The 114,856-nt window shown below is 35.3% G+C and overlaps 2 protein-coding genes across 3 annotated transcripts in view; both read right to left on the bottom strand.

The window, feature by feature from the left end:
* Window positions 1–23,051: 23,051 nt before the first annotated feature.
* Window positions 23,052–91,714, bottom strand: LOC130048689 (heat shock 70 kDa protein 12A-like). The gene is made up of 6 exons (XM_056145709.1): window positions 91,532–91,714; window positions 79,813–80,031; window positions 79,255–79,593; window positions 78,909–79,127; window positions 77,021–77,168; window positions 23,052–24,371 (listed from the first exon to the last, which is right to left on the bottom strand). Exons 1-6 carry the CDS (start codon window positions 91,712–91,714, stop codon window positions 23,317–23,319), a joined length of 2,163 nt encoding a protein of 720 aa, XP_056001684.1. The 3' UTR covers window positions 23,052–23,316.
* Window positions 91,715–100,274: 8,560 nt separating this feature from the next.
* LOC125656204 (heat shock 70 kDa protein 12A-like) overlaps window positions 100,275–114,856 on the bottom strand; it is a 19,933-nt gene continuing 5,351 nt past the window's right edge. The window contains exons 4-7 of one of the 2 annotated variants that reach the window (XM_048886798.2): window positions 105,038–105,376; window positions 104,667–104,885; window positions 104,338–104,485; window positions 100,275–101,568 (exon numbers count right to left, since the gene is read on the bottom strand). In XM_048886798.2, the coding sequence (XP_048742755.2) occupies window positions 100,799–101,568; window positions 104,338–104,485; window positions 104,667–104,885; window positions 105,038–105,376 (1,476 nt within the window). In that variant the 3' untranslated portion in view covers window positions 100,275–100,798. The remainder of the gene's footprint in view (window positions 101,569–104,337; window positions 104,486–104,666; window positions 104,886–105,037; window positions 105,377–114,856) is intronic. The other variant, XM_048886800.2, reaches the window with a different exon arrangement.

Here is a 114,856-nt window from a genome sequence, read left to right as displayed (position 1 = left end):
TAAGATTGAAAAGCAACAGTTTCTCTGAGAATATATTGATCAATTATTCAATTAATTGATAAATAGTTATCTGTTCGTTTAACTTTAATGATGACAACGAATGGAACATTGGAATGAAATGCCATCTGTGATCTTAATATTTTGTGTTTATCAGCAATGATAATTACGTTTAAATGTAAATTCAAAGATACGTTATAATTCACGATTGGGTTTGTTTTAAAACAGAGTGTCTTTGAAACGTTTTACAAGTTTTCTAAAGTAGAAAGTTTAAATATTGGAAATGCTTCTGCACAACTTTAAGGTATATCACTGTCATGATCGTGTGCAGGATTGGACAAAACAAGATGGCAGACGGCAGTTCCAAACAAAGGTAGGCTCTTAAAACTCTTCATTTTACCGACTTATTAGACGACGAATTTATGAATTTAAAACACTGCCTGGCCAGGGAGGTATCATTAAGTTGATTGGTTCTTGGAATTCTTACTCATGTACACGTACAACTCTAAATTCATTGATCGAAGTTGACGATGTTGCCTCGATAGAATTCGAAGCGGGCGAAGATGTTTCTAATCATGTTTTCATGCATTTTAAGAAAGATACTTTCGGTAAAATAGACTCTGCACATATCTTTTGATGAAAACTTGAACCAGTGTATGCGATTTGTCCCTTAAATTGCCTTGGTTAGATAGATATCTCGACTTGAACATTTGCTAATGTGCAGGATTGGACTCTGGTCGTTTCCACGATAAACGTGCCGGATTGGACCTCATTTTTGGTTCAGGATTGGACCCTCTTTTTATCTTTATTTTCAAAATCCTTTATATTTTCGAATCTCGACTTCACTTTATCATATTTTAGTTTGATTAATGTAGCTTATTAGATTCTCAGACATTTCCAACATGACCATAGTGTATTTTGAATTTTTTTTTTACTGTTATCAAATTACATCGCCGTTTAAGTTCCCAACGACGACAATTGCTACTGTAAAAATATCCATTCGCTATCTCCTTCAAATTGAACCAATATAGCAGATCTATACATGAATCGCCAATCTTTGCTTACGACAAGATGTAACGTTGACTGTTCGTATCCAGGATATATAAGGTCATTTTGACCTATAAAACACGTGAGAAATTATCATCATTTTATAATCCTCTGTAACAATATAAATTCGACGTTTCCTGAATTCAATTAACCCGCTTACATATTCCCTAATTCCAAATTCTGTTATGTAGATTTTCTCCTTTGTTTCAGGTATCAAGCCCAAGAACTTCATTCCATGAGATGGGTACACTTCGAATGTGCGAAATTTGTGTTGAGGAATTCAAGACCAATTCTGAATTGCGTAGGCATGTAAAAAGGAAACATCAATCAGAGAAATTGTCTTCGTTTGTGACGAGTGCAACACACGCTTTTGCACATTATAAAAGAAACATGAAGTAAAAAAAATCACATTGTTTTCTGAATACACGAAGTGCATACATATACCATGGCAGCCGTTTTATATATCCGTTTATGTACATTATGAAACGATTATTTTTACGGTATTATGCTTTGTTTTACTGAGATACTCCTAATCTTTTACATTGCATTTTACACATGTTGATTTGTTATTTCATTGAACCAGAAGTGTTCTTAATTTTTACTTGTTATTAAATATATTTCAATGTTATTGTGTTTGTATAAAACTGATAACAACTAGTGAAAAAATTGTGTTGAAGAGTAACCTCTCATCTGAGCAGCAAATATTGAAGAAGAAACATCATGGACAAAACTGCTTTTCATTTAGGTTCATATTTCAGCTACAGGAGTGATATTGCGAATTTCTGAGAAAATATCCTTTTTATTTTCTTTCATCAGTATATACACTCTAAGGTTGAATTCAATGTAATTACAAGAAATGACAGGTTTTTAAATATGAAAATGCTGATATTTACTACATTCCAACAAACACTTTTACCGTAAGTAATTATCCTTGTAAGTGAGTTGGCCTCGATATCTTGCACGACATATGCACTCAAGATTATTAGAATTAAAATGATATGGAAATTTTTCAAATCCCGTTTTAACAATCAAAACTGGTTCCAGCAGAAGCATACATATGAAAGGCACAAGTGTATGTGCCCAGATGATTAAGTATTGAAAACATGAACACCTCAACATCTTATTGTCTTTATTGTCATTGAACAGCTTTGTGAAATGTAAACCATCGTGCCTAAAGAGATTATTATACGTCAAACCATGCTCAGTTTTAATAATTCCATGCAGATATCACAAATGTTAAGTAGTTGGGAATCGAACATGGTCTACATGTGTATATACAATATAAATGTATTTGCTTCTGCAAAATGAAGACTTTTCAACATGTTGATCTTCGAGAACAAGGCTCATTCTAACGTGTGGCAGAACTTTAGATTCATGTGCGCGGTGAAATTCTCAAACACTTAAAGATTTTCGAGCTGGCTCTTCCGGCTTACTGATAGTTCCTTGCTCCACGTGCTCTTCTAGGTTTGTCAAAACCATGGTTTTAGTAGGAGACATAAAATAGAACACACTTCATTCACTTGCAACTTTTAAGCTTAAGGAAGTCCGCTCCTGACTGGATCTGTAAGAGAAAAAAATGCATGTACAGTATCTAATAGGGCTGGGACGATTCAGGGTTAGCTCGATTCGGTTCGGTTTCGATTCAGAACAGCACGGTTCGGTTATTTTCGATTCGGTTCATGGTAGGTCCAATTTATCTAATGACACCACAAAAATTAACAATTTTAATGAGTAGCATATTTGATTTTATTTTATTCAAGTTATATAACTATATGTCGTCATTTGTAAACATCATATCTATTCATAATGACATTTTATAACTTTGATAGAAAAAATAAAACACTGACAGTCTATCAAAATTTGTTGTATCAATGTGCTACATACGTTTTGGATTATTAAACAAATCTATAGTGAATCTAATATGTATATGATATTGCTTTCATTGATATGCAAAAATTCAATAATTCTATCAATTGAGAGTCTTTGAAAATCTCTCCTTTATTGATTTACTTCTCTCATATTAACTGTCAAATCTGTTTCATTACGATGTTGATTTCATTCCACCACTGACATAAATGCTATATGTCATGTAAAGATAAACTGCAATGATCTTACGGACCATATTCTGTTGGTATATGAGTGGTGAAAATGCTAACTCTCAACACAGTAGTGATTTAAATCTCTGTTGCATAAAAATCCACATGTTTTCAACATCACTCGGACGCCATATTTGTTGTTTTGGTGTAAGTAAAATCTAAACCGAACCGAAATCCGGAATTTGTAATCGGTGCATAGAATCGAACGGTATGAATCGCGGTGCACCGAAATTTTCGGTGCACCGCACAGCCCTAATATTTAAGAAAGGGTCCAATCCTGAACCAAAATCGAGGTCCAATCCGGCACGTTTATCGTGGAAACGACCAGAGTCCAATCCTGCACATTAGCAAATGTTCAAGTCGAGATATCTATCTAACCAAGGCAATTTAAGGGACAAATCGCATACACTGGTTCAAGTTTTCATCAAAAGATATGTGCAGAGTCTATTTTACCGAAAGTATCTTTCTTAAAATGCATGAAAACATGATTAGAAACATCTTCGCCCGCTTCGAATTCTATCGAGGCAACATCGTCAACTTCGATCAATGAATTTAGAGTTGTACGTGTACATGAGTAAGAATTCCAAGAACCAATCAACTTAATGATACCTCCCTGGCCAGGCAGTGTTTTAAATTCATAAATTCGTCGTCTAATAAGTCGGTAAAATGAAGAGTTTTAAGAGCCTACCTTTGTTTGGAACTGCCGTCTGCCATCTTGTTTTGTCCAATCCTGCACACGATCATGACAGTGTATATGAAAGTAATAATTTTTATATTCGACCACCTCAATCCTGCTTTGATTGTTGTATGTTGCAACTAAATACCAATATTACAAAATATTCATTTCTATTATGTATATCAGATATACCCAAGAATTGATGTCCTCAGCGAAGAAAAACTGAACTACAACACTCAAAGAGCAACAACTCTATAATCAAGATTCCAAATCCTCTGTAGTGTTTATGACAATTTGACTATAAGAGAGTAAAATATGTATATATATAGTAAATTCTATTGAATGAAAATTCAATTCCAGATCGACAAATGGCGAAATTCCACTTAGAGAGTCGCAAAATTTATCTCTTTTGTTTTGAAAATCTCAATGTTGGAATATTGATCATTAACTTTGAATAAATGAACTATAGGTTATCATTTTCAACTGAGGTAAATTACATATGTATATACTTCTACATACTTACCAGTCATTTCTCTTCTTTGTTGATTGGGAGTTTAAAATAATCAAGCGAGATAGTCCATGTGTCATTATCATTTCGGGGTCCTACGTCATATACTAGACCAATCTCTGGCGATTGTAAAGCATATACGTACTGTATGACATGAAAAGCAATCAGGTAAAGGAAGTCTGTTAAATTCAATGTTGTCCTGGTTAAAAATTGAGATTACCTTCAATATTACCATTAAATAGCAATGAAGTACACTACATTTTTCATTTAATGCGCTTAAATACCTCTCTCAATGACACTTTTATGCATGTTTAGAATCTGGCAAACGTTTAAAAGACATCACAAATTTAAACAGAAATTACGTAGTCATTATTCATAAATGACATTCTATATTTCTGTCTGCTCTACAAACTCTGAAAAAGGACGGAAAAGGAATTGACAAGGTATCAATGACATTCTTTGTAAATTTCATGATATTTGCTTTGAAATATTTTTGACTGATTCCTAAGATACGTTAGAATTTCATGCCTGTAACTTCATACAATGAGAATAACCTTATGTGGTCTTTATTATGAGGGTGTTACTTGGCTAAATTAATGCTTTAACAAATGTTAAAAAATCAATCATTGACAAATAAATTTCTCACGCAACTTTCATGAAAATCCTCGAGACACTATTTGCAATTGCTAAAGAAAGAATTATAAGTTTTATTTCTTATCATTTAATTATGGTTTTAAGGCAGAAAAACATACTTTCTCCCATCAAAAAGTTTTAATTAACGTTTTTGAAATGGCGCATAGGAAATACATATATATAAGAATGAAAACAACAACAAAACGGCAGGTCAGGTAGAGATTACTGTGCAGAATTAAATGGATTATACGCTAAATCAAAGGTGCAATGGTTAAACGCTGAATTAGTTATAAAGGAAGAAAACAAGTGATGACTATATGCATGATGCCTATATACTCTTTTAGCGGACTCTTCAGAGATTAAGTTGTTATTAGCCTTCATTATGACCCTACATTATGCAAAATTAGGGACTTTCATGTGAGCTTAAATGCCCTTAAAGGCCTATGTGACCCCTTTTAAAGGTTCTATATGTTTGACCTCATTGTTCTATAGTCTTTTATTAGTTTTGTTTTATTCCAACACCCTTTAGTCAATTATTAGAGAGGTCTAAAAAGTAATTTTTCCACCGTGTAAAGACATTAGGCGAAATAGGACAAATTTAGCCCTGTATAAGGCGCTCGAAGTATGTGCAGTGAAGGTTCTTTATTGTACCAACGCCATTTGTGACATGGGACAGATCATCTACATATATTTCTAAGGTCACAACCGAAAGGTCAGGTACTTTTACTCCTAATGAAATAACATCTGTTTTCGGGGTACATCGTATATGACAGATAAATTTATATTTTCGTTTACCCCTTCTGCTCACCGGTGTTAAATCGTGAGCACAGATTGAGTAACATATGTAGCTTTGTCAGACTAAATGTCATAGCTAACATCCAACACTACCCATAATATTACTAAATCAGATCGAGCTCATTTTCGTAGCTAAAATGGTTTTCGCGTTATAACACAAAACTTTCGCGCAATAGAGCGTATTGTCGCGAATAAGAGAAAATTTTCGCGATTTAACGCGAAAGAACTGCAAACGGTAGTATTGTTTTGCCGCCTACATTCTGTTCAATTTTTAAAAGTTATCATTTATCAATTATTTTTTATGTTAATATAAATATTTATCTAAATTTTAACAAAAGTTGATTTCTTTGACAAAAGAATAGAGAGATAACTCTATAATTTGGGTTATAATCACGTATTTAACTATAGGAATCAATGGAAAACGGAACGTATTTTTACACCCCCCCCCCCGAAACATCAATTCCTTTTTGCAGGTATTACGAATTCTTATTTAGAAAATTTATAACAAAACTTTTGTTGTTTCACGGAGGGACATATATTTACACACCACAACACCGCGAAAATGTTCACTCTGTTCAATTGCAAATGATGTTAAAGTGTGAGCAATGAAGATTTACAATTTTTTACTCAATAATATAAAGTAATTTGACAAATATAACACTGGTACTAAAGGTAATGATAAATTGCTAACGGATTTTACTTTGCATTCAAAAAATATCATTGGCAAAATTGCAAAGCTGTTTAAATTATAGAGATGAAAATGTAGGCGGGAATCCAGAGTTAGCGTTCGTAATTCTTTAGCGTTATGGTCTATGTATTCTAAATAGATATAGTTAAGCAAAACAGAAACCTGTAATTATTACAAAGAACGAAAACTGGCTCTTATGTATTTACATATGTACAAGCAACCCTAAACATGAAAGGCGAAGACAACAAACAGCGACCAATCCTACAATCTCACAAGGAATACAAAATGAAAAGCTGGACAAACGACGACCCCAGGACACACCAGAGGTGGGATCAGGTGCCCAGCAGGAGTAAGTATCCCCTATCAAAATTTAAGTACAATGAAATCATATGACAGTATGATGATTTGCTTACATAAAATCTATATCAAGAGATATACCTCTGGTGTGTCCAGAGGTCCGTGTTTGCCCAACTATCTATTTTGTATTGCTTATAGGAGTTATGAGATTGATCACTGTTCGTTATCTTCACCTTACACATACAAATAAACAATGAAGATCCAATTATTTTCCTTAAAGGATTTAGTTATTCACTGGTATTAAACTGATGTACGTAACTGCAGTTACGTACATCCCAAGATGGCGGAAGAAGAAACAGGTAAATTAGAATAGCGATGTTTTTGTCTTTTAGAAAGCAAAGTGAAATACACTACACGAAAGAGGATGTCTATTTATATCAATAGTTCACAATTGATACCAAAAGTCTTCATGATACTGTCACGAATTTGCTGCAATCGGTATTTGAAATACGTAGATTAATGTACGTAACTTTCACAATATGATGTACGTAACTTTCCGATTTGCACATAAAAGATGTACGTAACTCAAAAGATTTCCATTAAACTTTTATTCATTTGTTCATTCAAAAAGCCCGATAGGATGCCTTCATCAATAAAAATCACATGTTAAATAATGCTACCAACATGCCATCAAATCAAACTTTCAATTTAAGCTCTTTTAATGGTAACTCCATACTCGCAGTTTTATCTGATACAAGTTTGAAAAAATGTATTTATTTCCATTCATTAGAGTTAAAACTAACAAATTATCAAATAAAATACAAATGTCATCACACTTTTTAAGATACGAAACGTACATAAACAGAATCATATATCACCGTCAGAAAATTGCAATTTTCCTTAAACAGTGTTATCAAAATTTCATACAAACTGGTTATGACGATATAGTAGCATTCATATCAATTTCATGAAACTGTATCTTCATAAAAATATACAAAATGTCTGTAAAAAAAAATAAAGGAAATCTATCGCATGATAGACTTGATAAAGAAATCAATAGAAAGAGAGTTATTGCCCTTGGACTCAATATTTTGAAACGTATCATAGATTATTTATCTATAACTCACACTTTTAAAATAGTTTATTTTTAACAAGATTTTATACAATAACTATTGGAAAAGACTCCAACAAAATTTATGTTCCTATCACGCATAAATCTAAATAAATCATTGCTTTTGCAAAATCTGATGACATCACAGGAGGGTTGAATTATAAGAATTTTCACAAAAAATCGGATGAAAATGGCTTTCAACATATTTTTTTTTTTTTTGGAAAATGTAATTTTATATGAAGAAATATGAAAATTTCGACGTGTTACAACACTTAGGTATATCATGCATATGCAGACGAGAACGCGTGAAATGATATTAAAATAATATATTGAAGTTAATTAGTTGGTATTAATTGTACTCGGATAAAACAGACTCTTGAGCTCTGAAGATCACTTGAAAAATTTCCAGGAGAGTTAATTCCAGCAGAGTAATTGAGTCTACGTAGTATTGCAGCAAAAGAGTACCAAACAATCATGTTTGTCAACGTATCCTAAAGAAATATCAGGTAAAAACATCGCCCAAATAAGTATGCACATATTTACCCCCCAACCCCAAATAATAATAAAGAATTACTGAAAATCTACATAACCTGAAAAACATGAAATATCTTAAAATCAAGATCTCTAAAGGTAGTGAAACATTCATACAAGTTTATGATAATGATGTAAATTTCTCTTTTAAATTTTAACCCCTTCAAAATACCAAGAAAACCAACCCCAAAACATCAATTTTAGCTACCCCTACCCCCCTCTCCCCCAACAGAAATACTACGGTTTTGTTGGACCTCCAAAAGACACCAGCATTCAAAATTTGTCATAAAAAGAATAGGCATAGTCTTTAAATGGTACAATATTTGGAGTAATGCCCCCCCCCCCTTTTTTTCCCTGTGTGCAGCATCTGTTCGTATCAAATATCTCAAGAGGTTATAGAATGAGTTTTTTTTTTATCGCTAATGGCATTCTTTCTCTGTCACAAAGTATTTAAAAATAATATATTCCTGTGTTTTAAAAACATCGTTTGATACGTTACGTAATGATGTGATTTGAGTTGTGGATGCGAACAGAACAACTGGACAAGTATGTCATTATTCTTCTTCATTATAATGAACAAATTATTTCATGCTACTTTCATATTATTGAGTGCATTTAATCGACAAATTGGGATTAATAGGTACGTTTTGCGTTTAACAGCAAAATCTACGCTTTACATCATGTATCGCGTAATTTTCGCGTTATAAAGAAAATATAGCCGTTTATTCGCGAAAGTTTTTTAAGTTACGAAAAGGAGCTCAATGGGCTTTAATATAAATTAATATCTTTAAAAAAGAGACGGAAAAAGACAGTAGTGTATACACACCCAACCCTATGGATTTTTGATGAACGGAGACTTTCCGCTAATTCCTGTGTATCAAATTGAATTACGGAGCTTTGAAATCATTACAATTTTTGCTGTCCAAACAGTGACAGACCCACCCGATATTTAACAATGCACATCGGTACACATTGCTAATTCATAGTTCCGAACCATCAGTCAAAAGCGTTTCAACAGCCAATCAGATCGTTACGCATAATTATCTATAAACACGCTTCGGTCGGCCGCCATATTGTCGGAATTCAGCTATTGTGCAAGAAATCGAGCGAAACTGGTATTGCGATGTTCGTGGGGAACTTGGGGTTCTTGTTGACGAGATGTTTCCATAAAGGTTACAGAATAACGTTAAACTTAATTTGTTCCCTAAACCCAAGACAAACCTTAAAAATGTCATCGTTGGATCAAAGCATGCGGGCGTCCACACGATCAGCTGAATGTTCAGAGGATAAATAAACATAAAGCAGTTTGTTCAAAGGTATGACTGTTTTAATGTTTTAAGGGAAGTACTTAATAGAATTTATAATAAAATCATGTAAAGACGGGGTAAAACACAATTTATGACGTGTAAGAGTAGGTAATATTCTCCATACACATTCGGAAAGGCTGCATATGCATGGTCTAGGTCTATTTTTCTTTGAAAGAGAAAAAACGAGTCGTTTTATGGGATGTAGATGAATACGTGAAGGTGAAGATAATGAACGGTGATCAATCCCATAACTCCTATATGAAATACAAAATAAATAGTTGGGCAAACACGCATCCCTGGACACACCAGAGGTGGGATCAGGTGCCTAGAAGGAATAAGCATCCCCTGTCAACCGGTCACACTCGCCGTGAGCCCTATATCTTGATCAGGTAAACGGATATATCCTTAGTCAAAATCAGTGTGCCAAGAACGACCTATTAATTGGTATGAAAAACGTCAGACACCATTTGAACCAATGCTAGGTTGTATTATCCAACTAGATCTTTATAACGAAGATGGAATTTGCGAAATGCTGACTTTAAACGAGACTGGTTTCCTCTGCACCATCACCTTGTTTGTCAGTAGCTTGCCTCGATTTAAAAACTGACCATACACAGAACAAGCTCTTGCGTATCGAATCAGTTAAGAGATATAAACATCATTTACAGGTGATAATGCAATGTTGCTGCATAGATATGGGGAGTTAACGATGAAGAAGCTGAAATCATTAAGGTGAGTTGTTAGATTGCCGTTAATATCTACTTTCAACAAAATATCCAAGTATGAAGCAGAAGCAGACGACTCTGTGGTGTCTTTTATTTCGAGTTTACAGGGATATATCGAATCGATATATTAATGAAAGTTATTATTGTTATTAGATAAAACGTCGTCGACATATCTAAATGTCGAATTGAAGGCCACAACAAAAGTTTTTTTCTTCTCATGTAGAAAGTTTCGAATAAATTCTGCTTCATAGAAATATAAAAACAGGTCAGCTAACAATGGAGCACAATTCGTGTCCATGGGGAGTCGAACAGACTGTAGGACGACCCGATCACCAAAGACTACGAAGATATTGTCAATGAGGAACTCTAGCATATTTTTTATTTCAGCTTCAGAATGCTTGTACTTGGAATTAGAGTGGTATAGTAAGAAAATAGGTACATGTACGGTCAGGAAACAGGAGACACAGACATTTTATTTTAGCCTTAATGAAGATGAAGATTCATATCTCTAGAATCTTATCTACCGGTACGCAAGCACACAAACATGTACATACAGAAACGTAGTTCCTGATCTTCTACAAAATAAATAAGTTGCCATCTTGAAGATCAATCAAGGTACAGTACTTGGGCATAAGTGATTCATCATTTCACTTTTTTACTATATATTTAATTGACAAATGCCGTTTTGAAAATAGATATTGCAAAGTTATTTGCATCTGATTTTTATGGATATAATATCTTAAATGCAAAATTGTGTGTAGTTTCTTCACATAATTTCAAAATAAGTTTATCTCTAGGCGTTATGGTGATAACCCATCAAATGCGAAATTGAAATTTTACGGCTCAAATTTGTTTAAAAAAATTTGTAGTATTTTAAGGTTTAGATATTTTGCCTTAATGATTTCATGAATCATTCTTAATGACCAGTGTTTCACAACTTGCATAGCATTGTAAGAAAAGAAAATTTGAACAATTGTGCATAATGAAGTGAAAAATGTATGGAAATCGGGTTTATATTGACCTCATATAAGTGTTTATAAAAATGGATTTTTAAATGAAATATATTGTGAAAAAATGAAATGATGACTCACTTGTGACCATATACTATATGCAGGCACACAGAACCGGGGGGGGGGGGGGTATCTAGCACCCCTATTTCTTTAAATAATGTTTATTTGTACCGTTAGTTTTGAATACATAATTAGTAATTTTCACATGCAAAGAAAGAAAGAAGTTTGGTAGATCTCCCATCCCCACTTTTTGTGCTTGTCTAGGGTGTTTAAACAGTACTTGGTCACTCCCCCAACCCACTACCCTTTGAAAAACAGTGCTATTTGCCCATTACGCTTGTTTAAATGTAATTTATTTTAACTGTGATTCTGGTCATTATCACCATCATTGTGCCGACGGTAAAAACTTTATTTTTTGAATAACCTTCTAATACAATATTCCCACTAACAGATCTATGTGTATATTTGATGCTATGTACTGCTGCCCAGCTAACGAAGAAACTGGCCAAATTAAGGCCTATGAATATTTAGGTATATTCCTTATGCCTGTATAAAATGTTTATATTCTGATTCATGCAGTTAGATCAATGCAAAATCTTTTACCGATCGAGTTTGCATATCGAATAAAAATTCGTAATACTTATTTTCATATAGGCCTATAAATACAAGTCATAGCGTATTGGCCATAATAATTTCTTGATAGATAGGCTATAATGTGTGATATAGAAAAATACCCAACTTTACAAGAGCAGTGCGACTCGGTTATCGAACTACATGTATTCTTTATTTCCAAGCTAAGTTGGTGTGGTTGTTTAGTTTTGCGCATAGACCCCCAGCATCGTGGTGGGACTTCCAAGATGTCATCCAAACTGAAAAATCTTAATATCGTGGATGTATCCTTGGGTGTAGTAATTCAAACCCTTTTGTAAAATCTTTTCTGATAATTTATTACTGTTGGGTAAGTATTTCACACAGAAATTGTCCGGAATCGACGTTAAACTACCGGTCGCTATTTCGGATGGTGTAGCCGGCTTGCCATCATGTGGGACATGATAACAGTAACCAAGGTGGGCAGGGCATCAGCAGACGAGTCGGAATATGCATAAGTACATGTACATATGAAACCTCTTACGCCTCAATGTTGTAATATATCTAAAGGTATTTTTTCCCGCAAAGGTTGTAGTTCGAATAGAATGGGGGTAATGAACTTAAAGATATTTTACGTGTTATATATATATATATTTATATATATATATATATATATATATATATAGTTTGTAAAAAGAATTCAGTGTTTGATACATTCCAATAATAAAAGTCAAGAAACACAAAACTCGAATAACATTTCACTGTTAGGATAAAAATTTCCAAACCCTCGGATTTAAAACTCCGCCCAATAGTAGCAGGACCTTCCTCAAGCACTCAAAGATTGAGCAATCTACTCGACTTAATTCTTAAACCAATATGCAAAAATGTACCCAGTTTAATCCGTGATGATTTGGATTTTCTTAATTACATTCCGGAAAAAGTACAGGAGGACACACTTTTGGTTAGTTTTGATGTTACCAGCATACCACATGACTTGGGACTGTGAAATTTTGGATTGAGAAATATCTAACAGAAATTAACGAAAGATTTTCTAAAGATTTTATACTTAAAAACTACTCAAGTAGTTTTAGAAAATAACCACTTTCAATTTGATGATCAATTCTATCTTCAAATTAAAGGCACGGCCATGGGGACAAACGTGGCTCTTACCTATGCAACCTTAGTAAGAAAACTACAGAATAAACTTCCGGAGATTTTGTATGCAAATTTTGCACAATATATTCGACATAATTGGAAAAAACACCTCGATGATATTTTCATCTTTTGGAATAAACCTACAGATGATTTACAAACATTCCGTGCTGAAATCAATCAATTACATCAAACAATTCAATTTACTATTAATATGAGTGATAAGAACTGCCATTTTTGGATCTCCGAATCATTAAGAATGATACCAATATAAGCACGTATCTTTATTGCAAAGAAACAGATTCACATCAATATTTGGTTTTCCATTCATGTCACCCTTCTCATACTAAACGCAACATTCCATACAACATGGCTAGACGGATATGTACAATAATTACGGATACTTCATTACGGTAAAAAAAAAACCTGTAGGAATTGAAAGCATACCTTCGGCGACAACATTATCCGGAAAACCTCATTAATGACGAAATTACCAAAGCACAGAACACACCTATATCTATCTTACGAAACTCCCGACACGAAAAAACGATGTAAACAACGATATTTCTTTTGTAATTACGCATAACCCACGTAACCACAATATTTTCGGAACAGCTAGAAGATTTTTTCCTACATCAGAACAACCCCATAATCCCATGATCTCAAAAACCTGATAAAAGAATCTCAACAGTGAAATGTTATTCGAGATTTGTGTTTCTTGACTTTTATTATATATATATATATATATATATATATATATATATATATATATATGTATGTATGTATATGATTATTTGGTGCTTTATATATTAATTAATTGATTATCACATGTATCGTTTAGATCCTAGGGGTAATTGTAAGGTGGAGTGTTATAATTGTTTGTTTGTGCTTTATATTAAATATTCTATACAATTGCATCGAGAGATCCACTCCCCTTATGAAATATTAAGAGCTTGTCTACGAGAAAACCATGCAAATATATAAAAATGAAGGAAATGGTGGTCATCAATATCATTTCTAATCATTTATATCATTGGAGTATATGTTTGGAATGATTATAATTTGAGGTCAATTTATTGATAGGTCATTTCTATTTTTAGTAACAGCGCATTCTGTATTTATAGCCCAGCAGATTATGTCTATATATGGAAAAATCTTTCAGTTGGTGATGCAAGCATCAAACTTGGTACATATATTAACCAACCATAGTTGAATAAATAAAGCACGTTAGCCACCCGAAAAATACATTATGGCGGCCATTTTTCATGGCCTACATTAAGATATTGCATATTCCTTCCTCTATTGTTTGTTAAAAGTGATCTGTGTTTTATATTTTCGGAATTCGTGCTTCTTTGTCTTCCAAACATGATGAGAGACATTTGTGAATCGTTACGTAATGAAATACCGGCCTTTTTTTCAAAATGGCGCCAAAGCATTATATAAGTGTTCAGTTACCAATAATTTGTTTTGTGTTTTTGTTTTTAATTGAGTAAAACACTGCTTATTCATTATTGAAGGAGTATTTAATACGGTTTTAATCTTCAAGAGATATTTATTTAAAAGAGTGACAGTCGAAGCACAACCAGGACACTCTGGTGACGTCACTGCTGTGGAACTCAGCATGGGATCCAACATTAGCTTGACTAATTTTGTGATGTAAAGTGTCCCAAATGCTACCTTATGAGCCCCTACTATTAAGTATCCTTTTATAAAGGTAGTAAATAGTATTAGTAAGGTAGCCGCACCTGAATAGACAGGATGTGCCTGCGCGGGAGAGCCGAGTCAAGGGCAATGGGGCAATTGTTACCTGGATGGTGTACAGATCGCACGGGACTTAAATAATGTTGGATGAACGATCGGGCTAGATGTAGGGGTAAATTTACCATGAAACTAGTTGAATCCCAGATTTCGATGTGCTTTGGATAATTCAAGGTGGTAAAAGGATATACCCTCGGCCTTAAACATTGTCAGTTTCTAGATTATAACACGTCAATTGCAATAAATACGCTGATACATCTATGACCTTTAGTTTGAAAAATGACAAATGTGAGACCATTGTCATCAAACTTGGAGACAGACTGGAGTAAATGTAGAGTAAATGTTGTCTCTGTCAGATTGATAACGATGAAGATCTTAAATCTCCTCCAACCCGTTACGAAACGGACAGAGATAATGATGGGTACGTTATGATTGCAAGAAATATTCCTCTCTTCCATGCGATTCATCAGATGGCAATCAAACTAAACCCGAATCGGTTAGATCAAGGTGGCGGCATAGAGGAAACACTATGGCAAAACAATGCTATATATCATCAAAGCTGCAGACTTTAATTTAGCAATAGTAAGCTTGAAAGGGCACGCAAACGATCTACTACAAATATGTCTGATGATGCCCATAGTGTACCTACAAAAAGTAGACGGAGCTCTTTTGAAGATAAAGTATGTTTCTTGTGTGAAAAAGATGCTCCAAAATCTGAACTTCGTCATGCTATGATGATGGATTTAGACAAGCGATTAAATGAATGTGCCAGAAATTTGATCGACGTTAGATTGATGACCAGATTAAGTGGTGGGGATATAGTTGCACAGGAACTAAAATATCATCGCTCTTGTTTCACAGCCCTTTACAATAGGGAGAGGGCTCATTTTGCAAGTCAAAGTAGTGCGGAAAAAATGACAACAAGAGAGAAGGAGACCCATCCTATCGTCTTTTCAGAGCTTCTTGTCTACATTGTTGAGTCCAAAATAGGTAATGACGGTCCGATGGTTTTTCGCTTGGCTGACCTTGTGAGCCTCTATAATCAACGTTTGATACAATTGGGAATAGAAGCGCCAAGTATAAATTCCACGAGACTTAAAGACAAGTTGTTGGAAGAGATCCCTGGACTAGAAGCTCACAAGAAAGGTAGGGGTATGTTATTAGCCTACAAGGAAGACGTCGGCGAAGCATTATCACAGGCGATGGACTATTCGGAGGCACTGATAGTAGCGAACGCAGCAAAGATATTGCGTAAACGTATGTTAGAACATAAAATGCCCTTTCAAGGATCTTTCCATGACAGTTGTATTGAAGATTCAATGTCATCTCTTCTTGTACAGTTTGTTTGCATGATTGAGCATGGTGCTGATATAAAATTTCAGCTAAGATTTGGTGCTTCGAAAACGGACTTAGCAATGGCACAGCTGCTTTAGTACAACTGTTACGCAAAATACAGAGTAGAGTCAAAACCTTTCAGGCATTCTAAAGACCGTGAGACGCCATTTCCTGTATTTATCGGTATGTCAACTTATTCAAAAACCAGGAAAAAGATATTAGTTGAAATACTTCATGATCACGGTCTTAGCGTCTCTTATGATAGGATGCTTGAAATATCTGCTCAACTAGGCGATACAGCGGTCTCCCAATTCTATACGGAAGGTGTTGTTTGTCCATCAAATCTTAGAAAGAATATTTTCACTACTGCTGCTATGGATAATATTGACCACAATCCATCTTCAACGTCTGCATCAACATCATTTCATGGAACTAGTATATCCATCTTTCAGCATCCAACATCGGATAACAAAGGTGAGGTGCGGGAGAAATTACCAGTAATTTCGAAAGCTAAAAAGGTTGCAGAACTACCGGACTCATTTACCAACATACAACCAGCTTTTTTCTCTGATAAACAGCCTAAGCCTTCGAGAGGTGATAGTCCTGTTTCAGTTCCAACTTTATAGCTTCAGCCAGAATATGAATGGTTACAAAAGGTCAGTCTCATTAAATCCGTAAACGAGCATGAAATCAATTTAACATGGTCATCACATCATGCATCTAAAGGTAGAAGCCCACCTTTTGAAGTTAGTATAACATCTTTGTTACCATTACTCCGGGACCAAGCACACTCAGTTGCCACAATCAGGCATGTAATGGATAAAATTAGTGATATTGTTGCTGTTTTGAACCTTGGTCAGATCCCTGTAATTGCTGTTGATCAGCCTATCTATGCAACAGCCAAACAAATTCAATGGCACTGGCCAGAACGTTATGGTGAAGACAAGTTTATCATGATGTTTGGAGGGTTGCATATTGAGATGGCAGCTTTTAAATCAAACGATTCACTCTTGCAGGATAGTGGTTGGACTGGTGCTCTTGTACAGTCTGGGGTAACAACGCCTGGTACAGCTGAATCATTTTTATCTGCTTCCAGTGTTACTCGAACACGCCAAATACACCAGGTAACATCATCCTGTTTATATAAACTTCTAAATGAGGCATATGAAAATTATACCACAGAGGGAAATGAGAGCAGTCTTTCCAAAGAAGACTGGGTGAAGAAACGTGAAGCGGAAAGTCCACAGTTTCAGAATTTGATCCTTTGTATGGAGTTGGTATATTTTTGCTGATTCGTTCTTTTCGAGAGGCAGACTTTTTGCTTTACCGACAGTCTCTGCAAGAGTTGATGCCATATTTCTTTGCTAACAACAATGTTAATTACACGAGGTGGCTTCCAATCCACTTGAAAGGTATGATTTGTTTGGAGGAAATGCACCCTCAAATGGCAGTTGAATTCAGAAGCGGAAAATTTGTAGTTCACAAATCAAGTCGTGCATTCTCTGCTTTGCCAATAGATCATGCACATGAGCAATCCAATCCTGTGATCAAAGGTGACGGGGGTGCCAACAATTGACAAAGTGTGGATGTAAAACCGAGTGTCATGGCAGGTGCGAATGCTTCCGCTTGATCCTGCCCCGCACCGCACTATGCTCGTGTAATTGCGATCATTGAATTGTTTTGCAAAGAGAGAAGGATGTAATTGTACATAGGGTAATTAGTACTGCCTTTTTGTAGTTTTGACTCGTTTTGGTGTACAATTGTACGCATTTTTATACATCAAATGTGCGATTTTCAGTTGCACCTTCAGTCTTTCCAATTCACGAATACGGTATGTCCGCCATCTTGCAAAAAATGGCCGCCATTTCTAAATATTTGGTGGCTAACGTGCTTTTTTGATAAAATAGTGTCTAAGGATGTTTCATACCAAATTTCATGCTTGTATCACCTACTGAAAGATTGTTAGGGTTATCTGCTTAGCTATTACACGTGGATTAGTCTTTGAACACATTGAAAAATCCTTAAATATTAGGGTTTTATTTTTTCAAAATTGCAAATCAATTCTGAAGACTTATGAAAAGAATGGATTTTTAATGATATTTCCATGTAAACCACTTATGGAGAAATCATGTTTGACATCATAAGTGTCCATATAGAGATTACATGGAGCCTGTAATTTGGCATTGTGCCAAACTTTTTCATTTTGTGTTATATGGTCAATTTTGAAATAGGTGTTGCTGCAAAAGTAACGCTTAAATTTCTTTAAAAGTGTATAATACTTAAATATCAAATCCTTGTCTGTAAAATATAAAAAAATGTACTTTGGACTTTTGGCCGTTCATTTGCAATTAAAATTTAAAAACTGACAAAAATGAATATTTTTAAGCATTTAAAATTATCTTTTAAAAGATTAAAGATTTAAAATCTGTGATATTAGATGCATAAATTGTTTGGAAATTTAATTTTATTTATAGATTTAACATTTTCTAATAAATAAATCCCAGTAATCTACTATTTTATATGAAAAAGGGGGTCTTTTAATGAAATAGACCTGTTGCTGGAATTACCTCCCCTTTGATGCACTCTTCATGCGTAGAAGGTACAAAATGATAGCAATATTATGGAATGTTATGATTCCAACTTGAAATGGGATTTGAGAATTTGTACATCATGTTTATATGATATCAGTGAAAGACATAACAGTATCTGTGAATGTAATCCAGAAATTTCTAAATATTGGCAGGGTTTAAAAAGTATCCGGTACTTCGTCCTGTTATACTACAAACTAGTACCAGTGGTCAGGCAATTTGTCATTGAAGAATTGAAAACGTTCTTTCCTTGATAATTCATGCATTAATCGAGAATGCTTAGATGTTATATGGAGGAAATCAAAGAAAATATGCATCTATAGTCAGTTCAGATGGAGCATGTGAGGATCTAGTGCAGCCCCCCCCCCTCCCCGAATTTGCAAAATGTATTTACCATCATGATTAATGAAAAAAAATCGTTATCAGTTTACATATATGCACTAAGTAATGAGGGCAGGACAAAATAATAAAAGTGTGAAATAAAAATGCATAACGTGTTCTCAATTAAGAATGTATACTGTAACAGTTTGCTCGGTATCTTTCTTTTTCAGTGCTCAATGTAACAGTAAGACACTCAATGTTTAATCATAGGTTACGATTCAACATGTAAAAATTTACACCTTTCTCTATTTTACCAACAACAAATATATAGATATTGTAAACTGGTGGTATCACGTATATGTATGTGCTAATGTAAGTTGTTAAAGTCATTGATGTAGCTAGAGTTTGGATCGTCACTATACTTTGTTCATCACGAGAAATTGATCGGGATTTTTTTTTGGAAAAAATGATTTATCTGACAGGGAAACCGAAGATTATTTCGATCAGGTCTCATGAACTAAATCAGCCCCCCCCCCCTTACTTGTTTATGAATAAACAATTGAAATGGAAGCTTGAACTGATGAATTAAATCCTTGGAACACCCCCCCCCCTCCCTATTATTATCATTATCAAGGATTTTGAGCTTCAGTAATTTTTAGGGAGGTTGGGGGGTTCTATAAAAAATTTGCCACCCTCCACCCTGGTGATGAGTGCCAACTACGGGACCTCTCCACCTATCTACACTGTATGTGTTTAGACAGGACACACTATACCAGTCGGGTCAGGTATAAACAGTACATTTCATTACAAATTATATTTCCAATTATTACAAGTGAACTTCTTTACTTTTGCGCGGATTCGGACGTTATTATTATCTGACTTTCATCTTCGGTGCAATTTATGTGATTACTGTCAGTTAGTATTTAAGCTATATTTCATTTGTACGTGTAATGGTTTTAGGAGTGGAGTGGGAATGCAAAGAATATTTCTGTCTTTAGATATATTCAACATTATTGATTATATTATGACTTTAACAAGATCATTCACTATCTAAGAGCATTTTACCATTACCACCCCTCTCCTCTCAATATAATGTTTATAATCATTAATTTCCGGTATTGGCTGCTTCGAACCCTTTCGCATGAATTTATTATGTAGAATAATACGCTACATGTAAGAATTAAAAAAACAAACAAAAGAAAGACAAGAAAAAACATGCACATTCTTTTTAGCTCACTGGGACGACTATCCAGAGAGCTACATGTATTGTAATGACCCCAGTGTTGGCGTCGGGGCCACTTTAAGGAAATACTTTAACCTGGGTTATATCTTCTAAACCAAGGGGGCAGGGTTTTGATATATCCCTTATTGATTCCCCATGAAGAGACCTTTGATGCGGTACCAAGACTGTCGACCTTGTGACCTTGACCTATGTTTTAAAAAAAAACCACAACTTCAACCTGGGCTATGTCTTTTGAACCAATAGGGATAAGGCTTTGATATTTTACATATATACATGCCTAATGAAGAGACCTTTGTTTTGGTTTGACCTAACTACCTTTGCCTTGAACTTTGACGTACTGTTCAAAAACTTTATCTTGGTTATATCTTTTGAACCAAGAGTGATATATCTTTGATGTTTCAAACATAGATGCCATTTCTTTTGTTACCAGAACTGTCAACGTTGACCTTGACCTATTTTTCAAAAACTTTTAACCTTTTGAACAAACGATTAGGTACAGTCATCTGACAACTCTTGTTTATATGTACATATTAAGCATGTTATTTTTATTGTTTAAGGGTTGCTGCTCAATTTTTCGTCTGGATACTTCATTTGTTAAAGTTTGATGACATCTAAAAATTCCTAACCACAAAGTACTTTTTATCTAATATATTGTACCTGACAACTTCATATGACGTGTTAACTGTCCCGAGGAAAAGATAAAAGATTTGGGGTATTATATTCTGGATATTAAGTTCTGTTTTCACACAAGTTTTACCTTTGAACTTAAAGCACGTCAGTCTTTAAATTGGTCTAAATGTTACTATGGCAACAATTTCATTTCTTTTAGAATATCAATATTGTGACTCTCATACAACTTTTCAAAAGTTACATCGTTGTCGGGCTTAGTATTTGCGATTGAGTTTGATTATTTCAGAATGTTTTCAATAACCAGTCAAATTTAAAAAAAAAGAAAGAAGATTTATCTTTATTGTATCCATGGGGAAAGCAAATCTATGAAGAACTATGATCCAATTGCTTGTGGTACTAGTATATTTAAGTCTCTGTAGGATCACAATGTAAACTAGTCATTTGTACTAATCGTGCTATCCTGTCTAAATAAAGAATTTATTATATATTGCATAATATAAATTGGCATGAAATTTGTTTTTAAAAATTGCATTTTAAAAGTACACAAATATCAATTGTGTTAAATTACAACTATTCATACGATGCATATTATTTTTTAAAAAACGTTATTTTTTCAAATTTTGCAATCTGTCACCATGGCAACCAGGACCCATAGCAACAAAAAATGATTGATACATACTTCTGGTCATCTGATGTGAAATCATAAAATTATAGAAGACTTAATAAGATAACAAGGACCATGCATGGCAAACAGGTTTAGGTGGCTACCAGAATAAAAGCTCTACAAGCAGGAAAAAATGTCCAACTTGAAGTATTAATATATTTACTATAATCGAGAGTCCAAAGACAGATTTTTGATATATCGTAATTATACTTCTCCTCTTTAAGATGAAAGTAATTTTGAATAAATCAAAGTGTTACGTTTTGACTACTAGTTGATTCAAAAGTTATCATTTTCTGCAATTTATCAAAATCTGGAATCGTGCCAAATTTGTGACCTTTGTGCACTTAAACGGAAGTAAAACTTTAGAGTCCCACTAAACAATATGAATATGTATATACAGTTGTTTTACAAACTGTGTCAATTTTTAAAAATCCATTTTCAATAACCTGTTAGAATCTTTAAATAGAAAGGGTAAAATATACATAACTTTACCCCTTTGTCAGAACAAAAGTGCTATTTTTAGTAACATGGCTGCAAATCCCTATCCAATGACTACACCCCCGAAAAAAATATGACAAAGTATTTGATATTGCTGTACTTTATTACACTCAAAATATGTTGTTGATCCGACAACCTTGCTTCCATCACATTTTGCATGGTTTTCTCGTAGACAAGCTCTTAAACGCTGAATGACACAGCGATTGTGTAAGATTGCATCAGTGTGTATAGTAGCGCTTTAGGAGCATAACAAAACTTCCTTTAATAGGGAAGTCGTTGTGGCCGAGTGGACTTACGCACTGGTTTGACAGTCTTGCTAGGCGGTGGGTGCCGTAGGTCGCTGGTTCAACCCCGGGCTGGGGTGAAAAATTTTCAGTACCTAGTTGTGATTATTTGGTGCTTTATATATTAATTAATTGATTATCACATGTATCGTTTAAATCCTAGGGGTAATTGTAAGGTGGAGTGTTATAATTGTTTGTTTGTGCTTTATATATATATATATATATATATATATATAATAAAAGTCAAGAAACACAAAACAAACTCTCTCTCTCTCTCTCTCTCTCTCTCTATATATATATATATATATATATTTATATATCTGTGTGTGATTAAAAGTATGTTCCACCGGCAGTTATATTTCTCGAGAGGGACGTTAAACAATATTCATTCAATCAACCAATCATGTTCCACTCAAGTTTGCAGACTTACCCTATATGTCCAGTTTGAATTTCATATTCTATGAATATATTATGTTCGGTTCAACTTGTGAACTAGAACATGGATGTACAGCTTAAGAAAATCTATTTTGTACATTTTAATGTAGGAAAAGGTACGTATGTGGCATGCTAAGTTTATTTACTTAAACCTAAAGATACAATTGACGTAGTAGAAATACAGATGGAACTACAAATTGAATATGTCAGAGACGAAAAAATGAAAAAGATAAATATTTAAAGAAAGAAATGATGTTTATGCTCAGAAAATGGAGACTGAATCGAATTTGTTAGGAAGAATCATACACATCAGTTTTAATGGCTAGTGAATTTCCTATCAGATTTACATGATATCTGTCAGTGTAGTTAATACATGCTCTATTTTCTTCAGCGATAGGCTTATTGTCCCAAATGATATGTAGCTGTTAACTGACTTTTTGGTTGATGTGCTTTGAATTCTATTTCTGTTTCACCAAAGCACATATTAACTGTAGTATCTTCATTGATAAGAAACTTATGCCCTGGGGGTAGAATGTATCCTATGAAAGAACATCCGTCTTCATCAATGTATTTCGGATTCTCTGATGTACTGGAATATAGAGAGAGATTCCCTTTACTACCAATTTTACGCAATATGTACCCCTCTTCCTTTTGGTATTCGCCCACTGTCACCAGCTGATCAATCTCTATAAGCTTAGAGAAAAGTGAACCGCACCGTACCTCTCCATCTTCTTCGTATCTGTATTTTTCATCATGCTTCGATGGATCAAACAGCTTGTAAACACCTATGCCGTATGTATATTTGCTCCTTCGTTGCTTAATAAGACTTGGGTCGTGACCAAAAATGACGGCACCACGCAAAACGGACCACGCTGCCTCCTGTGGTATGATAGTACGCATCTGAGGGAATTTTGACTTAATGGCGTTGATGAGTACTGGAGACTCTGCATAACCACCCACTAGTATAATGGTTGTTATCCCTTTCCCTGCTTCCTGTTCAAACAGATATGATAAATGACGACAAATGTTTGATATTGAGTCGGCAAAGAAACACTGGGCATCTTTTGATCCTAATCTTATCTTATCAAGAGTAAATCTAACACCCACTTGTCCTTTATTTTTCATCGACCCAGAGGTAATGGAGTTCAATTCTCCGTCAGTGACTGTTTTATAGGTTGTGGAAAGTTCTGACGGAATCTTAACAGTGAACCTCGTATCTGAATCTGGTCGGATTCTGCGTTTTGCAATTTCAAATTCTCTACAAATTTCATAGAATACATTTGATTGATCTTGCACTATTTTGTCAGTGACACTATCACCAATAATACATTTGATAAAATTCATGTAGCTTTCGTCAACACTCGTGCCTCCCCAATCTCCACCAGTGGCTCTTATCAGTTCTATGACGTGGTGATCTTCCAGAACCTCATGTGCAGTTGTGTCGATTGTTCCGCCTGTACAGGAATTAAAAACACGAATGTTATATTTAGAGAAATCTCATTTCACTTGCTGATTATATCTATCTCTCTCTCTCTCTCTCTCTCTCTCTCTCTCTCTCTCTCTCTCTATTCAAAATATATTGATATTTTGACATATCATATCATTTTACATGTAACTGTTATTTGTTTTCATTAATCTTGAAATAAGTAATAATAATAATAATAATAATAATAATAATGATAATAATAATGATAAAACTGACGAATGTTCACACCGTTGTTATCATGGGAATATATCACCGTCACAGGTAGATTTTGACACTTTAATATTGTTTCAACAATTTTATTTTAACATGTTGGTATCTTTTTAATTTCAATTTTATTATTTTTCATGCTTTCACAATATGCTTTAATAGTGTTGATTTTAATTTCATAATGATCTTTTTACAATCTTGAATTACAATTTTGCTTCTATTTTTTATGTTAATTATATAGTTTTGGTTTAACAATTGCATTTTAAATAAAATCTTTGAATATGTTTATAATTTTCATTTGTATTTTTGCTTTAATAATTTTATGTCTGTTTTTGTCTGTTTATATTCTTATTTTATATTTTTGTTTTAGTACTTTCATTTCAACAATTTTGCTTCTGTTAATAATTTCTATTCTTGTGTCCTAGTTTGATTTTTAGAAAGTTATTTCCAAAAAAGTTATTTTGAAGTCGTAATCCTTATAGTCATTTTATAACAGACAGGGGACGACCAAGACACCACTCGAAAGTTGGCATAAACTGTCACGCACATACAATATCAAGCACGTTCAAAGTGAGAGAGGGGAGACGGAGGGGAATTTGGAAGTAATTCTTGTCAAGCGAAATAATTCTTAAATGGGGGTGGAAGTGGTGTCTTTATCAGCAATAACTCCCTTAAGTTTTGCCAGGCTCCAATTTCGTACAGAAAGAGGGAGGGGTATCATTGGCAACATAGGTTCGATTCATAACTTTTGAAGCTTACATTCTTCTTATTCAGAACTTCAAAATGTTGAGAGGGCATTCACTCAATACATCTTTAATTACATATGAAAATAACAGATAATGATCATTGTCAAAAAGGCGGGACCCCCTCCGATTTTACGTGCCTGAATATGTATTACAAACTTCCATCAAGAAATAAGAGCACAGGAAAGGCTGATGAACTAGCTTCTACGGCAGGCAGCAGACACCTTATCCAAAGACCACTTATGGGACACGCGGTTACGAGGCAGGGCAACACATTCACACGCCGGGTATTGCGATACTAAGAACCGGTGTGGACGCTAAGAACCCGGTCAAAGATTTAAAACACCGTTTTGGAATAAACGCATAATTTCACTCGATTTCAGCGATCGTGTGCGATGTTCACGACAGAAATGAATTATAAACAATCATTTTAGCTATACCCGTGCTTTGTTCTAACCCAATTTTGAGTGTTGTACGTGGATATTCAATATCCACGACCGTTTCTATCAACTGAAGTTTCTGAGAACTAAACGAGTTTTTAACTTTACTACTTTCCTACATATATCGAGCAAGATCCAATTTTTTTTTATCCATGCTCCTCCACCAATCTAAAATAAATAATACAAAAAAATATTAACCTTTAACTTCAGGTTTATAACTCAAAATTTATATTTTATATAACAACGGGTGAAGGAAATTTGGCACAATTTCATAGACACAAAGAGCGCGGGTATATATGCACCGTGAAATTGCCGGTTTTTAAAAAATAAAATAGATAATACATTCTTACTTAGAGACTACAATGATGAAGTAACTCATTATATACGTTTATGTCACACGGAATAAGATATTTTTGCTTCTAATATTTGTAATTGCAGGCATATAATTCCACATGTATAATCTAGCACGTTTGAGTTTACTACTTTTAGTGGAATTTCGTTCTGGAATGCGAACATTCACGTGCGTCGTCTTATTATCACAGGTACTGGACTAATATTTTCCCTTCTATTTAACAACGATATATCTCCCGTGTATTTAATAAAACGTGTACCATAAAAATATTCCTTCGGTTGTATATGTATGTGAAATGATTTCAGAATTTGAGGTCCTTTAATTAGTCAATGTCTAATGTCACGGGATAAAAGGGTATAAATGCCGATCATCAGCAATCGGCAGTGTTTTTTTTTTTATTGCTTTCATCATTTTCAACACAAATACATATACACCTTTTACTCACACTCTCATACAGATTAAATAAAGCGATATAGACAAGTACATGTATATTCTAGTTCTTACTGTTAAAAAAAGAAGAAATGCTTTCATCATTGATTGAAAAGACATTTCCATTTAGTCCATTTGTTTTTGTAAAATATTTGTTCTGTAAGTTTTTCCTCCAAAATGTAGTAATATTCATTGTAGGACAGATCTCTCTCTCTCTCTCTCTCTCTCTCTCTCTCTCTCTCTCTCTCTCTCTCGCCGGCGAAGATTTGGGACGGGCTACGATTTGGGGTGTAACATTGGGTGGCGCCAGCAGCAAGAGTAGACCACCTGTGGTGGTCAATATCGCAGGTACCAAGGACTTCATCAAGGAGTCTTTATAACGTTTCTTCGGTGCTCCTCTTTAGCGCTGACCAGCGGGGATTTCGCCTTACAGGATTATCTTTGGTGGGCGGTGGTCATCCATTCTTGTGCGGTGCCCTGCCCAATGTAGCTGCGACTTCATGAACATTACGTCGATGCTGGTGATCTCCGCATGTTCGAGAACCTTGGTCACATATTGGTCATATAGTCGTTCCAGGATATTTTGAGGATGGTGCGGAGAGAGCACTGATGGAAGCGCTCCAGTAATCGTAGATGGTGGCGATGGGTGACCCACGTCTCAGAGTCGTACAGGAGTATAGTAAGTATTACGGCTTTGTCGACGTTAATCTTGGTGTTCTTCAGGTGCGTGTTGTTCCCGACCCGTTTGTATAGCCTGCCGAAGGCGCTGTTTGCTTTTGCCAGTCTATTGTCAATTTTCTTGTCGATCTCCGCACGTGTACTGGTGAACTGTCTTCGGCTCATTCTCACTAATGAGGGTGTGCGGAGTGCAGTACTCTACGGGGGGGGGGGGTTCGTCTTTTTCAGACTAATCTCGAGTCAGAAGAGGTGAGTGGCCTCTGCAAAGCAAGACATTTGGTGCTGCAGTGCTCTTTCGGAATGGGCAACGAGGGCAGCGTCAACGGCAAAGAGGAGGTCTCTTGTCATCTGTTAAAGAGTCTTTGTATGGGCCTGCAGTCCCCTGAGGTTGAACAGACTGCTATCAAGGCGGCAGTGGATGTAAACTGTGTGCTCATTGCTGTTGAAGTTTTCTGTGGCTTGCTTAAGCATCATACTGAAGAAGATGTTGAACAAAGTCGGTGCCAGAACACATCCCTGTTTCACGCCGTTAGTGAAGGGGACGGGTTCAGAGAGGTCATTGTGCAGTCTGACCTGGCCACACTGGTCTTCATGCAGTTGGGTTACCATGCTAAGAAACTTTGGGGGACAGCTGAGGTGTTCCATGATCAGCCATAGTCCCTTTCTGCTCACCGTATCCAACGCTTTGGCCTGGTCAACAAATGTTACATATAGTCCTTTGTTTTGTTCCCGGCACTTCTCTTGGAGCTGCCTGAGGATAAAGATTATATATATTGTGCCCATTTTTGCTCTGAAACTACATTGGCTTTTTGGCAGGTGATCCTTTACGATGGTAGGTATGAATCTGTCCAGGAGCATTCGAGCAAGGATTTTTCTTACGATGGATAGTAGAGTAATCCCTCGGTAGTTAGAGCAATCTTTTCACCCTTATTTTTGTACAAGGTTACGATGATTGCGTCACGGAGGTCTTTTGGAAGTTTGCTCTGCTCCCAACAACAGACAAGGCGTTCGTCGAGTTTGTTGTGTAATGCTGGGTCTCCGCCTTTCCAAATATCCGCTGGAATTCTATCAACTCCTGCTGCCTTACGACTCTTTAACTGCTCTATGGCTTTAATGAGTCCTTCCATAGAGGGTGGTTCATCCAGTTCTATTTTGACTGGTAGCGTAGGGATGTGGAGAATTGTCGAGTCCTGAACAACTTTATCAGCACTGAAAAGGGCCTGGAAGTGCTCCGACCAACGGCACAGGATATATGATTTGTCTGTGAGGAGAGCCTGGTCATTCGCACTGGGCAAGGGGCTCGGGACCTGATGTGTTGTACCATACACTGTCTTGAGGGTTACATAGAATCCTCTGTAGTCGCCAGTGTATGTGCTTTGCTGTGTTCGTTCCACGAGGGTGGTCCACCATTTGTTCTGGATGTCTCGAAGATTTTGCTGGAGGTTGCTACAAACATAACAGATAGCAGCTTTTTTCACAGGGCAAGATGACTGAGCCAGGTGAGCTTGGTATAATTAAGTTAATCATTTCATAGTGTAGGCCGGCAATACGGGTGAATCACATTCGTTTTTCTAAAACCATAACATAATTGCATGCCTCCTGGCGGCCGATAATAGGTATGATTTATTTCAAATTTTGGCTCGGACTGCACAGTATTCTTATGCAAAAGCTGACTGCACGTCACTGTGATTGTTTTCTTTCTCCTCAATGTAAACAAACTCAGATAGTTAAATAATATCACACAATAACCTCAGGCAGGGCTAGCATGTCGGCCATTTTACTCATTTACATGCATGAAAGGTGAAGATAACGAACAGTGATCAATCTCATAAATCCTATAAGCAATACAAAATAGAAAGTTGGGCAAACACGGACCCTTAGACACACCAGAGATGGGATCAGGTGCCTAGGAGGAGTAAGAATCACATGTAAGATCATTTGTAAATGACAAATGATAGACCACTCGTAGAGTTACTATCAATATAGGTCGTAAATCGCAAGTCGTAACTTTTAGTGAAGCAGTAGTACGTGCCACGTTCACAATTACGTCTATGTTACGATCTACGATTTGTTGGGGAAACGGACGCCTGGACTGGATGTCATCCCAACAAGGTTCGTTAAAGATAGAGAAGATTGTTTGCATTACCTCTGGTATTATACCCTACGATATGAAAGTGACAAAAAGCAAACATTTGTATAAAAAGGTGTGCACTTGAGGTTGGAAATTATGTACCGGTCAGTATTTCAAGTATTGTTTTTAGGAAATGCTATTCATTCTCAACTTGTAAAATTTTTAAATGAAAACAAAATTTTATTTGAATTCCCGTCTGATTTCAGAGGAACATTTTCTACTGAAACAATTTATGCCCCAAAACCTTGAAGGTATTGGGATAAGAAATACCAATACAAATAAGGCATTTTAAAAAAAAAATTGTAGAATTAGAAAATATTATGCCAGATCCTGATTTTGTTAAATGTGATATTCTTTCTTATCATTTACTACTAGTAGTATTTTTGGTCCTTTGCTGTTTTTTTTTTTTATATCTATTTCAATGATATAAATTCCAGCACTGATGGTGACAGTAAAAATATTAAGTATCCTTTACTATGTACTTGTATAATAGCATGCAGATGAAAATGTTATTTCATTCCCTCACAGTACTCGAATATTATTTTAAAAAACTTATAGAAATGTTTCAAAGCAGTGTTCAAATCGGCTTGTAGACAACAAGTTATGTTTTCTGAATGTTATTTGTTTGGCTCAGAAAATGTATCCGATGTTCATGATTGTCAAACAGATTGTATTTATCGTTGAGTTCATTGTACAAAAGGTAAATAACAGTCTTTTTCACCTGAGCTCAAGTGAGCTTTTCTGATCACCTTTTATTTGTCGTCTGTATATTCGTCCGTCTGTCCGTAAAAAGTTCACATTTTCATCTAGGCCAATTTAAATGGAACTTGGTGTAGACCTTCCCTGGGAGAAGGGGATTCAAGTCTATTCAAATGAAGATCCATGCCTCGTTTAAAGGATAGATAATCACGAAAAGGCAAAAATAGATGGGACATCCTATGACTTTAAAACAAACTTTAAAAATGCAGAGTTGAAGTGGAATTTTTCATGAATTGTGAACAAGCTTAGAATTGTGAAATGGATCAAATGGCAAGGTCAGAATGTCAGACATGATGTTTGAAATATAAGGTCTTACCATACGGAATATGTATACAAAATATACACTGTATTGTCTAGGTTAGTATTTCCTTAATGTAGGCCAAATTGCATGGTCAGCATTACAAGATGAAAACTTTGGTACCAAGAGAAATGTCTTATCACAAGAAATGCTCTACAAAACATGAGAGCTCCATTTAAAAATAAATTAGGTTATAGTTTCAGACAGAAAAGACGAACACTCCCCCCACCTGACTTTAGTATTTGGGAACATAAAACTTCGAATCTAATCAGCTTAAGGTTTGCATTTTGATATGATTTAGTGTTACCCTGCTACACTTGAGAATAATTTGTTTTAAGAAAGTTCCTGTATATTCCCATATAAAACATTGCTTTCCTATTGTGACCCCACCTTAACCCGTGGGCCGTTGATTTGAAAAAAATTTACTCTATTTGAAAATGATTGCATATCACTATAACTAATCATGACACTGCTGTTTTTGAGATGAATATGTTTGAAGATTGCTCCTATATATTCCAATGCAACAAATCATGCCCTATTGTAGCCCCACTCTATTCATTGGGGTTATGATTTTGACAATTTGAATCTGCACTTATTGAGGATGCTTGTATATTAATATGATTAATCATACCCCTGCTCTTTAAAAAAAGAGTTTTAAAGATGTTTCCATTTATATACACATGTAAAACTTTGATCCCCTATTTAGGACCCACCCTACCCCCGTGGGTCACAATGTGAACAAACTTGAATCTGCACTACCTGGGAATGCAAGGATATTAATATAACCCTGTTTTTCTAATGATTTTTTATTTTTTGCTTCATATCTACTTTGATCCCCTATTGTGACCCCACCCTAATCCTTGGACCACGATGTAGGCAAACTTGATTCTACACTATGTCCGGAATCTTTCCAGTAAGCTTAAACCGTTCTGGCCAGAAATCCTTGATAAAAAAAAATAAAGTGCCCCACCTTGTTTTAAAATTTTCTTAATGCTCTCCCATGTGAGCAAAGAGTAGCTCATCTTTTCAAAAAACTTGAATTACCTTTTCCCAATGATAAGTTCTGTTTGATTGAAATCGGCTTAGTGATATGGGGAAGAAGTCGAAAATTAAAGGTTTAAGGAGAAACGGTCGGTCGGACGCCGTACAAAAAGTGATCAAAATAGCTCATTTGAGGTTTCAACTCATGTGAACTACAATATACAATCAGAATTATAAACAGAAACAAACAATTTAAAATAAAATTGTTAAAATTTATATGGGATCGAAAGTTAAAGAAAATGTTAAAACATACCTGTAGTATATTAATCTAACCATAAACAAATGCAAAAATGTTTTGGTTTTTTTTTTGTGCTATAAATATTATTTATTCTAATTTTCAAATAAACAAATAACAGATACAATAACATATCAAACTTTCAATAACATACACTTTGAATATTAGATATAGATTATAATAGAAAAAAAGTTCCAAAAGTTTATAATCAGCAATTGAATTGAGATTTTTTCAAAATATAATCATAGATCAAAACTGAAAATTGGACATATTGAAAAATATCATAACAAGTCTGATCCAGTGAGTATAACCTACAATACATCTAATATTTATATATTCTGTAAACTACATAAGAAATTAGGAAATTTAATGACTTGATCGTTCGATTGTGTTCATGACAAAAATCTGATCATATTGTGCGTTCATTTTATATTTATATTTAGATAAGAACTTAATACAATCAATACTTGAACAACATTATCACATTAAAATATAAGGTGCTTTGAATTTTCCTTCATGTAACTGCTTTTATAATTACTGTGTGTTTTTCTTTTCAATTTACTGAGAAATGCATTTTGATAGAGGATATTATTAAAAAATGCATTCCAGAATAGAAAAGGAATTCCAGGAGTACTTTTTCTAGGTTTTAGAGCAAATCTGTCATAGGGTAAACGAATTAAGATAGAGGAATGTTCTCCTATCTCAAATGTTGATGTAGTAACATTACTCTATTCTCTGTGGATCTTATTGCTCAAAATCTCTGATAGAGGAATGTTCTCCTATCTCCAATGATGATGTAGTAACATTACTCTATCTTCAGTGATCCTATGATGGAGGAATATTCTCCTATCTCAAATGCTGATGGAGTAACAATACTCTATCTTCTATGGATCTTATTGCTCAAAATCTCTGATAGAGGAATATTCTCCTATCTCCAATGATGATGTAGTAACATTACTCTATCTTCTGTGGAACCTATGATAGAGGAATGTTCTCCTATTTCAATGCCGATGTAGTAACATTACTCTATCCTCTGTGGATCTTATTGCTCAAAATCTCTGACAGAAGAATGTTCTCCTATCTCCAATGATGATGTAGTAACATTACTCTATCTTCAACGATCTTATTGCTCAATATCACTGATAGAGGAATATTCTCCTATCTCAAATGCTGATGGAGTAACATTACTCTATCTTCTATGGATCTTATTGTTCAAAATCTCTGATATAGCACAGCAGATATGTGAAAATTCCAGTGAAATTGTGCCTTTGATGATACAAGCATGACATTTGGCACACATTTAGGGCATACCAATACAATGAATTTTGGAGGTAGGGACATTCCATATTCCTCAAAGGGCAAAAATGGCGGCCATTTTACAAAATGGCGGCTATGAATTGCATATTTTGTCTCATAGTTCAACCCTGTCATGTGTACTGGATATGAAATAGAATGCAGTGAGCATATTATCAACTGTTATGTACATACTATGCAAGAACGTCTTAACTTCATTGGCTGGTAACAACTTACTAATATATCTATGCCATTTTGTTTCCTGTTTTCAAGTGATAATCCTGCTGCACAGCACCTTCTCTCATACACTGTACGTGCTTGGTGTTGGTTTCCAATTTGTATATTGACTAAATGTAGGTGGTGCATATTGCCTGAATGACATTGACCAATAAGCATTTGAAGCTTTTAGATCCCCAACAGCCCAGTACATCTGCAACAAACTTGTCTTATATGACAGATTGAAACAAGTGTGTATTATGTCAGGAGGACACTGTTGAGATCCTTTCCTGTCCACTTGATTCCAAGCAAAATACAGTTTAGATTCATGCAGACATTATACACAACTTCAGTCAGATCGGCTGCCTGACAAAATCCCTAGAAAAGTCCCCCTGGACGATGGTGGGGTTATACAGTCCGAGTCGATCTTTCTGAACCAAAAGGCTAAGTTGCATGATTCATGCAGACTGAAGTATAACAAACCTGCACTGCATCGGACACAGAGATGGAAACTAGTGAAGAATCTGAAAGTGTCCCAAGCAAGTACAAAACATCAGAGTGTACATGTAGACCACACACAGTTACTTCCTGGAAAGTGTTTCTTTTGTGACAAGCCAGTAAGTAACAATTCTCTGCGCAAAGCTTCCACAATCCATCTTGATAAACTTGTCAGGACAGCTGCTCTGAAATTAGGAAACAAGGCAGGGTTAAGGCTAACCCTAACCCTCTTGCTAAACTGAGACCTTATAGCACACGTGAAGTGTCTGTTCTCCTAGTATAACATAGCTAAGGTCACAAAGACAACGGTGGATGATCAAGATAATGATATCAATCATGGTATAACCCATGGGAAACTGGTAGCTTACATTGATGGTGCCTACATGGATGCTCTTATGGCAAGCTGGTAAACTTGACAAGACTGTACACCACTAGACTGGAACAGCTTGGTATAGTCTCGACCAAACTCAAAGATCGAATCATAACATATTTTCAAGACCTGAAGGAGCACAAGTCCGGTCAATATATTCTGTTTGCTGACAACCAGGATGTTGACTCAGACCTGCAGAGGACATATAAGCACGACGCTGACAGTGATAATTTGTCATCCTAGTGCCGTAAACATAGTCCAAATAGGCATGTTGAAAATGATGACACCTTTCGTGGTTCATTTGAAACCCACTGCTAAGAAATGCCGGTTTCTTCTTCTCCTGTAGCACTAGGTGGTATGATCTTGAATGGTCCTAACATCCAAGTATTGAAGAGCTTTCAAGCCACTCGTATGTATCACCACCTACTTCCATAGTCTCACAACTCCTCATTTTCGACAGCTACTCACGTAGCCGAGAGAGTACCAGTTGTATCGAGTCTATCAGACACAGCTACAATTGGAAGACCTCTTTGCATGTGTACCTGGACACTCTAATGTACATAAAAACTCGGAAACGAGACATTGTTGATGCTTTGTTCCACTTGGTCTCTCGATCTCCTATAATAGGGTGCTGAGCATCTCCATGGATTTGGTGAGCAGAATCTGCCAATTCGTCCAGAAGGAGGGTCCATTTTGCCCCCTGGGCTAGGGAGATCAATTCACAAATGGGGGCAATATATAACTTTTGATTATAACCTCAGTTCAACAAGTGCTTGTTGAAGTCTCTGAGTATACATAATATTCTTACCGTACATCACATCTCAGCTACAGCATTCAAACAGGGTAGATAGTGTTTGCAACTTCCCAGACAGTTGAAAATAGACACCAAGAAGAGGGGTAAAGCATCAGGAGACGAGTTAAGCCATCTAGTTCCACCCCAGGGAACTGACAGGCCTTCCTCCGCATACATGTAAACAAGATATAATTGTTGCCTTCCTAGCAACTAGGATAGCAACCATGAAAACAGAGAAGCAAATCATCAGCACAAACCACAAAGACATGCTTTGTATACAACACGAGGTGTTGCTCTAGGTTCCCTGTGCAGTCAGGAGGAGGCAGATACGAGAATATTGCTCCATGCCTAAGATGCAGTGAGGCGGGGCTATACTAAGGTGTCGATCTTCACATTGGACACAGATATTTGATCCTTGCAGTAACAGCAGCTGGACATCGATAAACTTTGGGTTGTTTTGCCATAGGAAAGAATTTCGTGACAGCCCGCAAAATGGCCATGACACTGAACAAATACCGAAAGTTGCCATTCTTGTACGCCCTCGCTGGGTATGATACCGTGGGAGGAGTAAATAACATGGGAAACATGAAAATCCTGTAATCATGTCACTATACCGTTCTGTGCATTAGCTGTTATGCCAAACCATTGCAGTTGTAGTTGACCACATGGATCCACTGGATGGTTTTGTTGCCCTGATCTACGATCGAACCAGCAGCCTAGAACATGTCAATGAGGCTTGCAAGTATCTCTTCACTCAAAGTGGCAGATCAATAGAGGCCATCCCACCAACTCGAGAAGCTCTCAGTTTATCAGAGAGCTGCCTACCAAACCGGCTTCTGTTGGGTACCGGTCAGATGACGATTTCCATACCAGAGATTCCTTCGCCAAGAAAATAGGATTGGGTTCAAATTAATAATGACTGGAGTATGTATAGGACAATCCTCCCGCAGGCAACTGTGGCATACCGGCAATTTATAACATGTGAATGCAAAATGGGTTTCAGAGAACAGTGCGTTAAGGCCACATTCCAGTGCACAGCGAAGGGGAGTATACAAGATTGTTTACAGGAGAGATTACAAACTTGTACACAATCAAGTAGAATACTATATCATTTGGATCCAAGCATTTTCTGTGCACTATATTTTATGTAAAAGTCAACTAGGAGCACTCCCAGGGTGTTAAAGTGACATATCCCGTACATTAACGTCGCGTTTCCTAAGTTTGTTTTAAAAAGTTCAAAACTATTTTTGGTAAGAAGGGTCAAATGAATGGTGTGTAAGCTTTGACACATTTAACTGGCATCCCAGAGCCTGCTTATGTGGAAAAAACGTCATTGATGTGCTTTTGATGAGTAAATATAGTTATATTGACATAGATCCTGTGTCGCTTTTTCCTCGAAAATGGTCATTTCAACAGAATGACCGCCAATTTGGTCCAAGGATAAATTTGGAATGTCCCTATATCCAAAACTCTTCCTAGCAGAATGCTCTATCAGTGTACCAAATTTCATGTTTGTATCACTAATAGCACAATCTTCCCACATATCTGCTGGGCTAATAGAGAAATATTCTCCTATCTCCAATGATGATGTGGTAACATTACTCTATCTTCTGTGGAACCTATGATAGAGGAATGTTCTCCTATCTCAAATGTTGATGTAGTAACATTACTCTATCCTCTGTGGATCTTATTGCTCAAAATCTCTGATAGAGGAATATTCTCCTATCTCCAATGAGGATGTAGTAACATTACTCTATCTTCAATGATCTTATTGCTCAAAATCTATGATAGAGGAATATTCTCCTATCTCAAATGTTGATGGAGTAAGATTACTCTATCTTCTATGGATCTTATTGCTCAAAATCTCTAATAGAGGAATATTCTCCTATCTCCAATGATGATGTAGTAACATTACTCTATCTTCTGTGGAACCTATGATAGAGGAATGTTCTCCTATCTCAAATGCTGATGGAGTAACATTACTCTATCTTCTATAGATCTTATTGTTCAAAATCTCGCCGCGGTGACCGAGAGGTTAGAGCGTTCTAAACTGTGAGAGAATTATAAGGACAAGCCATGTCCTTTATTTAATACATTTCCTCAAAATGGAAGTTCAACAGCCTTTAATTTTCTTAAAAATTGAAGAAAATCAGAATCGTTGCCACATGCACATCTTCCATACCCATACAAAAACTCTTGTGAAATAAGGTCTTCAATTGAAAACTGGGAGGGAAAATAAAAGATAAATCATGTACTGTACTATCCATGCAATATTTCCTAAAAACTGACTAAATTCAACAACCTGTAATTTTCTCAAAAATTTAAGAAAATCAGAATCCTTGCCACTGTACATGCACATCTTCCATACCCATACAAATACTCTGTTAAATAAGGTCCTCACTTGAAAACTGTGGAAGGAAAAATAAAAGACAAATCATGTACTCGATCTCTATGCAATATTTCCTCAAAACTGACCGAGTTCATTAACCTGTATTTTTCTTAAAAATTAAAGAAAATCAAAATCCTTGCCACATGGACACCTTCAATACCCATGTAAACACTCTGTAAGATAAGAGGTTCTCATTTGAAAACTGTGGGAGGAATTCACGGAAGAAATCATGTACTCTCTTTGTAATATTTTCTCAAAACTGATTAAGTTCAACAACCTATATTTTTCTCAAAAATCAAAGAAAATCAAAATCCTTGCCACATGCACATCTTCAATATTCATACAAACATCTTGTAAAACAAGATGGTTCTCACTTGAAAATTGTGGGGGGAGTTTGCCGGACAAATTACGTACCTTCCATATAACAATAATTTTCAAATAAAGGCGCACAACTCCTGCAAGAGAGGTTGAAATGGATCAAAATTACAAATGATCTAGAATGATCCACAAAGAAGCTACATGTACATAGCAAGTTTCAGCATGGCATGTGACAAAGAAATGAAATTAGAAAGTTATACAGAAAATCCCAAACGGACGGACTTACATACAATGCTGTACTATAATACGTCCCTTCTAAAGATGGACGTATAAAAATGTTCCAAAAAGCACATTTTGTTGGCCTCACTACAGGGGGCACCATTGCAAGGGACAACGCCTGTTAACAGCTAGTCTGGCAATATGTTATTGTACCAGACCCTTGGTATTGTACTCCCAGTAACCATGACAGCTTACAGGTGTAAAACTTGCAAACTTGCAATACATGTGAACAATGAAATGAGATGAAACTCTTCCATTGTTCAAAATCATTTTAGTAATTGGAGATAGGAGAACATTCCTCTATCAGAGATTTTGAGCAATAAGATCCACAGAGGATAGAGTAATGTTACTACATCAACATTTGAGATAGGAGAACATTCCTCTATCTTAATTCGTTTACCCTATGACAGATTTGCTCTAAAACCTAGAAAAAGTACTCCTGGAATTTCCTCTTTTATTCTAGAATGCATTAAAAGCTTGTAGTTAAAATTACATAACTGCTGATCAGGAGTATCTAATGAAAGACGAATACATTTGCATTGAAAGATATATTTCCATGCTACAGGTGCAATGCTAAACTTGCAATTCAAAACTCTTTGATAATGTGGTTTACAAGATTTTCATAAGATATACTGCATCTTTGATCTCTAACATTCACAATACCCGTGAAGAAAAGAAAGCTATTTCTGTGTTGTATGTTTATAAACTTGCAATTAGTAAAATCAAATTTTACAAAAACAGTGGAAAGCATTCTAATTTCACATATCCAGTTTGGATTATTTCTAATATAGTTTGCAAAATCTGAATGCGTTTTGGTATTTTCAGCTCTTAAAATCAATGCATTATCTTTATAAAGAAAATTACAATTGTCCCTCATCGGTTGTTGCAAAATTCCATTCCACGAAACTTGTCTACAGTACACAATTTGCACTCATGAAAGAAACATAACATTTGATAATGAAATAGTGGCAATTTTTCTATTTTCATATTTTCTGCGCTTTTATCAGAGAAACACAATACATAGGCATATCTATATTCAGTCGTTTACAATAAAATTCAAACATATACAACACGGATTTAGAGTTAAACAATCTATGAACCCACACAGCTTTTAGTGCTTTTAATTTACAGTCAATATCAAAAATTGGTAATCCACCTTTTAAAATACATGTACTACCTATCAAAACAAGTTGCTTATTTCTCTCAGTCTTATGCAATATAAAGGTGTATATAAGACGATGCATTCTCTTAATGTATGCATTATCATGTAAACCTAATATTGAAGCATCATATTAACAGTGCGACATTTAACTCTGGACACGACAAAAGTCCGGAGTTTCGCCAACCCTTTTATTAAGGATACAAATAAACCCTTTACAAAAAAAGATGGGATTTTATGTCCACAAGACATGCACCAACATTTACACTTGTAACTATTGTAGTTTTTAAGATATTTCACCTGAAATCAAAAAATCCCATGGGATTTTGGAGGGATTTTTAATCCCACTTGGGGGATTTTCACTCCCACCAAAAATCCTATGGGAGAAAAAATATAATTTCTCCCATAGGATTTTAACTCCCATTTTTAAATTCAAAATGGGATACAATGTCCCATAGGAGGAAATGTCCCATAATGAACATGAAATGGCAGTGAATATCCTATTTGAGCATGAATGGGAATAAATATCCCAAATAAAACACAGGATGGGGACTTTTATCCCATGAATATAGTAATAAAGCAGAAAATTGTATCTTAAAGAGTGTTGTTTGTCATGATTCTTAAGAATGTACTTGCAAGCTAAGGAATGACATTAACTTTATACATGTATCTAGTAATTATACTCCTAAATTATGTAGACCTATGTACATGTGTTAATGGATAAATGTCTAAACAACATGAGAAATTAAATTATATTAGAGCTCTGCATTACTAAACTCTTTCCCATGCAATTTTAATTGTATACATATAACCCTATCACAAAAACATTAGAATAAAATTGAACGGTATTAAATTATGCAGTTAGAACACTAACTTATTTACATGCAGCTGTTCACATTCACTATTTACAACCCTTTACAGGTCGTCAGGTGTGAATATTCACAGGAACCGGTATTTTTGTCTGTAATAATAATAGTAGGCCCTATGGTACCATCCCCAATGAAAAAAATAACCCCAAAGGAATGGCACCATTTCTTACTCAAAACTTCGCTTCAAAATAATTCGAAAATTCTGCTTTTATTGTCCCCACCCCAATTGTCATTCTGATTCAGTAATCCCAGTGCTTTTATTAGGGGTGTGTGATATATACCCCTACTCTTATCATTATGTATAGGCTAAATTACCGGTTCCTCTGATATGTTGTGGAATTTTGGAATAGCCTAGCTTACAGTTACAATTTGTTTACAATATATTAAAATTAGTGTTAATTAAGTGCTTACGGTGAAATCTGCTACTGCTAGATGATGCTAAGTTGTTTCGTGAACCGAATCAGACATCTCCAACAAGATTCTCGAAGATTTAACAACACAAGAATCATTTTACAAAATGCATGCTTCGGTCCATCATTCTCCCTCTGACAATCACATTCATTCTGAAGTCAAAGTACTTTCTCCTATACCTTAAGCGTCAAAAAGACTTTGACAGGTAAATACGAATAAACGGTTAACAGACATCTCGACCTTAAGAAAGTTCAGTCCTGGATGTTCTAGTACAAAAAGAAGTATGACCCAATCTTATGCATTAATTTATTAAATTTCCGGTTGAGCAACACCCAAATCCTCTAGAGACATTGTTTACAGTTATATGACATTACCTAAATGTGTGACACAATATTAATCCACCCCTGCTCAAAGGGGCATAAGCACCGAGCATAGACCTAAATGTTGCAGCCCTTCACTGGCAATGGTGACGTCTCCATACAAGTGAAAAATTCTCAAGCAGGACGTTTACGTTTTTGTTTTGTTTTTTTAAATTTTGTTTTCATTTTTTTAAATGTTAAACATGAAAAGTATAACTGAATCTGTGTTCACAGCCAAAATTTTAACCTTCTGGATGCAGGAATAAAATTTTAGCCTTCATTCTGTGTCATGTAAACAAAGACTGGAGTCTTTTTATGTTTACATTTAAGGTGGCTCACTACACCGGGAAATAGTTTCTCAAATCAGTACAAATTGATTTAATATTTTAAAAAAAGATCTGATGATATACAATAAGTGTGTATGCCAAAAACAGCAAAAAATGCAAATTTGGATAAAAACATGATTTTCAAAAATATTATTTCAACACATGAACAAAAGACTGGTGGATTTGAGCTCAAGATCTGTAGTTCACCAGCCCAATGCTCTCTCTCTCTCTCTCTCTCTCTCTCTCTCTCTCTCTCTCTCGCCCAATGCTTTATTAATTAACCACTTAGCTATGGTGTTATAGACGAATAAATCGATCAATACAAATACTTTCCCAAAACATTTAAATCGTCATCTTGTAACATAGTGTCATAAAGCTTTAGTGTAGTGAGTACCTTAACAAACCAGTGAAATGTTTAATTTTGTAATTGAATTTTCAATGCATCTTTACTTTTGCACATGCAATTTTACAAAGATTATTCAATAAAGGGTAAAAAAAAAAAAAAACACTTAAAATACTTGTTTTTGATCCACTGTAGATTTTAGGAAAATATTAGATACCTTTAGGGTCAGAGAAATCTAGACATCATTAAATGATAATGAAGTATTGTAAAAAAAAAAAATTCAAGACTCTCCAATATGTTTGCAACTAGGAGAAATGGTCACAAGCTATTTTACACCCGCATCCCTCTTGGATCGAACCACTATAACTTTTAGGATAACAATAAATCCTCTCCCAACAATGTGCACATCTGCAAATGGCAATGAAGCATTGTACAAAGTTTCAAGTTTATCAGATAATCCATACAGGAGGAGAAGCATTTTAATGCACAATTTAAGACTTTGTGACAGACAGACTTACAGATATGGACAGAAAGTACAAAAACCATATAATTATATGAAATGATTTTGCATGTAAAAAGTACATGAAGTGCACAATTATGATTTAAATGTAATTATCATTTTTATTAGGAATTTAGATGTCTCCTCTTTTTGCAAACAATTACACATCTATATATGAAGATGACATATATAGTGAGCATATAAAACACTCCTACCAAAAATGTAAACAAATATGTGCAATGCGAGTTTGAAAAATATGTATGTCTTAAAAAGTGATTGACTAGATATCAGGAAGCAAGCAAGCTCACTCCATGTTACTGTGCTACAACTAACTGAAATTCACTACATTATCCAAAATCCACCCAAAAAGAACCAAAAACCTACCAACACTAAATACCAATATATATCCATGTGAGGTCAAGGTTTCAGGAGTGAAACAATGTGTTTTTTTTAACTTTAAATCATTATGTTTTACTTTTGTAGGATATTCATAATGTTGAAATTGATTTAAAGCAATCAATTTTCAATTGGAGAAACAAGGTACATGTATGCACATAAATGTACCACCCTGAATCTCATATCATACCTTATTATAGCTGGCAAAATTATGAAATGAAATTTAATGTCACCACAGAATTTATAATTTCCATTTCTTTCTCTCAATTCACATGGAGACCTCCTTTTTTAGAGTCTTATTTTCTTTTACTTGAATGTTCTAAATTGAAACCTAAGGAATAATAATCTTGGAAGAAAAATCTACATGAAAATATTTTCTACTTTGAGAAACAAAATGACAAACATAACTGTTTTAAATGTTAGTCAGAAATAGAAAAATAATTCAATTCAATGCACTTACATATGTAATTGAAAGAAAATTCCTTTGAGTACATGATTTTAGAATGAAAATAAGATTGATTAATATTCAAAAAAGTATTTCAATCTCTTCAAAACTTCGATCTTCAGATGATTTTCCATCCATTGACACCCCAAATGTATGATCACACACATTTAGCAGGAACATATATTCCTCATATCTCCTTCACATAACACTTGACTACTTTTGAAATGCAATTTAAGTCTTTTTAGAAATTAACAAAGATGAGTGTACAGATTCATACCCTAGCTGTTGATGATTGCTAAAACTGATCACTACTCAAAACTCTGAAACAAATCTTTATGGATTGTTTTTGTATTTCACACACACACGCACACATACACGTACATGCATACACACATCAAAAATATCAACAAGACACTGACCTTACCAGTCACCTGAGTTATTTAGTTAAAAGTATTACTAACCTCAATATGAATGAAATCTATATAATACAGTAACTTTTCTTGCTCTAGGCATGCATTTATATGCTAAATTCTAATATTCAGTAGAAGTATAATATAAGGTGTAATTCATTCCCCCAAAAGCGTCTATACTGATGAAACATTTTACAATTATAAACTTGATATACACTTTTAACACTATTCGGATCTGACCTTGAATCAGAACCCTGGAGTTGCAAGCATCACAATTTTTGTACATCTCTTTCTGTTTTTCTTGACAATGCATCCATCATTTATAATATTCTAGTGTCAACAAAATTAAAGAAGGATTCTTTTAAATCATAAAGACATGTGATTACTATGACCATTTTGGTTCCATCTATTTTAAAGCTAGTATCAAAACCTTTAGATTCTAACATGTATATATAAACTGTGTTTTTAATTATCAAATACCAAAAAAGAAAAACCCCAAAAAACCAACCAACTTTTAGCTATTGATCTTAATCATAGTGTTTTATTTTGATAATTTAATTTACAGATACATCTATAAGTTGTCATAATGTCATTTAATTCTATTTTATTGTTGCATTCCTCTTCTTGCCCTTGTAAAGCACAATCTGATTAAAATAAGATCTTTGATCCGCTCCGTTATTGTTATAAATAAGATCTTTGATCCGCTCCATAACAATAACGGAGCGGATCAAAGATCTTATTGAAACGACATAACAATAACGGAGCGGATCAAAGATCTTATTTTAATCAGATTGTGTAAAGCACCTTAGAGTAATAAACTGTTTTATATAAGGCTGCATGTATATAAATTTTATTATTATTATCACTGATCAAGGTCATGAAATTTACAATTACCTGTTCCTTCTTTACCTAAAAGCATCAATAGCATTAAGGAAGATGTTATCTAAATTTAAATGTTTTACACATAAACACTATATATCAAGTTTGGTTCCTCCTGGAGTTAGAATTTCTACCCTAGGAATCATGATATTTACAAGCTTGATGTTTTGTTTACTCTCACAACAGAAGCTGACCACTAGCAATAGGTCACATGAGAGAATCAATTGACCTAAAAATCTATTAATTAACATGATTGAAATGTTTTAATCTTTATATCCATGATAAGATATTCTTTATATATTTTATATTGAATTCAATTTCGTACTTTGACCTCTTTATTTTCAAAATAATTGGAATTATGTCTATACACACACATGTGAGAGTTGGCCTCCATGTGTCCAATGAAGAAATTATGAATAATGGAATGACAAATTAATGATTGTCTAATGCTTACAGGGATGGATCCAGGAATTTTTGAGAGAGGGGAAATTTACCATTAATTTTGGTTATCAAGGGAGGGGGTCCACCCTCAAAATGTGTTATTTTTACTTTATTTTAGCAAAATTTCCTGAACCAGCACCCCCTCTGGATCCACCACTGGGTTATCATTTACTCCTTCATTCTTGATTACAAACCTAAGGACACTAAATTGTAATTTCACATTTTTTTTTAATTTGACAATATTTCATTATCACACAACAGCAAAATTATGAAAGCATATACATGTACGTACAATAATAGCAAATTGATTGTTCTGACATATCATTTGATATACATATATATTCATAAGAAAATTTGAACTATCATGCATATTATAGATTATCAGTCATCAAGTTTTTTGTTGTGTTTTTTTTTTTTTTTTTTTTTTTCAAAGTGCAATTTCACATTTTGAATCTTGCTTATTAATTGATATGTTGATATGGAATCAAATGACATGCATGCACGCAGAAGCTATGTGAAAAATGTCAGATCTTGTGTAGCAATTTGTAAACCCAATGATTACAAAGCCTATTAGTATTCTATATCAGTAAAAGAAAATCCTATTTTAATTCATATTTTGCAATAGATATGATAAAAGGAATAAGCATTTAATAATAATTATCAAAATCTATAGTTTAAAATTGAAAAACAATCTCATAAAAAATATAACATATATTTTACACATGGATTTTTGTAAACTTTACAAAAGGAACAGATTTCCCCCCTGAATTTATATAAAAATCAGTATTATGTCCTGTGACATTTTGTTATTATGCTTTAATAAACTTCTAATATTGACTTTGTCCTTGCATGGTCATTTTGTTCATTATTTTATATCTGTACCCAGGTTTTGTCTTGTGACTTTTACCCCAACTAATCCCTTTGTGTATAATACACATGGGATGTTCTTTACAGCTCAGCAAGCCCCTGGCTTTGTTTCTCATTGTTCCTTATCTACAATTACTGGGTGAATGACTTTGTGAGGTTGTAATTTGCCATCTAATACTTTTATAAGCATTTCATATCATGATCAACATATCATGCTATTTCAGTCAATATTATAAATAATTCAGTTGATACATAATATGTAATATTGTAGGCTTATATGGTGATATTTGGAAAATAATGGCAAAGCAATTCTCAGCATGAACATTGAAAATTATGTTGCAATATACATCACCCAATACAAAGGCAAAGGATACATTTTAATTTTTACGTTTAAATTCATATGAAATATTGTGAAATTCATAATCATGTGAATGCATAGCTGCAGAACTGTAGCTCTCTGAGAAAATATTAATTGGTACAGATCTGTCCCAATATTTTCTCAGAGAGCTACAATTTTGCAGTTAGTGAATGTGGTTAACTTATACTACCATTAAGATATGTAATCCCTTTCTAATATTTGTTTAATTTGTACCTTTTTCATATTGTACAACAAAGTATAATTTAATGCACATTAATACTCGGATTATAATAATTTTTTTAAATTATTTTTTTTTAGGCTTAATTTTTTTTTAATTTATTTGTACAAATAGAAATTAAGTGCATCATAATATATACTTTTAAAGGTAAGATGTACAATTGATATATAATCACTCATACCAACCATTCATACTCCACTCAAACATTTCAAAACTATGGATTATAAATTTTGATTAGTGCAAAATTTGTTAATTTCTATAAGGTCATCTCAAATCTTTTAAAATCATTTTAGTGACTTTTTGGGGGAAAACACCTGAAACACTTTTAAAGCCAATTTAAATGGTCCAGGTCAAGCATATTTTGCTTTTAAGGCCAAATCTTTGTAAGATCATTTGTGCACTTTGACAATTACTTCTAAATATTCGGGCTAGTATAATGAAGAAGTATGGATGTTTCAATTTTCATTAACATTTAATACCAAAACCATATCTCCTTTGCTTGACCAAAAAAGCCCCCCCCCTCCACACACACACACACACACACACACACACACACACACACACACACACACACAGTGAGGTCTAGATCCGCCACTGCTTAATCTGTGATTTTGGGGCGAAGTTGGATCAATTTCATTTTATGAACAGGTCCAGTGGTACGATGGATTTTTCATTTTCAAGACAAATTAATAGAAATATAAATTGTTAGCCAGTAAAAAGAAGTAATGATTTAAATCAGATACTTGGAACAGTGTTGATGTTAACAGGGACCTATATACTAGTTAGTATATAGGTCCCTGATGTTAACTTATGAAATTCTTATATTGTATACAAGATATTATCCAACTAACAGATAGACTTTTGCAATTATATCTTATGCATTATGAACTGTAGCTAAACAATATCACTATTAAAATCTTATGTCCATTTCCATGTAGTTGGGAATCAATTAAGCTTTCCTGGTTCCGATTTTGATTTAATTTTTATTTTGTGAACATAAATCAATATTAATCACAGGAACCGGTAATTTTGTCTGTAATGATAATAATGAGTCTATACGATACCCCCCCCCCCCCACCCCCGTGTTTTTATTAGAAGGTGGTATTGAATACACCCGTAAATATCATTACAGACAAAATGGTAATATATTTACAAGTGCACTTTACGTATTGTTCTCCACGGGCAAGGGCACAGGCACCGGAAGTATGGATACATGTATTTAGAGATTGGCCTTCTACTGGTATAATAAAATGAATTTTATTATACCGGTAGAAGGCCAATCTCTATACCGGTAGAAGGCCAATCTCTAAAGCTTACAAAAAAGCGTGAAACGATTACATAAATCGAAAGAGGGATGAAATAGACTACTAATTCATACATTTCAGAGAAATTATTCCCACCAAAAAAAAAAATATGAAAAAAGGTGGGGGGAGGGGTAGTAATATCCATATTTAAGGTGCCTGTGGGCAAGGGCGTATCCAGGAATTGTTTAAAGGATGAGCGGATTGCGACCCAAGTTTGTGCCTATTCCGCCCCGGCCCCAAAGATGGGTGAATATCGCAAACTGGTAAAATGACCAGTTTTGTTTAAAACTATGGAAGTAAAGTGGAGTGACTACAACCCTCTCGATCCGCCACTGATGAACAAGAAACTACATTACGGGGATTAGGAAGCACAGGGTTCATTCAGAATAATTGTAATCTTTAAGGAAATCTTCGTGGAGCACATTATCGCAAATAGTTGCTGAAATTGAACCTTACCATAATTCCGCCGGCGAGGATTGCAGCTATTTTCACTTTCACATCGCAGGAGGTGCGTTTGATGAGCTAATCAACTTATGCAGACAGTATCTCCTCATATCTACATGTACAGGGGCGGATCCAGGAATTGTGGTTACGGGGCGCCTCTTTATGAGGCAGTGGGTCCATGGCGAAGCCCTGGTTGGGGCCCAGGGGGCGAAGCCCCCGGAAACTCCTGGGTTTTACAAATTTTATGGGGCTTGAAATATTTCTCCTATTTAGTCATTTGTACTACATGTATTTTCTATCATTTTAATAAGGTGAAATTAATAAAATAAGGGTTTTTTTTTTTTTGGAAAATATTAAGTTCTCCCAATAAAGTAATTAAAAAAATTAAAAGATTTTGTCATTTATTTCTCCGCCTGCGCTCCCTCTAAATCCGCCACTGATGTATATTGCAATAATCTACCAGAATATACTGACACCTTATAGGTGATACTTCATTAGTACAAATGAACACCACCACCACCACCATCCCCCCAAAGGGAGGGGGTGAGACTAACAACGAAAGGGGAAAAACACATTCCGCAAATTATAATATACATGTAACAGGCTGTCTTTGCATTTAGTCCGACTGTTTTCAGTTATCTTTTTAAAAATTCTATATATTGATTGCAACACAAACATCCTATTATAATTATATGGCGATGAGAAAGTCTCAGTAAGTTTCCACAAAGCTGAAAATTGGTATACACCATATTGTACAAACTGATACAGAACTAAAATATTGCGGAAACTTATCAAAACTTTGCGGTAGACTATCAGTATAGCAATGTGCATACTAAAACAGAACAGTTTCTGCAAACCGAAATTTGCGCAAATTTGATCAGCTTTCAGCAAATTTTCGTTGCGGAAACTACTTGAAAACAACGTAGATATATCAAGTTTCAGCAGGACACACCAAGTTTTTGCAGGGAGAAAGCTTTCAAGATGAAAAATGAGTGCGGAAACTTGACGAAAACCACTTGTACACCTAAGTCCATGTAGTGAAATTTGTATTTTTCATCCATTTGTAAATTCCATGTTTTTAATGAAAAGAACTTATAATAATTAACATTAGTAAATACTATGTAATATTGCAGGTAAATTTTGTAGGGTATATAAACGAGTGGGGGGGGGGGGGGATTCAGACCAGCTTTTAGTGTTAGGAATGGCATGCTTTAGTCCCAGTTTGTGTTACTCTGAAGCGAAGTCCCAATTGGTTATTAAAATGCACGTACATAGATCTATACATTTCCATACACCTATATTCAGTGCACCCCCCCCTAAAATTTTCAAATTTAAGGTAAATCGCGGTATCTTGTTTAGAAAAATGTACAAAACGATAAAAGAAGCAATAATTTCTTCCACTCCCGGAGAAATAATTGACAAAACCTTTTGATTTCTTGCATTACTTTATTGGGAGAACTTAATTTTGTTCTAAAACCCATAAAATTTGAGTCATTTTATTAATTTCACAAATGACTAAATAGGAGACGTATTTCAAGCCCTGTAAAATCCCAGAGCTTCCAGGGGCTTCGCCCCCCTGAACTCCACCAGCGCTTTGCTCTGGATCCACTGTGGGCCTCAAGGCGGCCCCCAGACCCCCTGCCTCATAAAGTGGCGTCCCCTCCCTGTAACCGCATTTCCTGGACCCGCCCCTGATATTACGAAGTTCATACAGCCCGAATCATCGAAGCCTATGCTCGGTGCTTACGGCCTTTGAGCAGGGAGGGAATTTATCGTACCACAGAAGTTGAGACAGTGGGCCTCGGTTTTTGCGTTCTCATCCGAAGGACTGTCCCATTGGGTCGTCTCTTACGACAGGCAAGGAGTACTGAGGACCTATTCTACCTGGTGTTGTAAAGCATAAGATTTTCCCCCGCATAGACTTTCCCTCCGGAAAAACGGGCCCGGGATAGACATTCCCCCCGGAAAGATGGACCTGGAATAGAATTTCCCCTTACGAAGAATTAACCCGGGTCCAACCCAACCCCCCTTGGAAAAACCGTCCCGGTATAGAAATTCCCCCTAAATGACAGTACACCCCCATTCTTACATTTTAGCTATGTATCTGCTTCCATTTCTATTACTAGAATTCTCTTTCTTATTTAGACCCAGTAATTCTTCTGATTATTTTTGTGTGTGTGTATCGTGAACAATCATCATCTTATGATTTTTTATAAAAAGGAAATTGCTCAAATCGTGTAATGGTATATCAAAATTCATTCAGACATCTTAAGTCTTTATCGTTATTTACTAGTATCTAACATTTGAATTAGTAAAGTTGGGAAGAACTTAAATGATTTTTTTAATTTAAATAAACGAGAAAATTTAATTACTTTTATTTATACAGTTTATCTATTTTACTTTTCAAATATTTTAATTATACATCTTATAGTCGATTTTTTACGAAAAATCCTACTTATATTGACCATCGTTAAAGTCTTTTGGTAAGCATATTGTATTTACAATATGCACTTCAAAGTTTTCAGCGTGTAAATCCAACTTCATCATGTCAATAACAAGAAATATTCGTTTGTTTTATGAATATCGTAATATTAATGAGCGCATATCTATTTCCATAAACTATTATAACAAATGAAATCCGGAAACAGGGGGGGGGGGGGTGTTCTATATATACCAGGGCGATTTTTCCGCCAAAGGGGAGACTCTATACTGACTTTGTACTTAGGGGGAAGTTATATGCTGGGGCGCAATTCCGGGCCCGTTTTTCCGGGGGGGGGGGGGGGGGGGGTGTCTATGATACAACACCGGATCCCCACGGGATAAAACATATCTGATATACATATTACATGTAAAAGCCCTACATTAACTGGATACTGGATATTGGACTACAGGGGCTTTGCAATTGAGGACTAACCAAATCACGGTTAGGATGGTTCGGGAGGGGTTGTCCCCCTCCCTTACGGGGGAAAATATTGAAGCAGAGCAATTTCAAGCACATTAAATTCTGATCTTTGAAATGATGGGGGGGGGGGGGGGTGCAATCTCCACACCCCATAATTCCGCAAGTGAGACTGTTAGTTAACTCTATGATAAAATTTAGAAGATATAAAACAGAAAGAATTTTGATACAAGTAAAAAGTTTCATATATTTTTGGAAAATTATCTAGATGTGCAATATTTAGGATTAAGCTCAATAAAAATCCGAAGTATGTAACATTTGATAAGGGTAATTTTCGCATGGGGCGCCTCTATGCCGGCTTGATTAGATCGCGTCGTATACGTACATTTAATGACAGAGTGAAATTTTCAGTGTTTTTATTGAGGAAAATATGTGGTTGTCATAGACTTTTAAAGGTATATTTTGTTGATTAGGAATATGCATTGATTGATCACTATTTTACGATCAAGTGTTGCATCTATATATTTTGGAAAATGAACTATACGTGATGGCTGGTCGAGGGGTTGGGGAAAGGGTGGGTGCTTTGATCAGTCCGCTACTAAAGTTTTCCTAGTAATGAAGACAGTATTAGTTCTTCATTGTAAAATCTATTTCCAATATCAACCATAACTATTTCAACTCCAGTAAAGCTTCCACCAAAAATTACAACAAACAACAAATCATCGATACATAAATGTTCGAGATTATGTCTCTAGGTAGTGTCAAAAATAACAACGAAATCTTTTTTGGAAGCGGAAGACCATAATGATAACATAGATAACAAAAAACCCATATATACTAGACTAGATAGGTTAGGGTCAATGGCTTATGATCTCGTGTCTGACGAAGCGTAACGTGTAGAATTTAATAGGGTAGTTTGTTAATTGGGTATACAAAATGACTGACTAGTGGGACCACTATTTTTTATTTATTTAAGTAGTGTCAAGAACATCGAAATCTTCCGTTGAAAACGGAAGACCTTAATGATATCTTATTCAGGTTTCCATTTGGGAGCAGAAGACCTTAATTACAAGACTTGTTCGGTTAGGGTCAATGTGTTATGTTGTCGTGTCCGACGAAGCGTAACGACTAGGATTTAAAAGGATAGTTTGTTAATTGGGAATACACAATGACTGACCAGTTGGGCCACTATATTTTTTTATATCCGAACTAAACATCGTGTGATTATTTCCTGTACATATATGAAGTATTGAAATTGTACATTGTTTTGAATATCAGGGACTAAGTAGAGTGATTGATCAGTATTTTCCGTTCAAGTGCCATTTCTATCTGGTCAAAACGAGCCTTTTGTCAATTTTGGACCATAAATCCTGCAGGAGGAGGGGTGGCTTCTGCTCCTCCGCCGCTAAAGTTTTTGTTTGTTTTTTTTTAAATTTCAAAATATTCAAAAATAAACACCGCACGATTATCTATTCTAAATATTTAAATTATTCAAAATGTTAACGTTGTCTATTTCAACTTTCAATATAGTTAGGAAGCTAAGTGAATAACGCTGAATATTACCGCAGATATCCATTGACTTCATTTACCTCAATAGATCAACACAATTATATTTATACGTTTACTTAAAAAAAGTGGCGGATCCAGGGGGTTAAATTGCAATATGAATACTTTACTTTTGAAGAAGAAAAAAATAGGAAACCCAAACAAATAGAAACTCCAAATAAACAATGAAACATACTAGTAAAGATCACAGGAATTTATCACGTACAAAATCAGTATCTAGATAGTATTAGTGGGTTAGTGTCTGACGAAGCGTAACGGTCAGGACTCAAGGGTGAAGTTCGTTAATTGGAATTACACAATGACTGACCAGTGTTTTACGTTCAAGGGTAAAAATGGGCCACTTGTCAATTCTAGAAATTGAATTGTGCGAGGGAGAGGGGGATGTTCGCTCTCGGTCATCCACCACTAAAGTTAATAAACATCATATGATGAATTCCTTAACATGTATATATGTAAAGTATTCAAAATGTTAACATTATATCTACTTGTATTTTAACTTCCAATAATGCAGGGCCGTAAATTACATGGAGGCGGAGGAGGCAGCTGCCTCCTCCAACTTTTGAGCAAAAAAAAATTAAAATTTAAAGTTCATTAGAATTTATGTTGTTTCCAATAACTAAGAACATGATACCTCCCTTAAAAAGCATTCCAAATCTTTCTTTTAGAATGAGTTAGTCAAGTAACATCTTAGAAGGCCCTAGAATCAAGGATTTTGCACGAAACGTGTTCAGTGTGCACAAAATGTGCTCAGCGTTTGGGGGCCTGGGCGGCCCCCAGACCCCCGCCTAATTTCCTGCCTCCTCCAAATTGAAGGTTAATTTACGGCCCTGTAATGTTACAATGATAGATGAGTACCGCTGTTATAGGCATCACCAAAATTATTTAGGTAGTGGCGGATCCAGAGGGGTAAGAAGTAGGCATAAAATCGTGATAACAGTACTTTGCTTTTGGAATAATGATAAATAAACCCTGACAAGACAACCCTGATATATATATATAAATGTCCGTGATCATAGAAATGTATCACATAAAAAATCGATGACTAAGTGGAATAAAAATTAATTGTCAATGATACCAGGTTTTCATTGCGAAGCAGACCTTAATTACAATAAACAAGTACATCCATATATACAAGACTAGTTCGGATATGTTGTCATGTCTGACGAACCGTAACGAGTAGGATTTAAAAGGGTAGTTTGTTAATTGGGAATACACAATGACTGACCAGTGTCCCCACTACATTTTTTTTTTAATTTCCGAACTAAACATCGTGTGACTGTTTATACCATACAGATATGATATATTCAAATTGTACATTGTAGAATACCAGGGACTAAGTAGAGTTACAATGGGAGTAGTTTTTTTAATTGGAAGTACACAATGACTGACCAATATTTTCCGTTTGAAAGTGCCATTTCTATCTGGTCAAAACGAGCCTTTTGTCAATTTTGGACCATAAATCCTGCAGGAAGAGGGATGGCTTCCGCTCCTCCGCCTCTAAAGTTGTTTTTCTAATTTCAAAATATTAAAAAATAATCCTCGTATGATTATGTATCCTAGATATTTAAAGTATTCGAAATGTTAACGTTGTTTATTTCAACTTTCAATATAGTTAGGAAGCTAATATTAAGTGAATAACGCTAAATATTACCGCAGATATCCATTGACTTCATTTACCTAATTAGTAGATCAACACCATACGTCTACCTAATAACTGGCGGTTCCAGGGGGGGGGGGGGGGTTAAACTGCAATATCAATACTTTGCTCTTGAACAAGAAGAAGAAGGGGGAAAAACCAAACAAATAAAAACTCTAAATAAGCAATGAAACATACGAGTAAAGATCATAGGAATTTATCACGTACAAAATCAACTCACGACTAAGTAGTGTCAGTGGCAACATTAACGGTCTGTATTCAATGATGAAGTTTGTTTATTAGAAATACACAATGACTGACCAGTGTTTTACGTTCAAGGGTAATGTCTATCTGGTCAAAATGGGCCGTTTGTCAATATTAGAAATTGAATTGTGCGAAGTAGGGGTGGGGTGTCGTTCTCGGTTATCCACCACTAAAGTTAATAAACATCATAACATCATATGATGAAGGCATGCCTTTATATATATATATATATATATATATATATATATATATATATATAGTATTCAAAATGTTTATATTATATCTACATTTATTTTAACTTTCAATAAGTTAGAATGATAGGTGAGTACATGTACCGCTGTTATAGGCATCACCAGAATTAATTTAGCTAGTGGCGGATCCAGGGGGTTATTATAAGAAGTAGGTATAAAATCGTTGTAACGGTACATGTACTTTGCTTTTTGAACACTGATAAATAAATCAGATAATCCTGATATATAAATGTCCGAAATCATAGAAATGTATCACAATACAAAATCGTTGACTAAGTAGTGTCAATGGATTGATTTAAGGTTTCATGTCCAACGAAGCGTAACGATTATGATTTACGAGGGTAGATTGTTAATTAATTGGGAGTACACAATGACTGAACAGTGCTTTACATTCAATAGTCGTGTATATCTGGTCATTAAGTGGCTGGGGAAATAATTAGTACTATGCGTGAGGGATGGGAATGGGACGGGGGATCCGACCATTCGCCACTGAAGTTATAATTTGAAAAATAAACATCGTATAGTTAAATTCTTTTGCGTATACAAGGTATTCAAAATATTAACGTCATCTATTTTATCATCCAATGAAATTAAAATGATAAGACTGTTGTAACCACACAACTTGTGTAACTAATTAGTGGCGGATCTCGGGGTTAATACATTTGTAAGTAGACCTAAAAATTTGCGATAACATTGCTTTGCTTTATGAGTAAAATAGTCTACAATATTCATAAAACATTGATACACAAATGTCGAAAACCATAGAAGTTTATCACTATAAAATCGCTCGAGATGTTTAGAACACTTAGAGCCGAACTTCCCTAGAGTCTGTTAACCGTTTATTCGGACACGCCTGTCATTGAAGTCTTTTCGACGCTTAAGGTAATGATAGCAATCGGAGAAAATACTTTGACTTGAGAATGAATACGATTGTAGAAGGGAGGGAAAGATGGACCGAAGCATGCATTTTGTAAAACGATTCTTGTGTTGTTAAATAATCGAGAATCTTATTTGAGATGTCTGATTCGGTTCACTAAACAACTTAGCATCACCTAGCAGAGTTCATCTTTCACCGTAAGCACTTAACACTAATTTTAGAACATGTAAACAAGTTGTAAGTTAGGCCTATTCCGTAATTCAACAACATATCACAGGAACTTTTAATTTAATATGTAGTAATAATACTGCTACCCTTTATAAAACCACAAGGATGGTGGGTGACGATAATTTTAAGAACTTTTTTGAAACGAAGTTTTGAGTGAAGTATCAGCCCTTGTAGGTTCCCCCCCCCCCCCCTTCCATAGCAGCTGATTAGGGGATGGTACGGTATATGGTATATACCCACACTATTATTAATACACTGACAAAATTAACGGTTCCTGTGAACATATTTTAACACCTGACGACATATGAAGGGTTGTGAATAGTGAATGTGAGCAACTGCATGTGAATGCACGGGCAATGGAAGTTGATGTAAATAGATACATGTAGTATCATGTGCATGTGTATATATTTATACATGCACATACTATATATTTACATTAACTTACAGTGCCCGTGTGTGAATGAGTATTTCATAGTGTTCTTGTCTGCTTGTTGCAATAATATAGTCCCGTCCAATTTTATATGAATATTTTTGTGCAAGGGTTATATGTATACAATTAAAATTGCATGGGGAAAAGTTTAGTAATGCAGAGCTCTAATATCCTTTATTATCTCTCATGTTTTTTAGACATTTATTCACAAACACATAGGCCTACACATAAGAGTTTATAATTACTATATATATTTAAAAATTAATGTCATGCCTTGGCTTTTAAGTACATTTTAAGAATCATGACAAACAACACTTTTTAAGATACAATTTTCTGTTTTATTGTTATATTCATGGAATAAAAATCCCATCCTGTGTTTTATTTGGGATATCTATTCCCATTCATGCTCAAATAGGATATTTACTGCCATTTCATGTTCATTATGGGACATTTCCTCCTATGGGACATTGTATCCCATATTAAGTTTAAATATGGGAGTTAAAATCCTATGGGAGAAATTATATTTTTTCTCCCATAGGATTTTTGGTGGGAGTGAAAATCCCCCAAGTGGGATTAAAAATCCCTCCAAAATCCCATGGGATTTTTTGATTTCAGGTGAAATATCTTAAAAACTACAATAGGTACAAGTGTAAATGTTGGTGCATGTCTTGTGAACATAAAATCCCATCTTTTTTTGTAAAGGGTTTATTTGTATCCTTAATAAAAGGGTTGGCGAAACTCCGGACTTTTGTCGTGTCCAGAGTTAAATGTCGCATTGTTAATTATAAGTTCAGATAAAGCTAGTGTCTCTACTACGCTTGGTTTACCAAATAAAGTTAGTTTCCTTTTCCCTGATTCTCAGAGTTTTTCTATATCGCAATAGATTTTCATCCAATTTTTATTATAATACCCTTCTTTATGGTGTCTGAGATAAACTCCCACACACATTCTGCCTTACTTATGTTTATTTTTAATTCTGCATGTTCGCAGAATTCATTTCGTACACCTAAAGAGCTTTTCAATGATATGTTGTCTTTCAAAGCTAACGTTAAATCATTCTCGTGTTATATATTTTTTTTTCGTACTTCGTTAATGTAATGCCTTTTATGTCTTGATTATATTTTCTCTGATATATTTTATCACTGTTCGTTATCTTCACCTTTCATAAGCTAGCATTTCTGCTACAAAGAGATACAATAGATCTGAGAGTGGACAGCTTTGCTGAATGCCTCTTGTTATTTCACAAGTTTTAGATAACCAGTCATTATTTTTCATCTTAAACAATGGACTTGTGTATAGAATTGTTCCCTATAATATAAAAGTATTAGTCTTACCTATATTTAATTTTTGAGGAGTTTTAAACAAAATATTCCATTCTACAGAGTCGAAAGCTTTTTCAAAATCTTAGAAAAGTAATGTACCATTTCAGTTTTATGATTCATAGTATTCTAATACATTGAGTATCAGTCTAGCGTTTTCTCCTATATGTCTTGCTATTATCCTGTTATGTATGTAGTCTGATTTTTGTTGATTAATTTGGACTGTATACTCTGCATTTTTGCGAAAACGAAAGCAATAATTTTGTATTCTGTGTTTGACAAACTTATTGGTCTATAATTATGTACTCTTTTTGGCCTTTTTATTTATAAGTAATATAACAGAAAATCTGTGCCTATGAAATTTTCCCTTGATGAAAATATCTTTATGGACTTCATAAACAGGACCAAGTTGTTCCCCAAAACACCAATATAATTCACTTGGAAGACCATCTAACCCAGGTGATTTTTCTTTTTACATATAACTGACAGCATCTTTACACTCTACATATGTAGGAAAAGTTTCTAATAACTTTTACCTTCTTTATTTAGTGTTGAAATATCATCAATTTCAGATAAATATTGTTCTATTCTCTCATCTGAAATGGTTTTACGTGTATAAAGTTCGTTATAAAAAGAATACATTTCGCCCATTACTGCATTTATTTTCTTCCTGTCCTGTGAATTTAATTCCTTAGTTATGTTTGATGATAAATTACCATTTGAAGGCTTAAACCTTTGGATTATTTTATCGTAGATACAGTACAGGCAACGCGGATCTCTTGTTTTCCGCGTTCCCGCGGCGGTAGTCTAGAGGTAACTCAGGTAAACCGCGTTCTCATCGCGGAATGACTGTCCCCGTCACGGTGTCATTTGTTAAAAAAATTGATCGGTTTTGTACCGTAAACAAATGCGAGTTATCTCCCCCGATTTTATTATTAAATGTTTGAAAATTCGGCTTACGAGTTTTTTCTGTTTTTAAAATCAAGTATTCCGTTATGGATTTATTCATCATGTTTTTGTTTGTTGTTGTTGTTTTTGGTTTTTTATTTGTTTGTTTCATTTATTCAATGTATTGTTAATTCATCTATCAAGATTACTGATTAGTCACAAGGAAGATGATTACATATATGTATTTTAAAGTCATCAAGTATTGGGTAGTTTTAAAAAGGCACAACGAATTACACCGTGAATTTCGTGTAATGTATGACTACATTTATATTAAACAAAGTATATGTTTTCGTGCGAGGTTAATTTAACACAAAACATCATTCTTATTGGGAGAGAGAGAGGGGGAGAGAACATTGATAGATCTAGAACCCTGTTCGGTCGTGGGGGCACACGACCTCCTATACACATATCCCTACCTACCCACATTCACAATTACAGTACAACATCTTTACATCTTACTGAACTACAAATAATATAAATGTATCCATGTAGTACTTATCCTAATGCAGGTCACGGGCAGTCGGAGTGGACCTTCCAAAAAAAAAACAACAACATTTGATATGGACTGAATGAAACATTTTACATGACAGTTTAAAACCGAATATCCAGTCAATAGTCAGGGGGAAAAAGACATTTTGAATATTTGCATACAAATGGTACGATGTCGTGTAATTATGTCGCAGAATTTGATTAGGCATATTTCAGTCCTGAATATTTGGTTGATTCCAATATAACTTATTTTCAAAAAAGTCAATAAAAGTATTAATTTGAATGAATTTAAAATCAACATGTATTAATTTCGTTGTGTGTTTGAATTAGGTTGCTATCTCAATATTGATTTTGATTATCTAATGCTACAATTCCTGGTGTTGCTTAATTAGAGGTCCCCCTCGACCCCAATTTTCTGTGTATTTCAGTAACTGACACTACTTGTGTATAAAGATTAGCACCCATCCCCACCTTGGGAACTCCAGGTAAAAAACACATATGCTGAAAAGACGATGCCTACTTCTCCGTTAAAAAAATTGGGTCCGTTACCGTGCATTGTGTCTTGGTGATTTTCAGCGATTTTAGGACAGAAAATCACAGGACAAAAAGTCACGGACAAAATGACCGTGGACAAAAAGTCACGATTAGAAATTTTGTAAAATTGGGACAAAATGTCACAGGACAAAAGGTCACAGTTCATAGGAAAATATAAAAAAAAATTCATTTTTATATAAATTTTTAACAAAATGTTCTTTTTGTAAAGTTTAAGAAAATATCTGTGTAAAATGATATATTTTCTATGAAAATTTATTTGAATTTCAAACTTTAAATTTTAATACTGATAATACAATACTCATTGAATTTTTATTCGTTTGTGAAGTATGAATTAGATTTTTAAAAAAAAGAAGATTTTATTGATATCGAATAAAAATAAGCTTTGTGATTAGGTTTACAATACTACATGTACATATCAATGGTTGTCAAAACAAAATCTGCTGACATATTCTTTACACTCCAGATTATTGTGAAAACAAGCAGTAAGTGATTGCTATACAACCATCAACCTGCACCACCCACTTGGTTGTCAATATGGTAGCTTCTACATTTTGATAATCAACTCTTTACATAAGTTTATGCCAAAAAAGTCGAATTTATTTGTTGTGCCAATTGAATTTCAAGACCTTAACGACTGGGAGGCTCGGGAAAATCCACCAGGAGAGAGAGAGAGAGAGAGAGAGAGAGAGAGAGAGAGTCTGCATGTTTGCTAAGGGACTCTCTTCAAAACTGTGACAGTATGTCAAAACTCGGACACACAGGTAAACAAGAAGTAGTATTACGCAAGCTTAAGATCACACTGCACAACAGATTAGCGAGACAAATAAAGTCAGTCACAGACACAGTTAAAATCTAACATTCTATTAGATTAAATTTACATAATGTACCAGTGAGATGTACAATTTCCAAAGAATGGAATGATATGCAAAATGAATTTAAATTGAATATTTAGGTTTTTTTGCAAGTGAATTCATTAATTTATTAAATATTGTCGTAAACTTAATATTTTGCTTAGATAAAAGAAAAGGCTATATATTTGCCATATCTAACAAATAAAAGGATATGTAACAAGAATGTGTCAAGCTTAACTTTCAGTATTCTTACAATGATAATGAGAGGGGGTGTCTCCAACCCTAATCTGACCACATTTTGGGTAATGTTCGCAGAGAAGCCATACTACCTCAAAGGGACTTTTCCTCGTAAAACCCGTGCACGATTATTTCAAAACTCGGATCCATGGGTAGACAGGAAGTATTACGCAACATTATATCCACACTATTTACAACATAACAAGATGGCTACGAAAATTCTAACATTAATTTTATCACTAAAACGTACATCTTCCAACAAATAATCCGATATGCAAGATGAATGTTTTTAACAAAAACGAGAAGATTCAAGTAGAATTTAAATTTACGTTTCATTTTACAAACGACTTTCTCAATTCATCAAATACATGTACATATGTATTATTGAAGGCCGAGTTTTTGTTAAGATCAATGATCTTATTTTAAAATTTCAATATTCAATAAAAAGAAATATATGTATGTATGGGAACCGCGTTAGCTGTACTGTAGCGTCTAATTTTCCTTCCAATATTTTTAATGTTTGTAGTTAAAGCCATCAGTGGTTCTCTTTTTCATAGCATCTGTTTCATGTTAAATATATTTCATTTTTTGCTTAATTGATTTTAGTTCATGTTATACAAAATCGATGGAAAATTCTTTTTTCTTTTAATAATTCCCATGCCGTCATATGATTAAGGGACGAGTCTATATTATGAATAACATCTATCCTTCCTTTTTTGTAATCGTAATTTTTCAGAGATGAAACATCAATCTTCCAATATCCCGGACCTCTTTTTTTTTTTTTTTTTTTTTTTTTTTATATCAAAACCAAAGAGGGTGTTGCACCGAAACGGGAATTTTCCCTAATCGGAGCTCCGTGCCAGCACTCGTGACGTAGAACTTACCTTCATTCGTATTTATACTCATTGCGTATTTGCCATTTAAATACCTGAAGGATTCCCCAGTACTAGGGACAAACCTAATACATTTTATGTGAGATAATTTTTGAAATCGGGAAAATTGAATTGTCTTCTTTTTTTCTGAATATCAGATACAATGTATACGGTTACATGTTACGAGTGTATCAAATATTTAATATTCTATACTACTACAGTCCAAAAGCTAGCTTATACTCGTATGTATTATTTTCTACAATCAACACTTGGCAACTGTACATGACCCTGGCAACAACACAAAACATGGGAAGTTTAATACGCATTAATAAAGTTCAAAATTATTCGAAGTACATGCACCTGTAAAAATTTATTCAACGAATGTACAGACCCTGAAACGTACTACTACACCACTTGCACGAAACGAAACGATTCTTGCACGGAACGCTGAACGCTTTGCACGAAACGCTGAACGGTTTGCACGGAACGATTTACACGAAACGCTTCCCATTTCCTGAACGGTCTGCACGATTTGCACGAAACGGTAGGCATGGCTTTCACGCTTTGTAAATGATTGTGAATGGTTTACATGAAACGGTAGGCGTGACCTGCACGCTTTAATTATCTCAGCCTGATTCGGGTCTTTACGGAGTGATTAAACCATGATATATATATGTATTGTATAATACATGTACATGTAATGATAAACTTAGAAAAATGATTAAGAAAGGAATGGTAATGAATATTATACCTGCCCGACATGGTATTACTTTTGTTTTGATTACAATAATTGTGTAAGATGAATAAATATTAATAAAAGACTGTCGGACAACAGGTAACGAAATATACACACGTCGAGAAAAAGAGAAATAGATGCAAAAAAAAAATTATCGTTGTAGAATAAAAATTAATCAACTTGCATATTTATTTTATGCTCTTAAACAATATCTTAAATTAATTCAAATTGAAAGAACAAAGTTCGCTTCTGTTTTATTATATACATGCATATCAGTCGGAGTGATCATAGTGTAAAAAAGCACGTGTAATTTGTATATTTCAAGACACCTTTTTAAAAAAAGGAAAACCAATTACACATTTCTTAGAGAAAGAAAATGAATAAAGATGCATTTTTATAAATGTACAGTAATGCAACAGATAAAATAGAGGTTCTCATCAGTCATGCCATCTTTGGGAGCCAGGGGAAAATTTAATGTGTAAAGAAAACAATATTGGAAATTTAAAAAAATTATGAGAATGAAAGGTGATGGATAATTAATCAGAAAGAAATTGTACTTTCAAGATTTATACTGAACGTATTGAACTTCCAGTATCTGCATACATTCATGAATATTATAATCAATGATTACCAATGCTCTCTCTCTCTCTCTCTCTCTCTCTCTCTCTCGCTTTCATTATCTAATGCATCTAAATTTTAAAATGATTTCATATAGCAATTAAAGATTTTAATAATCGATAGCGTATATGAATAAAAGCAAATAATCGTTAAGTCATTTCTGTTTATATTGGTATTAGTCTTTTTTCATGAACTACATATATGTAGTTGCATTTGACACCGTGGTTATACATCCTTAAATATTGATTACAGGCACGTAGAATCGGAGAGGGTGTACATGTAATATGAAAGCTAGGGATTTAGCCTTGCAGCGACCTACCCACTACACGATTTAAGAAATTGAAGTCGGAAGGGGAAATTGAGACAGTTTCAGACTACTACCCCCCCACACACACACACACATGTACAGGTTTTCGTAATCGGACAATCTAATTATAAGCACCATTTTTTTTTTGTTATCTTATTGCTTGTCAAGAATTTTACCCAACTTAACCGGCAACATACCCCTTCTGATACATTGGAAAATATAAGTAATGTTAGTACGGGGCTCTATAAAGTTCAATCTGCAGTTTGGTCATACTTCGTCATTCAATAACTTATTTTAAAAAATAAAAAAAAATATGTGTGTCGGATTAGCGGTACTATGATGTACATGTATGACTATAACAATGACCTGTGTATAACTTGTTCGTTCCATGCAAATTCGAAGGGTTTTTCGCCTCAGCAGAACAACTGGGGGTCAGTTAATCCGTGTATTTGAAATCAACAGAAGTGCTTGGCTTCTTGCGGAAAGTGTGAAATATATTGGGTCGGCGCAAGATACCCGTGATCTTAGACTAGATCTAATATTGCGCCGACCCAATATATTTAACACTTTTCATAAGAAGTCAAAACCCAAACTAGCTAACCGTAATTTAGTTATACTGTGACAAAGAACCTAGGAATTTGCATGGTATATATACTTATTATACAAAAATCATTACATTATCCAGACACTCTCGATGAACATTTTTTTTTTATGAAAACCTTTATCAAAGTACATTGAACATAAGTCTCGGTTAAATGTAATGAACTCGGGATCTTAAAAACAAATCATTCGATGGTTTGTATTTTTGCTTCTATCAATTATGTAATAAATTGATTCCAATTTGTTAATCATCGACAGAGAGAGAGAGAGAGAGAGAGAGAGAGAGAGAGAGAGAGAAACAGAGAGAGAGACAGAAAGAGCACATCGGTAATTATTAAATATCCGTGTATGCTTTTCATTTACTGAACATACTAATTCGCATTCAAAACAGGAATTGCCTGTTGCAAGTACGCATTATTTAAATATAGAAGTTAAGAATAGTGTAATGAAGAAAGAAGACTAAAAGAAAAAATTTCAAAACCAGGTTTTCTAAAAAAAAATAATAATAATAATAATATATAGTGTTTGGTATCGTTGGAATTGGTTCAAAATGCTGAAAAACAATATAAGTATCAGGGGGAAAATATTGATATTTTTTTCTTTTCTTAAAATTTCACCCTTATCATGATTATTTGGCAGCTGTGTGTATTCGCAAATAACACACATCGTAGAACTTTTTTTTTTTCGAGAATGTTTCGAATTTTTACAGTGGATAGTACAGCTTTGTTTAAATTCAAAATAACTGATCGAATTCTGAGCGACAATCTACGTCCACCTTTCTTGGATCCCATAGCGGAATGACTTGCAAGATTCTCGGGGCGTGGCTTGAACGGTCTGCACGCTTCTGTAGGCGTTGTTACTGCACGAAACGTTTCTTGTACGGAACGATACTTGCACGAAACGGTTTGCACGCTTTGCACGGAACGGTGAACGGTCTGCACGGAACGGTGAACGGTTTGCACGAAACGAAACGATTCTTGCACGGAAAGGTGAATGGTTTGCACGAAACGCTGAACGGTCTGCACGGAACGGTGAACGGTTTGCACGGAACGAAACAAAACGCTTTGGAGGTGTAGTAGCACGCTTCAGGGTCTGTAGGACAGAAAGTCACGGACAAAAAGCCACGGACAAAACATAGCAATTTGCTACTGGAATACATATAAACTCAAACTGTTTAACGGTTATTTACCTTGTTTGGCCTTAAAGTTTTTCTTCCAAAGCTTTGCAAAGTTCACAACGGTTTTTCATAAAAGGCACCATGCCTTTGTCAACAACTTTCATTCAGAAAAAAAACAGATACAAGTTCTCGTTAGCAGCCTTGACTATTAAAACACGGGTATTGCATGCTGATCCAGGTTGAAAGTTTATTTCAAACTCGGCGCATGGTAATAAACAGAGATTTGACATGAAACATTTATAAAAACTAGAAGCGTGTTTCAATTAAGAATTTTTTTTAGATGGAAAACGTAATATGAAAAAAAAAAAAATGTGTTCGTGAGGGAGTCGAACCCGGTCGCTTTAAAAATTGAACCTTTATACATACAAGAGTCGACGACCTTATCCACTGAACCATTCAGTACACCATACATTATTGAGGAAAATTAATGCACAGGTGAAGTTGAAAATGATACCAGTAAAGTCGTTTCGATTTTTTAAAATTTACCAAAAAATGCCCCCGTGAAACAAAATTTGAAGGCGACAGTTTTTTAGAGGAAAACTCAAAGAACATGTTCATGCTAAATTTATTTTGTTTCACAGAGGCAGTTTTTTTTTTTTGAAATTCGGGGATACCCCACAATTTTAACACTAAAAATCATATAAATCTCTTATTGCTTGATTTTAACTCGAAATATTTTGGCTAATTTTGTCAATACACATCTTTTAAACTTATTTTTAAAAATTATTGAATCAAGACATACGTTCCCATTGATTTGATCATATATCTGAATAACTTAAATTTTTCGATCTTTCATGCAACACCTTTAGGGAAATTAACATGAGACGTGCAACACCTTTTAAAATTTATAATCAGTCATACGACTTCTCTTGGAATTTTTCTAACCTTAATACCTACTGAATTATTGTGAAATGAATTATTTATAAAAACATAGTCTTATACGACTTCTAATGTTGTTTTATCGCATTTACCTTTGAATTAGAATATTTTGGCCGATATAGTATTGTGTTGTGTGACGACACAATTGAATGAGACGATTGAACAGTTTGAATGACGCGTTTGATTTAATACAACAAGAGTTTTCATTGGCCGATTACAGCCTGCCCACTTTCTCGCGCGGATTTAGTCAATGTAGGTAATTTCAGGTGATTAGATAAGATGGACGAATTAGAAAATTACATACGAGATATCGATGGGGCTTAGTGGAATATAAGGAAGAGTTCGTCAAATTAGCCGTCAAAAATAACGCTAGTTAAAATAATTAAGGCCGTACGAAGTCGAGGAAATGGATATTCCACGAGTGTTTAGACTCATGTTGTGGACAGAATTGTCGACCTACAAACGGCAAGCACGAAAACTAAGTTGAAAGAAAAGTGTCTGGAGGTTTTTTTTGTGAAAAATCGGGAGTAGGACCGAAACGTTTAAGGTTTGAAAACATTGATGACACTCCCCAAAATAATGAAAAACGTATCCCGCCCAGTCAGCAGCATCCACGTCGCGAGCTCCCGATACCGGTAACTTTCTTGATAAAAAAGTTGATAGACTTAATGAAGAAAGAGACACTCTTTCAGCTTTGTTAGTACATACGAGAGACGAATTATCGGAGTTGAAACGAAAGCCTTTGAATCCCCCAACTGCGATTGGCGTTCCTGGTAACGCGATCACCAAGTCGTCATGTGACAATTGTCACAGAAAGGAACACCGAACCATTATGAATCGAGGCAACAAGTTATGTCCTTACCAGCCCTGTGAGGGGTACCAGATATGCGGCATTGAAACGAAACACCCAGATCACAAGCATGATGTCATTGAGGCAGGTTCCTTATACTTACTTCAAAGTTGTACGTAAATGAAAATAAAAATTATATCATATATGTCTTCCTATAAATTAATGAATTTTTGATTGAATATAATGGAATATTGAACATTTAAATCTTAATATCAACAAAAACCAAACGGGACATATTGAATGATCAAACTACATACTCTGGCTGCCGCTGTTGATACTGTTTTCCTGAAATGTGCACACATGTTCCCAGGCCACCAGTAATTTGAGTAAACTGTATACATGTACATGTAGTTTACGTGATAAACTCAGGCCTACATATAGTGTTTTTGTTTTCAAGAAATAAAACTGGGGTATACAAAATTAAATTAAATTGTATTATTTTAAAGAACACAACGCACATTTCTAAACGTTTTCATTTTTTCAGCAAAATCAATTCTTTTCATGCCTAAAATTACTATAAATGTGTTTTAAATGAAATATTTTGCGTAGTCTTCGAGTTTGAAAGCGATGAAATTCAAATCTTGCACTATGCATATTTACTTTCGCTATTTTACGCGCCATTACGTGTGACGTCATATGCGCCCTCGGGTTTGAAAACATCTATTAGCCATTTCATAAACAGATTAGATTTAATCGACAAAAAACCAATTATCACGTTAACGGCTTGTAAATATTAAGAAGTTTAGTGCCGTGCTCGGGTGTACTAGTTGTTGGTAGAAAGGATTTAGACTGAGTTTTTTTTTCAATTTTTCGAAGGAAGTTACGAGAAGAAAGACGTTGGGATAATTTTTTGTTGAAGCAAGAACTTTACCTTAAAAAACAAACACCCAGTCACCTTTTCAAAACCCGCATGAACAGAGACCCTGATAAACTGCGAGAAAATGGATATATCGAAGCTATATAAGCACTGGTAGGCCTATATTACAGCATATATTCTTTTTTTGGTCTTCAAATTCAATACACACTCGGATCAACTGACCTTTACTTTGTAACAACATATATATATATATACAATGTAACTTGTGTTATCAGTTTCTACCAACAGGTAGATTTACAAAAAAAATTAATGATACAAAATAATTGAACTTTTAATTATATAAGTAATAGAATATTGTATTTCCTAACTTTAAATTGAATTATAAAATTATTTCCTCATTGAACTCGTAAAATCTTCCAAGAGTGCATCAGTATAACGCCGTACTCCCGCTTCCTAACGACGTGCTGATCACAATCCAAAAATAATAATAAGATTGCTTTTATTATCAAAATAAAATAATGTGATTTCCACTTTAAATTTGATTATTTTTACTGATTTGTGTTTTTTTCTTTCTTTCCGAAATGCACCCGTAGCAGTAGCTTGGCCAAGGGCCTAGTTGTCAACAATGTAACGTATTATAATTTGTCTAATCCAAAAATAACTAATGATTGCACTGTTTATTTAAGAAAAACAGCGCTAATTACAGATGTATAAAGGACTAATATTACTAAACAGTTTGTAGACAGCGACCCATATAAACATTATTTACTCGCAATATTGCCGATTTCATACTCGCTTTCCTCGCTATATTTGGGTATTTACATCGCTATTTGTATGCACTGGTGGCGAAAACATAAAACTCGGGAAATTTGTCAACATCGATTTAAATGTTGCCCATGGTGAATAAATTAGGCCCCTAAAAGCTGAGTTTTTAATAATATTTCACAGTACTTTCACAATCCGAAGAGCGCATGTGACGTCACTGTACCACGTGATTACCTACCTAATTAACTAGACTTTTTTTGAAATCGGGGCTTAGATTTAAGTCTGTATTGTGGTTAATTATCGCAAAATTCCGGCGAACGAACTATTAGAATTAATTACTATAAGCATAAAGAAGACAAAGTGAATGTAATTTTGTATAATTTGAAAACATGATATGTGTCCTTTAATACCCCAACATGCAATTAAATAAATAGCTGTAATCCTATTAAAATGAGTATAGATACATGTATTTCAAACAAAATATTTTTTGTTAGCCAATACAATGTCAGTTGTTTTATTTTAGGTAACGAAAGAAATCAATGATATCGAGAGGAGACTGAAGACCGATGAATTGAACAGCATCAAAACGTTTCAAAACCATAACAATACTAATTTTGTGTCTGTAATGCGCCTACTTAAAGTCACTATTTCCTTTGAAATATGAGGATAAAGAGGGAGCACAAAATTTACAGCGTGACTTGCGGTATATCAAAATTGCTACTAATGGTCAAATTGCTGAAGACCATTCCCCCTATTACATAAGTAGTTTGATGAAGGGGAAATCAACAGTCACCAGCAAAATTCCCAACTTGGACACTCAAATAACTGCCAGTATGATGCCTGATCAACACAATACCATTGCAAGAGACACAGTCGAATGTAAAGCAAAGCAAAGCAACCCCTACTACTGACTATGTAACCCAGCCAATGCAGTCACCTTCCAATACTGCATCTGTCCAACAACAACCATTACATGTAATACAACAGAGTTCTCAATTCCAAATTTCACAGTACAACCCCTATAATTCAACAACTCCTCACCAATATCAGTATTCTATGTACCCAAATCATGTGTATGATGTATATGGAAATGACATGTATCCCATACTGTGAGTCCACCATTACCATTGGATTCACCACCACAAAAAAAAAAAAAAAAAAAAAAAAAAAAAAAGGACAGTGACTCAAGAACTGTTTGAATAGATATTTTACACATACTATTATAGTGTAGTATTCTACTCTCAAAGAAATTCTTATTCTGCTGATGGGTTTGATATTTACAGTTCGTACATTTTATTTTATACTTTGTACATATACATGTATAGATATGTATCACTGGCTGATAAGAAACAATACGAAGATACTTTGCTGTAATGTTCACATTGTAGTGAAATAAATATAGAGACTGCTTCAGTGAAAACACCCAAACCGGCAACTATGTTTAATAATAAAGCATTGTAAACTCTTTAGCAATTCTTATACACCGCCGCGGTGGCCTCGAGGTTATAAAGCGTTCGCCCCGCATGCGGAAGGCCGGGGTTCGAATCCCAGACCTAAGTCGTTAAAACAGATAGTGACAGTTCCATCGCCAAACACTCGGCATCAGGTGTGAATGTCATGGGTCCTCGGAAATGACCTTAAAACGGATGTCCCGTGTCACAGTAGGTGTGGCACACTAAAGAACCCTCAATGGCCGTAAACGCCGAGCAAAGGTCTAAATTTGAAGCCCATCACCGGTCTTAGTGACGTCTCCATATGAGTGAACAATTCTCGAGAGAGGCGTTAAACAAGATATCTGTCAATCTTATTTCTACACCTTCACAATGCACTACTCGTTTTGACTTTTAATTAAAGTAAGTTTATCGATTTGCAAATTTGATTTTGTTAACTGCAAAATGCATAAAGGGACCCAGATAATTGCCATGAAAAGAAAATGGTTTTAAGTTTTACTGTATGTCATGAGTGTACCGCGCTCAATGTAAGCAGACGAACTCAAGTTATCCTGACATTTCTAATTATCACGCCTCAGACAAAATTGTTAAAATCTAATTGGTCAGATCTTGGTCACATGACGCCGTGAAAAAAACCGTATCATGCGAGTAAAATCCGTATTGGGCGAGTAATTTTATTTATCGTCAGGTTCGACTTGCAGAGGTGTCAAAAGGAAAGACATTTGACTAAGTTGTATGATATAGACCCCCACATATACAGTTAGAGGTCTTCGACGTGATACATTCGTTACACAGTTAGTCGACTTCGCCTCGCCCGATACGGGTTTTCTTTTCACACCATGTATTTTTCCGTATCAGGTCACTAACTAACTGTGTAACTAATAATACTGTGTCATCAGCCCTGGAAATTTGAAAGTTCCCTATATATTACATCCTGGGTTTATGGAACAAAGCAACCCCCACACGTACATATCTTTATACGACAGCTCTATACTAGACCAAAACATTAGGGGGTAGGCATGTCGAGATATATATACTACTCAAAATTTGATAAGGATCACTAGGTTATATGTGTGTAATTTACCACTAACATAACAAAATACATAAATTTGACTCAGAAACGTGTTTACTCAGGTTATGAATGAAAATTCATGAACTTTTATCAATACGGAATGCTTGAAATCTGATAACAACACCAAAAGGCATTTCATTACAAAAAGTTAACAGCAAACCAGAGAAGGAATTACATAGTTTTTGGGATAGTCCATCATTACACTTAGTCGATGAAGTGTCAATACCGGGAATGGCCTCCCCTTGCATCAATGACGGCTTGACAACGTCGAGCCAACTTGTCAATAAGCACCCGGATGTTTCCAAAGGGAAGGTTGTTCCACTCTTCCACGAGGGCGTTTCCGAGCTCTGTCAAAGTCGTGGGTTGTGCTCTACGGCGTGAAAAGGCAACCTGCAGCATGTTCCATACATGCTCAATCGGGTTCAAGTCCGGCGAGCGCGCTGGCCAGTCCATACGGACAATTGTCTCCTGCTGAAGGTACTGCTCCACCACCCTGGCGCGATGAGGACGGGCGTTATCATCCATCAGGATGAACTCAGGGCCAACAGCACCAGCGTAGGGTCTGACGTAAACATCGATGATCTCATCCCGGTACCGCACCCCCGTCATTGTTCCTCTCTCCAGGACATGGAGATCTGTTCTTCCATCCCTGCTGATTCCACCCCAGTTCATGATGGAACCACCACCATAACGGTCATGTTCACTGATGTTGGCATTATGGAAACGTTCACGTTGTCGTCGTCACACTCGGTGCCTCCTGTCTGTAAAGTCCAAACAATACCTGGACTCATCGGTGAACAGAACTTGAACCCAATCGTTCTGTGTCCAAGTGACATGATCTTCAACCCAGTCCAATCGCTCCCACCGGTGTCGAACAATCAGAGGGACTCGAACACATGCCCTTCTCGAGTTGAGAACTGCATTGTGAAGCCGATTCCGTATCGTCTGAGTGGACACATTCACCCCCGAGACGTTCAGGAGGTCGTTACGTAGGCTGGTTGCTGTCCAGAAGGGATGGCGTCGTGCCTGAAGAGCCACAAAATGGTCTTGACGTTGGGTTGTCGACCTCTGATGACCACCCCCATGTCGGTGTGCTGCTGTACCAAAAGTTTGCTGTCGGTTCCAGGCCCTGTTTACAACGCTCTGGCTGACGTTTAGTGCATTTGCAACCTCACGTTGTGAATAGCCAGCGTCAAGCATTCCAATACATCTGCCCAGTTGTTCTGTCGTCAGGCGACGCCTTACACGTTGAGGGGGCATTGTATTGATAAACGTAGTGTAAACACTCAAGTGAGTTTGAAATTTTAGAAAGAATCAGACACCGATGCCTGAGTGAAAATCGTGCAATGGTAGCAAAAGCATAAACTGTGATGAGAAACGCATTTCCCATGGCATGAAATGCACGTGCAAGTTTGTTGAAGACGTTTTTGATTTCACTTGGACACAATATTGCCAGTTATGCAGTTATTAATTTTTTAAACAGAAAAATATCTATGATCCTTATCAAATTTTGAGTAGTATATATTTTGTCATAGCATCCACTAATTGTAAAAACAATGTTACGTCCTTGTACCTCTCTCGTTCGTGTTGAAACTCTAGGTCTTAATTTGAAAACAATCAATACGTGATGTGTATATTATATACTTGTATATCAATACACATTGTACACTGTAGAATCAATGATATTTGTGTAACTCAGATTTATTGTTTCCCCCTTTTCCAACAAATTCATGACACCCCAAGTTTGAATTGCATGTACACATAAAAGGTGAAAATAGCGAACAGTGATCAATGAAGGAATACAATATACATGTACTGTACATTACCGATATAAGGATATGACAACGTGCTTGTCCTAAATGCCGTACCCCGTGGGTATCCGGGTTAGAATATGTCCTCAGTACCCCTTGCTTGTCGTAAGAGGCGACTTAATGGGATGGTCCTTTGGATGAGACCGGAAAAAACGAGGCTCCGAGTCACAGCATGCGTGGCACGATAAAGATCTCTCCCTGCTTAAAGGCATAAGCGCCGATCATAGGCTTAAATTTTGCAGCCCTTCACCGGCAATGGTCCCCTTAATATCAGTGAGAATTTTTCGAGTTGGACGTTAAACAATATACCACAACTGAATGTCGTAAAGTCTTTGAATTTTGCAAATACCACTCACAGATTTTTCATATTTGGAGTTTAGGTTGTAAACGTCAGCCTTCAATTATAAAAGTAAGCCTCTTCGTAAAACTCCATTATTACTACTACTACTACGGTAGTTTTACGAAGAGGCTTACTTTTACAATCGACGACTGACTTTTACAATTTAAAGGGGCCAACTCCAAATGCGAAAAATTTGGGAGTGGTATTTGCAAAATTCACATACTTTACCGTATTCAGTTGTTGTATAGTTTAACGTCCCACTCGATAATTTTTCATTCATATGGCAAACCTAAGGCGTTAAAATAGGTAGTGATTGCTCCTTCGCCAAACGCTAGACATTTAGAAGTGAGAATTACAGGTCGTTCAGGTATGACCTTAAACATGGAGGTCCCGTGCAGCGGGTGCGTTAGCACGATAAAGAACACCCAATACTACGGCGCTGAGCGCTAAACATAGGTCGGGTCTACATTTGTGGTATTTTACCTACAGATGGTGACCTCTTAGTATGAGTGAAAAATCCAGGAAGGGACGTAAACGCAACCAAGCAATCCTATGGAGACACCAGTATTGCTGGTGAAAGGCTGCAAAATGTAAACCTATGTTCGACGCTTACGGTCTTTGAGCAGGGATGGATCTTTATCATGTCACACCGGTCTTATCCAAAGGATCGTCCCATTAAGTCGCCTCTTACGACAATCATGGGGTATTGTAGAGGACATCTTCTAACCCGGATATCCACGGGGTACGGCATTTCTAGAGGACAAGCACATGTCAAATGTTTATATCGATGATGTATAGAATATACTAGTATACTAGGGAGTAATCGATTTTCATGGGGACCAATTTTCATGAGTCCATTACCACACACATTGTTGACTCTACTATGTATATTGATATACATGTATACGTATACATGTATACAATTACACATCATTTATTGGTTATCTCCACATTTAAACCTTGAGATTCAACAAGAAAGAGGGGGAAACAAGGACGTAGCATTTTGTTTTTCAAAATGAGAGGGAGGGCTATGAAAAAATTATCTCGACAAGCCTACCCCCACCCTGACGTTTGGTCAAGTATAGAGCTGTCGTTCAAAGGTATGTGTGGGTGGGGGTTATTTTGTTCCTCGGGGAGCCAGAATCCTAAGATGTGACATATAGAGAACGTTTTTAAAGCTTTTAGGGCTGATGACACATTATTTAGAAATGTTAGGATAACTTGAGGTCGTCTACTTACATTGAATGCGCTGTGTAACACTTATGATATACAGTAAAGCTTAAAACCACTCTTTCCTTTTTATGGCAATTTTCTGGGTCCTTTCATTTCTCAGCTCGTTATTCGCAGTTGATAAATTAAATGTACATTTGAATATCGATACATTTAGCTTAATGAAATGTTAAAATGAATAGTGCATTGTGAAAGTTTCGTACAAATGTAGAAAGAATAAGAGTTTCTAAAGAGTTTACAACAATCTTGTAATAACCATAATTGTCGTTGTTTGTGTTTTTACTGAAGCAGTCTGTATATTCATTTCGGTCTAATTTCTGTAGTTGGAGTTGATCCCTTTAAATTGTAAATGTAAGCCTCTTCGTAAAACTACTACTACTACTACTACTACTATTACTACTACTACTATTACTACTACTGCTGCTGCTACTACGTCTACTATTCTGGTTGTAACTGATATGTGGATGGGATGATTTACATTGTTTAAAAGTGTTGCCAACCATATGATATGTCTAGCAGATAGTAAACGTTAATATATATATTGCTCGTAACGCATTATATATCAACAAACAGTTAAGACTTTTAACGTAACCTGTATGCTATCGATATCTACCGTTTTATTTCGGTGTACATCATTGGTATCTAAGTGTCGCAGAAAATGCGTTACATGTACGTTTACCATCCAACACCTACCCTTGTATGCAACGATGTATTACCTCCTGCAAAGTAGTATTATCATTGGTTTACATCGATTACGTGAAGACCATGTATATTCCATACACTGTCAATGGAAGCTTTTATATAAACGAGTTATTTCCTTTGTCACGCTCACTTTGGCTTCAAAGTAGCCGAGTGCTCAGTAACAGAGCCGAAAACTTCGGTCGAAGAAACAAATTTCTAATTGTTTAAACTGAATGCGGAGACTAGGTGAAACAATGAACACAAATACGTAATTAACGGACTTTTTCGCGTCACTTGTGTGTGATGTCATATTTGTTTCAAATCACAGTGCATCCCTACATGATTACTCATAATCAAGCAAATTTTGTTTCTCGTGCATTTATGCTATTTGAAAAAGACAGTAGGTAAAATATATTCGTTACTTCGTTCTCACCCCATATGGAATTTACTGACCCTGTAAAAACCATATAAGGTCAACTACTACCATGTAACTTATATTGTCGCTAGTATTATATCCGACACAGTAAAATATGTAGACTAATCACAATCAACAAGTAAATGTGACGCTTTTCTTTGCCTTGAGAGGCGGATCAAGCACCCCCCCCCCCCCTCATCTGTGAGACATATACGAGGGTTGTTCGATATGTAATATGTATCGTACCACAGCACGATAACGCTTTCCACAATTTCGTGGATGATGATACTCTTGAATAGCTCTATCCAATACCTTTCCAACGATATAAACACGAGCCTTCAGCTCCACCAAACGTAAAGTCATTTCAATAGAGCCAGTCGTTGACCACTGTTGTAAATATGGTTGGGAAACGGGCTGAGAATATTGAAGAAATTAGAGCTTATATAAAAGTTCACACAAAACCGGGTCATTCGGTATTCGGCAATGCAGATTTGTTACTGAATTGGGGGAAGTTTATGGGTCTGATTAGGTATCTTATGAGACAGTTCGTAGATGGAGAAAGAATTTTCTGACTGGCACAGATTTTGCCAAATATGCAGCAAAATCTGGCAGACATGTGACTGTAACAGGTAAGGCAAATGTATCAAATGTCAGGGAAATAATTGAAAGTGATGGCAGATACACGATTCATGATATTGCCAATGCTGTTGGCATATTGCTATCGATATTTTAAAATTTCATTTTGAAGCGTATTTTGAAAATACGAAAGATTTCTGCCAGATGGATACCGCATATATTGACAGATGACCAAACATGGATACAAGTAAGAACCGCTAAGCAATTGCTCAAAATGTTTCCCAAATTCAATCAAAAACATATTTCAAACATTGTTACTAGTGACGAAACTATTTTGAACCAGTAAGAAAAATTGGAAAGAAAATATGGCAAACTAAACACGGTAGAAGGCCTGTAGTTGGCAAAAGAACCATAAGTACAAAGAAGGTTCTTTATTGCATATTCTTCTCATGTGATGGTATAGCCGTACAGATTCCGGTGCCGAAGGGCAAAAGTGTTAAAGTTCGGTATTACCGAGATGTTATACTAAAAACGCCCAAGAAATATTATCATAAATGTCACCCTGTGTCAGGATTTAGGTATGTTCGTCTACTTCATGATAATGCTGCATCACATACATTTCAGCCTGTGAAGCAATTTTTGAAGTCGGAGAAGGTTACCGTCTTGCCATACCTACTATACTTTCCAGATCTAGCCCCATGGGACTTTTCCCCTTTTCCAAAACTTTAAAAGTTCTTATCTGGTCGTAGTTGCAAGTCCAGACAAGCCCCTGGCTCATCCATCAATCAGTGCCTCAGATGTCTACCTTTATCAGCGTACCGTGACGCATTTCAGAAATGGATTCAGAGATTAAAATTATGTATTTCCAACAGCGGATAATACTTTGAAGGGATGTAATGTTCATTTCACTATTTGAGTCGAAAGCTTTGAGATATAGTACAATATACATTACATATCGAACGGCCCTCGTATTTCAAAATGAATAGGGCAACATTTACAAATGTTTAATATACCATTAATTCGAATTTAATATCTTTGTTTTAAGCTATTATTCAAATATCATACATAGTATATTCATTTTTACCACGGTGAATTGAGTATTATAGCGGTGTGTCTTGCTAGACATCGATAAAACAATCTGTTAATTTCACGGTTGTATCTTAATTGTATACATTGACTTTAGTTTTCACAAAAAGCTCTACAGCAGTACTGCGTTGTAAATAAAAAGAAAGAAAGAAAAGTAGTTCCAAATGTGTGTTGTGAAGCGGGTATCACATTACCAAACCATATTATACAAAAAGAAATGTCATTCCCTAAGTTGCATGTGACGAATCGGAGACTAGAATATAATAAGAATTCAATTATTTTATGATAAATGAAGATCTTTCGGCAATAAACAAATTAACTAATTCATAAATGAAATTGTACCACCTAACATAATGTCTTCGAAATAAAGGGTAAATTGAAATATACAATGTATGATGTTAATATCAACACATTGACTTAGATGAAAGTTTGGTATGGGAAACAGTAATTCACAAACTGGTCAAATGATCAACATACATGATGCAATAATGCTCTATACGAATATAATAACAGGGATTTTCTTTACAAGAAGGGATACTAAAACATATAAATTAAAGTTATGTATACCTCCTGCATCAACAACGATGTACTTGGATCCGGGAGCAAATGTTTGAAGTTCATTGTCTTTCGTTCTTTCTACACGAATGTGTTTGACGTAAATTGCAGCTGCTTCTGGCTCTAACACAATGGCTAGCATCTCTGAATCAATCCCAGCCTAATATATATATATATATATATATATATATATATATATTCTAGCGGAAAAAAGAAACTGTGCATTATAAAATTTAGTATAATTTTGTTATATTTGATGTTTATATTTATAAAATCTAAACAATCGATAAAGGTGATGTTTTTTAACAATATCGGATGGTACCAGACTCGGATGCACGGATTTTGTCATGATTAGTTAACACATGTTGTTTATTCAAGTGTTCGTACGCTCGAGTTTTACTGGCCAATACTGTTTGGAGTAAGAAGTGTAAAAGGTTTGTTTGGACATTATTCGTTAAGGAAAGCACTTTAGTTTTGACAAAATGTACCCTTCTGTCATGCCACGACTCATCGAAAACCCACGTAATCGTGCTGTTGGGACGTTTCAAGCTGGAATGGTACAAACTATCGTAGCAAGACACTTTGGAGTTCATTGGAACACCATCCAGTCATTGTGGATATGTTTACAACAATCTGATAACACTCGGAATCGACCACGTTCTGGGCGTCCTCTTGTGACGTCGCTTCGACAGGACAACCACATTAGACATTAGTGCACCTGAGAGTACACCTGAGAAATCGTTTCCAGACAAGTTTGACATTCGTAGCATTCCTGGACTTCGACCAATCAGTTCAAGAACTGTGCGTAATCGTCTGCGCGAGCATAACATCAGACCAAGACGTCCAGCAGTGCTCCCAATACTGCCTCAACGTCATTGTATCGCTAGACTAGCGTGGTGCAGAGGACATCTGCGATTCAGAATATAGGACAGGGCCAGTATTCTGTTCACTGATGAATCCAGATTTCAATTGGATAGCAGTGACGGCCTTTGTAGAGTGTATCGTTGCGTTGGGGAGCGGTACCAGGACGCTTGTGTTGTGTAACGTCGACAATTCGGTGGAAGTAGCGATATGGTGTGGGGTGGAATAACAGCACGTGGAAGGACCCCTCTACAAATTGTCAATGGAAATCTCACCGGCATACGCTATCGAGACGAAATTATTCAGCGCCATGTGATACCCTTCATACAGAGACAGCAAAATCACATCACTCTGCAGCAAGACAACGCAAGGCAACATGTTGCACGTGTAGTTAGGGACTTTTTTGTTCAATAGAATGTCGATGTCTTGTCTTGGCCAGCTGTTTTCCCCAATTATCGCCGATCGAGCACGTCTGGGATGAAAAGGAACGACGTCTACGCCGTTTACCAAATCAGCCAGTGACATTGGCTGATTTAGGCCAGGCTTTAACCAAAATCTGGAACAACATCCCTCAAGCATTTCTGAACACTTTAGTGGTATCAATGAGGCGCCGTTGTCAAGCATGCGTGAATGCAAATGGTGGTCACATGCGTTATTAACTTTGTTAATTCAAGTTCGAATACCAGTGTCTTTCGAGTGTGCTGAAATTGACGTTATTCGACGTTAACATTCAAACATTCATATACTAAATAATGCACATTTTCTTTTTTCCACTAGTATATCTATCTATCTATCTATATATATATATATAAATATATGTATCACAATAACACCTTTAGTATACCAAACATTTGTTATGACACTACAGTATTCTTGATGTAAAACATCGCTGAAATCCCACAGTACAACCGTATTAATGTTTTCAATCAGATGATGAAATGTTACCAAATCAATACATAGAAATGCACATCTCATTTCGAAAATAGTTTTTACTGTTTCTCATATTTATTCTATAATATGAACGTAAGATTGACGATACCTCAACTGCCGCTAACCGCATAAAAGATTTTGCCGGATCAGACCATATTGCAGGAACAGTAATGACCCATTTGATATCTTCTAGTTCAATATCTGTATTTTGCTTTCGACATTGTTCAAGTAAGGACTCCTTCATATATCCTATAGACTCAGAAAAAACAGTCAGGGCTTGCATCGGTTTACCAGTTTCATCTTCAATAATCATATTCTCATTGCAAGACTAAAATGACAAAAAGTCAATTAACATTAGCACCCGGAGAGTGTTTTCCAAAAATCATTGTGTATCTTAATGTGAAATATCTCATTAAAAATCAATTTTGCGTAGAAATGTTACATTAAATACATACCTTCAAATCGTATAAACACATTTTGAATTTTCTGAAAAAGTACCATTCTTTATGATCATTGTTTTCCATTAGGTCACTATACTTGTCCTCAGCTTCAAAGCCAAAATGGCTAAATTTCATTTCCTTGGTAAACAGAATGCATGTCGATGTCTTGTTGTACATCAGGTTACTAGAAGGATCCACCCATTCTTTTAGATAAGCCTTTGTCGGATCTCTATTGAAATCATCAATTGACGAAAAGGCATATCCAGAATATGTTGTTCCAAAGTCTATTGCAGCAACGAATAGTGCTTCCTTAAGCAGCCGTGTAAGAATAAGCTTTTTCGGATCTATTCCAGCCTAATGAAAGATGAATATATCACAAAAATATCATTTCCAAATATAAGTATGGATGCTGGTTTCAAAAATCAATTAATTCGTGCTCTAAAACACTGAAATGATGTACATTTGTATCATAATCGACATACGATATTACTGAAAAAAATCGCAGGTCATTTCAAGGACGATTTTCATGTTTCTAAATACCTTCATTCATACAGAATGAAATGCAAAATATACCTCAATTGCCGCTAACCATATGAGCGATTTTTCTGGGTCCGACGACAAGGCAGGAACAGCGATAATCCATTTTAAGATATTTACGTCTACACCTGTGTTGTGCTTTCGGCACTCTTCCAGTAAGGAATCCTTCAGATATCGTATTGACTCCGAGAAGACAGTCAGAACTGACATCGGTTTACCATTTTCATCCTCAATGACTCCATCATCATCGTTGGACTAAATTTAAGAAGACCAAACAACACTGACTTTTGTGCGATCTTTAAGGAAACATTAATCTATCCTAATGTGACATGTTCATCTGTAAATCAAGTTTTACAAAAAATACTTACCTTTAGAGTGTAAAAAATCGGTTTGAATCTTTTAAAAAAGAACCATTCTTTATGTTCGTTGGTATTCATCAGTTCAGTGTATTTCACTTCGGCTCCGAAGCCAAAATGGCTAAATTCCTTTTCTTTAGTAAACAGAATGCATGTAGGCGTCTCCGTGGACATCATTCTACTGGAATGATCTAACCATTGTTTTGAATAAAAATCTCCTGAATTTCTAATGAAATCGTCTTTGGATATGAAAGCACATCCAGAGTATGTTGTTCCAAATTCTATACCAGCAATGAAGAGGTCGTCGTCTTGCTCACTCGATGTCATGCTTAAGAGGATTGTATCATATCTATATGGATGAATATCAAGAAATTTACTGTTGTGGTACACGTATATCTAATTCAACTCTGAAGTCAATAAGCGTGTTTGTAAATCCATTATACTTGTAATAAACTTAAAAAGAAACAGTTTTATTCCCCTACAGATGTACAGTACCCGCAACGTTATTCTTGACATTCCTATCGTGTGTGTATCATATCGTGTTTTGCGTTTATTAGGTTTTCCGTTTTTTATCGTGTTTTGCATTTATCAGGCCTATCGTATATCGTGTTTTGCGTGTATCAGGTTTTTCGTTTATCGTGTAGCTTCGGAAACTATCGGGATTGTATATTAAATCTAAGGAAAGAGTACGATACTTTTCGAAAGCTTTATTCTTTTTGTTAAAGACGCCATTTTTAGCAATCGAGAAAATACAGTATATTTGAAGGAGAACATAAATCTGTCGATTTTAAGGCAGAAGAGAAGCTATTTATATGTCCAGAGACAGTGAAAATTTATCACATTTTCTTATAACTATCAATTATCACTCATAGTGTAGAAATATCTAACATATGAAGATATGGTGTAGTGCAGTGGAGTTTTTAAAGCGGTCATTATGAAAGTAATTGTAATTTTTGAATGACCAGTGAACTTAGAGCTTGATGAAAAATACCCCCCCCCCTCGCTACACACAAAATATTACTTGGTTTTATTTCACATTCAAGGTAATAGACATTAGAATAAGAGAGCTACTGAAGCATTATATCACTACATTATATTACATTTAGTTAATTCCCTGTGCAATTTATATATCAAAGATTAGGTGACAATATTTTAGAATCATTGACTGCAAATATTCATATAGATATCAAATAATGAATAAAAACCGTATATAGTTTAGTTTTCTGATTTTAGATGTGATGGCGTAAAATATTAATGAATTGAAAATATTATTTTTAAAAGTATGACCGTGTATTAAAGAAAGTATACGTTTTAGGTATATGATAAATATTGAAATCCTTCAGTATTATTATCAACACAATGTAAATATGTTGTAGGTATCAAAATTTTGTTCTGTCTAAATTGCTTCTAAATTTACAACATTTCTATCGTGAAGATCGTTTATCGTGTTTTGCGTTTATCAGGTCTATCGTGAATATCATTTGTCAAGTTGTGCGTTTATCAGGTTTATCGTGTATCCGATCATATCGTGCGTGTATCCTATCATATCGTGCGCATATCCTATCCTATTTAATTCAAACATATTTTATTGAGAAACGCAACAGAATTGGGCAACAGGCATAGCCTATGTAGGCCTTCTCCCTATCCTATCATGCGTGTATCGTATTCTATCGTTTATCATTGTGGGTATTGTACAGAACATTGGAGAATTCATTCACAAGTTTATATATAGTACCCCTTGCTTGTCGAAGAAGGCGACTAAATGGGGCGGTCCTTTGGATGAAACCGCAAAAACCGAGGTCCCGTGTCACAGCAGGTGTGGCACGATTAAGATCCTTCCCTGCTCAAAGGCCATAAGCACCGAACATACGCCTAAATTTTACAGCCCTTCACCGGCAGTGGTGACGTCTCCATATGAGTGAAATATCCTCGAGATGGACGTTAAACAATATTCAATCACACACACACACACATACACACACACACACACACACACACACACACACACACACACACATATATATATATATATATATATTTATATTAGAAGTTGATTCGGCACAGTTGTAAATAAATATTGAAAATCAGAATGACACATTCCATAAAAAACAATCATTTACTGCTAGCGCTTTCTCCATGTCTGCATGGTTCATCAGGCAGTTCAAATATGTATACAAAAATTGTTTAGTAACGTCTTTGTTATGACGTCAATTAAACGAGTCCTTTATGACGTCATAATAACGTTAACCGGTAGTGTTTGGTAATTGTCTATTTTGTAAAAATATTATGCTAAATTGTAGTTCAGTTATTCAAATAATTATTTTCTATTAAGACTTGGATTGAAAAATTTAATAAAATAGTCCTCTTTGGCTTTGCGAGTTATTTCATTTTCAGTCCACATTTTAAAGAACGGAAACACTTTAAATTTACCACCCCCGCATTCCGCAAAATGTTCACTACATGGGGTGTTCCGCACACTAGGATCTTTTTACGTGTTGTTTGTGCACCCTTACTCGCGCATTAAGTTTGTTCGTTTGTCCTATGTAGTTTTCTCCACAAGTTGGGCAAGTGGCACAGTAAATAAGGTTCTCGGATTTACAGTTCATGTTGGCATTGACTTTCAATATTTTCCTGGATTTAAAAGTAATGGAATCACCCTCTTCTATGTATTCGCACGTCCCGCAGCGTGGGTCACCACATTTTTTGACGTATTTGACCTTATTCAGGGAGAAATTGGCTCGAGTTAGTAGTTTTTTTTAGGCATGGTGCCTGACGTCGGCTGTTAATAATTTGAGATGAATTCACCACATTTTTCATATTGTTGGATTGTTCCAAAATTGGAAAAAAAACGTTTAGCTGTATTTAAGATATTGTGATTCCTTGGATTGTGTGTGACGACGAAAGGCACATTGTGCACAAACAACAAGTAAAAGATCCTAGTGTGCGGAATGATTGTTTTTTATGGAATGTGTCATTCTGATTTTCAATATTTATATATAAAATTATATATATATATATACACACAAATGGGAAAAATTGCCTCAGTGTCCGGTAATTAATAATCGATAGGTAAAAATCAAAATAAAATATGACAACACGTAAGCGCCATTATGAAAGCAAATTATGGTTTGTTTTCTTAATGTGAAACGTCTGAAGATTTTTTTAAAAATGAAAGCGCTTACGTTTTACAACGTGTTGTGATGTTTTATTTTATTTATAAAAAAAACTGGATCATATTGAAATTAAGACATTCAAATGAAACGAGAAAAAAAATGTGTTTTATCAAAGTTTTTTTTTCAACAACAGGTCGGTGATGCACACGATGGATTAATAATCGTCGTTCAAGCGTTCGCCATTTCATGCATTTGATACGAAGAATTTTAAAAAGTTATAGAAAACCTTCTGATGAGTTAATAATTAACTGGAGGATAATTGAGATAATGCAAACTCCTGAGATGTCTGAAGTCACTGGTACATGTATATAGGTAGACGATAACCTAAGAGAACACACGCTCATCAGAAACCTAGTGATAAATTTATCCCTAGCAGTAATAATATATATGGGTTATCTTATATATACTCATGAATGTTCTATTTACCAAAGCCCCTTAGATAAAAAATTGCAGACAGACGTTTCCTGTGGGAATCCGGGTTAGAAGAGGTCGTCAGTACCTCCTTGATTGTCATGAGAGGCGACAAAATAGTCCTTCGGATGAGACCACAACAACCAAAACCCCGTGTCACAGCAGGTGTGGCACGATAAAGATCCCTCACTGCTCAAAGGTCGTAATCGCCCAGCAATGGCCTAAATTTTACAGTCATTCACCGGCAATGGTGATGTCTCCATATGAGTGAGAATGTTTCGAGTGGGACGTTAAATAATATGCAATCAATCAATCAATCGAGCAAACAGACGTAACCATATCGTGAATATAATTGAGAAATTGGAATGGCATGTGATTATGCAGGAAATGTTTTGATAGTATAGTTATACCGCTCTATCTTCAGAAAATTAAAGGAGTGAAGGAATTTTCATTCATTCGACAAAAGTATTCTCAGAAAACTCAAAAAATATTAACAATTGGCATATTGTGTTTATATCTCTCAACTGATTCGATACACAAGAAGATCTTATTCTGCGTATGGTCAGTTTTCGAATCGAAGCAGGCTACTGACAAACAAGTAAATAGTGCAGGGTTTTCAACAGTCTCGTTTAAAGTGAGTATTTCACATATTCTATGGTCGTTATAAGGATTTAGTTTGCAAATACAACCTATCATTGGGTTAACTGCTGTCTGACGTTTTTCATACCGATTGTCAGTCCGTTCTTGGTACACTGATTTTGACTACAGATAACTCCGTTTGGCTGATCAAGATGTAGGGCTCACGGCGGGTGTGACCGATTGTCAGGGAATATTTACTCCCCCAAGGTAATTGATCCCACCTCTGGTATATCCGGGGATCCGTATTTGCCCAACTCTCTATTTTGTATTGCTTTTATGTGTTATGAGATTGATCACTATTTGTTATCTTCACTTTTCATACAAGACTTGAGATGACCTAATGCGATATCTATTTTTAATACAGAATGATTTTCTTTAAAATTACACTAGAAACATGCAAATATTCCCATGTGGAATTGAAGGTACGTATAACTGTATGTATTAATTTGCTTTCATCGCCGTCCTCCATTCTAATATATTCATAATTTTGATTAGATTAAACTTTTACTTAGTCAAGGAATTTCTATCTTTCCTATAATGTCTATGCATGAATCAAAAGTAGGGAGAGTGCCTGAAATGCAGCTTTTAAATCGAGGCCAAACTGTTATCTCTCATTTTGCCCCAAAGTTTTCCGTTCCTGATCAAAACTGTTCCGTTCTCGTTCTGGCTGAGAACTGTCTATTTAGCGTTCGTTCAAAAAAATGTTCTCAAATCGGTCAGCGTTCGTTCACCGTTCCACTGATGTAGAAGTACGCTTCGGGTCTGTAAATGTAGATAGTAGTCTATCTCGAGTTTAAAACTGATTATACCCAGAACAAGCTTTTGCGTATCGAATCAGTTCCTAATAGAATAAAAACAAGGAATGAAACGAGGTTTTACTTAAAACACCGATTTAAAAAAAATCTAACATTCTCCTTTTATCGTCACTTCTTTCTGATCCACTGATTTCAATAGTTATGCTATTCATTTACCATAAAATAATCTCCATCAACGCGTATAATCCATACAATTTAATAGTTTTTTTTCACAACCACTCTTTGGCTTGTTTCCTTGTTTGTCCCGAAGGCCATAACCAACGTGACTTCCGTTTATGCAGGTAGCTCCAAGTTTGAAATACAACTGTTATTTTTAATATTGAAAAGCACCTGATCTATTTGAATATTGTGATGAAGATATATCAAACATAAATATGTTAATAGAAAAAAAAGGTCATGTAATTTTAATCGATTAATGTAAAAAAAAATTATATCAGTATCGGAAGCATTTCATCTTTGAAGCTAGTGATTTCCCTATACAAGTAAAACAAAATCAAATATTAAGTTGTTTTATTGATTGCTTTACGTCCCGTGGATATTGTTTTACTCATATTGAGACGTCACCAGATGTATGTGAAGCACCACACATATCACATATCATAGCAGTGAGGGTTCTTAATGTGCCAGCACCTGTCACAATACTGAACCTCCATTTTCAAGGTAAGAAAGATCCATGATTCTCACTTACAAATGCCGGGGTTTGGTAAAGGAGCAATCACTAACTATATTTACATCGTAAGTTTTACGTACAACAAACAAAAGCAAATCATTTACAAACAGTACAGGGGATAGCTATATAATGGATTGAAAAGTAATATATATAACATAGCCACATTCATGAGACTAAGTCTAGATATCAATAGAAGAAAGGAGAAGATCGATTATTTTTTTACATTATCGAAAATTGTTGAAAACCGTTGCCATCCAATTTGGTCAGTTGGTACTAAAAAAATTACTCTTTTAGACAGCTACATTCCTCTCAGGCATTTTCAAATGTTTTTCTCATTAAATACTCGGTATGTACATGTACAATGGAACAGGTCTACGCATTGATTTTGTCAAAATGCTCATCTGGTGCATCAAAATTGGTACCGTATAAGTTTTACATAAGAGAGGTAGTGAAAAAGCACATTACATGTAACGACATTTAGCCATGTATCAAACTTTTGTTGATTTTAAGGATTATACATACATGTTATCTAGAACAAACATTGATATCCCTCTACCTATCTGTATATTTCATTACCACACAGTCACATTACTATTTTTCCATGTTACATGCAGCAAACCCAATCTACAATACTCAAATTGAGTACGGGATGCTATAAAGAAATAAAAAGAGGAAATGAAATGGATCTTTTACCACAATATCAAGTTTCTATGAACATTCGTAATCTTTCACAATCACAAAAAAGCAGTGGAATATAATATGCCTATTTCATTTTTTCAAGATGTTAACATTGAAATTAAGGGAAAGAAATTGGATTGATTGATTGATTGATTTTCTATTGTTTAACGTCCCTCTCGAGAAATTTGCACTCACTTGAAGACGTCACCATTGCCGGTGAAGGCTTCAAAATTTAGGTATATGCTTGGTGCTTATGACCTTTGAGCACGGAGAGATTTTTATCTTTTTACATCTGCTGTGACACAGGGCCTAGTGTTTTGCGGTCTTATTCGAAGGACCGTCCCATTTAATCGCCTTTTACGACAAACAAGGGATAGTCAGGACCTATTCTAACCCGGATCCCAATGTGAAGAAATTAGAATGAATTAACTTTCAGTTATAATACAAATAATTGATCTATGGAGATATTTAAAGTTATACTTACCAGTATTCTCTTTACTATATATGAGAACACTTTGAAAGGATGGAAAATAATCTAAGCCGACAATTTAGCCCTCTCATCAAATACTATCAGTCCGCTAAATGTTTACCAAGTATTTTATAAACTAAATGTTAACTACATATCTCGTAATTATCAACTTACAATGATAAATATGACACATTGCACCGTCGAAAAATTTATCAAGGCTACAGTTTTCCGCTAAAGTAAATTTACAATCAAAGTACTGAAAGTCACCTCTTACGACAAGCAAGAGACACTGAGGACCTATTCTAACCCAGACCTCCACGGGAAAAAATTGGAATGAATTAACGTTCATTTATAATAATACAAATAATTGATCTATGGAGATATTTAAAGTTATACTTACCAGTATTAACGCATCCTCTCTACTGTATATGAGAAAAGTTTGAAAGGATGGAAAATAATCTAAGCCGACAATATAGCCCTTTCATCAATTACTATCAGTCCGCTAAATGTTTACCAAGTATTTTATCTACTAAATGTTAACTACATATCTCGTAATTATCAACTTACAATGATAAATATGACACATTGCACCGTCGAAAAATTTATCAAGGCTACAGTTTTCCGCCAAAAGTAAATTTACAAAAATGACCGTCGCATACAACCAGATACAAAATTTAAGAATTCAATAAGATCTTTCACCCCCACACCAAAAATATATCTTCCGAATCTATCTAAACTTATTACTTGTTGTTTATACATCATGACGTACGTAACATCTCCGTCTATAAATTTAGGGAAATCCCATATAAACAAAGATGGGTCGGAAGGGAAATAGTTAGCAAGTTGCCTGAAGGTTAGTTAACATTAACTGAATGTTAACTTGCCATTAACATTCATATAGTGTTAACTTGACGTTAACTGTCAATTAAACTTAACTAACCCTCGTGCAACTGCCCACAGAAAACATACATATCTACGCTTTATGATGCATACATGTATATTAAAATATATATTGTTAGACTGTCAGACGTGAAGCAAACCATCTTGGCTCACTGATTTTGACAACGAATAGCTCCGTTTAAACCTGATTAATATATAGGACTCACGGAGGGTGTGACCGGTCGACAGGGGATATTTACTCCCCCTAAACACCTGATCCCAACTTTGGTATATCCAGCGGTCCGTGTTTAAACAACTATCTATTTTGTATTGCTTATAGGAGTTACGAGATTGATCACTGTTTGTTATCTTCACCTTTCCTACAGTTTTCTAAAACGTTATACAATGCGAGGAAATAATGAAATCTTACCACGATCATGGCGAGCAAAGGAGTTCCGTGCTCATAATGAACGGGCACTGCTGGGAAAAAAAGTTGGAATAAAATGAAATAGTTTGATGAATTTACAAACATATCTAATGATAGAACACATCGTACATTCTCTGAACGGACAATTATAAAAATGAAATACATGAAGATGAATTCAAGAAACGGGCAGTCAAGAAGGCGATAAAAAATCGTAAGTAAAATAAAGAAGTCGTATGGCCCGGCAATCTCCATTAAACTGTTAATGTACATAGAATAGTCATTTTCAGTTATGACAGTAAGATGGTTTTCCGACACCTACCTGTGTCGAGTTTGAAGAAAAGTTGGCAAAACGTATATGCAGGACTGCACCGACCGCCATCAAAAGGTACATGTACAGTGTAAGTAAAGTTTAATGAAATAGAAATGTATAACATTTCACGGTATCGGGACAATTTGTATCGTAGAGGGAAATAAATATGCAGAAATATATATTTCGTTGCTTGATGACAACGTGTGGCGTGTAATTATGTGACATTTTGCTGACGTAAATTATATATTCCAAGATAAAAATGTACCGATACATAGGGTTCATCTAGTAACGAAAACCAGTATACATGTATTTATATCTATGAATTGTCCATATCACAATCCCCACCACAATATTATTAAAAACAAACCAGAAACAAACACAAGTAATCTCCATGAGCTAGAACAAGCCATAAGATATATTTTGATGAATATAACGGTTATTTGCATACAAAACGTCTATACATCTATTCCAAGACGAATTGTTAGAGTGTTGAGAAACAAAGGAAACATGATGAAATGCTAAAGTAAGTTTTTCAAATGGTTATTTCATTTTACTTGCCTTGCAGCGCCCATTTTATCTTTTTATACGGATACTTTTGAGGGCGACTATAGATATGCTTTAGATTTATTTAATAATTGTGAAAACTTAAAGAACAGCAACAGAAACGCATATGGGGTTATTGTAAATATTCTATGCCATTAAGATGATTAAATTGTATCATATATATTACAAGTTTTCCTTTCTATATTCTGATTGATTGTATCTTTTAACGTCCCTCACGAGAATATACCATTATCACCTGCATAATTATGGTGTTTATATCTCTCAACTGATTCGATACACAAGAGCTTATTCTGCTTATGGTCAGGTTTTAAATCGAAGCAGGCTACTGACAAACAAGTTGATGGTGGAGAGGTTCCAACAGTCTCGTTTAAAGTCGGCATTTCGCACATTCTTTGGTAGTTATAACGACCTAGTTTGCCAATACAACCTATCGTTGGGACAAATGCTGTCTGACATGTTTCATATCGATTGTTAGGCCGTTCTTGACGCAATAATTTTGACTACTGATAACTCCGTTTACCTGATCAAGATATAGGGTTCACGGTGGGTGTGACAGGGAGTGCTTACTCCTCCTAGGCACCCGATCCCACCTCTGGTGTGTCCAGGGGTCCGTGTTTGCCCAACTCTCTATTTTGTATTACTTATAGGAGTTATGAGATTGATCACTGTTCGTTATCTTCACCTTTTATTCACAGGGAGACATCATTGCCAGTGAAGGGCTATATAATTTAAGCCTATGCTCGGTGCTTACGGCCTTTGAGCGGGAAGTTTTTTTTACAGTGTCACGGGGCCTCGATTTTTATCATCTGAAGGACTGTCCTATTTAGTCACTTCTTACGACAAGCAAGGGGTACTGAGGACCTATTCTAACCCGGATTTCCACGGGTTGTTATGAACATTTTCACGTAAGCATGTGACAAGTACTGCATAGGTTTGACTAGGACGAGACGTTCATCGTACTCAACTGGTACTTTTCCGATAAATAAAAGTAAGATTCGCCCACCGACTCAGAAGGAAAATACTAATCAGAGATTTACCATTTGAACACTTATTTGAACGATGGATACGATAGAGAAAGTAAAATCTGTTTTAATCATTGACGACCCTGATATCAGTGATGAGTAAAGTAATGATGAAGAATGTATCATATCTTTGTTCTTGCTAATTTTGTACGTGTTGTAGGCTATATGAATCCTTGTAGTTTTGTAACAGCTATTGCATACTTTTCCGAAATCCCTCCGATTCTTACCCCCTAATTTTATGACTGCCAATAATGTGCAAGCTGCAAATGTTCATATATAAAAAGAACGGTTGAGAGTGTGTAAGGGACAGCTATTTCGGTTTAATAATATGTTCAGTACCTTATTCACCTTTCTTTACATCATAGTGAGATTTGAACTCACAAAGTAAGATTTGAACATTTAAAAAGAGGTTCAAGATATACATGTATATTACATCGACATAATTGTTAACCTTCTTATAAGACATCATCATATAAATATTAGCAATATTTGTCTATTCCTTTTGAATATAATTGCAGTGTTGCTTGATCAAATGATAGAAAATCTCACGTGATAATACGAAAATGTCACATCGTTTTCCAAACCAATCGGAACCATCTGTCGACAACACAGAATGAAATACGACATTTATGCGGACGACTCTCACATTTACCTTGGAAAGATAGAATAATTACTTTACAAGATTAGAAGACGATACAGAATGAACTACCGCTGTTATCAGAAGCTTGTATAGCAGAGGTTAGTTCATGGATGGCTACAAACTTGTTGAAACTGAACCAGGACAAAACGGAACTGATCATTTTCTCTCCAAGACTTAATGCAGCAAAAATCCATTACACCACCTCAAAGTTAGAGAAAACAACATACATCAATGACATATATCCTTTTGATAATACTGTATCATCTATTTGATGCAAGGTGAAGATAACGAACAGTGATCAATCTCATAACTCCTACAAGCAATACAAAATATATAGTTGGGCAAACACGGACCCTTGGACACACCAGAGGTGGGATCAGGTGCCTAGGAGGAGTAAGCATCCCCTGTTGATGATAGAATACCACTTTCACATTACCAATATTGGTCGTATCCGCCATTTGATAACTAATGAAGCGTGCAAGACTCTTGCCAATGCACTTGTTACATCAATACTTGATTATGCGAGCTTTCTTCAGTTTGAAATAAACAAGACCACGTTAGACCGCTTACAGAAGGTACAGAACACGTAGCTAGGCTTGTGTCGAGGACAACGACACGGGATCATATTTCCCCAGTCTTAGTAGCGCAGCTGCATCGACTCCCAGTGTAGCATCGTTCAGAATACAAAATCTTGGTGTTTACCTTCTGTGCGCTGACGGGATATGTACCCGAATGTCTACAAGAACTCATTGATGTGTATTTCCCATCTCGACCACTAAGATCTGAAACATCACTGAGACTCTCTGTGCCAAAAATTCGCACAAAGTCTTTTGGAGTATATTCAGTTGGGTTGCAGCCAGTTTGTGGAATGATCTTCCGCAACATATTGAAGTTGCCAAAAACATTAACGTTTTAAAAAAAAACTGTTAAAACCCACTGTTTAAAATTACTTTCCCTGATTTTTAAGCTTCTTGCGCAGTACAAGGTTTTGTTTTCAATGACCGTTTTAATGCAAATTTCTAAACTTTCTTAATGTTTTATTTCATTGATTACTAATACTTTGCATAATGCTCGACATAGAAAAGGGAAAAGAAAACTTTAATTATAGAGTTTTATTTTGATAATTTTGCAGATTTAATTTCATTTAATTGTGTTTTATCCCTCTTCTTACTTTTGTGAAGCGCTTTAGAGAAAATTTGATATAAGGCGTTATATACGAGTTATTTTTATCATTATTATTATTATATTATCATAGTTTAATGCATCCATAATCTTGGGTACATGTACATATGTACCTACATTTGTTTATCATTCAAGTGAATTGTGCTTTATCTTAAACAAAACGTGAATATTTCGAGCAGTGATTGTAGTGTGCATGTAGATTTATGGGGCGGGAATGCGTCGCTCACTTGTATTGTATCAGCCGTTTGTGAGTGGGGAAATCCTTATTTTCTATATTTCGTACTGAAGTTAGCACACTTATTGCAACCAGGACTCAAACGTATTTAACACTATGGGCAGACAGGGGGTCCACCGCACCCTCCCCAGCCCTGTCCCCTTTGTTCCTTTCATTTATTTTTGTCTTGCCTTTCTTCTCTTCTTACATTCTATCCCGTGGGGATCCGGGTTAGAATAGGTCCTCAGTACCCCTTGCTTGTCGTAAGAGGCGACTAAATGGGGCGGTCCTTCAGATGAGACCGCAAAAAGCGAGGTCCCGTGTCACAGTAGATGTGGTACGATAAAAATCCCTCCCTGCTCAAAGGCCGAAAGGGCCGAGGATAGGCCTAAATTTTGCAGCCCTTCACCGGTAATAGTGACGTCTCCATATGAATAAAAAATTCTCCAGCGGGACGTTAAACAACATACAATCAATCTATAGATCTTCTTACATTCAAGGGCCTCCGTGGCCGAGTGGTTAGAGAATCGTGTTCAAAATCACACGGTCTCTCACGTCTGTCGGCGCGGGTTCGAATCCCGCTCGCGCCGGTAAAGTGAGAAAGTTTCCCAGTTTACTTTCGGAAGGTCGGTGGTCTCTTCCTAGGTACATTGTATCTGGGCTCCCTCTCTTCCACCAATAAAAACTGGGCGCCACCAGATAACTGAAAAATTGTGGAATGTGGCGAAAAACATCAATCAATAAAAAAATCTTACATTCCCAACATTTTCAATCGTCATTTCCTTTTCCCCAGTGCGCTTCTATTGCTCAAAAGTGAAAGTTGCTGAATTGGCATACGAACGCTAAACTTATCATAAGTAGATAGAAATACTTAAAAATAAATAATAAAAATGATTATATTTTTAAACACAGACATGCAAAAACAATGAGTATTAGCTATATACATTGTACTACACTGTAGGTATTTACCAACTTGCACGGCTGTTATCGCCAAGGGTAATTTTTGTCGGAGGAAACCGGAGTACCCGGAAGAAATCGACTTTTCCGAGCAGGCGACCACCATACCCTCTCAAATAGTCTAGAGCTGAAACGATTCACCGAAATATTGTTCAATATAAACACTCGATTCGATGTTCGATTCATTGCCTTGATTTTCGGTTCGATACGTTTATTACAAACGGGTTCAGCAAAATACATCAAGCTCGGCCTGTATTCATTGTTTTACCTGCATTAGGGACAGAATAACGTCGAATAATGTTCAAACTGTTGTTTGCCTTAAGGTGGATGAAAATGATGATTAACTTTATTAGTTTAAACTACAGAGCCAACAGGTATCTAACCTTTTGTCAGTTTGGAAACATTTTGCTTTTGAAATTATGATTTTGAATCTTCGTAATTATTTTTTTTTTTCAATGTTATTATTGGTTTCTCTGTAAATTGTATCGTATCAAAGGTATTGAATCGTGGAATAAGTATTGCAATATGTATCGTATCGTGAAGGGGCGTATGGTTTCAGGCCTATCACATACCATTACTTCCGATCACGGTGATCGAACACAGGTCGCAGAGCTATGTTAACCCCGGATTTCTTTAGTAGGTATTTTAAGACATACTGCTTAAAGTCTTAGAAGTTGCCTAGCTGTTTACGTTCGTACCTAAACAAAGCATGTCCGTAAACAAATTGTGATTTCAGTTTCATTGTTTATAAACCAAGGCAGTTAAACGTTAGCGTGAAAATACTCGAAGTTGAGAATTTCTGATGGCGATAACATTGAAACTATGAAGGCATTGTGTATCACAACAGATGTGAGGGGGAGGCAATAATTGATTTTTATTACATGATTGAATAATTTCTAGCTCTCTCATTTGCTGAGATCCAACAATGTAGAAATCATACTACGTTATGTTTACCTGCACGTGACCTTCCAGGTGAACATAAGGAATTATTTTTTCCACATAGGACCAAAAATAGGTCGGGAACTTCCAAGTTGACGCGATCGATTATACTTATTTTTGCCGTCCAATGAAATTCCGCGTTTCTCACTGGGTTCGGCTAAGATTTCAGCAGGTTTGTTTTCCGGTCGTCATATTAACAATCTTGAAGGGTTTTTTAATCATTTAATCATAAAATAAAACAATTATTGCTGTTTTTGAGGTCAATACGATGATTTAGCCACCTTCGAAATACAATATTCACCTCGCCCTTCGGGCTCGGTGAATATTGTACTCCTCAGGTGGCTAAATCATCGTATTGACCTCAAAAACAGCAATAATTGTATAATATTCACAATGATGGAGGAACTTAATGATATTGTTTATGAATTTTGTATCCATTTATATGTACTGTAGTACTTATTTCAGTATATAGATCCTACATTTTCCCCCACGTGAATAGATTACTATCATCCTATACGTAAGAGCTAATTTACGTTCATCGATAATACTGTATACTGGAAAATATTCACCCTGTTTTATATTTGCTCTCGTTCTCAGAGGGCGAATTTAAGATTGTAAGATACTGTGTCTTGGTGAAATTAGAAGAAGGGGACTCCGTCCGTAAGTGTAGAAAGGCGAAAATAACGTGGAGCGAAAATAAGCCAGTGTATAGCATCATATATAATGAGGGGTTTTTAAAACTACATATGCCGCAGTCTTTGGATTTTACCGAAGGAATTGAAATATGTTTTATATCAAACTGCATACGTTTATGCATTAAACTCATTCGGATTAGATAGTCAAGCTAATTCTCCATCTAATCATGTATTCTCTTAGTAGGATCGTGAATGCTTAATATGCCCTATATCTATATCAACGAATATTCGAGTATTCATGGATAACCCCGACGTTCGACCATTTTTTTTATTCGAATAGTCAGTAAAAATTGCGCATGCTAATAATTTAGCAATGTAATTTAAATTAGATCCTACATGTATGATCCGCTCATCTATTATCGCTACCTACATGTATGTGTAGCGATAGTAGATGAGCGGATCATAGGATCTAATTTAAATTTAATTAGATTGATAATTTAGCGATTTTAAATGAGTTATATTTTTTTTCAAAGACACCACTGTTTTCATAAGTTATACTTAGTGTCCCTACTCTGAGTTCACTCAACCAAAGAAAATTACATGTATCTCAGTTCCCTTCCGTCATTATATTATTTATAAAATTCTGTATAAAGAGTGTCAAAAGTAGTGTTAACAATTATGTTCTTCCTAAATATGCATATGTTCCAATGGGTTAATTGCCATAATGGATGTTTACAGCGGGGTTTACCTAATGGGACTTTTACGGTGAACTGAAAACTAATCGGTGGGAATTTACACTTGATGTTGCGGGTCCGGCTGTTAAATACACTGAAAGCGTTATTCATATTTTGTGTGTTTATCCCATAAAATAGATATGAACTCCAATGAAATTGAAATAAAAATATGCTGGTGTTCTTCATTGACAATATCTTTGTGGTTTTTGGTGATTAGATCTTTCAACATTCTGTTGGAATTCCCATTGGCACGAATAGTACTCCTTGGTTTTTGTATTCTTATGAAGCAGAATTTATTAAAAAACCTTCTAAGTGAGAAGGAATAATCTCTTGCCGTGGCCTTAACTTTGATAATTAGATATAATGACGACGCTTTATCTATTTATTGATAATATTTTTCATTCATACGTCGATTCGATATATCCCTGTGAACTCTGTGACACTTGCGTAGATACGTAGATATTTTATTGAAAGTAGATATTAACGGACAATTAACAACTCAATTTTAAGACAAACGGGATGATAATGACATCTTTCAACGTCTCCCACGAGAATATACCATTATCACCTGCATAATTATGGTGTTTATATCTCTCAACTGATTCGATACACAAGAGCTTATTCTGCTTATGGTCAGGTTTTAAATCGAAGCAGGCTACTGACAAACAAGTTGATGGTGGAGAGGTTCCAACAGTCTCGTTTAAAGTCGGCATTTCGCACATTCTTTGGTAATTATAACGACCTTGTTTGTCAATACAACCTATCGTTGGGACAAATGCTGTCTGACATGTTTCATATCGATTGTTAGGCCGTTCTTGACGCAATAATTTTGACTACTGATAACTCCGTTTACCTGATCAAGATATAGGGTTCACGGTGGGTGTGACAGGGAGTGCTTACTCCTCCTAGGCACCTGATCCCACCACTGGTGTGTCCAGGGGTCCGTGTTTGCCCAACTCTCTATTTTGTATTACTTATAGGAGTTATGAGATTGATCACTGTTCGTTATCTTCACCTTTTATTCACAGGGAGACATCATTGCCAGTGAAGGGCTATATAATTTAAGCCTATGCTCGGTGCTTACGGCCTTTGAGCGGGAAGTTTTTTTTACAGTGTCACGGGGCCTCGATTTTTATCATCTGAAGGACTGTCCGATTTAGTCACTTCTTACAACAAGCAACTCTGTGACACTTGCGTAGATACGTAGATATTTTATTGAAAGTAGATATTAACGGACAATTAACAACTCAATTTTAAGACAAACGGGATGATATCAGCTTCTCCATCGTCAAATTCCCATATTTACGTAGCAATATTCTAGCAATATTCTATTATCACCTGCATATACATGTAGTATGTATATACCTCAACTGATTTGATACGCAGGACCTTGTTCAATGTATGATCGCTTTTTAAATCAAGACAGGCTACTGGCAAACGAGAAGGTGGTGCATGGGTTTCAAGAGTCTCGTTTAGATTTAGCATTTTGCTTTTATGGTTGTTATGGTGGTATGGTTTGCCAATACGGCAATTCGTTGGGCCGGATGCTGTTTGATGTGTTTCATACCGATTGTTAGGCTGTTCTTGGCAATATGTATATATATTGTCTAGATATATTGCAAAGATATATATATATATATATATATTTATGTAGCTCCGTGAGGCCACGTCGAGCACTCTAGAAGATTATATCGGAGATTTATCCCACTATATATATATATATATATATATATATATATTTCTGTGCTTTATATATATATAAATATTTCGAATGCAATGTGTATCATTTATGATCCTCTTGAATGTACGTTAAATAACTGTATCCCATTTCCATTCTCAATGACCGTGTAGTGTGTGACAGCGTGGCGAGAATTCCATCGTCATCGAAAGCAAGTTTAATTGACTTGCCTAGATGGTCGAGCGGTCTAGCGCGCTGGTTACATGCTGCTAGGAGATTTGGTTCCGAATGTCGTTAGTTCAACCCCGGGTAGGGGCGGAAGTGGGTATCCCAATAAAGTGGAATTTTGTGTCAAAAATGTAAATATAAGTAATAAGGTATCATTTTAAAATATTTATCGGGATATAAATACGGGTTGGTCACGTGATCAAATTCATAAAGCCCGAAATAAATATTTTAAAATGATACCTTATTACTTATATTTACATTTTTGATCGGTAACTTTGCTGAATTGTGTTAACAACACGTTTCCATACATTTCAAAGTGTTGACGTCCACAACGAAGCGTCATAGATGTTCAAAATGACGACAACACAAAGCAAAGTTCCATCAAATGAAGAACTGTTTTAATTATTAAGACGCTAGAAAGCAAGTATATCAACATATACTTATACATTAACTCGGGAGTAGATAATGGAACAATCTTCCATATGTCTAATGATAGGGGGTGGGGGGATTATGATTTAAACGGGGGTGCGCAAGGTTACACTTACAGTTGTGATGCGCTTTCACTTTTGAAAAGTGAAGACGTTGAAGACCGACTTTGAAAGATATTCTGTGGATATTACGGATTTAACAGAAGACTGAGGTAACGGAACACGAAGAACAGGGCGGTAGTGGTCAGGTGTAGGCAAATCATTTATAGACAGGATAGAGGACGCTCCGAAAAGAACTGAACATCGCAGAGAATGTGGAACTGCCCGAAGGTAAGGAACGGTTTGGATTTGGATATGTAATTGTTGACAAACATGAGCTCACTGAATCCTTCTTTTGACTCGATAAATTTATGTAATAGGTTTTTAACGACGCCTCGCTTCGATGTCCTGACATAAACTTGGAAAAAGACATCAATCAATTTATGGCTGCTGTGGCACGGAGGCAGTGCGGTGTGTAGCTGTAGGTCTTAATGCACTTTGACGACTTATCGGTCATATATCCTGTGAATGACCTTTTTGCTAAAGCCTAATATCATCGTCTAGCAGTAGGTACAATTCCGCATCACCGATGACCAGGGTGAAGTTGTAGCAGACGAAATTTTAGACATACATTAGTAAGACATTGTTTACAGAAATGCTTTTATCAATTATTGATGAAAATCCAGTTTGGAATACAAATAAAACTATAAATACATTTTGTGATGTTGATTTCATCTATTGATAGATTTCTGTAGTAAGTGAGAGCGAAATTGCTAGATGTGTATTGCCTTAGTAAAAGTAGTGCCGGTTACCTACTTTTAACAAATGTTCATACGCACAGCCGTGACCTCTGTTGACCCCGTGGTGAATTTATGCAGTGATAAATAGCTCGTAATAGTGTTATGTAGGATGTTGATTGTATCTTGCTTAACGTCTCGCTCGAGAATTTTTCACTCATTTGGAGACGTCACCAAGACCGGTGAAGGGCTTCAAATTTAGGCCTATGCTCGGCGCTTATGGCCATTGAGCAGTGAGGGTTCTTTAGCGTGCCACACCTACGACGACCCATCCATTTTTAAGGTCATCTCCGAGGACCCGTGACATTCACACCTGATGCCGAGCGTTTGGCAATGGATCTGTCACTACTTGTTTTAACGACTTAGGTCTGTCGCGGCCGGGATTCGAATCCCGGCCTTCCGCATGCGGGGCGAACGCTGTAACCTCTCGGCCACCGCGGCGGTGTTATGTTGTGACGTCATAGTAATGTCGGGTAGCGGTGTTAGTCATAGCGATGCAGTTATTGCGCCAAAACAATAGTACAACATATATAATGATATTGATGTACATAGAATGAATGCATTTAAGCTAGCTCACTATACTCTGTATGACATCACGTCACAAGCTGGCGATTTAAGTGTTTTGTGAAATTATTTGTATCGATCGATTTATTTGTCTATCATCGTAGCTCAGTGGTTAAAGCATTGGGCTGGTGAACCGTCTTTTGTTCATATGTGGTGAAATAATTTTTTTGAAAATCATGTTTTTTTATCCAAATTGCTATTTATTATTTTGCCTTTTTGGCATGTATACTTATTGTATATCATCATATCTTTATAATCAAATCAATTCGTACTGATTTGGAAAAAAAAACTATTTCTGGGTGTAGTGAGCCACCTTAAAGCTATTTACGATTAAGTTTAGGTTTAAAAAGTTTGATGAAACAATCTTCCTTTGCTAAACGAAGGTTTAGCCGGAGATGAACTCGTGACCTGCGTAACCAAATCTCGTAGCAGCATGTAACCAGCGCGCTAAACCGCTCGATCATCTAGGCAAGTGTGACAGCGTGGCGAGAATTCCATCGTCATCGAAAGCAAGTTTTTTTTAATTGTCTACATGGTCGAGCGGTCTAGCACGCTGGTTACATGCTGGTAAGAGATTTGGTTCTGTAGGTCGTGAGTTCAACCCCGGGTAGGGGCGGAAGTGGGTATTCAAATAAAGTGAAATTTTCTGTGCTTTATATTGAAATATTTCTTCACTTAGGGCAGTTATGTTCATTTAAGAATTCATTGCTATTTCCGTGCTTTGTATAAAAATATTTCAAATGCAATGTGTATCATGTATGATACTCTTAAATGTACGTTAAATAACTGTATCCCATTTCCATTCTCAATGACCATGTACATGTAGCGTGTGACAGCGTGGCGAGAATTCCATCGTCATTGAAAGCATGTTTTTTGACTTGCCCAGATAGTCGAGCGGTCTAGCGCGCTGATTACATGCTGCTAAGAGATTTTGTTCCGAAGGTCGGGAGTTCAACCCCGGCTAGTTGCGGATCTATCTATCTATCTATTTATTTATCTATCTATATTGCAATTTTATATTCGATGAAGTACAAATGTACATGTATGGAAATCTAATTTTATTCATTCGATCATGAGATACAATTAACAATTCTGCACATATTCTGGAAAATAAAAGTAGATAAGAATAAGTAATGCAAGAAAGAAATAGTATTGATACCGAAATTATTCAAGGTTGTCAAACTAATTTTGTATTCTGTAGGAAGTTATACACAACAGTTTCCTTGGTAAATGACTATGATACTGATTAAAGCAACTCACGTCGTAATCGATACCAATTTGTGATTTCAGATTTGACCCAAACGATACGTATTCGTTAGATGACATTTTGGTTGGTGTGCTTTAAATTCTATTTCTGTTTCACCAAAGCACATTTTAACCGTAATAGATTCATTGAGAAGAAAGTTATGCCCTGGGGATAGAATGTTTCCTATGAAAGAGCATCCGTCTTCATCAACATATTTCGGATTCTTTGATGTACTTGAATAAAGAGAGAGATTTCCTGCACTGCCAGCTTCATGCATTCTATACCATTTTTCCTTTTGATATTCATCCACTGTCACCAGTTGATCAATCTATATGAGCTTATTGAAAAGTAAATCGCACCATAGCTTTCCATTTTTTACAAATTTGTGTTTTTCATCATGCTCAGATGGGTCAAACTGCTTGTAAACACTTATGCCATATGTATATTTGCTCCTTCGTTGCTTAATAAGACTTGGATCATGTCCAAAAATGACTGCTCCACGCAAAACGGACCACGCTGCCTCCTGTGGTATGATAGTACGCATCTGAGGGAATTTTGACTTAATGGCGTTGCTGAGAACTGGCGACTCTGCATAGCCACCGACTAGAATGACAGTGGTTATTCCTTTTCCTGCTTCTTGTTCAAACAGGTTTGTTAAATGAAGACATATGTTTGATATTGAGTCTGTAAAGAAACATTCAGCATCTTTTGATGCTAATCTCATCTTGTCAGCAGTAAATGTAACACCCACTTGTCCTTTATTTTTCATCGATGCAGTGTTAATAGACTTCAAATCTCCGTCATTAACTGTGTTATAAGTTGTGCAAAGTCCTGGTGGAATCCTAACAGAAAACTTTATATCTGAATTGGGTTTGATTGTGCGTTTCGCAATTTCAAATTCTCTAGTAGTTTCAAAGAAAATGCTACTTTGATCTTGAAGGATTTTTTTAACGACTTTATCACCATTGATGCATTTGATAAAATTCAAGTAGCTTTCGTCAACACTCGTGCCTCCCCAATCTCCACCAGTGGCTCTTATCAGTTCTATGACGTGGTCATCTTCCAGAACCTCATGTGCAGTTGTGTCGATTGTTCCGCCTGTACAGGAATGAAAAAGACGAATGTATTTACACCGGTGTTATTATGGTCGTATAACAGTGCATAGCAAGTATATGTTCACATTTTCTTTTAAGGATTTATTTTAACATTTTTTTTATTTCAATTCTACATTTTTAAAAAAATAATCTTATTTTAACATATCGATTTCAATTCTATATGCTTGTTTTCACAATCTTATTCTAACAATTCTTGCTTCCATTTCTTTCTTTCATTCTACATTTCTGTTTGAATGATTGTATTCTAATATTTTTTAATTTTGTTTAAAATTCTTATTGTATGTTATTGTTTTAATGAACAGCGAAGATAACGAACAGTGATCAATCTCATATATCTCCTGTAATATAAAATAGAGAGTTGGGCAAACACGGATCCCTGGATATACCAGAGGTGAGATCAGGTGTTTAGGAGGTATAAGCATCCCCTGTCGACTGGTCACATCCGCTGTGAGCCCTATATCTTGATCAGGCAAACAGAATTATCCATACTCAAAATTAGTGTGCCAAGAACGGTCTAACAATCGGTAAGAAAAACGTCGGACAGCATTTGACCCGATGATAGGTTGTATTGGTAAACTAGACCATTTTAACGAATAAAGAATTTGCGAAAAACTGATTTTAAACGAGAGTGTTGCAAACCACTGTACCATAAACTAGTTTGTCAGTAGCCTGACTCGATTCAAAAACTGAACATACGCAGAACAAGCTCTTGCGTATCGAATCAGTTGAGAGATATAAGCACCATATGAAGATAACTATGGAATAGCGCTATATAAATATGGAAAGTTCACGATGGAGAAGCTTAAATTATCCCAATTGTCATAAAGTTGAGTTGTTAGTTTACCGTTAGTATCCATTTTCAGTTTAGAGTTGCCTATTCATTGTTAATTTGTAAAGTATTCAAATGGAAAAAAAATCTATTTCTAAAATTCCAGTCTGATTTTAGATGAATATTTTCACTAAAGAATATTTAATATACTTGTTAGATTTTATAAAATGTAGTATAGGAAATGGTATTTACATTAAGACATTAAGGTAATTCCATCCTTTTGTAACTTATCAATAATAATACTTGAAAGTGGAAAAATTATATCAATTTGCACTCAATATTGTTTAATTCAATTAATAACCAAAGAAAACGTGTATGTTGCCACCTTTTGTTAAGATGTCGAACATAGACATACAAAAACAGTCAACATAAAATAATCACATATTTTAGTAAAACAGAATAATAAAAAATAGATCAAAACTTCTAAAACGACAAATTCCAAATGTCAAAAGTTGAAAAAAAGCCTGCTAATTTATAAATGTGTATAAATTAATTGTGGATATCTGGGAAATCATTGTATAATAGACATAAAGTAGAGGAAATACCAGCATATGAGTTATTGCCCTTTACAACATTGTTTTTCACAATAAATAGTTGATTATCTATGGAAAATATAAACCTTTTCACTATCAATAGTTTGCCAAATTTTTCATTTTATCCAGGGAATAAGCTTTCTCTGAAAAAATATAATTCTATCGTACGGAAAATTTAAATTAATAACGATTTTTGCAAAAATCTATGACATTACACGATGATCTATCTACCTTAACCTGCTGATGTTGGACCTACTAAAGGCTTCTGAGACTGTTAATTTTGGTATTTCATGCAAGTAACTCGAAGGTATTGGAATGAGAAACACCATGTGGGTTAAATCTATCTAATTAAAACGAATTTGCATAATACAAAACAATATGTCAGACCCTATTGGTGTTGTGTGTGGAGTACTTTATCATTATTAGTAGTAGTGTTTTAGGTATTTTGCTATTTTTAATCTTGCTTATGAAATTATTCTTTACCTTGTATACTAGTATGCAGACGACAGTGCAATCTTATTCTCTTAATAAACCACAGTAAATTCAGAAACTAAATGTCTGAAAGCAATGTTCAAATTGGTTATTGACAGTCGGTATGAAATATGTCTGACAGAATTTGACCCAACGGCAGGCTGTGCTTGCACATAAGATCATTTAGTAAATTATATGGTCGTTATGAAGATGAAAGGTGAATATAACGAACAGCGATTAATCTAATAATTCCTATAAGCAATACAAAATAGAGGCAAACATGGACCCCGGGGTATATTAGAAGTGGGATCACCTAGGACGAATAAGTATCCCCTGTTGATCGGTCACATCCACCGTAAACTCCATATTTTGATCAGGTAAAAGGAGTTATCCGTAGTTAAAATTAGTGTGTCAAGTTTGCCAATTGATACAACCTATCATTGAGTCAAATGCTGTCTGACGTGTTTCATGCCGATTCTTAGAATGTTCGTAGTACATTAATTTTGACTACGGATTACTCCGTTTACCTGATGAAGATATAGTGATCATGGTGGGTGTGACCGGTCAATAGAGAATGCTTACTTCTTCTAGGCACCTGATCCTACCTCTGTTATATCCAAGGATCCATATTTATCGACCTCTCTATTTTGTATTCCTTATAGGAGTTATGTGATTGATCATTCTTCGTTATCTTCACCTTTCATAATACAGATCTTTTCTAACATTGAACTTTTTGGTTGAACCACGCCAGAGACTTTGACAGACACTGCCAAGTGATACATGTATACTCGTCAATTGATGTCCATACATATGGTACTTGAGTATATGAAATCATACTCAGTACAAATATAACAACTGGGATTTTCTTTTACAAGAACGAATGCTAAATATACGCGAGATCATTTAAAGTTACATGTACCTCCTGCGTCAACAACGACGTACTTGGATCCGGGAGCAAATGTTCGAAGTTGTTCATCATCTTTTCTCTCTACAAGAATGTGTTTCACGTATATTGCGGCTGCTTCTGGCTCCAGTACAATGGCTAGCATCTCTGAATCAATCCCAGCCTAATGTATTACAATAACACCATTAAGATACCAAATATCTGTCAATACAGTAAAAATGTGTTAATGTTTTCAATCACAATAACAGAAAAAAATATTGTCAAGTTAATATACAAAATGCACATCTCATTTCAAAGATGGTATTCATACTTTTTCTATATTGTGGACATAAGACGGATGATACCTCAATGGCCGCTAACCGCATGAAAGATTTTGCCGGATCAGACCATATTGCAGGAACAGTAATGACCCATTTGATATCGTCTAATTGAAGATCTGTATTCTGCCATCGACATTGTTCCAGGAAGGAATCCTTCATATATCTAATAGACTCAGCGAAAACCGTCAGAGATCTCATCGGTTTACCAGTTTCATCTTTAATATTTATATTTTCATTGCAAGACTAAAATGAAAAAGTCAACTAACATTAGCATCCGAACAGTGTATATCGAACTTCATTGTGTATCTTAGTGAACGGTGAAGATAACGAACAATGAATGTGAAATGTCTCAATGGTAATCAAGTCTGATTATAAATGCTACATTGAATGCATACCTTCAGAGCGTATAAACACATTTTGAATCTTCTGAAAAAGTACCATTCTTTATGATCATTGTTTTCCATTAAGTCACTATACTTGCATTCAGCATCAAAACCAAAATGGCTAAATTTCCCTTCCTTGGTGAACAGAACGCATGTAGATGTTTTGTTGTACATCATGGTACTGGAAGGATCTATCCATCTTTTTAGATAAGCCTTTGTCGGATCCCTCTTGAAATCATCTCTTGACGAAAAGGCATATCCAGAATATGTTGTTCCAAAGTCTATCGCAGCTACAAATAGTGCTTCCTTTGGCTTCAGTGCAAGAGTTAACATTTCCGGATTTATTCCAGCCTAATATATCACAATAATATCATTTCAAGAACAAAGCACCTTATCAACCGTATACGGTTGATATTGATGTTGTAACTACCATATTGTGTTTCATCATGAATTTCTCTATACAGGAGGGTGACGTTGTATATGAATGGAAAAAAGCTAGAGTTACCCCACTTTGCAAATCTGGGAATAATTTCCATTTTAATAATTATAGACCGGTATCTGTTTTACCTATCATAAGTAAAATTATGGAAAGACATGTTTTTAACACTTTTTACGAGTATTTGAATGCAAATAATCTTTTAACAGAGCATCAATCAGGTTCCAGACCAAAAGATTCTTGCGAAACTGCTTTACATAATATCATTGACAAATGGCTTGAGAACATTGATAAAAGGAAACTTACAGTTGTACTTTTTATTGATATAAGCGGCTATTGGTATTTTGCGGAACGGAACGAAACCGGTTGTGGGGTACCTTAAGGGGGAATCAACTGTAAAAAGTAGACAGTTTTAAAATGAAATACCGGACTTTAAAGTTCTAGTTATATACATAATTGTGTATACTCATGTGGCCCTATGAAAAGTAGAGGGTTGTAAAATAAAATACCGGCCTTTAAAGTTCTAGTTTTCGTATACAATTGTAGTTACTGTATAAACTATGTTTAATTTTCGATATGCATTTATTACTGATATAAAATGCACATTTTCTGCGCTGGTTCCGTTCCATTCCGCAAAATACAAATATCCGTGTGGATATTAGTATTTAACGGAACGGAACGAAACACACCGAAATTGAAGTGTTATACTACACATGCAAGTTACACATGCAAGTAGTCTCTCAAGATTTTGTCACGCATATATCAGAATTTTTCTTATGTTTGGTAATCATTTCATTCCCTGCCTCACAGTATCTATGAAATGTGCTTGCAAATTTTAAAAATATCCATGTGTTAGGTAAGATTTTGAATACTTGTGTTTCTTTGATATTGTTATGGTAACTCTCTTGTAAATTAATGTCACATTGTTTTTCCCTGTTTCTGTTGAAGCTTTCTATTTCGTCGGTTCATTAGGTGATCACTCTGAAAGTACGTAGAGTTGTCAATGAAAAAAAAAACCCGGGTCAAAGGAAAATTTTCTCCAAAAATGATAGTGGCGAATAAAAACCTCACGAAAACGGGACTGGAAATTTGCGAGGTTACTAATAAGTTGAAATAATTTCAAGCATTATCTTGTCCGTTCCGCAAAATACCAATATCCGTGTGGATATTAGTATTTAGCGGAACGGAACGATACTCCGAATTTGAAGCGTTATTCTACACCTGCAAATAGAAAGTTGTTATTCAATTATTTTCATTTAATTTAATCGCATCTTACATGTAAGACACCGAATTACGAACGGAACGAAACACATCGAAATTGAAGTATTTGCTACACATGGAAATAGTCTAATAATAATAATATTAATGATTGATAATAATATTTATTTACAAAATCAATGCTGAGTCAGAGATTGTTTAAGATGTTATGTTCACGATTTAGTTTATGTACGACTTATTTAGTATTTTGTTTTCTCCATGGCTGACACGATATGTCGCGCTCATTTTGCATCATTTCGTCACTTGATGTATCCATTATCCGGTTAAGCATTTATAGATAATTAATATAAACCTGTGTAAATGTTTATTTAAAGGTTTCACATACTTTTCTCGGCATTGTAAATGTGTCTAAAGATACACCGAGAAATACCAGATGTTGTAAAATGTATTTGTGTACGCATTTGTAACCTAGTTAGATATATTAATCACTTGCCTATTGGTTTAAAACAATATGGAATTACTCAGAATAATTACATGCATCATGTGTACATTTTCTCATTGGTGCATGCCCGTTCAATTAATTTCACATTTGTTTCTAAATGATGATCTATTTTAGTGTTTTAATATCTATCTGATATGCGCATTCTAAGGTATTCTTCAGTGTCAGTTGATTTCCGTGTAATATGTTTGTATTGTACCCTTTCACCACATTTTTGAATAAACTTAGGAAACCAGGTGTGGTTAGCTACACCGCAGTATCATTGTATTTGTAAACTATCATAGATAACACAATGTGACTATATTCAAGTCAGGTTAAGTGAAACACATTTCTGTGAAATATCGCATTGTAAAAGGGAGTTTTTAATTTACAAATTAAAGGTTTATATTTTGTTTTTAGAAAAAATCAAAGACTTTAAGTAACTTGCAATTGGCCTTTACATAATACCAAAATAATTCAAATTCACATCGTCCCGTTCCGTTTCGCTAAATACTAATATCTACACAGATATTGGTACTTTGCGGAACGGAATCAGATAATGCTAGCAATAGCAACTATTTCAACTTGTTAGTAGCCTCGCAGATTTCCAGTCTCTTTTTTGTGAGGTTTTATTTGCCACTATCACTTATGCTGAACATTGTACATAGACCCTGATTTTTTTCCCATTGACAACTCAATAACTAATAACTAATAAACCAAAGAAGAAAAAAAGCTTCAACAGAAACAGGAGAAAAACGATGTGACATTTACCAAATTTACAATACCCCCCCCCCCCCTTAAAAAAAGAAGAGATAATTCGGAGACTTAAGATACGATTAAGAAGAATGCGAATAATTGAATAACAACAGACAACTTGCTGGTGTAGAATAACACTTCAAAATCGATATTGGTATTTAGCGGAACGGAACGGAATCAGATGTTAGGAACTATTTCAACTTTTTAGTATCCCGTGGGGATCCGGGTAGAATAGATCCTCAGAACCCTTGCTTGTCGTAAGAGGCGACTAAATCGGGCGGTCCTTCGTGTGAGACCGGAAAAACCGAGGCCCCTTGTCAGAACAGATGTGGCACGATAAAGATCTCTCCCTGCTCAAAGGCCGTAACCGCTGACCATATATCTAAATTTTGCAGCCCTTTACCGGCAATGGTGATGTCTTCATATCACTAAAAAATTCTCGAGTGGGACGTTAAACAATATAACATATAAAAACAATATACAATCAACTTGTTAGTAACCTTGCAAATTTCCAGTCGCTTTTTGTTAGGTGTTTAATTTTCCACCATCATTTATCAAGACAATTTTACATTGATCCCATTTTTGTCCACTGCCAACTCCTACTACTTTCAGAGTGATCAAGTATTAAACCGAAGAAAAGGAAAGCTTCAACAGAAACTAGAGAAAACAATGTGGCATTGATTTACACCCCTCTCCCATAAAAGAAATAGAAAAGAGAGAATTAGGAGTCTAAAGATATCATTAAAGAGAATGAAAATAATTGAATAACAACAGACTACTTGCAGGTGTAGAATAACGCTTTAATTTCGATGTTTCGTTCCGTTCCGCTAAATACCAATATCCACACGGATATTGGTATTTAGCGGAACGGAACGGAACGAGATAATATTAGCAACTATTTCAACTTGTAAGTGTGACGTCGCAAATTTCACTTCTCCCCCTGTGGAGAACACGGCTGTGAACAACACCTCTCCATTCTGTCCTTCGTTCTGCTACCCTGCTTGCCTCTGTCCAGGTCTTGAATCCAATTTCATTTCTTTTTCTCTCTACTGTTCTTCTCCATGTTTCTTTAGGTTTGCCTCTCTTGAGCTTTCCTTCAGGAGGTGATTGCTTATTCTAGCGTGTTTGGCTTTGTCCATTTTCAAAACATGCCCTATTCATTTCCACCTCCTTTTCCTAACAATACTACTAATAGGCTCCATTCCTGCTCTATCCCTCACTGTCTCGTCTCGTACCTTTTGAGGCCAGTGTATTCGCAGGATCCGTCTTATGCTTTTGTGTAGGAGGATACCTTCCTATCTCGCAAATTTACAGCACTTTTTATGTGAGGTTTATATTTGCCACTATCATTTATGCCGAACGTTATATTTTGATTCCCATTTTTCCCATTGACAACTCCTTCTACTTTCAGAATAATCAACTAATAAACCGAAGAAAAGGAAAGCTTCAACAGAAACAGGAGAAAACAATGTGGCATTAATTTACAAAAAGCCCCACTGGGGGGGGGGGGGGGGGCAATAAAAGAAAAACAAAAGAGAGAATTCGGAGTTTAAGATTTCATTAAAAAGAATGAAAATAATTGAATAACAACAGAATACTTGCAGGTGTAGAATAACGCTTTAATTTCGATGTTTCGTTCCGTTCCACTAAATACTAATATCCACACGGATATTGGTATTTTGCGAAACGGAACGGAACCAGCGCATAAAATGTGCATTTTATGTCAGTAATAAATACACATCAAAATTTAAACATAGTTTATACAGTAACTACAGAAATGAACGCAGAAGAAAAGCCCATATGATTGGATACAATTGTATATGGAAACTAGAACTTTAAAGCTCGGTATTTTATTTTACAACCCTCTACTTTTCATAGGTCCACATGAGTATATACAATTATGTATATAACTAAAACTTCAAAGCACGGTATTTCATTTTCATTTTTACAACCTCTACTTGATACAGTCGATTCCCCTTAAGGTACCCCACAACCGATTTCGTTCCATTCCGTTCCGCAAAATACCAATAGTCATTTAAGCAAAGCATTTGACACAGTTAATCATGATGTATTGATGCACAAACTTTTATCTTATGGTATTTGTGGGGAAAAAACTTTTAAGTGGTTTCATTTTTTTCTACATGAAAGATCGCAATGTGTCAAATGGAAAGGGACCATCTCAAAGGAAAAAAAGATGTTACAATCGGAGTCCCTTGGGGTTCTTTATTGGGTCTTCTGTTTTTTATTCTGTTTGTAAATGACTACCCAACATGTCTCAAGCACTCTACAGTCAATATATATGCAGATGGTACCACGCAAGATGTTTCTGATAAATCCTTAGATGTGATAGAAAAAAGTTAAAGGATGATCCATGGAATGGAAGCATAAGAACAAATTGACAATAGATTTAAAGAAAACACAAAGTATTTTGATAGGAACGTCACAGAAATTATCGAAATGTAGAAGCCTTTGTATTAATGTTGGTGATTTTGTTAATAGAAAATGTCAAATGTGCCAAACTTTTAGATATTTACATCGATGAATGTCTTGCATGGTCTTATCACACATATGCCTTATGCAAAAAACTTAGTCAGAAAATAGGTGTTAAGGAGATTGAGTACTTTTATGGCAAAGGAGGCACTACTCAAAATTTAAAATACTATTGTTTTTCCTCATTTTAATTATTGTTGTACAGTATGGCAGGATACAAAAAACAAGGCAAATATTGATAGGCTTTTTAAATTACAAAAGAGGGCAGCAAGGATCATTTTACATATCAAAGTACCTCATTCAGTGTCAACAAACGGTATGATTTCAGCTTCTCCATCGTCAACTTCCCATATTTATGTAGCAATATTCCATTATTACCTGCATATGGTGTTTATATATCTCAACTGATTCGATATGCAAGAGCTTGTTCTGGGTATAGTCAACTTTTAAATCGAGGTAAGCTACTGACAAACAAGTTGATGGTACAGGGGTTTCAACAGTCTTGATTGAAGTCAGCATTTCGCAAATTCTATGGTCGTTATAACGATCTAGTTCGTCAGTACAACCTCGCATTGGGTCAAATGCTGTCTGACGTGTTTCATACCGATTGTTAAGCCGTTCTTGGCTTACTGATTTTGACTGCGGATAACTCCGTTTACTTGATCAGGATATAGGGCTCACAGCGGGTGTGACCGGTCAACAGAGGATGCTTACTCCTCCTAGGCACCTGATCCCACCTCTGGTGTGTCCAGGGGTCCGTGTCTGCCCAACTATCTATTTTGTATTGCTTATAGGAGTTATGAGATTGATCACTGTTCGTTATCTTCACCTTGCATGCTATCAAATTTCAGATGGATGCCTTTGATTGACTATTTTATTTATCGAAAAAAATATTCGTATGTTTAAAGTTTTACATTATATGACTCCAGAGTATGTATGTTTTTAGATTTGTGAATGATGTAAACACAAGAAGTACAAGACAGAGCTCTACTAATTTTATTCATGTTACAAGAGCCAAAACAGAATATTTCAGAAGATCTTTTATCATTTCAGCAAACATTTTATGGAATTCATTACTAGATTTTATAAGAAAATGCACAACTACCACATCTTTTAAATCAGCCTATCTAAAACATTATTTTGATTCTCAATGATACTCGTGTATTTATTGTCTCTTTTCATTTAGTTCTTATCTGTATGTATATAAATTGTGATATTTCCATATTTTGTGATATATGTTCTCGATATGTATATATGTCATAGACAGGACCACAATGTAAACTAGTTTATATAACTAATTGTGCAATCCTGTATAAATAAAAGATGTTATTATTATCATGAAAAATTAACAATTTCTCAGCTACGGTATTTTGTATTTATCTCTTGCGTTTTGTTCATTCAAATACCAAAGCTAAAGTGAACTATTATTCAAAGGATGTAACATTTGATTGTGACGACAAAACTACGCGAAACGACATTTAGCGAAATCCGTTTATTTTTGGTACGATCTAGTTAACTGAGATAAAATTATATCTTTTAGCATGCACTAACCGCTTTTAAAGTTTGCATATATAATAAAAATATAAATATTTTCTTCCATTAAAGGGTTTTCACTTCCTTTTCATTGAACAGGCCTATAAAGGATTTGAGGAGGCCCAAAAAATTCGGGGGGGGGGGTTGCCCCCCCCCCCCCACCAAAATTTTGAAAATCAGGACGCAAAATCCTGCATTCTGGCGCATTCTGAGGGTATTGTTTAAAATATGTGAAATTATATATCTTTTTTTCAAGTATTTCAGCAAAGTGCATAAAATATGACATTCAGTCGTCAGCATTCAAATTCAGATCTATAACAAAAAGTTTGTTTGCAATAAAAATGAATCATGATCAATTAAGTCCCAGAAAATTTTGAAAATCAGAAACGCAAAATCCTGTATTCTGGCGGCATATTTAGAAACACATGACAGTCTTAAAAAAAATCTGCAATCAATCATGCTACAGGTAAACAGTAAACTTAATTGAACGAATAACCATGCAAAATAAGTGGGAATTAATTTTATTTTTAACCTTTAGATCGCTTCGTTTGCTTGCTTTGGATTTCAAAATAGTCTTTAACTGTTCTTTTCATCACCAGTTCTTCACGTTCATCTTTTAAGTTTTTTTTATCATTGTTGTGGGTCAGCGTGGTACATTTGGGAAGATTCCCGTTCATTCAAAACGCAACATCGACTCGGAATTTACAGCCAATGAAAATCCTTCATAGATTATACACGATATTCGCAACCAATGAAAATCCGCGATACGTACCGCTTTCAACAACAAGGAAGTGATGCACCGTCTATATTTAATTAGTAAACACGGTCTATTTTAACTAATAAGTACTAGTTATTTCGATGAGAATAATAATCAACTTCAAGTTAAAAAAAAAAGATGCAATAATTTTTTTTTCAAACACGATTTGAACCGGCAACTTAGTTGTCTGAGGCGGTCAATTCGGCCGGCGGCCGGTTCCTAACGAAAACACTGCATTATAAAAAATTGTGGCGATTATTATAAAACTGCAACATTATTGTTTACGTATTTACATTGTATTTACGCTGGAAATGAACATAGAAGAGCTGTTGACCAAAGCGTCAAATAATAACCCTAACCCTTCATTTCATGCAGCCCAAGACTTATATCAACGAATTTAGATAACAAATATAACTATATATACACATATTGATTGAATGTATATTGTTTAACGTCCCTCTTGCACATATCACCTGTGTGGTGATATGTTATACGGAAGACATCAATATAAACCCGTGCTGGTCGTTCCGTGAATGGGCCGCACATTTGAAGGACGTTGATGTGTGGTAGATAAGTCTGATAGCGACGATCATAATGACATGCATTGTCCTGTGTATGATCAGTTTTGAAAACGAGGCAAGTTACTGAAAAACACCGACAAACGAATTGATGTTACAGGGGTTTCAACAGTCTCGTTTAAAGTTAATCTTTCACAAATTGTACTGTTGTTATAGTAATATAGTTTGCCAATATAACCTATAAGTACAATTGGATCAAATGCTGTCTGTCGTGTTTCATACCAATTGTTAGGCCATTCTTGGTAGACTGATGTTGACGACGGATTACTCCGTTTACCAGATAAAGATATAGTGTTCACGGAGGGTGTGACCGGTGGACAGGGGATGCTTACTCTCTTAGGCACCTGATCTCACCTTTGGTATATCTAGGGGTCCGTGTTTACCCCATTCTCTATTTTGAATTTCTTATCTTATTGATCACTGTTCGTTATTTTTACCTTTCATGTAGCTACTATATATTGCTTTTGTTTAATTGACAATGTTTTTGACGAAAATGTTATTAATTTGCTTCCCCCGATATACATTTACGCACTTGTGCATTAATAATGCATTTTAAATATGATTAAGGAATGATAATAATTTTGACGTATGCTATACGATATATGAATGTATGGATGGATGTATATTGTTTAACGTCCCTCTCGAGAATATTTCACTAATATGGAGACGTCACCATTGCCATCGAAGAGTATCAAAATTTTGTCCTATTCTCGGAGCTTAGGTCTTTGAGCAGGAAGGGATATTTATCTTGCCACCTTGGTTCTTGCGGTCTTATCCAAAGGACCACGTCATTTAGTCGTCTTTTACGACAAGCAAGGGGTACAGAGAACCTATTCAAACTCGGATCCCTAACGGGATGTTATGTAACTTGATGCATGTGGTATAATGTAACTTGGTGCAGTTTACGCTTTATAATCCGCAAAGTGGATTATAAGAAGCGTAAACTGCCCCAAGTTATATCATATCGTATAACATAGGTGAAAACTTGCTTCATTCCCTCGAAATTTGATGTAAAAGACAAAACTAAACTGAACAAGTCTTCATTTATAAAAAGAAGTAAATTAACACCTAGCAAGAGAAATCACATGCACCGCGCAATGATTCACTTAGCAACAGACTGACGAATGGTCGACCGATGACATCGCCATCTTGCTTCTTAACATAACTGGAGCGTGTACCTTTAATTAAATTTGAAAGCGCAAGGTGGTGTTTGCAACGAATCTTTATAACAGAAGATATGTGTATGTTACCTATGTAGGTCTAATGTTTACTGCGCAGCGCAATATCGGTTTTTGAGTCGCTCTCATAGAAAGTACCGGAAAGTTTTTTTTAATTTAAACCTGACATCACACAAAATACATCATGCATCAGAAAATGCTACATGATTTTTGGTTTTTAACTTTTAATTTAATTTATAGCTTATCGTTGCATATACAGCATTATTACGTATTAAACCCGACATAGAAAAGTGTTAACAAATCACAAAATGTGATCCACATGTCAATCGATTTGACGTGACGTTATCTTGTACATTTTGTAATGCATGACGCATTGTAGGCTAATATGCTTTGATTGGCGGATCAAG

This window comes from Ostrea edulis, chromosome 7 (genome assembly GCF_947568905.1).
Source record: "Ostrea edulis chromosome 7, xbOstEdul1.1, whole genome shotgun sequence".
Classification (NCBI taxonomy): domain Eukaryota; kingdom Metazoa; phylum Mollusca; class Bivalvia; order Ostreida; family Ostreidae; genus Ostrea; species Ostrea edulis.
This window is presented reverse-complemented; position numbering and strand designations above follow the sequence as displayed.

Excerpts from the sequence above, each read along its gene's own strand:
- LOC130048689 (XM_056145709.1), bottom strand. The coding sequence starts at position 91,714 with ATGTTGCGGAAGATCATTCCACAAACTGGCTGCAACCCAACTGAATAT. Across the intron at positions 77,169-78,908 it reads TGCGGTTAGCGGCAGTTGAG|GCTGGGATTGATTCAGAGAT; the intron begins GTATCGTCAATC and ends TATATATATTAG. Across the intron at positions 24,372-77,020 it reads CATCGTTGTTGATGCAGGAG|GCGGAACAATCGACACAACT; the intron begins GTATACATAACT and ends ATTCCTGTACAG.